This window comes from Schistocerca piceifrons, unplaced genomic scaffold (assembly GCF_021461385.2).
Source record: "Schistocerca piceifrons isolate TAMUIC-IGC-003096 unplaced genomic scaffold, iqSchPice1.1 HiC_scaffold_835, whole genome shotgun sequence".
NCBI lineage: Eukaryota > Metazoa > Arthropoda > Insecta > Orthoptera > Acrididae > Schistocerca > Schistocerca piceifrons.
The window spans coordinates 731,301-875,479 of NW_025729097.1; the positions used below are offsets into that span (position 1 = coordinate 731,301).

Genomic DNA, 144,179 nt, shown 5'->3' on the forward strand with positions numbered 1-144,179 from the left:
AAATTAGAATAGTCTGATGCAGCACCTTGCTGACTGGTATGAAATACTTTTCAGCGATCAGATATTATAGAGCAGTTGTGATTGTTCACAATGAACTGTTGACTTTTGCCAAGTTTAGTCTGGAAGTTTTACTCGGGACATTTTTCTTGAGAGAAGGATTGTCCGTTGTTACCTGAATTATTTTGCTGTTATCTGGCGTTGTCTCAGTTTTGCTACAGCATTGCTTAGAGTATTTGTGTGCTGTATGCTACTCGAGGAGGGCTGAAATTAGTGAGTCACAATAGGATTGACTTTTTTGGATCTTTATTTAAAAAATTATGAATATTGCTCTGGTACAAACTCTTTCAGTTCCTGTTTTTTTTGCACAGAGTTCGCTGGACTGCCTGCCTCATGACAGCATCTCCACCAGCCGCCTGTGGTTGCGCAGCCTGGCGAGGTCCAGCGCTGTCTCCCCATCACCAGTTGTGGCCCCCCTGTCGGCCCCCGCGACGAGCAGCGCAGCCGCCACTTCTGCGCGGCCATTGAGTGCCGCAACATGCAGCGGCGTCCACCCACCGTCACTCCTGGCGTCCACCGCCGCACCCGCCCCCACCAGCAGCCTCGCCGCCTCGACGTCTCCCCTCCGCGCTGCCCAGTGCAGGGCGGTCCGCTCCCACCAGCCCCTCGCCCCCACGTCGGCCCCTGCGGCGATCAGCGCCCTCAGCTCCCCCACTGCCCCCTCCTCAGCCGCCTGGACCAGCCTCCTGTCCCTCTCCTCTGCAGAGAGGCTCCTGCACAAAACACACAAACTGCCACTCTCTGCTACAAACACACAACACACAGAATGGGGAAAACAGCCACACGAGGAAACAACTGTTGCGAATACAAATCTGTCCTGAAACAAACCTACCGTATTCCCCCTCCCACAGTACAAAACAGTGCGCAGTTGTGTGTATGTATTAAATTACAGCAAATCTGTTCCATCTCCCGCATTAGAAAATCTTCATTCATCGTCCATTACAAATAGCATTATACAACCTCTGAAAGAATTTCATTACCACATTTTGTCACACTCATTCCTGCAAGTTGAAAGGTGGCTACACTGAGCCACAGCGCCAGAGATTGCGCCAAAGAGTTTTATTCCGCCGCCTCCACTGGCAGTTCTTGTCGAGATGTGGCAGTTGTCAGTGCTTGCTGAGATGTCGTAGTAAAGAGTTCTGGTCGAGATGTCGTGCTGGAGTGTGCTTGTTGAGATGTGGTAGTAGCGAGTCGGTGTTGAGATGTTTTAGTAGGGAGTGCTTGTTCCATGTTTTATGCAGTTGTTTGATGGGCTAGACAGCAGATGTTGTTCTAATGGAGATATTGTAATGATTAGAGTGCTTTTCATCAATATATATGAAGGTAACAAAACTCGCTTTTTTTCTCATTATTTCAATGTCTTGAATAATGCGTCATTACAGGTTCAGTCAACAAAGCATCTGGCTTGTCTTCTTGTATTAGAGTGTAATTCTGGTTTTCTTGCGTAATTATAGTATTTCTATTTTCTTTAATTACTTCAGTATAAATGACATTTAAAATTTCTTGTCTTATTGAAGAAGAACTGTGCCAGATGTGTACGTTGAATCACACTTCCACACACAGAACAGCTACACTTGTGCTTTGTTGGCTTCGTAAGTTTTATAGTTGCTGGGGACTTAATTAATTGTGTTAACGGAAATTTTCTTTCATTCTTTGTTGTTGTTCTATGCAGTCTTTGCCTGTACAAAATGTTCACTACATGAGCCCACAAGAGAAAACTGCTCTGTTTGATTATCGGTTTACATGCAAACTGACACTTCGATAATGCAAATACCAGGAATCGTGTTATTGTACAATACACAGCCATTACGCTTGCATATTCAAATTTATTGTAATAAATGAAACCTCAGAAAGCAGCATCCTCCTTTAAATGACACGACGAAAGTTTTCTTACTGCGCTATCATCGGGGAATGCAATCTAACAAGTAAAGAAGAAATATCTCAAGTACGGTTTCAGTCACAAGTAACAAAGAGTCTGCAGGTTTTTTTTTATTTTTAGCACTTCATCTGAAAGACCATGTTTGCACACAAACTAACTCAGCTGAGAGCGACGCCTTCCAAGCTGTGTTCACGATGGTCTGCTTTCCGATTTATTTCTCAACATCTTTTAACTCACCCAATGCCTCTGTTCCCGAGGCTCGTTTGGAAAGCTGGTCTTCTGCCATCGCTGAGTACTGCACGCGCTGGAAGCTCCGTGCTGAGATTCCTGATATAGCGGGTGACGATGAATGTAACGCAGAACAGCAGAAATCAGCGCAGTCCCTTATGGTTAAAAGGAGTTTTAACATACAGAATGAAGTGAAATAAAGTGTACTAAAAAGTACCACGTGTTCTGTCGTGAGGACCAGCTTTTCCTCCGAGATTCCTTCAACACAAAATATAGTGCTTCTGACCTATGTATTTCAAATTAGATTTCTGTTTCCTTAAAAATAAATAAGGCAGTAAGAAACACCGTTTAACACAAAAGAGCTTAAGGACGATACATTATGATGTTCACGCCTTTTTCTATTCACTTTGCACACTGTACCACGTAACTGTATGTACTGAAACATGTTGCGAAGTTCCTCTCGCAGTTTCCCGCCTCAGCGACGCACGCGCCGCCCCGTGGCCCGCTTGTGCCCGGCGTGCGTGCGGCGACCCACCCAGCGCCCGCCCGTCTCGCTTCCCTCTGCTGGCAGGTGGTGCGTTGTCTGTCCTCTTAGCCAGTTTACAGCATTCCTTTATTCACGCGGCACGTCGCTACGATTCAAAAAAATTGGAAGGGAAGGTACTGGGAGTAGAGTTCGTGTTATTGTGGCCAACAATTGTCCGATAACTCACCAGATGTCCTTCACTTGAGCGAGTACCAACCTCGCCTGCTGTCAGGTAGTAATTCTCACGTGCTGCCGACCACCCAGGTGGACTGCCTCAAGTTTCGCTTTGGTTGCTACTTTCCTGTTTACTGCCCTCTACCGAGTAGTTTTCACACTTGCTGGTAGGTGAGGGGTGCCGATGTTTGTCCAGATGGCCCTCCAGCCGTAGTGCGGCTACTTTTGTACAGTCACGTTTCCGCTTTTGCTTCTCATTAATTCCAAGTACATGTCCTTGACTTTTACCATATTCGACGGCCAACTCTGGTTTGAGTATAACTGAGTTGGAATCAAAATTGTTCAAAATGATAAAAGCCATTGGCGACGTGCCGTACATCTGTGGGTGGATTCGAAGCAGTGGGAGTAATTTCGTCTGGTAAGTGCGGCGTGAGGGCCGTCTGTGTGTCTTCTTCCGCATGTCGTGTCTCGAACACACGAATATAGTTTCTCACTTTCTCCCAAAGTCGGCGATATTTAATCTCCCCCTCCCCCCTCCCCGTTGCCGCCTGAGATGGTCAACGTGTCAAACTTTATCTTAAAAATATTACCACGAGTTACAAAATGGCGCAAAGCTGACAGAAATCTTGCTGCTGTTTCACCTGTTATGGGTAAAACTTGTGCCACACAGTTGACTTTACAGACCATCTACATATGTGCAAAGTGTGCCCTTTGGATGTCGTCAAGCCTTCTCTATGTTCTTTGACTCCAACTGGCACGCTGGCAAGCACTTTCTTAGAGTTTGCAGCTGCAGTACGATTTACGTTAGACCTGTAGTCCAGAGCCAGAACTTGGACTGAGGTATCGTATGTTTCGCAAAGATATTCCGCACCCCACATTCATGATGTGTGCTTTAGTGTTGCTTAGCTTTGAACCTGACGCAAGTTGGTATTTGTTGGTGACCTGCAATGCCTTCTGCGACTCGCTCTCGCCGGAGATCACGACACCCCGTCACCTGTGTACGCCCTACACACGATACTCTGGCGACATGTGTGTGTGTGTGTGTGTGTGTGTGTGTGTGTGTGTCTGTGCATGCATGCAGCCCTCGCAGCTGTTTCTGCAGAGTGGCTAGCAGGGCCTCAGCGGCAGTGGCGAACGAGGCCCTCCACACAGCACCACCTCGGCGCACACAACTCTTTGAGTGCGAGCTGCCTGGTTAGCTGACCACTCACTGATCATGACTTGCAAACTGCTGTTCTTCAACATTATACCAATTACCTTGACAAAATATTGCAGAAAATCCAGTACGGTCATTGTTTCACGAAGGCACTGGTGACTCTCCCTATCGAAAGCATTCCCGAAATCGAGCGACATTACGGCGCACTCGAGCGTGACAACATGTGCCGCAGCTACCATGTCGCTATATTCACGGACAGTTTGAATACTTTATCTGCCTCTACCCACCGTAGTTCGATACGGGCCAGTCACCTCATGCATTATCTGTAACCACCATTCAGGGAAGTAACTGATCTCAAGAGTCCCTTTAGTGAGCCATAGTGTCAGTGTCGTCGTAACTGCAGTCTGCGTCACGTCTGCTGTGCAGCGAGCTACCTTAATTTAAGTATTAACTGTATTTTTTTTACTTGTCAATGCTTCTTTCGTGTGTTTTTGCATTTAGGAAGCTTTAACTGTCGAGTGTTCCATAGATTTCGTGTTTGTTTTGAATACAGTCAGAGAGAGTCCCTTTAGTCAGCCATAGTGCCAGCAGTGCTAGTGTTTTGAATACAGTCCTTAGACAGGTAGTGCTTTTTTCATTGTTTTCTACAAAAACCGTCTAGTAACCACAGTTCAGTCAACTATCAGCCGCCTTTAGTGAATTAGCAGTCTAGTTAAAGTTGATTAACTCTCTACAGTAAGTTGATTCCTTAGGACGGATAGGATGTGTGACTGTGTACGGACGCAGGGGGAGCTGGCCACTGTCCGCGAACAGCTGAGCGTGTTGATGGCCGCGGTCAGCCGTCTTCAGGCTGCTGCCTCGGAGTGTAGCGGCAGTGGGGAGTCTGGTGCGTCGCAAGGTACACCCCAGGTGTTACACATGCGTCACCCACTGTCCCTGCTGTCGAGACATCTTCGCGGGTACCGGGCGCGGTTGGGCCACCCTCTCCCCGAGGGGAGTCGCGGGTTCAGCGGCGTTCGCGGCGCACGAGGCGGAGGGTCAATGTGGAGGCTGGCCGTGTGGCATCGCCCGCTCTGCCTGTGAGTGGACATGTGGCCGCTCCTTCAGCAAGGTCCGAGCACGCACACGGGGGGAGGGGTTTATTAGTTGTTGGGAGCTCCAACGTTAGGCTTCGGGAAAAAGCGGAAAGGTCGGGGAAGAAGGCCAGTGTTCACTCTGTCTGCTTGCCGGGGGTCTCACCCGAGATGTGGAGGAGGCCCTACCGGCGGCCATAGAGAGCGCTGGGTGCACCCGACTGCAAACTGTTGCTCATGTCGGCACCAATGACTCCTGCCGTCTGGGTTCAGAGGTCATCCTCAGTTCGTACAGGCGGTTGGCAGAGTTGGTGAAGGCGGAAAGCCTCGCTCGCAGGGTGGAATCAGAGCTAACTATTTGTAGTATCGTTCCCAGAACCGATCGCTGTCCTCTGGTTTGGAGCCGAGTGGAAGGCTTAAACCAGAGGCTCAGACGATTCTGCGGAGATCTGGGGTGCAAATTTCTCGACCTCCGCTATCGGGTGGAGAAATTTAGGGTCCCCCTGAATAGGTCAGGCGTCAGGAAGCGGCTACAAGGGTAGCGGAGTATGTGTGGAGTGCACATGTGGGTTTTTTAGGTTAGAGAATTCCCTCCCTAGGCCCGACAAGACGCCTCCTGAGACGCGACAAGGTAGTAGTAGCCAAAACGCAATGGGCAATAACAAGGTCCCAGAAATGCTCTCATTAATAAACGGTCACAATGCCCACATAGTACTAGGGACAGAAAGTTGGCTGAAACCAGATGTAAACAGTAATGAAATTCTAAACTCAGATTGGAATGTATACCGCAGAGACAGGCTGGACAGTGAAGGGGGAGGCGTGTTTATAGCGGTAAGAAGTGCAATAGTATCGAAGGAAATTGACGGAGATCCGAAATGCGAAATAATTTGGGTGAAGGTCACGGTTAAAGCAGGCTGAGACATGGTAATTGGATGTCTCTGTAGGCCCCCTGGCTCAGCAGCTGTTGTGGCTGAGCACCTGAAGGATAATTTGGAAAATGTTTAGATTTCCCCACCATGTTATAGTTCTGGGTGGAGATTTTAATTTGCCACATATAGACTGGGAGACTCAAACGTTCATAACGGGTGGCAGGGACAAAGAATCCAGTGAAAATTTTTAAGTGCTTTATCTGAAAAGTACCTTGAGCAGTTAAACAGAGAACCGACTCGTGGCGATAACATATTGGACCTTCTGGTGACAAACAGACCCGAACTATTTGAAACAGTTAACGCAGAACAGGGAATCAACTACCATAAACTGGTTACTGCATCGATGATTTCAGCCGTAAATAGAAATATTAAAAAAGGTAGAAAGATTTCTCTGTTTAGCAAAAGTGACAAAAAGTAGATTTCAGAGTACCTAATAGCTCAAAACAAAAGTTTTGATTTAAGTACAGACAGTGCTGAGGATCAGTGGACAAAGTTCAAAACCATCGTACAATATGCGTTAGATGAGTATGTGCCAAGCAAGATCGTAAGAGATGGGAAAGAGCCACCGCGGTACAACAACCGAGTTAGAAAACTGCTGCGGAAACAAAGGGAACTTCACAGCAAACACAAACATAGCCAACGCCTTGCAGACAAACAAAAATTACGCGAAGCGAAATGTAATGTGAGGAGGGCCATGCGAGAGGCGTTCAATGAATTCGAAAGTAAAGTTCTATATACTGACTTGGCAGAAAATCCTAAGAAATTTTGGTCTTGTGTCAAAGCGGTAGGTGGATCAAAACAAAATGTCCAGACACTCTGCGACCAAAATGGTTCTGAAACAGAGGATGACAGACTAAAGGCCGAAATACTAAATTTCTTTTTCCAAACCTGTTTCACAAAGGAAGAATGCACTGTAGTTCCTTCTCTAGATTGTCGCACAGATGACAAAATGGTAGATATCGAAATAGACGACAGAGGGATAGAGAAACAATTGAAATCGCTCAAAAGAGGAAAGGCCGCTGGACCTGATGGGATACCAGTTCGATTTTACACAGAGTACGCGAAGGAACTTCCCCCCTTCTTGCAGCGTGGTACTGTAGGTCTCTAGAAGAGCGTAGCGTTCCAAAGGATTGGGAAAGGGCACAGGTCATCCCCGTCTTCAAGAAGGGACGTCGAACAGATGTGCAGAACATAAACGTCGATCAGTTGTAGAATTTTTGGATCACGTATATTGTTCGAGTATAATGACTTTTCTGGAGACTAGAAATCTACTCTGTAGGAATCAGCATGGGTTTCGAAAAAGACGATCGTGTGAAACCCAGCTCGCGCCATTAGTCCACGAGAGTCAGAGGGCCATAGACACGGGTTCCCAGGTAGATGCCGTGTTTCTTGACTTCCGCAAGGCGTTCGACACAGTTCCCCACAGTCGTTTAATGAACAAAGTAAGAGCATATGGACTATCAGACCAATTGTGTGACTGGATTGAAGAGTTCCTAGGTAACAGAACGCAGCATGTCGTTCTCAATGGAGAGAAGTCTTCCGAAGTAAGAGTGATTTCAGGTGTGCCGCAGGGGAGTGTCGTAGGAACGTTGCTGTTCACAGTATACTTAAATGGCCTTGTGGATGACATCCGAAGTTCACTGAGGCTTTTTGAGGATGATGCTGTGGTATATCGAGAGGCTGGAAAGACGGAAAATTGTACTGAAATGCAGGAGGATCTGCAGCGAATTGATGCATGGTGTAGGGAATGGCAATCGAATCTCAGTGTAGACAAGTGTAATGTGCTGCTAATACACAGAAAGAAAGATCCCATATTATTTAGCTACAATATAGCAACTCAGGAACTGGAAGCAGTTAATTCCGTAAATTATCTGGGAGTACGCATTAGGAGTGATTTAAAATAGAATAATCATATAAAGTTGATCGTCGATAAAGCAGATGCCAGACAGATTCATTGGAAGAATCCTAAGGAAACGCAATCCGAAAACAAAGGAAGTAGGTTACAGTACGCTTGTTTGCCCACTGCTCGAATACTGGTCAGCAGTGTGGGATCCGTACCAGATAGGGTTGATAGAAGAGATAGAGAAGATCCAAAGGAGAGCAGTGCGCTTCGTTACAGGATCACTTAGTAATCGCGAAAGCGTTACGGAGATGATAGATAAACTCCAGTGGAAGACTCTGCAGGAGAGACGCTCAGTAGCTCGGTACGGGCTTTTGTTGAAGTTTCGAGAACATACCTTCACCGTGAAGAGACGGTGAGGATAAAATCAGAGAGATTAGAGCCCACACAGAGGCATACCGACAATCCTCCTTTCCACGAACAATACGAGACTGGAATAGAAGGGAGAACCGATAGAGGTACTCACGGTACCCTCCGCCACATCATCTAACTTAAAACTAACTTACGCTAAGGACGACACACACGCCCATACCACAGGGAGGACTCTGACGGGGGCAGCCGCGCAGACCGCGCGGCGAACGGTGGGAAGTATCAACACCAAGGCATCAGACGTGACGAAAAGGGAGATCCGAGTTCGAATCTCAGTCCAGCACCGATATTTTGCACATCTCATGCCGAAATAAAATAAGATTCAGCCGCCCAGTGATCTTGCACGATGAGTGGCACATTCATCAAAAAACACTCTCGCGTAAGAAAGCTTACTGGTGACTGGCTTTCAACCTGGCATGATTAGGCCTCCGCATGGCCCAACCTATAAGGACTCTCGCGCATGTTACCATACTTCTTATTGTGATTCTGATATTTAAGTATTTTCTCGAATTCATTTTCCATATTTTCATGTTTCCGTCTTTCAGCTAAAATCGCCTTTGCTGTAACGTTTTTGGAGTTTAAAAGCTTTTTGCTGGGATAACTTAGTTCAATATTATACTCCCGAATGTGTTTTAGCTTAAAACTTATTTTTTGTATATTTATCGGCGGCTCTACACTTTCTGGCCTGACAATGTCTTATAGTTTCGCTGTAGTGCACCCTGGATCATTACACATTATGCCCCATGTTCGTTTAACATACAATGCCATCGCTTTAAACTTTATGTCAGACCCATTACTCCATTGCTTGGATCCAAAACTGCTGTCTTCACCGGCACTCGAAACAATTCCCCTATCCACAAGAACTTTGCTAAAGTGGACATGATCGCCTTCTCCACCATTGATGGAATGGGGAGAACCTGTGCTACGTAGTAGGCCTTGGATAAAATATACGTGTTGATAAACAGTATTCTCTGGAACTGGTCTATACTACGTTGACAGTTTTCAATCAAAGCTCCCTTGATTTTTCTTGCCAGCTCCCGTCAAATTATTGCTATCATTTTTAGAAGGGGAGTTGTCAATGCTATTCCAAGAGCTTTGCATTCATTAACATGGTTCACCCACTCAATGCGCAAGTTAGCAAGCCGCTTTATATCTAGAAATTTACTTTTGTTTTCATTTACCCTCGGCACCTGATGCGGAACAGTGTTTTGCAAGTACCATCTCTAGTTGCGTCACATCTGTTTGGTCTCTGATGATTACGCCTGCATCGTCAGCGTAAGCGCCTACCACGGTCTTTGTTCCTTCAATGGTAATGCCTGTCAGCCTGTGCTGTGGCTGTCTCAGGGGAGGTTCCAGCGATATAACGAACAGGAGCATGGATAAGGGGCTTCCTTGGGTAACACCCCTTTTTATTTCAATTTTTTTTGTCAGTCGACAGCTAACGGAGATTTGTGCAGTAACGCCCATAGCCACGTTCTCGGGGATGTCGATGGTTTTTGGCAGGAAGTCCATTCGACGCATTGTCTCTATCAGGTATTTGTGATTAATTTGATCAAACGCGTTATGGAAGTCTATGAAAAGCGCGTTATGGAAGTCTATGAAAAGCAGTCCACATTTTATGTTACTTGCCTGCGCTAGCGCAATGACATCGCGATACAAAGCCGCAGTTTGTAAAATCGTCCTTCTGAAAGCACAAATCCGCTGTTGGTCTATGACGTCAGCGGTGCATGGTGTAAAGTGCTTGTTAATTTCTCGAGCTATAATTTTATAATCCGAATTTAAAAGCGAAATCGGCCGTAGGTTGTTTATTTTTTTCAACAACGAGACGTCTCAAGTCTCTTGAGTAAGTGAAGTTGTGGATTTGATCCTTTCGACTAAATACACAATTAAAATTTCCTCCTATTAAGTTGGAGGCGGTTTTTCCTCAGTAAAGAAGTTACGCTTTGATTAAAGAATGTGGCTCTCGCAGCTTTATTACTGCTGCCAGAAGAAGCATATAAACTGACTATAGTGACTCCTGCTGCGTTTATTCGAATACCTCACCCCGATTCTAATTTATCAACGTTATGTACGGGGACAGGGACATGTCCCTCGACATGATGTCGAGGGACATGAAAGGGAAGCAGTGGTTGGGAAGGGAGTAAGACAGGGTTGTAGCCTCTCCCCGATGTTGTTCAATCTGTATATTGAGCAAGCAGTAAAGGAAACAAAAGAAAAATTCGGAGTAGGTATTAAAATTCATGGAGAAGAAGTAAAAACTTTGAGGTTCGCCGATGACATTGTAATTCTGTCAGAGACAGCAAAGGACTTGGAAGAGCAGTTGAATGGAATGGACAGTGTCTTGAAAGGAGGATATAAGATGCACATCAACAGAAGCAAAACAAGGATAATGGAATGTAGTCTAATTAAGTCGGGTGATGCTGAGGGAATTAGATTAGGAAATGAGGCACTTAAAGTAGTAAAGGAGTTTTGCTATTTGGGGAGCAAAATAACTGATGATGGTCGAAGTAGAGAGGATATAAAATGTAGGCTGGCAATGGCAAGGAAAGCGTTTCTGAAGAAGAGAAATTTGTTAACATCGAGTATTGATATAAGTGTCGGGAAGTCATTTCTGAAAGTATTCGTATGGAGTGTAGCCATGTATGGAAGTGAAACATGGACGATAAATAGTTTGAACAAGAAGAGAATAGAAGCTTTCGAAATGTGGTGCTACAGAAGAATGCTGAAGATTAGATGGGTAGATCACATAACTAATGAGGAAGTATTGAATAGGATTGGGGAGAAGAGGAGTTTGTGGCACAACTTGACTAGAAGAAGGGATCGGTTGGTAGGACATGTTCTGAGTCATCAAGGGATCACCAATTTAGCATTGGAGGGCAGCGTGGAGGGTAAAAATCGTAGAGGGAGACCAAGAGATGAATACACTAAGCAGATTCAGAAGGATGTAGGTTGCAGTAGGTACTGGGAGATGAAAAAGCTTGCACAGGATAGGGTAGCATGGAGAGCTGCATCAAACCAGTCTCAGGACTGAAGACCACAACAACAGCATGTACGGGGATGCCTTCTCTAACTAAAATGGCCGTGCAACACTCGTTTCAGTGGAAATATTGTAAAAATCGACGTAACTGGACAAATTTAATTGTGGGAATACCACTTCCTGTAGGAAAGCAATATCCGTCGCTGACTCATACAGAAACTGTTTCAGAGCAGCTATTTTAACATCCGACTGTATCCTATTAATGTTTAGCGTGGTAATCATATATGACAAACTTAGGGGAGTGACCTCTTTTCCCGCTAGTCTATCATTTGATGCCACTCCATGCCGGATACTTCCTGAGAATCTGACTGGAGACCACCGTCCCGGTTTGCATTAGAACCTTTCTTTATACTTTTCTTGCGATTTGCATTGACTCTGGCCTTCACCGAATGTCTGCTCCGCCCACCCCCTGAGCAGTTTTCCACTGAGGGCGGTGTCGGTGGATCTGAGGGGCAGTCGTGTGCCACCATCTCGTCTCGTCTGCCAAAGGCGGCGCACACGCAGTTTGCGAACGTTCTTCCAACGCCCCGTCACTTCTATGATCACTTTCGTCTGCTGTTTGTGTGTTATTGCTGTAAAACTCCGCTTCTTCGTCTTGGGATTTGGGCTGTGACGTCGCCTGTTGTTGACAATCACTCGCTACCTCGTCACGTTTGGTTTCAGTTGCATCTGCGAGTGAATCTGTCTGCGCTGGTTGACGTACGGCTACTGCAGCGCGGGGCTGTGGCGTCACCGAGACGAGCGCATTGCCATCTACCGGCGCGCCCAGCGCTACAGAATGGGACTGTAGTGTCACTTTGACCTGTTCCGGTGATGGTGGCGGATACGATTTGTCTACTGATGCACTTGACTCTAGAGTTTGAATCTATGCTGACAATATTGTCTGAAACAGTAGTTCGCAGTACTGTTTTCTGAACGTCACCTACAGCTTTCAGCGACAGGCTGGTATCTTCTTCATCTGTGCTACTGCCGTTACAAGTTCGACGTCTCTTGTTAGTGGCTATACTACTTTTTCCAGCCGGATTGTCTGCAGTGTCTTTCCTGAGTAAAGGTGGAAATGCTTCAAGAGTATTTTGTGGCCTTTCGTCCACATTTCCCGTAATGCTGGAAAGGTGACCGCCCGTCATTCATTTTCGGTCACAAGATCAGCCAGTGATAACCTTTTACGCTGTAGTAAATTATTCTGCAATACAAACACTTTTTTTGGACAGTTTTGCCGGAGATGCCCACTTTCATATGTGACAAATCAAAGTCTGTCCATTGTATATAACGTGCGCTTTGTAGCCACAAACCAAAATGTGAGATGGAATGTTCTGTTTGACATGCATATCGACAGAACAAATCTATGCTGGCTTGACCATCGTTCATTACAAATTTGCCTGATGTCACCTTATTTAGATAATACGTCTTTTAAGTAGCAGTTTTCTACCTCAGGGGGCAAATTAAATTCTCTGACTTGTTTATAATCAACATCAGCATTTGAAATGGTAACTCTACTCACCGAATTATCGCGATGGCGGAATTCGGCTTTTACTTCAAATTTCTGCAAAATCCGTTCCAGCACCAACGAGGAAAGCAGCTTCACAAAAAAGCAGTATTGCTCCAAGTTATAATAAGCAGTGTGCGTCTGGTCCGAAGTAACGCCAATAAAGTCAACGATCCAGTCACGAGTTTCCAGTTAACTTGGCTGAACATTACGGCCTGCTTTGTCAAATCCAAATCTTGGGGTAAGCTTTGTGGGAAACGTGGTTGCCATGTCAGCAGTTAACAGCTCGGGAAAACAAGGAAACTAAAATGCTGCATCACCAGAATCAGTTTTACACAACACTAACGCAGAGACTGAACGTAAAGTCTTAAAACCCAAACAGAAGCGCCACAGCGCGCCCGTTCAGGACGGCCGGAAAAGCCGCTATTCTGGTCCCAGACAAACGAAACTTTTGTGTAATTGCTTGTCGAAAGGCTATGAACGATAATGGACACCGCCCAAAGCACAACTGTCCGTATCCAAATATATTTTTAAATTATTTAGCAGTGCGAACCAAACTGCGATCTCTGTTTACGTTGCTAAGCAGAGATACGATCTACGATACAGGAGTTCACTTATGTCGCTTTGAGTACTAAAAGCTTAACGGAATTGCCCATTGCTCTGCTTCTTTCGATGCGTTGTATTTACATTTGACTTTTTTTCCTGGAAGGGTAATCGGAACTTTGCGTCAATGACAGAGTTACCGCCACAATCTTATCTTTACAGATACGCACTAACATTGAATTTACTTGCGTTATTACAGTGCCTGTGGTATTCAGAATTACGATGCAAAGTTCCTGTGCACCTCCGAAGGAACGGGCAAAGCGGTGACTGCAGGTGCTATGAAATACGAGAAACGCTTCCGCAGTCGCGAATACGGACAACCATCAGATGTACAGTGGAATGACGACAGTGAAAGTTTGTGTCGGACCGGGACTCGAAGCCGTGTTTCCCGCTTATCGCGACCGGTCGCAATATCGTATTTACTCGCCGACATCAGGCAAACGACTTGCAGGTAAAATAAAATGCCTCACCTGTACAGATGTACGAGCACAGGCTGTAGCCGCCGTAGTGCCTGTTCCATTGGAGACGCAAGCTTAAGCAGCGGAACTTCGCACTGTGATTCGGAATAACACGGGCTCTGCAGTGTCGTATTCAGTATATTGTACAACAAGTACGTTTAGATGAAACTTACACCAGTTGTCTTAGTAACGTTACTGGAACCTGAATAAGCGTTACTAATCCGTACAAATATAAAAATACCAGTTATTGCTATTATATACGCGTGCCCTAATTGCTTTATACATTAGCATTTGCAACGACAGAGTCCAATGTTATTTACACTAATGGGAAACATCTAATATTTTCTGGAATGAAACATTTTGTGAAGATCACATCAACAGCTATAAATTGTTTGCAGGCACGTGTTTGAGATGGACAATGTTATGTAGAAATTGCCCCCACAAATCAAAATCTTTGAGTGCAACTGTGTCAAACAGAAGAAAAAATTGTATTTGGTAATGCAAGCTGCCAGTCCTACCTCGTACATTATGTTCGAACTTTGCCCAACGCAGTACTGTGAGTATGTGCTAACTTTAGAGTTTTTTAGGTCCTTGCGGGAGAGTTTAAAATTTCAACTTTCCTCGGCGCTAGCGGCAACAATCATTCGCTGAGGTAGCGACAAAGGTCTGTGGGCTGCATTACACGGGGAATTAACGGAAAAGTCAACTCGGCTTCTGCATTACTACCACGTGAATTTGTGATTAATCTCTGAATGTGCTCACAATCAGTAATGTGTCACTATTCAAGTATGGTGCTGGTTTCGTGATTTTGTAGATAGTGTGCTGGCTTTCTAGTGACATGGCGGAATGAAATGATACGATCATCTGGCATTGTTGGGCGGGAGGCCCCCCGCGTGGGAGTTGGGCCGCCGTACTGCAAATCCTTTTCAGTTGACGCCAATGATGATGACATGATGATGGACACACAACATCGTCTCGAAGCAGAGAAAATCCCTGGCCTCGCCGAAAACCAAACCCGGGACTCCGAGCGCGGGAACCGAGAACACTACGGCAAGACCACAAGCTGCTGACGCTTGGCGGAATACAGGCTGACGCCCGGGTTGGCGGTCATTCAGTGATAATGCATAACGCACCTAAGAAATGAATAATTTAAGCAGTGCTGGTTGAGCGAGGTTTGCCATCCAACAACATTATAAAGGGCGCGGAAAAAGAGTTTGACGAAAAGTGTAGGGTGGATGGACAGCATGAAACATAGGAATTTTGAGTATAGCAACTGCGGGATCGCAACAGCTTATTTTCGGCGCTACCGGAGCATAATCTAAAACTGTCCCGTGGACCTCTTTACTCAAAATAAAAGGTAATTCCCAGAAAATGTATGCATAAACACAGTCTTTGGACTAACCAGCTGTCACGATGAGAACAAGATAAACTGAAAGCATCACATTCACATGTATCGTACTTTGGACTTCTTCAGAAATGAAAACAGTCACACGACCATGTGTCATGTATTAAAAAGGTCAAAGTGGAAATGAGTGTGCAGACATGCGGATGTGCTGATCATGTGCGCACATGTGCGGCAGCAAACGACAGTCACATCTGTTATTAGACGTGTGTCCTAAATGAACGGCGGCGGCTCCACTTCCCTGTTTATGTGGTACAAGCAACACGGCAACACACCCAGTCCCGTTTAGCCCTGGTGTCCAAAACCTTGACAGAAGTACTGAGAAATGGCAGGTACTGCGAAAAAGCAAAGGACTCACCTCAGGGCGAGTGGCGGACTGCAACGCATTCGCGTCTCTCTAGGCGGAGGGCTAATGTGGAGGCTGGCCGGCTGGCCTCGCCCGTTCGTCCAGTCAGTGGGCAGGTGACCGCTCCTTCAGCAGGGCCCGAGCAGATACACGGGGGCAAAGGCTTGCTGGTTATTGGGAGCTCCAACGTTAGGCGGGTAATGGAGCCCCTTACGGAAGCAGCGTACAGGGCTGCAAAGAATTCCAACGTGCACTCTGTTTGTCTGCCGGCGGGCCTCATCCGAGATGTGGAGGCGGCCTTGCCTGCGGCTATCGAGCGTACGGGGCGCAGTTGCCTGCAAGTAGTTGCTCACGTTGGCACCAATGATGCCTGTCGCTAGGGTTCTGAGGCGATCCTCAGTTCGTACGGGCGGCTGGCGGATTTGGTGAAGACCGCTGGCCTCGCACGCGGGGTGCAAGCAGAGCTCTCTATTTGCAGCATCGTTCCCAGAGTAGATTGGGGTCCATTTGTTTGCAGCCGAGTGGAGGGTCTCAACCAGAGGCTTCGTCGACTGTGACGGTCTTGGCTGCAGATTTCTAGACTTCCACTTTTGGGTGGGGAATTTTAGGACGCCCCTAGATAGGTCAGGGGTGCACTACACAAAGGAAGCGGCTACTCGGGTAGCAGAGTACTTGTGGCATGCACATGGGTTTTGTTTAGGCTAGGCAGTAGTGCGAGGTGTCCTGATGAACGCTCACCAGTCGACGTGCAGGCAGAGAAATCAGGACGCGCTCTGTGTAAAGACACTTCAGCTATCAAGATATCAGCAGTAAGTTTTCAGAGTGTTCAGAATAAAGTTCCTGAATTTACTGCCCTCCAGGAAGTGTGTGGCGCGCAAATTATTCTCGGGGTTGAGACCTGGCTGAACCCCAAGACAGAAAGTTCTGAAATATTTAGTGAGGGTTGGAACGTGTATCGGAAAGACAGATTAGACACCATACTAGGTGGTGTCTTCAATGCAGTTGACAAAAATATTGTGTCTACCGAGGTCGAAGTAGAGTGTGATAGTGAAGTTACTGGACACGTTTAACAGGGCTAGGGGAAATAAAGGTAATTGTGGGGTGTTATTACCGGCCACCAGGTCCCACCGTAACAGTTCTAGAATCATTCAAAGGGAGTCTACATTCTGTATCGCAGAAGTACCCGGATCATGCAATATTAGTTGGAGGCGACTTCAACCTACGTAGTAGACTGGGATCTCTATGGATTCATTACAGGTGGTACAGACAAGCCGTCGCGTGAATTACTTTTCAACACATTATCCAAAAACTGTCTTGAGCAGCTGAATCGACAGCCAACGCGTAATGGAAATATTTTAGATCTGGTAGCCACAAACAGACCAGACCTTATTTATGGTGTCAGTGTTGAGACAGGGATTAGTGATCATGATGTTGTCATTACGACTATGGTTACGAAAGTTAAAAAGTCCGTCAAGAAGGCTAGCAGAGTATTCTTACTAGAAAGAGCAGATAAGCAGTTGTTAGCATCCCACTTAGTAAATGAATCGACTTCATTGACTTCCGGTACGATGGACGTGGAAGTATTACGGGCAAATTTTAAACACATTATAAATCACGCATTGGACAAGTGTGTGCCGAAAATGTGGGTTACGGACGGGAAAGACCCACCGTGGTTTAACAGCGCAATTCGGAGAATGCTCAGGAAGCAAAGGCAGTTGCACTCACGGTGCAAGAAAGATCGGGAGAATGAGGACAGGCAAAAGTTATTAGAGATTCGCGCTGCTGTAAAAAGAGCGGTGCGCAAAGCATTCAACCACTACCACCGTCATACCTTAGCAAAAGATCTTGCTGAAAACCCAAGGAAATTCTGGTCTTACGTAAAATCGGTAAGCGTGTCGTAGGCTTCCATCCAGTTACTCACTGATCAGTCTGGCCTGACAACCGAAGACACCAAAACGAAAGCTGAAATTCTAAATTTAGCATTTGAGAAATCTTTCACGCAGGAGGATCGTACAAACATACCACCGTTTGAGTCTCGTACAGATTCCCATATGGAGGACATAGTGATAGACATCCCTGGGGTTGTGAAGCAGCTGAATGGGTTGAAAATAAATAAATCGCCAGGTCCTGATGGGATTCCGGTTCTACAGAGAGTACTCTACTGCATTGGCTCCTTACTTAGCTTGCTTTTATCGCAAATCTCTTGCCCAACGTAAAGTCCCGGGCGACTGGAAAAAAGAGTAGGTGTCGCCTGTATGTAAGAAGGGTAGAAGGGCAGATCCTCAAAATTGCAGACCAATATCCGTAACGTCGGTTTATTGCAGGATTCTTGAACATATTCTCCGTTCGAATATAATGAATTTCCTTGAGACAGAGAAGTTGCTCTCCATGAATCAGCACGGCTTTAGAAAGCACCGCTCCTGCAAAACGCAACTTGCGCTTTTTTCACATGATATCATGCGAACCATAGATGAAGGGTATCAGACGGATGCCATATTCCTTGACTTTGGGAAAGCGTTTGTCTCGGTGCCCCACTGCAGACTCCTAACTAACGTATGAGGATATGGGATTGGTTCCCAAGTATGTAAGTACCTCGAAGACTTCTTAAATAATAGAACCCAGTACATTGCCCTCGATGGTGAGTTCATTGGAGGTGGGGGTATCATCTGGAGTGCCCCAGTGAAATGTGGTAGGTCCGCTGTTGTTTTTTGTCTACATAAATGATCTTTTGGATAGGGTGGATAGCAATGTGTGTGTTTGCTGATGATGCTGTGGTGTACGGGGAGGTGTCGTCGTTGATTGACTGTAGGAGGATACAAGAGGACTTGGACAGGATTTGTGACTGGTGTAAAGAATGGCAGCTAACTCGAAATATAGATAAATGTAAATTAATGCAGATGAATAGGAAAAAGAATCCTGTAATGTTTGAATACTCCATTAGTAGTGTAGCGCTTGACACAGTCACGTCGATTAAATATTTGGGCGTAACATTGCAGAGCGATATGAAGTGGGACAAGCATGTAATGGCAGTTGTGCGGATGGTCATCTTTGGTTGATTGGTAGAAATTTGGGAAGATGTGGTTCGTCTGTAAAGGAGACCACTTATAGAACGCTGGTGCGACCTATTCTTGAGTACTGCTTGAGCGTTTAGGATCCCTAACAGGTCGGATTGAGGGAGGACATAGAAGCAATTCAGAAGCAGGCTGCTAGATTTGTTACTGATAGGTTTGATCATCATGCGAGTGTTACGGAAATACTTCAGGAACTCTGGTGGGAGTCTCTAGAGGAAAGGGGGCGTTCTTTTCGTGAATCGCTACTGAGGAAATTTAGAGAACCAGCATTTGAGGCTGACTACAGTACAATTTTACTGACGCCAACTTGTATTTCGCGGAAAGACCACAAAGATAAGAGAAATTAGGGCTCGTACAGAGGCATATAGGCAGTCATTTTTCCCTCGTTCTGTTTGAGAGTGGAACAGGGAGAGAAGATGCTAGTTGTGGTACGAGGTACCCTCCGCCACGCACCGTATGGTGGATTGCGGAGTATGTATGTAGATGTAGATCTATGTTCTCAGTTGTTTAAAAATGACTGGGTACTGCAATTCTTTTTTGTAGCCATTGGTGAAAACTCAGTGTGTGCTGTGCCACCGAATAATAGGCAGCCAACGTAAGTTTTCAATTGAAAGACACTACAATACGTATCACAAAGACGAGTATAGTGTACTCAACAGTGAAGAACGGCAAGCAAAATTAAATGTCCTTAAGAAAATGGACGAGACACCAACTCGATTTTACAGTACGTCAGAGTAGCTGATACTTCTTAGTTTCTTGTGTTACATTTATGTCTATTTTACTGTATGCTGTACAATGTACTGTTTTCAATTTTCCAGAATGACAACCACACTATATCTTCACTGCAAGCAAGTTTTAAAATCGCATTAAGAATTGCGCAATCTGGGAAACCCTTTTAGGAAGGGGAGTGTTTGAAAGGGTGTCTCACTGATGCTGCAGAACTTGAGTGTCCCACGAACGTTAGCAGGTTTCAAGAAATCAGTCTATCCAAACAAACAGTGACAAAGACGTATCAGTGCAATGGCCGGCGATGTGCACAGGCAGCTAATAAATAAGGCAAAAGACTTTGTTGCTTTCTCTGTTATGCTCGATGAAGCAACAGATGTTACAGATACAGCCCAAGTTGTGATATACATACGAGGTGTCGATAACGCACTTTGTGTAACAGAGGACGTTTTGGACTTAGTACCTTTGAAAGGGACTACTACAGGTGCGGACTTACTCCAAGCGATTGATGGTGTCTGTATGGATTGAAATCTGTGAGTCTCAGTGACCACAGATGGAGCACCATCAATGCAAGGCCATCGGAGAGGACTCATAGCACGGATGCGCCAAAAGCTACGGCGCACAAATGGGACGTATGAAATTCACTGCATTCTGCATCGAGAGGCACTTTGTGCAAAATCAGTAACGTTAGCAAACGTCATGCAAATTATTGTGCATACTATAAACTACCTGAAGACACATGGGCATAAGCATCACCAGTTTCGGCGGTTCTTGGAGGAATTAGGAGCGGAGTACGGCGACATAGCTTACTATACTGAAGTAGGCTGGATCAGTTGAGGTAAAATGCTGAAAATATTTTTTGATTTACGTTTGGTCATAGTAACATTCTTACATGAGAAGGGAAAAAGTAAACCTATGTTGGAAGACCCTTGTTGGATATCAGACCTTGCATTTCTTGTGGACATTACGTCTCACATGAACAGCCTGAACATCAGTTTGCAAGGTGAAAATAATTTCTGACATGTTGGAAAAAGTAAATGCCTTTGAAAGGAAGCTTGCGCTTTGGGAGCGCCAGCTAATGACAGAAAACACTGCACATTTCCCGACTCTTGGACTGGTCCATGAAAGTGCTAGATTTCAAGAATACATATCAATAATTGTAAAAATTAAGGAACAATTTCGAGCACAATTTGCAGATGATACGAGTTTGTCTCCTGCCATTGGCCTCTTTGCTCAACCGTTCTCGTCGTCAGTTGAAGATGCTCCGAATGTTCTACAGAGGGAACTGATCGACCTACAGTGCAATACAAGACTGAAGGACAAGTTCTTTGAAGTGGGAAGTTCAAAAGAATTCTACGAAAATTTTTCACAACAAGAATTTCCACACCTGCACAAAGATGCCGCGAGACTTATGTCCATGTTTGGGTCGACATATGTTTGTGAAAGGTTTTTCTGGGTGATGAAAATGAATAAATCAAGGTTTCTGTCAAGCATAAGTTATGAAAATCTACACAACTGCTTGCGTTTGTCAATGAGCTAATCTTTTACGCCCGATATTAACTATATCATTCCTCATGACCAGTGATAAACGTGTTTGGATTTATTCCTTTCATAATTAAAAATTATTGTTTACTAACTGTGCATTATTGCATCATTCTGCTCCATGGTACATTATTATCAGGAAAATTGCTCATTAAACCGATTGTTCCAATGTATACTTACATTTAGTGTTTTTTTAATGTGTGAAGGGCTATGCTCAGCTAAAGTCGATAAACAATAACCTTCATCTAATTGTCTGTTATTATGCAGATTTTAGACGGAACTGATAATAGTATTGAAATAGCAGGTGATCGAGAGGTCTGCGGTTATCATTCTGTTCAGAGGTCAGTGAGACAGAAATTATGTGGGTGTAACTGAGGACACCGAGAATTAGTTATAGGAAACCTTGCATTAGTTTAATGTTATTTGAAATCATGAATAAGGTTCGCTGGAAGTCACTGAATGCTCTCTTTCTTAAATACTAGATCAAAAACATTACACGTATTTGCGTACCGTCAGTCAAGCTGCCTTAATAAAAACCCACGGTTGTTAACTGTATTACTTGTCTTACTGGGTTAAACTGGTAACGTAAAAGTAGACGTCTCAATGAGTAGACTGTGACGGTATTTTAAATGTTTTAATACGCAAAATACCTCCCCATGGTTGGCTTGCATGCTGTGGAAAGAGCACTAGAATGCACTGGTACAGAGTACCCCAGCAAGTGGATAAAGCGACATCTGTGCATAGAAACGTGCACTATATGAACGCTGGCGGCTGCGGCATGCACGCTGTGACCCAGAAGTTGCACATGTGCAGGAGCACCGCACGCGTGCAGAATTTCTGGCCGGCTCTGAGAAAGCGGAATTTATTACTATCTTAGAAAGCAACAGTAGATCATTTTCGGCTAACCCGGACTGGCTCAAAATTTTGGATACTGTATTGCAACTCTGGATCCATTCTTTGTGGAACCGTGTTCGGTACCTTTTTCTAAAAAACAGGCCGTACAGAATGAAACAGATAAGATTATGGAATGAGGAGTGATATAACACAGTAACAGCGAATATATCAGTCCACTTATCATTGTAAACAAGGATGGAGGAGTACATGTGGCCATTGATGCACAAACTCTAAACAAAGTAAAAAGAGAGGTGCACAGGCCTGAAAATCTGGACAAAATGTTGCAAAAATTTCATAATGAGGTATTTAACCAGTTTCCACATGACTGATGGCTATTGGCAAATCCCATTAAGTCTAGAATTGCATGAATATAAAGCAATCCTGTTTACTGGGAAATGTTATCGATACAAAGTAGTTCCATTTGGGCTGAATACCTCTCTGGCAGTGTTTATTAGAGCTCTGGACTTTGTGTTAGGAGAGGAGTTGAGTTCCAGGTTAACTATCTATGTAGATGATTTATTTATCTACAATGAAAACTGGCAAAAAAAGCTCCAAATTGTTGCTCTTCAAGCAGGAGGCATCACTTTAAAATTATAGAAATGTGAACTTCTAAAATTAGAAATTAAATTCTTGAGCCATATAATTACTACTACCAGCATTAATAAGGACCTGGAGAAAGCTACGTGCCTTAGAAAAATTTCCCCCACCAAAAAATAGGAAACAGGTGTAAGCCTTTTTAGGTTGGTGTGGATTTTACAGAAAATTTGTTAAGGGGAAACCCTTCAACAATCCACACTTGAACAATCTATAAAAAGATTTAGTGCTTTTGTTTGGACAGATCAGAGTCGGCAGGATTGTGAATCTTTAAAGATTAAACTTTGACATGATAATGTTTTACATCACCCAGTACTGTCAGAGACTTTCAATATGAATACTAACAGTAGCACCTATGGGATTGGTATTGAAATTTTCCAGGAGATAAATGGTACAGGAAATTTAGCACATAGAACTATAGCTTTTGCCAGCAGGGCATTGACAGGAAACAAAAGGAACCATACCATATCAGAGGAGATAGCCTTGGCCATATTATGGGACCTAAAGAAATTTATAGGTTGGTGGGGTTTTACGATCTTCACACATTGACCACAAAGCTCAAACATTCCTTAAAGGTTGTTGCCTTCTAAATGGCAGGCTCACCCAATGGGCTTAATACCTGGAACAATTTCATTATGAAATCTGCTATGTAAAGGGTACAAAAAATTATGTGGCAATGAATTGTCCCAATGGTACTGATGTACCCAAGGAATGCAATGGAGATGGAACTTTCCAAATTAATTACATGAAGAAGATCAGGCAAAAATGAATCTGAACAGATTTGCAAAACCATGCGATATCATCAAAATGAGCAACCAAATTGGAAATCTGTATAAGTAAATTTTGATTTTTAAAAGTATCTTGTATAAGAGGAAAGGCTTCATTACTGAAGAATGGATGGTGTGTTGGCCTACCCAATTTGATACAGATGTCAGATTATTTTCACTAGCATTGGGCCAAAGGAGTGTCTAGATAAATTGGCTAGTGTTATAGTGATTGCCAATAGTACGAGTCGAAAGGTAACTGAACGTATTAGGTCTTGTGACATCTGCCAGATAGCTAAGGTAACCAATAGAACTAATCAAGGCCCAATGCAGAACACGTTACCTAAAGATACCATGGATTTACTGTCTGTGGACCTGTATGGACCCCTCCCCACAACTTCTGGTAATTGTAAATGTATTTTAGTGATTTCGGAAGTATTTTCTACATTTATAAAATTGTATCTCCTGAAAAAGGTGACAGCAATGTCAGTATTCGATAGGATGATTCAGTATTTGAGAACCATTGGAAAACCCAGTGCAGTACTGCCCAATAATGGCCCCAATTTAATTTCAAAACCTGGAAAGATGGAATGGAGCAGAATGGTGTAGAAACTAAATATATTAATGAAGACGTTGCCTCATGGGTTTACTGAGTTCACACCTGGGGAAATTCTGCTCAGTACTAAGAGCAAATGTTTAAATGAGGAAAAACTAGAGTTCCCAACGTTTACAGATTTGGGATTAGCCCAGAAGAAAGAATTGGTAAAAGAAAAAACAAAGCCGAAACGAGATCTAAAACGAGCAACCTGAAGTTTTCCATGTTCAAAATTGGAGACTATGTTCTTCTGAAGACCCATGAATAATCAGGTGAACTTAACCACGAAATTTCTAAATTTATGTATATATAATGGGCCATTCACAGTACAAGACACACCTCACAACAATGCCTACTATTTAATCTACCCAGAGTCAAAGAAGCTCCTTGATGTCCATAATGTAGTGGATCTCAAACTGTATGTACCTAGGAATGAATAAATGAAGAAATCATACCAGACTAAAAATGTGTATTATGCTGTAGATGAAATGTATCTATCTTATGAAGCTACCATACTGTATTTAACTGTAATTTATGTTCCTATAAAAATGTTGTTACCTATGTAAAATTGCTGTTACTATCTTAGAAGTTTCAGATTCTAAAACCTGTTGTAAAATATGTGAAACCCTGTACTGAAAGTGCTACAAGCAAATGTTGCCAAATTGAAAAGAAATGTGGAATGCCTTAAATACAGAATGGGCAGCATAGAAGACTTGCCAAAGTGGGGAAAAAAAACTGTTTATAATAGACTGCCAAAACCCAAAATGGGCAGCCAATTGATTAATGTGATATGTAATTTGTTAATGTTGTCAAATGCAGTGCAAGATGCTATTGCAGGTAGCAAAATCATTTTATTTTCATATCTGTTAGTGTTGTATGTGTTTCGCTACAGTTTTCAAAGAGGGACTGTGTTTCAAATAAAGGCAGTAAGAAAAGAATAGTAGGTTCAGTTTAAATATGTTTGTTTATGTAAATATCAAAGAATGGACTACTATTATTAGAATCAGCATTGATAGTTTCCTCCTTCGTAAATTCAAAATCATGCTATAGGATGTGTTGCATGTACAATGTCAAATTGCTTGTGATATTTGTAGGGGGTATACTTTTATGTGTATACCTACATTTCTTAATGCTTACAAAATGCTACTCAATATTCTTGGCAATACAGATAAATTTTGGTTACTACTCAACTTACTGTTTCACAAAATGAGAGTCAGATGTGACAGGTGTAAATAATTGAATAATGTTGCTTATGTCTTGTTTTGGTAATTACGTGTATAGAGTGTATAGTGTTTTAATGTGTTTTGCAATGTATTCTTTTCATGCTCAACTCTGGATGAAGTGATTATTATTTTCGACTGCTTGGCACCATTAAGGTGTTATTGATGTTTGCGTAGCAGGAATCTTCAGTGAACCATGGGGCATATGTAACATCCATTTTTGACCTACTTTGTATTGATATTTCTATTTGTAGAGTTGCTTATGTAGAGTGCTGTATCTGTCATATGCAGAGTGTTTTACCTGTCACGGAAATTCTTAGACAATGTATACATATTTCAGTTATGTGAACTTTTTGAACAATGTTCAATTTATGCTTATGAATGAAAATAACTCCCGGAATGATTATTATATAATGTACTGTAAATGACTTGGTCCATAGTTAGGGAATGCAGGGTTGAATGTAAAATATGTGGGGAATCCCTGCAGCTACAGAAGTAGCCTGGCAGAATGGAAAAGGTGTCGTTCACGCAAGCGGCAACTCGTCCCTTGCGACGGCTAAGGAGTCTGGCTTGAGCAGTGCTGTGGTTAATATCTCGCTAGCAGTAGCAGAACATTGTAGTTCATATTTTTGGAGTATTGAGGCAGAGGAACTTAAGAGTGTTACATATGGACCTCAGATGCTGCATTTGGTGATACCATGTATAAAGACATTGTTTTTGGCCCTGCAAAAATATAATTCAGAAGGTCTATAACAGGGCGGGGCCAACAGTACTGCGATGACTACATCGCTGCCATGTTAACAGCCACTGCAAATCATGCCACCAGTGGCAGTGCCACCAGCCTTCCAGCAAAATGTTTATATTTGGCACTCTGTAAATGGACCAGGTATTTGTGAAATTTGGTTGATTTTAATAATAATCACGGTATTGCTAAAAGCTCTATCTTGCACCTGTGATTATCCCAAATCACAAACCTCACCAGGAATCCTATCCTAGTGAATTTAATTCCGAGTGAGCTAATTTATTATGAAAAGACTATTCAGCAGCCGTAAAAATAGTTGTGATTGCTTTCTAATGTGTGGAGTTATTGTGTTTCAAGTTCAGTTTAATAATTTGAGAAATACACCACTTCCAGTGCATTTTTAAATCGATCTGCATTACTTTTCTTAAATACTTTGGCTTACTTAAAAACTGTCCAAAAATAGTAAAGTTGTTAGTTAAAAGAATAATAATAATAATAATAATAATAATAATAATAATTAGAAGTGAAAAAGATTATTAATTGTTGCATTTATGCACTTTGATCAGAATTACAAAGTTTTATTACTGTTCATTCCATGAGAAGGTGTTTGAACTTGAATTTAATGGTGTTGGCATTTGCCCACCCAACTATATTTTGAGAAGGTTAAAAGACTACTTTTCAAAGCACATTTGTTATTTGAAGAGTTATAGTTTGTTGTGCTTCACTTAATGAATAATTATTGATGAGAATACTCACCATTTTCCATACACACTTGTGAAGATTTGTTAATGAGCGTGGCTCTTCCAACCATGAAACTTTGAGGCCCTCGTGTACTGAACTAGTTAGTTAATGAAGCAAAGCAAAGGTACCTCCACAGCCAGTGTAGTTAGATTTGCATTCTGTTTAATTGCTTCAAACTGTGTCCAATAAAGAAATATTTACTGCATTAGCTACTTAAATGTAAGCTGGGTAACGTAAAGGTATAGAGACCGTGTACTAGCAACGATGTTATATGGTAGGATCATAATAGACCTCCTGATTTAAATCAATCATTTCATGCTTTGCCCTGTTTAGTATTGCTATTAGTATCATGTGTGTTGGTGACTGGTTCTATTAACTGCTGCATCTAGTTCATTCAAGGCAGGGCTTAACTTTTAAACTTTTAGGTGCCGTAAGGCGCCCCCTTCTATCACTCCCCCCACTGACCACAGAGAGAGACTTGTGATAAGACTTACAATGAGAAATTCTTTCTTAAATACAGTTCTGAAATTCAGGTTTTTTAAACCATAATATCTTATAATCAAAAACATAACACCACAAGGTTCCACCACCTGCCGTACCAGTGTCACTTTGCTCCATAGTTCTGCTTCACACGTATTGGCACCAAGTCATACTCACGACATCACGTTTTCAAATGCTGCCAGCCACAACGTTCAAACAGTTTCTTTGTAGCTGCTCTATGAACGTGTGTTCAGTATTCATCAACAAGGCATTTAGCAGTTAATGACTAAGATATTCCTGCTCCATCTGGGTCTAGTACAATTTCGATTTCCCACGTCTTCACGCAATGTTAATTCTGTGAGCATTTTGTACCATAGCAGCTGATCGTTGCGTCGCGCCTGCATTGATAACAATGCAAGATAAAGTTAAAACATTCTCCCCTCCCACTTCCTCACCCTGAGGCTGCCGTAATCTTTCTCCTCTCCTCTCGTCTCCTCTCCTCCCCACATGTTACACTGCCATGGGAAAAGACTATATGTAATGTTCTTCAGTCAGATTTTGTCATTTGAAACTTTCATGATACTGAGTGAAAATGAAATCACAAGTTTTATTTATACAGGTAATAAATAAATTCCCTTCTGAATGTAAAATGTAACTAATAGACTAAAAATATCTATGATTTAACTTTTACACTCGTAAAAAATTTAGTTGTTCCTATGTTACTAGCCAAAGAGAAAGGTCTTTACCATTTAATTAACATGAGACCCTACGTGTAAAAATTGAACTGAAAAAACACTATTGTTCCCAGAATGAGATTCCCACTCTGCGGCGGAGTGTGCGCTGATATGAAACTTCCTGGCAGATTAAAACTGTGTGCCGGACCGAGACTCGAACTCGGGACCTTTGCTTTTTGTGGGCAAGTGTTCTTTATGTTATAATAATCAGGAAATGATAAACTCGTCATAGAGATGGCAGATTTGTTCTTTTCCATAAGCCCATAGTGTCTTAACTGAGAAAAACATACTTCATGGGTAGCCACTGCAAACTGAATATTTATTTATTAAACCACAAAAAATCAAAAGGGACCTGTTATTATAAATGTTAACACATTTGCTGCAATCTGACCGAAAAATGTTTTACATGTAGAATACATCTTGTAGGAAAAGCAATCAATGCATTTGGCATTGGGAGAGAATTATTACAAAAATAAACATGCACTTATATTAAAATCAGCTTCACAGTGAAGTCGACCATTTCAGTCAAAGTCGCACTTATAACAATCATCCATCTTTGGCGAATATTTTACAAAAATGTCAAAGCTTCTTGAGTTCCATTATAGCTCTGTTAAAATTACTTTTTCATTTCCAATAACATACTGTGTATATAAAAAAATTAGTTTGTACGTTAAACCATTATTTAAACAATTTTACTTCAGCGGGCTGCACGAAGATGTTATACTGTTTCAAACAGCAGTTGAAAACTTCAAGAATCCCACATCACAGTAGATTTTTAGCTCGATTTGCCGTTCAACAATTAAACCGCTAATGACCAATAAACTGAATCGGTGGGATTGAGTATCGATCTGTTAACTCATATATGATAAAATTACAAATGATTCCAAATCAAGAATATCACATTAATAATAAATTGTACCGAGCGTTAATTTTGAGATTACAGTTTTGTAGTTTGAAATATGAATTTCATTTCCCTTCACTCATAAAATAACGAGTCCTGTCAACATGCAGTATATATCTTTGACCTAAGGGTATACAACTTTGTTTAAATATTTCCCTTTAAATTTTATTACACTTTCAACACAGTGTATTAACTTTAAATGACAAACATCTGTTATCCTGACAAAAGTCAGTGGCATATGAGGAGTCAGTTTATACAGAATATACATTGTGTATTTATTGTTAAAAAGTACCTTTTTAGGATGTATTATTAACTGAACTCATAGTTTTAACTAAGTTCATACTCAGTGGCTCAAATAAAGGAAGAAAAAGTAAGCATTGTGAAATTATTTTAAACACAATCAATGGAGATGGATTACGAAAAACATTTCCATAATACAGAATTATCCTCATTATACACTTTATCACTTCATGCTTTTGACTGTGTAGCAAGTGCAGAATGATATCCCTTCACCATCCAAGACGCCCATTTTCATATCTAGCTACAGGAGGTCCCAGAAGTCTGATGCGTAATGAACTACAAACAGTGCAGATGTAGAGTGACGATCTCAGTGGTGTCATAATTAAGTTCATTGCAGAAATGCCACGTTCACACTCTGCAATCGACACTGCAATGCTGTTTATTATTGATACAAAATTTTTGAACATTGGTGGCTGTACAAGAACAGTTGGCACTTCTCCACTTAGTAGTGGTTTCAGACCCTGTTTGTACTCCCTGAAGTCCTTCATTACTTCAGAGGGCTATTAATCTTAAATCTTTCACACATTCGAAAAATCTCATTTTCTCCATAAGTGATTGATATGTTTTTAGGCCACAATTTCAGGTGAATGGCCTTCATGTAGTTCATATCATCATCGTAGCTTTCAGATGCATTCACTGTTGATAGCAACCTGGATCACAAATTATTTGCCAAGCTGCGATTAAACTGTTCATCAGGAATCTTAGAAATAATTGTTCTTTGAGAAAGTTTAACACATTGAAAGTTCATATTTTCCAGTGCAATGTTAGCTACATTTGCATGTTGTCCCATTGCATCAAACAGACTTTCAAACACTTTTAATAAAAGTGTAATGTCGTCGTGAGCTTGAGCAAGGTTAACACTTGATCTTTGAAGCTGTAGGGATAGATCGGCCAACTCTTCTAAGGCATCAGAGATTACAGCTAGGTTGGAGACGAAAGTTGTAGATGACAATGTATTACAAAGCCCTTTGTAAGAAGACCGTTGTTTTGAGTCTCGTTTCGTGTCCTCTGATACTTCTAAAAAATGACTGTACAGAGCCCTGCAATCTTTCCACACAGCTTTTACTGCCAATAAACTGGAGGCCACCCAACGAGTGTCAAAACACATGACCAATTTTTAAATTTCTAGCTCCAAACCTTTAGCAGCAACTGCCAACTCACTGCTGTTTTTCGGGGAGCAGCTGAAGATGTTTCTAACTTTATCCATGAATATTTTAAAGTGATTAATTCCCACCACTTCTTCTATCGTGTCATGCATGGTGAGTTCTGAACGATGATTCAAACAATGCCAGATGAATAAGTTTGGAAAACATCAGCTTTGCAAGGTCAGACTTTTTTCCTAACACGACAGAAGCTCCATCGCAAGTCAAAGCGATTAAATGGTCTTTCAAAAACTCACAGCCTAGTCCTAGTGATTCTAACTGCTTTAAAAGTTCTTTCAAGATATCAGATGCTGTTGTGTCATTTAGCCCAAAAAGTCGCAAAGAAATTGTCATGGCGTTTTCCCTTTTAACAATGTTCTGAACTAGACAATCAAAGCTTTTTTGTGTGAAAGTGAAGTGGCTTTATCCAAAAGAAGTGAAAATTTGGAGTCACTTTTTATTAAATTATTTATTAGATCTGATGTCATCTGGTCAGAAATATGAATCACTATATTAGATCAAGCAACATTTGAACATAGTATTCGGCCCATATCCAAACCAATTTTAATTTGGAGATCAATTTCTGTCTGAAACTCATTAAACAGTCTATTTAACTTTGCTTGCTTATAAGCTGTCCAAAAATACGCTCAGTAACAACTTTTTGTTCCTTTACTGTGGAAGCGACGGAGTTCTGAATGTGATATTTTTCTGCGTAGTCTGGATTTTGTTTGCTAAACCGTGAGCTTCAAATGTGCAGTGATCAAACAGTTTTTTCCTAAGAGACGTTATTTGATCATGTCCCACATGAGCTTACAGTTCCTAAAAGCCATTGCTCACTCAGTTTTAACCGTTTTGTTTTTTCAGCACCTAGTGTATATCTACAAACTTGGCCTTTTTTTAATAATCAACCACGGGTTTTTAGCTTTATAATCTGTACATTGTTCGACAGACCGACAATCTGGCTTTCCATCATCATTACAATTATCAATACTGTCTATAGATGTTTTGTCTGTATCCATATCCACCAACTTATAGAAATTTTCATTTTGCAACAATGACATAGGAGAAGGATTGTCTCCTTTTTTGTTTGCATCTTCTTCTCCAGCCACAGCTGACGTCATGGATTCTACATCTAAACTGTGGTTTTCATTGCCCTCACTAACGTTTTGTCTTTTAGGTTTAAAGAAGTCACTAATTTTTGTAGAGATATACATTACTATTAAACTCTCCTGTCCACTGAGTTACAATGTGTAAATAAACACTACGAACAAACCAAAACAATGCTGTCGGTTCTGAGCAGAACAACTGCACTGCAAGCGATTGACGTACAGAGAGTGATTGAGTAATATTGTTGAACGTGAATTCCTGAAGTGCCTGTTGGATTGTTTGTTGGCTTCTCTGTGAGGCAGCGATGGCTAACAAGGTAAACTGATTCAAATTGAAAAAGCCATAGACACGACCTGTCTGAATCGTGGACTAAAAAGACTGAATTCACATAGAGACATACAGACAGGCAACTGTAATGCGAGAACTACTTATGGGATTTACTTGTTTCTTTCTTTAACTCACAGATATATTCATTTACTATCTATTATTATATATTTAGCTACTTTAGGTAGCACAAGAAATAAGCCGTGGCTATAATTGTAAGTCAAGTCGCAAGAAACTGGGCTGCCGTCGTGCTCCTTACACTATTAGAGCAAAATCATTTGATTTTTTAATGAATTGTAGACCTCAAAAAGAACCACAAAAAGTCAGCAAGAGCATGTGTTTGTCTTTCACAGTTGAGTCACACTCAATTTTTCTGCTTTGTGGGTGTTTAAACAGCTGACTTCAGAAGACAAAAATCATCATTATTCTTCAACCTTAATCTTTTATTTAGGTACATCTTTTTGAGCTCTACAGTTTGGTACTACATAACGTGATATAGTTCTTATGGATTATGTAATGTATTTCAAGAGAGCATGCTGGCAGAAAACATTTTTACTTCATATAGCTGATGACATTTAAACGGCTGAACAGACTTTCAGAAATATAGCTAAGAACCGTCCCCATTAAACCAGCTTTCAAATAAAAAAACGGCTTTAAAATTGGAACTTTCGTTTGAGAACTATGTTGGGGCAGACAGACAGACTTAAGGGTCAAACATATACATGTCTGTTCTGCATTGGGAGTTCAAATTTGCCCCCTGTGGGAGCTCCCCTCTACTGTATAGCTTCAACCATGTTCTAACGAGGGTGCGGGCAGATAAAGACAAAGGTCAAGAGTGCCGTGGGCAAAGGGACATATCGGGTCGCAAGGCTGCCAACTTTTAGTCATGTTTGCTCCATTCGCACATATGATTTTTAGCTGTGACGTAAATTACAACATGGAATAAAATGATTTCGTGAAAGCACATTATAAAGACGTTCAAATTCAAACATGGCTTACATTATTTATTTCTCATTAACACACATAACATGAGATGTTGCCTTGCTACTACATTGCTGAGGTTGTTGGCAGTCGTATACAAAAGGCAATATGCACCAATCACAACTTTAGAATGATACTCCAATTATCTTGGGTATACTGTACGTGCGTACACACACACACACACACACACACACACACACACACACACACACACACACACACACACACACACACACACACACACACTCTCTCTCTCTCTACCTCCTGCCCGTCACATCATGTTGGCGAGCCATTGTCATGTTCACTTGTGCTGGTGCAGCGGAAAATTACGGTTACGGTTTGATTTAATACACATGTACTACTTCAAATCTCCGGTATTGTACTGTTAAAAAAAAAGGGGGGGGGGGGGAGAAAAGAGAGAATTAGAAGAAAGGGAGTTTCTGGGAGGTGCCAGAATGCATTGTGGCCAAAATTAAGCCCTGATTCAAGGTACATGTTGTTGTTAGGCATATGCTACAGTTTGCAATCTTATTGGCCATTTGTTTGACCTCCAAATTAGTATTACATTTATCTGCAAGGTTACGTTGCTCTGGTGTAATGTGAACAGATATAAAGAAACAGGTGTGTGTGTGTGTGTGTGTGTGTGTGTGTGTGTGTGTGTGTGTGTGTGTGTGTGTGTCAAGGAAGGTTAGGTTAGCCTTAGCACTGCCTTCTGCTTTATTACATTGTTTGACAAGAATTCCTAATTAGGCTGGCGACTGACATTAATACATAACTAATATGTAATTAATAAGACTTGCTTTTGTGCTGGAGAACATCTGTTCCTCACACAAATGTTAAGTGTTGGTTATACTCTGCTGGAGTGTTTTGGAAACGAATCCCAGTCTGTTTGTCCTGTTCCCATTAGGTTATATTGTGGTCACAACTTTCTCAAAAATTCCTCACAGCGGTTTAAGGTTAGCACTGATTGCCTTTTATGGTTGGCCACATTACCGCTAAAAGCAGTCCCTTTGGAGGGGCCCTCCTGCACAATTCCACCACATGTGGGTGGCTGACTTTCTGCAAGGCTGTGCCCTGTATTCTGTGACATTTGTATGGCTGCTTCGGTATCTTGGCATTTTCAGCTCTTCAGGAGGAAGGCAGAGCTTTAGTTGGTAAAGACATTTCCAGCTGGAGTACATCACAACCAGACACACACACTGGAATCAGGTATTGAATTGTAAGGTGTATCCAGCAACAGATGTGCACTCGGAGCACAATTCAGGTATGATAATGAGTGAACTAAATTTTAAGAGAACTGTTATGAGAATTCAGTGTGTAAATAAATAGGATAGCGAAGTACCCAGGAATGGAATGGGAATTTTAACTTCTACGAGGCTCTAGACAACGTGATAATGAACGGCAATCAAGCGAGTATCCACATTTGTCTGCATAATCCGTGAGACAGGAGTCATAGCAACAGAATGCCAGAGAAACACCATCCAGATACTACAGAAGCAACCAAGCACTTGTAAGTGCAATAGCTAAACAGCTCATGAATAGAGCTTTTTGAAAAAATAACAACAACATGAAGAAGAATGGAAGACAAAGGTGATTATCTGTTTGAGGAAGATAAATTTGGAGTAAAGGATCCAGGGATAGTGGAAGGAATGTGTAAGAAAAATCAAGGTATCTTTATTGGATTTGAAGATCTTTACTTGACATTTGACAGCATGAAATAATGAAAGTGTGTGAAATTTTTTTAAAAGGTACATATAAGATATATTGAACAGCAGGTAACATAGAATATGTACAATAATCAACAAGAATTGGTATTCTGAATTAAAGATTGTTAAAGATAAGGATGCAGGTAATCTTCACACACGTTCAGATGAACACTGAAGAATCATTGGTGGAACTGAAGAAACTTATAGCAATTTAATTAAAACTGAAGTTGAAAAGGATATCACTGATAAAATTCACTGGTGATATTTCTGTGTTCACCGAAAGTCAGACTGAATCACCAGAATTGGTGAATGTAATAAACAGTTGAATGAGTGCCAAATCAGGATTAATGAATGGAAGAAAGAGGAAAGTATTGGGGTGTGGCAGAAGTAACATTGGTGGCAAAGTTTACAGAATTAAGGACCACACAGTAGACCACTTGTACGGACTCTGGTACATGTGATGCTAATTTACACTGAGGGTCAAAGCACGGTTGTTATAAGGAATAATGTAGCATGGAAAAACAGGAGATTCCCCGCAAAACAAAGTTACTAATATCAAAGATATGCCTTAATTTGTGTTAGACATACCTGAATGTATGCTTGGAGCAGAGTACTGCATAAAAATTAATCATGGATTATGGAAAAAACAAGAGGGGAATCGGAGCATTGTAAATGTGGTGCTATTGACGGATGTTTAAACTAGGTGAACTCGTAACAGAAGAACTATCGAACATCTCTGCAGAATAGGTGAAGATAGTGTGATATGTGAAAAACTGTGACAAGTACAAGGGTCAGCAGAGTAAGTTATATTTGAAGGCATCAGGGAATAACCGCTGTGGAACTAGAGGTGGTTGCTGAGGTTAAAAACTGTAGGGAAAGACAGAGATAGGAAGACGTGTAATTGTGGACTCTGGGAGCTCATGGCACTGCAATTCTGCTGCTCAGACAGACAGACACATTGTCAACAGAAGGCAGAGTTTCCCCTTTGCATGTCTGTGGTTACCGAGACTGGCTGTTACAGCAGACTACAGTGGGGCAACCAAGGTGGTGCACACCCTGGCAAGCTGAGGCTCTGCTGGCGTTTGCTTCTGTTTGGTGATTGCCGAGTATATTTCTTGTTACTAACAGAAACTATAGCAAATTATTGGGTTCTTTCTCCTCTCTCATTCCTGACAAACACCAAAAATGGTCTCATAAATGTGTGTGTGTGTGACCTCTGCTAGACCATTCCAATGCATCTAAAGTAATAGACATTTATCTCATCTGACAGTGTTACACATTCAGTGCACTCATACTCTCCCCATCACTAAATTTTCTGGGCATGACATTGTCTGAATTATTGAAACTTCCTGGCAGATTAAAACTGTGTGCCGGACCGAGACTCGAACTCGGGACCTTTGCCTTTCGCGGGCAAGTGCTCTACCAATTGAGCTACCCAAGCACGACTCTCATTCTGGAAACATCCCCCAGGCTGTGGCTAAGCCGTGTCTCCGCAATATCCTTTCTTTCAGGAGTGCTAGTTCTGCAAGGTTCGCAGGAGAGCTTCTGTAATGTTTGGAGGGTACGAGCCGGGGTACTGGCAAAAGTAAAGCTGTGAGGACTGGGCTTGATTCGTGCTTGGGTAGCTCAGTTGGTAGAGCACTTGCCCACGAAAGGAAAAGGTCCCGAGTTCGAATCTCGGTCCAGCAGACAGTTTTAATGTGCCAGGAAGTTTCATATCAGCGCACACTCCGCTGCAGATTGAAAATCTCAGTCTGAATTATTGTTGGCATTGGTTTGCTGGTCTTGATGAATAAGACACTGAACTGTTGACAATAACTATTTTTCCTACCAACCTATTCTGAACTAACCTCTCTTCCATGGTACTATGATCTAGTCGTGGGGATACCACCTCTGATTGTATGTTTTGATTTTATTCCCAGTTCACTTTGCTGACCCTCATTAAATCTAGACTGAGCATTTACACTTTGCTTTTCAGTATTTATATCTTATCTACCATATAATGTTGTGTGCACGCGCGTGTGCGTGTGTGTTTTGAGGGAACTCACCGCATTTGAGAGACTGTGGCCTGATCAGGTGGAGGAGTCGTGGGCCGCGCAGCAGCAGGTGTCTGGCGAGGTGCGCTGGCAGAGGTGGCGGTGGCAGCGGTGGTGGTTCTGGTTGTGGTTGTGGTGGTTCTCGTTGTGGTTGTGGTGCTGGTGGTGGTGGTTCTCGGCTCTGTAACGACTGGTGCACTGCACATACAGAGAGGCAGGGTGTGAGCTGGCTGGGCGTGTCCTCGTGGGGATGTGGAGGTGGCTCACTATGGCCAGCACTGCTGAGGGACCATCCACACAGGGGATAGGGCTCCAGTTAATACAAATGAATTACCAGTAAGCTAATAACAATCAGTTGTACCATCCGAGCTTTCCACGGCAGTCGCTCAACCCCGTACAACAGGTAGTTCAAATCTAAGTGCAGCCAGAAGGTACATACAACGCCCAATACTTGCACAAAACATAATTACAGAATTACTGGACAGGTTAGCTCAGGTGCTGTCGCCATCAAAACTATCCAAACGGCCTGAATTCCACTCCACCTAAATTGTATGATGATGATGAAGTCCCATATTCCTTGACAGAGTGTAGGGGAACGACGAATGCACCCACATAATGTTACTGTCTTGCAGTTCCTCTGATCTCTTTTCGATATGGGCATTTCACTCTACAAAATGATTACTAAAAGACCCCACTTGAAGCAACTGATTTGTAACACTGAGTCCACAATCAGACTAATATCACGATAATGTGAATATCGAAACCTGTTATAATTAGATGGCAGCTTGTAAACTCAAGTTTATTGCAATAAATGACTTTTTGGAAACTAAGTTTCAACTTGAAATTAAGTGACGAAAACATTTGTATTAAGACTACCATCCAGGATTCCAACTGAGCACCTATTGTCTCTGTTAACTAAGTACGAAAGATCTTAAATATCATTTCAGCCACAGGTAAGCATGTGTGTATGTGTGCATGTTGGAATGTTGAAATGGCTTCGCATTGTGTTTGATGATTCAAACCTAGCAACTAATAGGATTGTTAACTAAGTGCAGTAATACATTACATATCCAAATATAGCAATATGAGAATCTGAACTGTCGAGAAAAAGTATTTTGTTCCTTTACTGGGATCTGAATCCACCACTTCTCATTGTTTTCTAACCACAAATACATGTTAAACATCTGCTTAGTTTAGCTGTAGCAGGATGTGCCCATATATATACTGGAAATAACCTAACAGAACATTCTGTGTAGGGTGGGAATCTATCCCCGCGTGCTGCATGCACCATCGTTGTTGACTGCACACAAGATGATGATGATTATCGAATTCTTTTTCGCCACTTGCTACGAGGTACGCGTTTTAACTTTTCAAGCAATCATTTAAAGTTTTGTGTGACAGACTTGAAATCGACACCAGCTGTCATAGTTGACAAGACATGCAGAGGCGATAAAAATCAAAATTGCTTTTCTCCTCTGGTTTTATGTGCACGACACAATGAAAATCATTGCAGACAACCATGAATACAATGGATGCTAATAACTATGGACATATCCGTGGGAAGAACTTCGTAACACAAAAGAGCTTCATTACACCAGATGTGTACTGTTACATTCTGAGGACTCACATTAGCCTCTGATTTTACGTTTTTTTGTCAGGACCAAACATTTTTGTTTTATGAAGGTAAAGCCAAATAGTTCAAATGCCCATCCAACCATCCTGTTTTAAGTTTTCCTTTATTTTCTTAAACTAAGCAATGCAAATACTGTGACCTTTCCTTTGAAATGGCACTATCTATTTCCTTTCTAACATTTGAGAGCTGTAGATTCTACTTTGTCTCTAATGGTCTTGCAGTCGATGGGATGTTTGACACTTAATTACTTCTTTCTTTCTTCCTCAACATTTCCTATTGAATTAAAGTGCCGCATGATGGCTAATTGGTCACATTTCAAAACATTTGGCAGTAATTGATTGAGCCATACTGGTAAAACCAACCAACTGAAAATGAGAACATTATTTCCTGACGTAATTTCTTTGACACACTTACCACATACGTGCACAAAATAATACAACAAAACAAAACAAACATTTCCAGAATACAAAAGGACTCACAAGCTGAAAACTTACAAACACACTCAACAAACACACACTGAGAACACCACACAGAAAAGAACCAGATGGTACACCATGACCTACACACATTAACACACATAAGCAGAGCCAAAATAAAAAAAATACCACACACACACACACACACACACACACACACACACACACACACACACACGTACACAAACAGATGACATACTTCAATAATTACACTCGAAAGTTTGGCAATAACATTCGATCTTTGGTAAAAACATTTGACAGTCGGCAACAGAAACCAAAACATTGCATTGAAACAATCTTTCAGTTCATAGTGCTGTGGAGTGTGGGAAAAAAGTGCAAATTGGCATTCATAAGAAGAACAACACCAAAAATGCAATGGAAGTGTAATATGTAAGAAATTGTCCACACAACCTGTAAGTACAGTTCAAAACATTACTACTTAATAGGAAATACCAACCACCAGACCTGTTTATAACCTATAGGCACAGTGACAAAAATGTAAATTAAATAGCTAACATATGTACATATTCCAGGCCACTGATAACGCCTTGCACAAAATAAACTCAAAACGCGTATGGCACTAAAATTGTGTTTTATTCAGTTGCTGTCAGATGGTCCATAAGTAAAAATTATCAATATACTGTGACGCACAAAATACTTCATGCACCATTTTCGAAGGTTTAAACAACAATCCTCATGACCTTCAAGAGTACAATATTCAATAAGTCACTCCATGAATACTTTATAGCTACAAATAAAAAATTATGATTGATAAATATACTTATTCCAACCTGCATGACAACATGTCAGACAAAAGTCTATGATATTATGCATGAATCTACCTGTTTCAGTTAAATTATGGGTGGTCCTTTTAGGCTACATGCATCAATGTAGTATGCTACATGAGGAAAATTTATGGACTTTCTTACGCACTTGCACGGTACATTTTTAGGCCTCCTTTTTCCACATGGAATTTATATGGAGGGATTATCTGTGCTACATGAGCTACATTTACTAAAGACAAGCCTCGTCTTTGCCAAGATTGATGGTGTTAATAATAACAGAAGAAATTATAATAATGCATCTCTTCTTTTAGTAAAATTATAAGCCTCTATCACAATAATAAAGAACTAGAAAATAATTAACGTTCCTTGACACAATGGCACACTACTGCAGTTATAAATGTGACAATGGAGAACATTCTGGAAGTTTGATTGATACTTGTTGCTGAGTTTGTTTTGTACGATCTAGTGTTGGTGTAACTTAAACTCTTACAAGATCACAGCAGCTCAAGTGGGAAAAAACACTTCCTGCAGAAATTTCTGTAGCCTACAATAATGCCAGTAGTGCAGCTGACAATTATGTGATTTTATTTCAGTGATTACAAAAACAACTCTAAAGTACATATTAGGTAGCTGAGGCAACTAGTGGCCATTGATATGGATTAACAAGGAAAAGAATGTTTTGTAAAGGCTGTAATGAACCTCCAGGGAAACGGAACGCTCATCCAGTGACGAGGAAACCAGTGGCACTGCATTGAAAGTAGTTTGGTGGTCTGTTAAAATTTCTCTACCTTCATTTGCTTAAGCTCTGTGTTCGAGTCACTGATCAGCCAAACACTTAACAAGTATTAACAGACCCTCTTTGCCTCTGTTGAACAACATAAGGTTCCACTTTCCTTCCTAATCTACAATAAAGCCGACACTCCTTCACTACCTGCTGGAGGAGAGTCGGTGTATGTTGGGCCATGACAGAGGCAGACGTCCGGCTAGTGGAAGCTCATCATTAACCTTTCTTGCACCAGAAATTTTACTTCATCCCTGAAACAATTGTCATGTAAAGTCACAGCACACTTATTTGGACTTGCAATGTTGAAAATGTTGGTGCTGAACTGGGAATCTAACTTGGATATCTCTTTCTGCCATTTTGAACATTTTTCGGACAATACAGTTCCATCGTTTTGTTGGGTCCCCAACATTCCATAGTTATCCAGGTTTCAATGAAAGGGGAAGGTCTGGTTTTAAACACTGGTTGGGTACAAAAATTTTCGCTGTGTGATTTCAAGTTGTAGCATTCGCACTGCAAGTAATATGTGGAAAGCAATTATGATTTTTAGCATTTGTGCATGCAATGTCAACAATAACAATTCGTGCCAATTTTGACCCTGAAACAGGCAGAGAACTTTTTATCCTATCATTTCAGATTTATAAATTCCAGTCCTAGTGGCTGGTGGAAAAGTATTTGACAGGTGTGTAGCCAGTGGTGATAGCATATACAGGGTTAAGAGTCCCAGTCAGCACAGAACTTTTCCTCGCATAATTTCTAGTTCAGACATGAGCATATCTCACTGGTGGTGAAATAAACCGACATTGTGTATCTATATGTGGCTAGAAAACAACATGATATATGCTGGGTTCGAAACGCAGCAGGGGAATACTTTGGTGTATAATCATTTCAGTTTCATCATCCCTCTAGCGGTGAAAAATTTCGATACATAAAATTATAACAGTTTATTGTGCTTCATTCACAATCCCTGCCCAAAACAAAACTTTATGCCCCATCATATCAAGTTTGAAAAAGTGCATATGATGTCACATGCAGTTACAATGATAGTTAAGATCTGTAGTGACCAGATTGGAGTCCTGGATCGCAGTCCAATACAAAAGCATGTAGTTTGAAGCTGAATCTTGCTTTTTGAAATCTCATTTATTGTAATTCACTTCAGTTTACAAGCACTGAGGACCGTCATCTCTGGTAAAGGGCTTTCTGATATTTACATTACTGTGGTATTGGTTTTCATATGGACGATAATAGACAAAGTGCAAGAAAGTTATGTGGCTGCATACAAACCAGGTGGAACGCAGTTCAGGAAATTTGGCTGCTTCTGAGCATGTTAACACATGCATATAAATTTGACAGGCACGACATTCGTCTGATTGTCAAACATTTCGTATTGTAATTAATGTGATACTTTGATCATCAGACATCGTTCAAAGCCTGTCTTAAAACTGGTCTTTGAAAGGTACAGCTACAAAATGGTTGACAGCGTGTTTCAAATTGAGCTGGAGAAGGAATTCAGTACAGCGGGCAGTAAGGCAGGGTGAACCTCGTGATTTGACAACAGAAAGAGGCTGTGGTTGTGCAACAGTTACGTGTCATAACAGTATTACCACATTCGTCTAAATTTCATTCATTAAATATGGTTGACAGGAATTTAAGTATTTTTCAAGTGAGCATCCTCACTTTGTAAGCACACATGAAACCATGGGGTAGTTGAAGTAAGCTGTGTCATTCCCCAGTGATGGAAAAACACACACTAATGTGTGTGTGTGTGGGGGGGGGGGGGGGGGGGGGTGATGAGCAATGTTTGTGATTGATGATGTAAGTTGTGCTGTGAACTTGCTACTGAAATAAAATTATGTTTTGTCCTCCACATACAGTAGGTGTGAATGGTAAATTCCGTAAGAATTTGATGTCTATCTAGAAGGGCTGGCATGGATACAAGGGGGAGTAGGATGAACATGGGATAGTGAGACATCCTCCCCAAAAAATGGGAAAACACTGTATCACTTCACTGTGTGAAGTGGACACTGTATGAAGTAAAAAATAATTCTGCTTACACGTGGTTTTATACATCTTATTTTAATTATTGTTAAAATCATAGGCACCTGTCGTGTATAAAATTTGAGTGTGACACTTTGTATAATTTTGAGAGGTTGGGGGGGGGGGGGGGGGGGTGGTTGAGTGGAATCATTGAAAGACAGAGGCAGTTCCAGAACCAAACATTGTGTATCTGTCTGTAAGTGACACCCAATAGTGTGGGGAAGTATGAGGCAGTGAACTAGGTGAAGATCACGACAAGAATTTATTATACATCATGAAGAGAATTTTTAAAATGTACACAAAGATTACTGCTAGTAAAAAGATTCCCGTTAACAAAAATTTTTTCAAACATAAGAGCTTGAGTAATTTCCCACAGCGTGCATAACGAGTTTGGAATAATATAATGTTTTAAATTTTTTTCAAGAATGTAAACAATTGTAATATGTTTGTTGTTTAAACAAGGAATTTTGATGTTAATCTTTATTGAATAAAAGAGAAAGACACTGAATGATTTACAACACTGGCTCTATGTTCATTACAATTGGTTCAGGGAATGCACAGTGTCATCTCGAACACAAGACTTCTGATATGTCAAATAGCACATAAAATACTACATCATCAATCATCAATCATCATCTAAGACTGATTATGCCTTTCAGTGTTCAGTCTGGAGCATAGCCCCCCTTATACAGTTCCTCCATGATCCCCTATTCAGTGCTAACATTGGTGCCTCTTCTGATGTTAAACCTATTACTTCAAAATCATTCTTAACTGAATCCAGGTACCTTCTCCTCGGTCTGCCCCGACTCCTCCTACCCTCTACTGCTGAATCCATGAGTCTCTTGGGTAACCTTGCTTCCCCCATGCGTGTAACATGACCACCATCTAAGCCGGTTCGCCCTGACTGCTATATCTATAGAGTTCATTCCCAGTTTTTCTTTGATTTCCTCATTGTGGACACCCTCCTGCCCTTGTTCCCATCTACTAGTACCTGCAATCATCCTAGCTACTTTCACATCCGTAACCTCAACCTTGTTGATAAGGTAACCTGAATCCACCCAGCTTTCACTCCCATACAACAAAGTTGGTCGAAAGATTGAACGGTGCACAGATAACATAGTCTTGGTACTGACTTCCTTCTTGCAGAAGAGAGTAGATCATAGCTGAGCACTCACTGCATTAGCTTTGCTACATCTCGCTTCCAGTTCTTTCACTATGCTGCCATCCTGTGAGAATATGCATCCTAAGTACTTGAAACCGTCCACCTGTTCTAACTTTGTTCCTCCTATTTGGCACTCAATCCGTTTATATTTCTTTCCCACTGACATTACTTTCGTTTTGGAGATGCTAATCTTCATACCATAGTCCTTACATTTCTGATCTAGCTCTGAAATATTACTTTGCAAACTTTCAATCGAATCTGCCATCACAACTAAGTCATCCGCATATGCAAGACTGCTTATTTTGTGTTCACATATCTTAATCTCACCCAGCCAGTCTATTGTTTTCAACATATGATCCATAAATAATAAGAACAACAGTGGAGACAGGTTGCAGCCTTGTCCTACCCCTGAAACTACTCTGAACCATGAACCCAACGCCTCCTATTCCATAATCATGTAGAACAGACAATAACTTCCTCCTAGGAACCCGGTCATATGCCTTTTCTAGATCTTAAAGCATAGATACAATTCCCTGTTCCACTCATAACACTTCTCCATTATTTGCCGTAAGCTAAACATATATGGTCCTGACAACCTCTAAGAGGCCTAAACCCACACTGATTTTCATCCAATTGCTCCTCAACTAATACTCGCACTTTTCTTTCAACAATACCTGAGAAGATTTTACCCACAACGCTGATTAAAGAGATACCTCTGTAGTTGTTACAATCTTTTCTGTTTCCATGTTTAAAGATTGGTGTGATTACTACTTTTGTCCAGTCTGATGGAACCTGTCCCGACTCCCAGGCCATTTCAATTATCCTGTGTAGCCATTTAAGACCTGACATTCCACTGTATTTGATGAGATCCGACTTAATTTCATCCACCCCAGCTGCTTTATTGCACTGCAATCTATTGACCATTTTCTCCACTTCCTCAAACGTGATCCTATTTCCATCATCATTCCTATCCCATTCTACCTCGAAATCTGAAACATTACTGATCGTATTTTCACCTACATTGAGCAACTCTTCAAAATATTCCCTCCATCTGCCCAAGGCATCCACAGGATTCACCAGCAGTTTTCCTGACCTGTCCAAAATACTTGTCATTTCCTTCTTAGCTTCCTTTCAAAGACTGCTAATTACACTCCAGAATGGTTTTCCAGCAGCTTGACCCAATGTCTCCAACCTGTTTCCAAAGTCTTCCCAAGATTTCTTCTTGGATGCTGCAATTATCTGTTTGGCTTTGTTTCTTTCTTCAACATAACTTTCTCTGTCTACCTGGGTTCTGGTATGTAGCCATTTTTGATACGCCTTCTTTTTCCTTTTACAGGCTGCCTTGACTGTGTCATTCCACCAAGCTGTTTGCTTCCTCCTACTTTTACACACTACTGTTCCAAGACATTCTTTAGCCACTTCTAGTACTGCGTCCCTGTACCTTGTCCATTCCTTTTCCAATGACTGTAATTGACTACATTCAACTAACTGGTACCTTTCTGAGATCGCTGTTATGTACTCTTGCTTGATTTCCTTACCGTGAAGTTTCTCCACTCTTATCCTCCTACATATGGACCTGACCTCCTGCACTTTCGGCCTCACAATCGCAATTTCACTGCAGATTAAATAATGATCAGTGTCATCAAAGAATCCCCTGAATACACGTGTGTCCCTCACAGCCTTCCTGAATTCCTGATCTGTTATTATATAGTCAATGACAGATCTGGTTCCCCTGCCTTCCCAAGTATACCGGTGAATGTTCTTATGTTTAAAAACGGAGTTTGTGATTACTAAGCCCATACTGGCACAGAAATCCAAGAGTTGTTTCCCGTTCCTGTTGGCCTCCATATCCTCTCCAAATTTACCCATAACCTTTTCATACCCTTCTGTTCGATTTCCAATCCTAGCGTTAGAATCACCCATGAGCAGAACACTGAAATACTGCATAAGTATTAAAATCTAAATGAAAAATAAATGATCATTTATTAGTGTTAGTGGCTATTAGACTTGTATGAACATATGTAACTGTAAGATGGTGCAGAAAAATGGTAACTCTGGTCGCACAGCCACTTTAAGCATCACAGACTATCAGAGGTGGAACAGCAACAACAATGGATGGGATAGATAATGTCATAAGGTGTGCCACAGGAGAATGGAAGCCTGTAGTGTTCACTGGGTGGCTATAGTAAAGCCATAGATCCACTGAAACACACACACACACACACACAGGGGTGGACACCTGTTCGTCGAATACACAGTAAGGCACGGTATTCTGTGTGTCACAGAAGGGAACGTATCCAAGCACTGCGTGAGCTTTATGTAATGCTGAGTACAGAGGCGAACAAAATGAGGTGGGAAGATTTAATTTTATGGGACCAGCTGGAACTGCTGGTAGGTCTGGCCTGTGATGCTGCGAGGTGGTCTCAGTGTGCAAGAGGTGTGAGCAGCCAGACACTGCGGCACCGATGCTTACTTCACCTGGTTTTCTGAACATCTTCCATACAAGCCCTCCCAGCAGAGCATTCTTTTATATTATGTGCCTTTAGAGCAATTAACATCTTCCGTGTACTGTCTGGATTTGGAGAGAACTAAGAATTATCTTGGAATAGTTACTGGCATATGGCTTGCACGTGGAAAGAAAGTGACAGACAACTATGTAACAGCCAAAGCTGTAATACTAAGGTGTGAATAACGATTACTCGGATAGTCTCCTTTACTACACAAAGAAAATTCCACAGGTCAACATCAGCAATATAAAATTGTAGATAAGTTGCCGCCCTCCTCTAATCATTCTGCAGTACACTACCTTGCTCGAGGTGTCGGCTGTAAGTGACTTACTCGGTCATCATCTTCATGCAGTGTGGCACTATTCAAAGGTGTCTCATTGTCATCAGCCACAGAACCAATGGACAACTTTAGAGACCACTTCATGGGAACAGGGCTACAGCAACCCGTACAGGCTGCCGGTTGCAAACTACACCCGTCACTGTGTCTGAGCCTATGCTGGGCAATACAGCTTTGTGTCCACAGCAGTCTGCCTCATGCTCTATTCACACAGTGAGTGTACCCTCTGTCATGACAGTTGATGCTAAAACCTAAACAACCACTTTCTGTATACATGTAGTTTAATATAATGCCCACAAACTGGCTCTTTGATGGCTTTTGTTAGCTAACATACCTGGTAATGAACACTGTTCAGTTTAGGGGTTCGCTGAAACTGCTACACGAGGGTAATGATAGCATTGTGAGCTATCGTGAAATGACTGTCTATGATGGTGTATTTTACAGCAGACACACATCTACGAAAATTCAGTGGGAAAAATTACACAGTTGGAAATACACACACCTAGAACCGAGAGACACGAATCAGTGGGTTGTCTCACACTTACCTGGTTTGTGGTGGTGGATCGTACAGCAACCGGCTCACTTCGATCAAGTCTTCCGGCTGCTTCCGCATGGCATCTGCCCAACCCTGAGTGGCCATCACCTCGTGGGTACGTGCCTTAATAAATTCGATGGCGGCTCGCCTGAGGTCACTGCAGGAGTGGCGGACTGCGAGTACGGCTGCGGCCGCCGCGGTCTCGACGGTCAGCTGAGCGGCCACCTGCCGCTCGCACTCCGCCTTCAGCCGCGACGCCCCGTACTTATCTGCTGCAGCCAGCAGCTGGGGGGCCGTGCCGGGCAGCTGGGGGGCCCGCTGGGTGTACAGGTAGGAGACCAGCTGCCTCAGCACCGGGCCCCCGATGTCGGCAATCCTCACCACGCCAGTGCTCGCCTCGAGGGTGTCGTGGGCGAACATGGCCGCGAACACAGGGCTCCTGTCCGCCAGGACGGCCCTGTGCACCACCAGCCGAGTCTCACCTGCCTCGAGTATCACCACGGCGTCGTCCCCGGCGTCCAGCAGGTCCCCCAGGTCCACAGCCACCGTCTCTGTGATGTCCTTAACTGCTTCCATTGCGGACGATTCTGAAACACGGCAACACGGAGCAGCCCTTTCAGCATACAGGTGACTGACAATACTTCTACGAGTGACAGCCACATCTGTTTCCAGCGACAGTTGATAAATACAGGGTGAGTCACCTAACGTTACCGCTGGATATATTTCGTAAACCACATCAAGTACTGACGAATCAATTCCACAGACCGAACGTGAGGAGAGGGGCTAGTGTAATTGATTACTACAAACCATACAAAAACGCACGGAAGTATGCTTTTTAACACAAACCTACGTTTTTTTTAAAATGGAACCCCGTTAGTTTTGTTAGCACATTTGAACATACAAACAAATATGTAATCAGTGCCGTTTGTTGCATTCTAAAATGTTAATTACATCCGGAGATATTGTAACCTAAACTTGACGCTTGAATACCACTCCTCTGTTGTTCAATCGTCTGTATCGGAGAGCACCGAATTACGTAGGGATCCAAAGGGAACAGTGATGGACCTTAGGTACAGAAGAGACTGGAACAGCACATTACGTCCACACGCTGGCACCTTTTTATTGGTCTTTTTCACTGACACACATGTACATTACCATGAGGGGTGAGGTACACGTACACACGTGGTTTCCGTTTTCAATTGCGGAGTGGAATAGTGTGTCCCGACATGTCAGGCCAATAGATGTTCAATGTGGTGGCCATCATTTGCTGCACACAATTGCAATCTCTGGCGTAATGAATGTCGTACACGCCGCATTACACCTGGTGTAATGTCGCCGCAGGCTGCCACAATACGTTGTTTCATATCCTCTGGGTTGTAGGCACATCACGGTACACATTCTCCTTTAACGTATCCTACAGAAAGAAGTCCAGAAATGTAAGATCAGGAGAACGGGCTGGCCAATTTATGCGTCCTCCACGTCCTATGAAACGCCCGTCGAACATCCTGTCAAGGGCCAGCCTAGTGTTAATTGCAGAATGTGCAGGTGCACCATCATGCTGATACCACATACGTCGACGCGTTTCCAGTGGGGACATTTTCGAGGAACGTTGGCAGATCATTCTGTAGAAACGCGATGTATGTTGCAGCTGTTTGGGCCCCTGCAATGAAGTGGGGACAATGTTTCAAGCGTCAACTTTAGGTTACAATATCTCCGTGTGTAATTAACATTTTACAATGCAACAAACGGCACTGATTACGTATTTGTTTATATGTTCAGATGTGCTAACAAAACTAACGGGGTTCCATTAAAAAAACAACGTAGGATTGTGTTAAAAAACATACTTCCGTGCATTTTTGTATGGTTTGTATTAAACAATTACACTAGCCCCTCTCCTCACGTTCGGTGTGTGGAATCGGTTCGTCAGTATTTGATGTGGTTTACGAAATATATCCAGCGGTAACGTTAGGTGACTCACCGTGTACAGTCCATCCTTAGTCGGTTCCAGCAGTACCACACCCTTTCTGTCCGACTGATGCCATTGGTGAATAACAGCAGATCTTTAATAATACCATTTTCAAGCTTTACCTTTTCTTTCAGCATATTTCATTTGGAGAACAAGCTCCAGAAGCGGCAAGGACATTATTTCCATCTTTTTTTCTACAGTGCAATGTTATTTGGTATGGAAATGGTTTGAAATAGACGTCTACCAAAATACTAAATAGGCTGTACAGAACTATAGTATTACTCTATTCAACGAGATGTTCTCTTTACTTCTCCTGTTATTCAAGAAAGCAACACTGTTTTATGACCTGAATCTGTATTATTCGTCATTTAACAAGCAGTCATGCGTGTACCCTTGCAGGAGTTGCTTCACACAGGGGATGAAGCCCGTGCGTCGGGAGACTGACGTGCGTTCACAGTGAAAGGTCGTGAAGTGGGTTCAGCCGAGTACGTAGTTCAAATTGTCATCCACCAGGGTACAGTAGCGGACAGACACATTCAACAAACAGTGAATTGTACTGTTTATTTCTTGAAGGATTTTTCTTTTATGGTTGTACAGTTTTGTGTATGTTTTTAGTAGTGTGGATGATGTGTGAATGTGGTCTAAAGTAAATATGTAGATCACTGTTATAGTGACAAACGCCGTACGAAGTAACGTGAGAAATTTTTAATACACTGTGAATTAAGACGACGGGGAATTTTGTATTATAGTGTGTCAAGTATGTTTATGGTAAAGGGAAGCTAATTTCAGTGTAAATGTAAACAGTTAATAATGTAAAGTATAAATAAAGTATCAGAATGTCAAATATTTTGGAAAAAAGTACAGTTCGAGTGTGTTGTTTATTGATTTGTTAGTCATGAAAAAAGCGCGCTAACACAGGAGAATAATATTTTTGTATTGGCCTTAATGCAGACTGCGCAATCACAACAGAGTATTCTTCACGCATCTCTTCTCTTGCAAATGGAGAATGCTTACACCAATCCAAGAAGTCAGATCCCAGCCTTTCAATGGTACGGTCGTGTGTAGTATGAGCTCCGAAGGAAGTAGTTGTTTGCCAGTTTCATGTCTGCATGTGCTACATGTCTCAAAAGTGCTTTACAGTGAAGGTAAATAAATTCATTCATAGCGGCATCAACGAGCAGCAATACGGCAGGGCAGCGCTACCAACTTACACGACAAGCGGGGACCCTGAAACTGGGACGGCGGCAGACGGAGGAGGTCTGACACTCAGTTTCTGCACGCCGAGGCTGCAGCATTCGACGAAAGATGAGTTTGTTAGAACTGTTTTGTGTGTGTGTGTGTGTGTGTGTGTGTGTGTGTGTGTGTGTGTGCGCGCGAGCGAGCTGCAGACTGAGTAACATGGTAAGTGATAAAGATTTTGTAAATACGAAAAAAGAAGGATTCTCATTCAGTGGAAGTGCTTCACAAACTAGCACGCTTGAACAGAGAGGAGTAGATGTTAAAGTAAAAGAGGAGGTTTTTGAGGATGTTTCTTTGTTATTTACGGACGGTGAAGTAGACTTTGCTTCAAGTACGTCAGTTGATGTAACTAGTGGAGACAATGAAGATCCTGAAAGTCACATTAAGCCGGCCAGAGTGGCCGAGCGGTTCTAGACCCTACAGTCTGGATCCGCGCGACCGCTACGGTCGCAGGTTCGAATCCTGCCTCGGGCATCTATGTGTGTGATTTCCTTAGGTTAGTTAGGTTTAAGTAGTTCTAAGTTCTAGGGGACTGATGACCACAGCAGTTAAGTCCCATAGTGCTCAGAGCAATTTGAAAAAAAGTCACATTACGCATGAAATACGTAAAAATCAATTGCATGATGACAATATTGGTAGTGTTACTGAATCAAATGTGGATACCAAATTCGGAATTGTACCGAAGGAAAAAGATAAACAGGGAACAGTAAAGCAGAAAATAGAACAAAGAGGATATGTTTGCAGCATTAATGGATTCTATGAAAGATGGACATACTAATTTGGCTGAAACAACTGATCAGAACATCAATGGAAAACTTGAAAAGCAGACTGCGGTTTTAAAATATATGTGGGAAAATTATCTGAAGTCGTTTGAAAGTAAAGTGGATGGCAAAATTTCTGAAGTTGAGAATAACTGCCAACAATCCACTAGAACTGTAGAAAAAGAATTAACAGATGCCTTGAAAAAAGTTGCTATTGGAAACAAACAAAGGGCAGATGTGATAAAAGATAGAGTGCAGAAACTAGGTCAAAATAACGGCGGTAGTGTGTGTGTGTGTGTGTGTGTGTGTGTGTGTTTTAAGATCACAAACTGTTAGGCAGTAAAATCAGTTCTGAATATGCCAAATGTATGACTGAAGTAAGAAGTGTGTCCGACTGAATGGGCGAGACAGAAGAAAATGTTCTTCAGCTAAATAACCAGGTAGAAGAGGTTGAAAATAAGTCTGGTGAGCACAGCAGTAGATTATGCCAAGTTGAAACTAACCTCAGATATGGAACAAAGAGTAGTGGGTGTAGTTTTGTAGCAGCATTATCTGAAATATCATATGTCGCTAACAGGCAGTTTTGATTCAACAGAAAATGTACATCCAAAAGAATTTTGGAATGACTTCGAAGGAGTTCTACCTAGTTTGTGGCCAGACAGACAAAAAATAGGGTTCATTACCTCTCAATTCTAGGAAGAGGCTAGAATTTGGGGGGTTATTGCTACTAAACAGTACGATATTCTATATATATTTAAAGAGGCGTTTTTTAAAGAATTTTGGGGCAAGCAAAAACAAATGAAGTTGCTAAATAGCTTCTGGGCTAGGGAAACGTTTAATCCTAGGAAGGAAAGCTTAAGAAAGTTTGCGTTAAAATGGACGACAAACTTTTCATTTTTAAACGACAAAGCCGAGACAGAAGAAATTGTTATGGGCCTGGAAGGTAAATTGCCCATGAACTGGCGAAACAAAATTATTGCAGCGCCTAGGGATGACGTTTATAAATTCATTGCTGTTTGGAGAGAGTTGACAAGTTGTTCCATGAGGAGGAGCATGCAAATCGTAACATCAGACCACCAAATAATGCAGAACCGCGGCAGAATGCAAACGTTAACAGAATTGGTGTGAGCCCCGGAAACAGCAGGAGGTGGCGCTACCCAACAAATGATAGGCGAAATAATGGGGAGCAGGTGCTCAATTATCGGCCGTATTCTCCGGTGCGAGAGGATGATGATGCGCCAAGGTGACAGCAAATGGTGGTAAACTTAAGAAATGGTACAGAATCCGTTAAACTAAATGCCGTCTGTGAAAGGGCTAGCGTTTACAAGATGGGAAGTAGTAATTTGAACCCGCTAGCAAAACCCTTTGTACGTGTTAGAACTAAACAGGCTGGGACTGTGAGTGAGGAGCAGAAGAAGGTAGTAACAACAGACGAAACGAGCTATATACACACATCTGTACATTTAACGGAGGTCTAGGAGATTTTTTGGACAGACACAAAATAAGCACTGTATTGCAGACGAAACGGGTGATGAATTAGCGGAGAACGTCCTTAGCAACCAAGTTGAAGTCTAGTCATGTTCTGGGGAAGGAATAAGTACAGAAGCTGCAGAATTACAAGAGATTGGTGATGTCAGTATAGAAGAAATACTATTGTCTATAAATGACATTTGTGAGGCTATAAGGGAGAGGCAGGAAAATTGTGACCAAAATGGCGGTCAGCCAACTAATCATGAAAGAAAGAGAGAGAGAGAGAGAGAGAGAGAGAGAGAGAGAGAGAGAGAGAGAGAGAGATTGGGGCGGTGGGGAAGGAGAACACGGAGAATGGCGAAACGCCGGAAATTTTTTTTGAGCTGTCATTAGTGAACAGAATAAATAGTATGGGGGAGAAAAGTGATGTGGGTAATTCTGCAAAAATCTGTGTAATTTCTGGAAACAGGGAAGATTTCGATAGAAGAGAGGTTGTGAACGATTTTTGGAGCAGGGTTCTGACACCAGCAATGAAGGGAAGGTGTTGAGTCAGCCAGTAATCAGTCTGCAAGTGTGGAACGAAGAAGTGCAGTGCTTGGCAGATAGTGGCAGTGGTTTACGTGCTGTGGGTAAAAGTTTGTTAGGATCGTTGCCAAATAGAAATGAAGTTGTAATAATGCCAGTAACGGGGCTGCAGATAATTGTAGCTACAGGAAAAGTTGAAAACCTGTTAAACAGGAAGTTCTGTTGCGATTGAAAATAAATGGTGTACTCCATGACTTCCTTATAATCGCTGATCTATGTATAAAAATGCCAATTGGCGTAGATTTCTTTAACCAGTACAAAGGGAGATTAAGTTTTAATGAAAATGTATTTTTTGAAAGTAATAGAAAATGACTTAACATTTAAACTAGTTGCCCATCCAGCGGAAATAGTAATTTTATTTCCTCAAAAATGTGAAGGCACGTTTTCACAAACTCACTTTGGACTAAAAAAAGGAAAAAAAACCAAATGTGCAGGACTACGCTGACCCCCCCCCCCCCCCCCCCACACACACACACACACACACACACACACACACACACACACACACTTAGCGTTAAATGAATGTTGCTTTCGTTCTGTAGAATTTTACTCCTTGTTTTCCACATGGCTAATTTGCGTAACAGAAAAAAATGTTACGCGTAGAAAATTCTTTCTACATCTACATCCATACTCCGCAAGCCACCTGACGGTGTGTGGCGGAGGGTACCCTGAGTACCTCTATCGGTTCTCCCTTCTATTCCAGTCTCGTATTGTTCGTGGAAAGAAGGATTGTCGGTATGCTTCTGTGTGGGCTCTAATCTATCTGATTTTATCCTCACGGTCTCTTCACGAGACGTACGAGGGAGCAATATACTGCTGGACTCTTCGGTGAAGGTATGTTCTCGAAACTTCAACAAAAGCCCGTACCGAGCTACTGACCGTCTCTCCTGCAGAGTCTTCCACTGGAGTTTATCTATCATCTCCGTAACGCGCTAACAGTTTCGCAAACCGTCGACTTTTACACGCATGTTCGGCACAAACTGTTCTCCTGGTTCACCGATGACATTGCAATTCTGTCAGAGACAGCAAAGGACTTGGAAGAGCAGTTGAACGGAATGGACAGTGTCTTGAAAGGAGGGTATAAGATGAACATCAACAAAAGCAAAACGAGGATAATGGAGTGTAGTCGAATCAAGTCAGGTGATGCTGAGGGAATTAGATTAGGAAATGAGACAAAGTAGTAAAGGAGTTTTGCTATTTGGGGAGCAAAATAACTGATGATGGTCGAAGTAGAGAGAATATAAAATGTAGACTGGCAATGGCAAGGAAAGCGTTTCTGAAGAATAGAAATTTGTTGACATCGAGTATAGATTTAAGTGTCAGGAAGTCGTTTCTCAAAGTATTTGTGTGGAGTGTAGCCATGTATGGGAGTGAAACACGGACGATAAATAGTTTAGACAAGAAGAGAAAAGAAGCTTTCGAAATGTGGTGCTACAGAAGAATGCTGAAGATTAGATGGGTAGATCACATGACTAATGAGGAGGTGCTGAATAGGATTGGGGAGAAGAGGAGTTTGCGGTACAACTTGATTAAAAGAAGGGACCGGTTGGTAGGGCATGTTCTGAGACATCGAGGGATCACCAATTAAGTATTGGAGGGCAGCGTGGAGGGTAAAAATCGTAGAGGGAGACCAAGAGATGAATACACTAAGCAGATTCAGAAGGATGTAGGCTGCAGTACGTAGTGGGAGATGAAGAAACTTGCACAGGATAGAGTAGCATGGAGAGCTGCATCAAACCAGTCTCAGGACTGAAGACCACAACAACAACAACAACAACAAGGAAAATCTTGTTTCGCTAGCTGTCGATAACTCAAGAAATTAGTACCAATGGAGTCAAAAAAATAAGAAGGGAAGTATAAGTACTGATATATCGCCAAATATAAAGTTCCCTGTGTTTACGAATTAGCAAAATATTCTCCTTGTGTGCTATCATTCGCCGACTTTTCGTTTCGATGTCTCGAGCGGTTTAGGAGATACGAGAGATGTTGCGCGTATTTCATTCTCGCGGGCGTGAGACGAAGTGAGCGCGCTACATAGGATCCGTTTTCTCGAGATCGGAGGCAGATAGAGACCTCCTCCCAAGTCTAAACAAAAATTCAGCATGTTGGCTAAATTTCAAACGCAACAACATATGGTTTAACCAAACGCAAAATCATAGCGACCCTTATTTTTCATTGCAGGCTTTTCGAAGTTTGCGTAGCGTCTTACTATAATGTGTATATCGGAATAAGTATGACAATTAGCGAGATGACGGGCACTTGGCCACGAAGCTGCCATATAACGCTACAAGCAAGTAAAAAATGAAATATTTTTACTGAGTAGTTTCTGTAAAATCGTTTGAGAAAGATTACAGTGTGCGCGGGCTTCGTTTCTGTCAGCGTGGAGCGCCGTCAGCCGGCGCGTGCAAAACACGTGCACGCGTCTCGACCTGCGCGCCACCCGTGATTCGTGCGCGTCGCGCTGTAGCGTCGTGTCGCGCCCAGGCCTAAAGACGGCCCTTCCTCAGCAACGGGCGGGCTGGCACCAGCGGGGCTCTGGTGGGAGTGTCGCGGACTCGGTGGCGGCAGGAACGCACTGCGGAAGCGTGGAGCAGGAAGGAGGACGCTGACCGCCAATCGACGAACCACATTCACCACAAAACCGTACAATTTGTGTTGTCAAAGTACGCCTGCATGTGAACAATTACATTATTTATACAACCTGAAGGAAACTGTTGTTCCACCCGTAAACCGTAAATTTTAAGTGGTTCCAGTGTTTCCTGTTACGAATGTACCGGTATACTCTCGTCTGCATAATTGTTAATTCGTTACATCGCCCCTTACGCGTAGCAATCAAATCTAAACATGAAGTACTAAAAACTAATATTGCGATGCATAATGTAGCAGGAATGAGCTACCACCTGCATCTTCAAACCTAAGGCCACTTTACGGTGTGTGGTGGAGGGTATTTCGTACACCGAGGCCATTCTACTCTGCGCCTCGCTGGCTTCCCGCCCACCCCCGCCGACTATCACCAGCGTGGCCGCGTGACGTCACCTCCCGCCGCTGCCGACCCTGGACTGGCGACACGCACTTATCTGCACCCACCGCGCGGACGCCCGCTTCCTGCCGACAAACCGCAGTGCCGCAGTGCAAGCGTGTCTCCTCGACGCTTTCAGGCCTGCGGCGAAATGAGCGCGACGAGAAAATTCGAGAAACTGCAGCCTACACACGGGCTTAGCGCCGATGACGCCAGCCACGTACCACTCGCGAGCGGCACAGCCAAGGCGGATGGGAGCAGTGAGTGGTACCCTCTGCCACGCACTGCCACGCGGCTTGCCGGCACGTACATACAGACTTAGGTGTTAGACTTGCAAGTTTGCTGAAAGTCCTACAGCGGCATGAGGTACAGCGCAGAGTCTCACAAGTCACATCCAGTATAAACCCCACGCCACGGCCGATTCTGTCAAGACTACAACTCGCACTTATACTACACGTGTAATCTATTACTTTACAAATGCGCCACTGTCTCGAATATTTGACGTTATGCATGGAAGCGAGAGAAACTTTTGAGAAGGTTTGAGATAATGTTCAAACTGTTGCAAGTTGCCATGTGCTGTCATTCCCAGACAATCGATGAACGTATCGTGGGTTATTTGGGCTCCACGAGATGCGATGGCAATCTCCGTATCTGTCTCGTTGAGCGTAATACTTGTCTCGCTGTAAGAGGGCTTTAAACACAAGTTTGGACCTCTTAGCGAGCAGTTTACGACATAACTTTTAAATTCGCCGGATAACAGAGTGAAATACTGAGAATAAAATTTTTTTGCCTCCAGAAGTCGTTTGAGGCGCCTTATTTAACGAAATGGGTTCATCTACGTAACTATTTGTAAGAGGCTTGTACAGACGACGTGGGGCATTTGTAGTTTGATGTAGGCTTGTCGATATAAACGAATTTTATTTAGCCAATACGGAGTATCCTACTTACTTCACCAGAGTACTTTCAGTCACAGTTTCACTTCTAAACATGGAATAAAATTTCCAGAGTGAAATTCCAGAGTGTGCACTGATATTGAACTTCTTGGAAGATTAAAACTGGGTGCCCGACCGAGGCTCGAACTCCCGACCTTTCCCTCTCGCGAGCAAGTGCTCTACCACTTTTTTTTGCGTTTTGTTCGTTGTTGATCGTTGTGTTTGGTCGTTGCGGACGTCACATGACATCCGGTATGGTTCGTTTCTTGATCCTTGGACTCAGTTTTTTTTATTACAGAGGCCAAACACCTCTCTGACCGAACACGCTGAGCTACCGTGCCGGCTTACCTGAGCTACCGAAGCACAACTCAAAACATCTGCTCTACTTCCGCAGCAGAGCACTTGCCCGCGAAAGGCAAATGACCCGAGTTCTCGACTCTCGGTCCGGCACACAGTTTTAATCTGCCAGGAAGTTGCGTGCAATAAAATTTGTTTCGCGAGAGGCCGTGTCTGAGGGAACAAGTAATTTTCCTTCATTTCTATTCTATCACTTAGTAGCAAGCTGAGTTTATTGTACCTAAATGAGTTGTGAAATGCATGTTGCTGCCTTTTCAGATCACTACAACGAAAAAATTTGTTTGTTTTGAGATTAAACTGAGTACATACTGTCAATTGTAACAGCTGTCTGTACTTTGCGGCTCTTTATACTGAATTGAACTATCAGTACCGGCAATAGTTGCAACATTTTTTGCAAACAAATCTCGCACCCTTCAGACAGCACGGGGCGACTGCGCGTCGTCCCCACCTGCTGCTGCGCCCACACGCACACTCGCCCGCCCTCCCGTAGGAAAGCGACTGAGCGCCGCCTCGCTGTCCCACAAGCGGCGGGCCGGGCCGGCCCGGGGCAGCGGCTCTCAGGTCACGTGACCCCCTCCGCCGCCAGCAACGCCACGACCTTGGCGCTTCGTGGCAGCGTTTCATTCCCTTCTCCGAGAAGCGAGCACACGCAACGCTCACTGCGACAGAACGCTGCCTAACGAATGAACATCTCCGTCGCTCGCTTCTCCCTACGTTCAAAATTGGCTCCGAGCACTATGCGACTTAACTTCTAACGTCATCAGTCGCTTAGAACTAGTTAAACCTAACTAACCTAAGGACATCACACACATCCATGCCCGAGGCAGGATTCGAACCTGCGACCGTAGCGGTTGCTCGGTTCCAGACTGCAGCGCCTAGAACCGCACGGCCACTCCGGCCGGCTTCTCCCTACGTCATCGCCTGTATTTTCCGTAGTTATTTTGATTTCAGTCTTAACCGAGAAGCTCATAGGTCACAAGTACATAACGTAATTAATTCGCATGATCTGGCCATTCATCTTATAGCGTTTCAGTTGACTGCCTGCTGCCCTGGTGTCCATGCAAGAGCTTAAAATTTCCTGTCTGCTCCTATGTACTGCGCAAAGTACGACGGTCGAAATGTTTATTTTGCAGCAGCAGTTTTTGCAGTAAGCGGTAGTAATATTTAACAGTTCGTAATAAGAGGGTGTCATCTGTGCTGTGATTGGCTGAGGCAGAACACACTGAGCAGTCGTCGTATCCGGTTTCATACTATCGGCGCTTTGGTGCCACATTTGCTCACTTTGTATTCAAACTTACGTCCAAAGCAGAAAAGGCCACCGAACACTCGATATACCGGCGCAATTTCTTACAATACAACGGCGCAAAATAACCGAATATCAAAACGTCATCCCCGTAAGCTGCAGTTACTTTAGGGTCAAATACCAAGTTTAATTTCCGCCGCTTCAGTGTAAGGCCAACACTGTGGATCACCGCACAAAACTGTTGACGTCATAGTAGTTTTGTATAGTCCTGCCTGAAAAATTTCGTTCCAGAAAAGCCACGTTCATAAACTTTGGCATCAGCTGGAAACACTGTACTATTCGTCATGTAAAGAGTGGGTATTGCATCTCATAATGCGAGAAAAGACCCTACCACACCAATTACTACACTTTTTTCAAGACCTTCCCAGTGACCTCTGCTCGTGTCGAGACAGTATTTGACTGCCGTGTCCTCTACAGAGTCCTGACTACTGGACCGGCGTAAGGGGTCGTGGGTTCTCTCCCAGCAGTTGCTTTCCTGCTCAGAAATCCGCGCCCCGCCGCGGTGTGTAAGAACGTGGCGGTATCTGCTGGACCGCGGCCACACAGGACGGGTCTGAGAATTATTTTTGCATTTTTCATTATTATTCACTATCGTTGTTGGTTCGATTGTTTAGCTTTGCTACCACTCGTTCTCACCCGACGGTAAACTGCTATAAAGATAATAAACATCAAATAAAAATTTGATTAATAAAAAGATAAAAAATCAGCTCCTTATTCTCATATCAAGTAGACAGACTTTCACCCCAATTAATTCTGAGCCGACAGGTAAGACTGCGTACTTCCGCAGGTGATGTACATCGAAGATACCCCTAAAATATAGATACGCTTCTCGTCCAATTTCGCATCAAGAACTTACTTACATTGTACCATGCAATATGCAACAAAGTTTTCCAGATGAATCATTCATATAATTTATGCCACACAACATTTTCACCGTGTACATGATTACGGCGCGATTCACTCTTAAGAGCCTGGCAGAAGGTTCATCGAATTACCCTGCGACTAATTCTTTCCCGTTATACTTTCCCAAGAGCGCGCGAGAAAAATGCACACTTCAAGACGTTCCACGACAACTTTAATTCTCTAGCGACGGTCATTTCACTATGCAGCAAAGTATTCTTGTATTGGCAGGACAAAACTGGTGACTAAATTTCATGAAAAGATCTCGCCCCGACGAAATGGCCTTTCACTTATTGTCATCGCAACTCGCGTGTCATATCCGTGACACTTTCTCCCTTACTTAGTAATAAAACAAAACAAACTGTCCTCCTTTGGACTTTTTCGATGTTCTCAGTCAATCGCATCTGGTAAGCATCCCTTCACCACAGCAAACATTCCGAACGAGGAGACGTCAAGGGATCACCAATTTAGTAATTTGGTACAAGCGTGGTGTCGGCCGTCTCTCCAGTAGCTCTATTGTATCTACTAAGTGTTCTGCCAATAAAATGCGCTCTTTGGTTCGCCTTCACAACAACATTTTCTATGTGTTCTTTCCAATTTAAGTTGTCCGTAATGGTAATTTCAGTCGGCTTTGCATAAAGCTTAACACGTCATTATGTAGCATCAGTTGCTAGTATCCGTACAAACAAGTTACCGTCTCCAAATCATTTTGCATTTGGTTTCCATGTTCTGCTGACCTTACCAGACGGTAAATGTCATAATTTTATACAGTCTAAAATGGCTGCTCAGATTATCTAGTAAAGCAATTACGTACGTCAGGAACGGCAGAGGACCCTCAACACTTTCTCGGAGCACCATAGATGTACCTTCTGTTTTACTCGATGACTTTCCTCGAATGACTACGAACTGCGACCTTTCTGCGAGGAAATGACGAATCCAGTCGCACAACTGGGAAGGCACTCCCTGGACACGCCGTGTCAAATGGTTCAAATGCCTCTAAGCACTATGGGACTTAACATCGGAGGTCATCAGTGCCCTAGACTTAGAACTACTTAAACCTAACCAACCTAAGGCCATCCCACACATCCGTGCCCGATGCAGGATTCGAACCTGCGACCGTAGCAGCAACGCGGTTCCAAACTGAAGTGCCTAGAACCGATCGGCCACAGCGGCCGGCGACACGCAGTTCGATTACAAGTTGCATGTGAGGCCCGCTGTCATGAGCCTTCTCGAAATTCATAAATATGGAATAGATTTGAGATCCTCTGTCGACAACGCTCGTTATTTGGTGTGAAAAAAAGAGCTAGTTGTGCTTTACAAGAAATTTATTCTGAACAAATCGCTTTCTTCGAGGTAACTCATTTTCGAAATTATTCTGCAGATTGATTCCAGTGATGTGAGGCTGTCTTTCATCGCATTACTCCCATTTCCTTTCTTGAGTATTGGTGTGACCCGTGCGGCTTTCCCGTCTTTAGCTACGTATGTTTCTTCGTGTGAGTGGTTGTACGGGATCCATCGGACGTGGCTTGATGCCGACTAATTACTTTACCAAAGTAGAATATTCAACAAGTAGAAGATTAATCACCTCTAACGTATCACTGCACTGTAGAACAACGTCTGAAGCAAGAGATCAAACTGGTAACTGTATCTTTCAGCATCACTCAGTACGGCTGTAAATACGCATACAGAGGCCGGCAGGTTATGTGGGGGTCAGCATGACAATATGACCAGCGGCTGTCTTGAGCACCAGTGGGCAGAGATCGGCAGCACTGTGCGACACGCTTCCGGCACGGGTGCGCCGGCCAGAGTGGTGACGGAGGGCCGACACCCGCCGTGGTTCCACACCAGCGTTAGGAGGCAAACACAGCTCCACTGCAAAACTACGCGCGGCCAAAACCCCACAGCAGAACTAAATTAGAGTAAGGAGAGCCTTATGTGCAGCATTCAACGAATTTAGAACTCAAATCCTGTCTACCAACTTGACAGGATGTACTGGTACCAGGAAGTTTTAGTCCCACTTTAAGTGAATAAATAGGTCGAAACCATCTGTCCACCCCAACCCCCCTGTTTTACACTTCCCTCCACTACTAAATTGGGGATCCCTTGCTGTCTGAGAATGTGTCCTGTCAACTGATGCCTTCTTCTAGTCAGGTTGTGTCACAAATTTCTTTGCGCGGCAATTCTATTCAGTATCTCATTACTTACGTGATCTACACATCAATTCTTGTGCATTCTTCTGTAGCACTGCAATCTAAAACCTTTGTTCCTTTCCTGTCTGAACTTTTTATCGTCCACATTTCACTTCCAGAAAAGGCTACCACTAATACTGCCAGGAAAGACTTCTTAATATTTAAATTTATATTCGAATTTTAAACATTTCTCTTCTTCGGAAACGCTTTTCTCGCCCTTACCAGTGTGCATTTTATATCTTCTCTACTATGTCTACCATCAGTTAAGCATAACTAGGAAAGGTCACCTACTTCTTTTAGCGTCTCTTTTCCTAATCTAATTTCGTCAGAATCGCCTAATATAATCTGGCTACATTGTATCGCTTTTGTTGATGATCTTGTATCTTCCTTCCACGACACTGTCCATTACGTTTAACTTCTCTTCCAATTCCTCAGAAAACCTCAAAAACTTGGATTACAGAGAAAAGCCTTAAATACTAAACGTCCTTTTCCAAAACTGTTTCACTGACGAATATTAGTCCGTAGTTCCGCCTTTAATAATCGCACAAACGTCAAAATAGCAGATATCGAAAGATGCGACCATGTGATAGAAAACCAAGTGGAATCGCAAGAGAAAGTGCTACTGCGCTTTTTCTGAGAACTGTCTTGAGCCGCTATTTCGGGAACCCACACACATTGGGAATGTTTAGACGATTAAACTACAAAGTGACCTGACTTTATAGATATTGCAACTATATGGACAGGAATTGATGATCTCTATTTCAACGTAGGGACGATGCTTACTGAAGCTAATACATACTTCACGAAGCCTAGGAGAATATCTATGATGGATATAGTAGATAAGCAGGTATTAGTATCTTAAGACAATGAATAGGCATCATTTAATTTCGATGTGATGGACGTGAAGGAATTATGGACAAGGTGTAAAATAATTGGAAATTGCTCTCTGAAGCAGTACGAGCCGAGTGAGTGGATTAAGGGCAGTTTAATCACAAAATTGCGGAAAATCCAAAGCATACAACTTCCATGTCATAACTCACTTTGCCAAGTACCTGAGAAAATTCTGATCCCACGGCACAGCTGGGGTGTGATCCAAAAGGAGAAAGTAACCTACTTCCAGCCGCTTTACGGTGTGTGGTGGAGGGTACTTTCAGCACCAGGGCCTTCTCTGCCGCACATTCCCCTTCCCCCCCTCCCCCTTTCACCCACTACTGCCAGTAGTTTTCCGCGGGTGTGGCCGCATTGCGTCAGCTGCTCGGGGAAGTCCCGGCCTCTGTGCAGCCCGGGCTGGCCGCAGCGGACGCAGATGTCTCCACCGGCGGACGGCCGCTCCCTGGCGGCAGACCGCTCTCTCCCGGCGGCTGTGTTGTGTGTCTCCCCAGTGTCCAGGCTTGCGGACACAGTGTTTACTTCCGCGCCTGTCTGTCAACAGGACGCCAGCCGCACCCGAGTATTCTGGCTGTTGTGTCGTTTGTGCCCCGAAAGAGGCTTCCAGCGCGGAAGCTTCACTCTTGCCAGCTGAGCTAGCCGCCCACGCCTTACGACACAACTTTAAACATGTCCAGATACGGAAGCTTCATCTGTCGTGCGTCACAAAATTAAAATGTCAGCAAGTTTTACAACAGTATACGCAACCCCGCAGCGTTCACGGTTCATTCTGTTACCTCCTTTATACGGAAGATATGCAAGCGTCACATCTGACACACTAAAAAACTTACAAAATTGCAATTTGTGATGTTTTTCCGATAGACAATCTGTCTGCGTGTGAGAAACATAACCTCAGTAGAAACGTTACCACCGATCTGTGGTTCATCTAGCTTGGAAAGAGTTTTACATTTATTGTGAAATTTATTCCCATTTCGCGAATCCGAATTGACGTCCGCTATTTGCGAAACATGAAACTTTTTGCCGGAGCGGGACTCGAACCCAAATCCCGCCCAAACTTCCATGTGCCACAAACGGCTCACGTAAATCCAGATTCGTGAAATGCGAATCCATTTCGCTTTATTTACGCAGCTGTAATCGTGAGACGAGAGTGTATGCATCTCCCAAGGGCAGTGTAATGTGATACAGAGATGGTATTGACACAGCCATTGTAACCATCGAGTTATATTTGTTTCAGAGTATCTAGGCGTTACTTTAGCTCGATTACGGACCTAGTTGAATACACTGGAATATGCAGTTGGAACTATCGTGCACTGACGGAGACGGAGACTATTGGGTTAAGATTTCCCACAGCAGTCTTGTCAGGGCGCGAACAAGCGCATACGTCTGTGACGTGGGCCACTTGTACTTTGATAGCGATTTGTCTCTACTTCGAAATTACGCTGTCTGCTTCGCGAGCGGTAGTTTCAGCTGTCATTCCTTGCACAGAAGGAAGGACGTTTCTAAGGCAACCTGTAATTTTCTTTCATTTCCATTCCGAGCTCAGTAGCAAACTGCACTCGTAAATGACGCTAGCAGGGTGGTGTCGTACACATTGATGTCTTCTGATGTCACTTAAACGATGTGAAAACGGCGTCTTCCTTATAGGTAAAACACAGCACATGTCGATAATTTTGAAATTCGTCTCTGCTTGTACGTATTTAAACTGATGTCTGCATGTAACTACCGAAAACAGGAATCACGTTTTTGTGAATAAAGTTAACACACTAGAGAGAACAAGACGGGCTGCATGTCGTACAGAGAAGTGTGCCCGCCGATATGCAGCATCTAACACCACAGCTCTAATGCTCTACTGATTCATTTTGCCTTTTCTTTTATTTAATGTCAGATCGTTGAGTTTCTGTAAATGATGTTTGATTGAATCGATGACAAAATTGTATAGTCCTTTCTTTGTAAAAACTCTGATGTCATGGTTTGATTCTATGCAGTGTAGTGTATCTACCATTTAAATTATTTGTCTCATTCGGAGGGAGACGAAACTTAATGTATATAATTGTAATTTTGTTTAAATAATTTTTTGTAGAAATGTCAATATATGCTAATGTTCTGTTTTTTTAAACGTTTGTTTGCTGTTATGTAAACTACTGACCTTCATTTAGGGTTCTTAAGTTATTTCATATGTAAAAGGTGTTGTGGTTCCCCTCGGGAACGGAACTCCGTAGCACGCGCTAAACGTGGTGGGCATGGACAGAAAGGTGGAACCAAGAGTCAGTCGGGACCGAGCTACCAAACTGTCAACTGCTCATGTAAAAGTTGTGTATTGTGCTGGTACCGAGAGAGGCTTTCCGTGGCGCTTTCCAATGCCTCGGATGGATGGATGGATGGATAAAGAGCTGGAGCTATTCTTGAATTGGTATCTATCATCGCCACCAAGAAATGACAGGGCCCAGCAGTTCTACCTGCAAATCCACCTACCTACATGCAATCGCCACCACATTGCGCAGCCACTGAAAAGGAACCAAGCAATAGTAGAAGTGTATGGTGAAGGATCAGCTCATTGGATGTTTTAGTGTCGGCAAATACAAGGTAACTTATACTCTAACTCTTATACCTACCTTGATTTTTTTATCCTTAGTCACACAACCTCTTAGGGTCCTTCCCATTCTAAAGTGATTACCGAGTGTCTTTATTGAAAGAACATTTAAAGCTCAGTGTTTGAGCAGAACTGAGTAATACAGTAAATAATGCTTGCTGAAAATAATTTCTCTATTAAAACTGCTTATTAAAATTTTATTGCCAACTTCTAAAGTGAAAGTCCTCAAAACTGAGGCTTATGAAGTTTGCTTAGTAAATGATGACAGTGCAGTCTGTTGAAAATCAACCAAAGGCGAGCTATTGTCTTATAACCACATCGAGTTGTGTTCTACTGCAGTAAGAGTTGAGAACTAATACTATTGAAGGTTACATGTTCATACTTGTTAAGGCCTTGTTTCTTTAGTATATTGAAATTGTGTTTAGTATGCTCTGCTACAGTGGTCATGATTAAGGGCCCCTCTCCAATCAAAGTAGTTTCTACTATTCTTGCTATTCAAGTGAAATTCTGTACAATACTGGGTTCCTCTTGTGTATTGAAAGTGACCGTTAATGGTGTAACAGGAGCAACAGTTTGTCTATTGTGCTCATGCTAGATAACGATACATAGAAAGTCCACTTAAAACAATTTCTTTGTTCAAAAGACAGTGAGGAGTAATCTGTTGGTTAATTCCATTTAATTTTCATTTTAAGTAGAAAGGTGCTTAGTAGCGAAAGACTTAATCTACGCAGAGTAACTAAATTTGCTGTGGACCATATCCATATTTCATGTCAGATAGGAATTTGTTTGACGAGTAATATTAAATCTGTGTCCAATTTACGATTCTACAGTCTTCAAGGTAATAGTGTGTTTTGTTATCTGTTATATTTATGCAAATGGTTTGTTCTGATTTGGTAGCTCCAGCCTTAACGTGAACGTGCTGTATTCAGGTGCCAGAGTTCATTGCACTCGCGTGTGGCGAAGTATAGGTTGTGTTTGTCCCGTGAAGTTACTCACACCTATTTTGTTGAACAAGAATGTCAATCGTTCTCTTGCCTAATTAGGCTGGCGACCGTTTTCTTTATTCTTTGAACAGTGTAGATCGGTAAGATATTGTTTGTTACTGTTTAAATATTTACGTAATTTTGTGTTTCACTTCCGATAAACCACCTCCGTTAGGTACAACACGGTCAACATATCAAAATTCCTGTCAGAGGGTAACACTGCTCTGCTTCTTATTACTATAATTGCTTGAATAAAAATAATTTCATTATACGAACTGCGTCCAGTTTTGAGGTTATGGTATAACAGTAGGTGTATTTGACAGAAGTGTTATACGTGGCTTTTCCGGGACAGGACTGTTTGCTCTTCTGGGGCATAGCACGTAATATACCAAATTTGGTATGATTGCACACGCTACGTACAACCGGTTGCAGTGTTACAAGCAGCCTGTGTCGGCAGCTTCGGCAGCATTTGGTCTGGACTGGGGACACGCCACGACGCTGCAGGAACAGTCTGTGTGCGCCTCGCGCCGCCCTGTACCACGTGTGGGGCAGTCGCCAACGGCACTCTTAAACCTGAACTCCAGAAAGTAAGTTGCTTATACACGAACGCTACTGAAGAAGACATGAGATAATGTTTTCCTAGCAGAATATATGAATCAAAATCAACTGACAAAGTATTGGCGCATTTGTGGACGTCACGGACACACGCACTCTGAGAATAGAGATTGGCCAATGGCGAGTGTCTCAGAAACAGCCACTCAGCAGCGATCCGGTAACATTCTCGCTCGCCACCCTGTCGTGACACGGGAATATTACTATCCGTGAGTTCAGCAGCGCAATTCGCCTGGAAGAGCTGAACAAACTGGCACTCGCGACCCCACTGCGTGGTTCGGCCTCTGCCAGCCCGACTGCCGTCCCTCCACTCCTGAGGGCGTGGAGCGGCTCCCACTCCCTCCCTCCCTCCCGCAGCACGTCTCTGCGCTCGGCGTCCCGGGCAGTTTCCCCGTCGGCGCTATGCGACGCGGCGTTTTACCGCGGGGGAAAATGCGCGGTTTGCCGGCAGGGGAAGCTGTCAGGGCGTAGGCGGGAGCGCGCGCATTTCCCGCCGCGGGCAAATTGTTGGTACGAAGCGCTGTCCCACAGGACACTTTCTCCCGGCAGAAAACGCGCGGATTTTCGGTGGCAGAACCGACTGTCAGTCTGCTGTGTGGGGCGGGACAGGGTGGACGACGACGTCGTTTGGCTGTCGCTGTGCGCACTTCCGGCTCTGAAACTATACGGCTGCTTGAGCAAGAAGAGGAGGAGGACACCAACATTTTCGACGAAGAAATGGCTGCAAAGAAGAGAGGAGAGTCTCTCACCTAGAAATGTTGCCAGTTTTAGAGTGTGGTGATTTCGACAATTACCTAAGAATGGATGGAGAAACTTACCAGCACTTGCTCCCCCTTCGTGAGCCCTTTACTACAAAGACGGGAGACACAGATGGGGAGAGCTGCGGCACCGCATGAGAAATCAGCACCAACATTAAGGTACTTAGCTACTGGCCCTACATACCGTCATCTGCACCACTGTGTTGCTATTTCACAACTGGGTCTCTCGAAAATTATGCCACATACTTGTGCCGCAATTTTCTATGCTTTCATAAATGAACACATGGAGGTAGGTTGTAAATTAAAAAAAAAGGTTGACGTTATATGTAGCTGTGTTTTTCCTTCCTATGTTACAGGTCCCAAGGTCTCAAGAGGGATGGATTTACAATGCAAAAGAGTTCCGAAATGTCTTGATCATATCGACGGCGCGAACACGTGCGCATTAATCGTCCCTCCTCCTGGAGAGTGGTAACTACAATGGCTACTGCAACATGGTGCTGCTTGCAACAGTAAACGCAAATTACGAGTTCACTATGGAGGCTTTGGAACCAATGACGGGATACCTGATGGTGGCGTTGTGCGAAACACAGTATTTTGCAACAAACCGAAGAAAAGTAAGTTAAGAATACCGTGTGAATCTTGTGTCATAGGTCACAAACTGCCGTATGTTTTTGCAGGAGAGATGCCTTCTGCGTAAGGCACGATTTTATTGATCCCTATAGTCTCAAGGTACTAAATTCTGAGAAGGTGGTTAGCTATTATCCCCAATCCCGTTGTCGAAGAACTGTGGAGAACGTGTTTCCGACTCTCTCTTCCACATTCCAGTCCTTTAAAAATTGATAAGAAAATATGCAGAATGCGGTGCCTGCCTGCTGTGTACTCTGTAACTACTTACGACGAAGATGCGGCCAGCTCTACGCACCACCAAGCACGTTTTACGCACAAAACCCGGAGGAAGGTGCTTCTGCTGAAGTAGAGGTACCAAGTTCTGAATATTGCCACGATTGGATGTGGGGAGCAGTCCCTTCAGGAAAACTAATAACAGAGTAGTCTACGCCTAATCTTGCCGTTATTGCACTGGAAATGACAAAATTCTACCGTCGTTGTAGACTGGACGTGAAAATTTACACTACTCTTTAATCGTGTCATTTGAACCTCAAGTAAAGAAGTTTGTAAGTGACAGCGTCAGTCGTCCATTCTTTCGTAACAAAGGATGCTATTAACGCCCAAGCACGACTGCGGCAAATTTTTTGCACAAAAAGCCACACAGAACTCGAGGCGTTTCGGAGAGATCCCTTGTGCTTTGCTTTGTCAGCACGCCATGGACTTCTCACGCAAATTTTAACACAAGAACAGCCAAACAAAGCACTGCAGCGTTGCATAGTACAAAAAAAGTGTTGTGTCTGATAGCTCCACTTTCATCAGCTAATCTCGAAGCAGGAGACGTGACGTCACAGATGAAAAGAGAAATATGCAATATTTGATTTCACGAAGCAAAACATCACCACAAAACTTCGAGAATCCGCCTGCTGCTAATCCAGCCTTCGCCTCAGTCTAACCGAGGTGCAGGGGAGCGCACCAGGTCTCTCGCTCACCACAGCGTTAGTTCCATAAAATTGTGAAAATACCGAAATGAAGAAGGTTGTATACATAGAAGAATCCTGGAGAGACTAGAACGTATCAGATAGATTATATAATGGTAAGACAGAGATTTAGGAACCATGTTTTATATTGTAAGACATTTCCAGGAGCAGATATGGACTCTGACCGCAAGCTATTGGTTATGAACTGTAGATTAAAAACTGAAGAAACCGCAAAAAGGTGGGAATTTAAGGAGATGCGACCTGGATAAACTGACTAAACCAGACGTTGTACAGAGTTTCAGGGAGAGCGTAAGGGAACAATTGACAGGAATAGGGCAAAGATATACAGTAGAAGAAGAATGGGTAGCTCTCAGGGATGAAGTAGTGAAGGCATCAGAGAACCAAGCAGGTAAAAAGACTAGGGTTAGTGGAAATCCTTGGGTAACAGAAGAAATATTGAATTTAATTGATGAAAGGAGAAAATATAAAATGCAGTAAATGAAGCAGGCAAAAAGGAATACAAATGTCTCAAAAATGAGATCGACAGGAAGTGCAAAATGGCTAAGCAGGGATGGCTAGAGGACAAATGTAAGGATGTAGAGGCCTGTCTCACTAGGGGTAAGATAGATACTGCCTACAGGACAGTTAAAGAGACCTTTGGAGAGAAGAAAACCACTTGTATGAACATCAAGAGCTCAGATGAAAACCCAGTTCTAAGCAAAGAGGTGAAAGCAGGAAGGTGGAAGGAGTATATAGAGGGTCTATACGTACTTAAGGACAATATTCTGGAAATAGAAGAGAATGTAGATGAAGACGAAATGGGAGATACAATACTGCGTGAAGAGTTTGACAGAGCACTGAAAGACCTAAGTTGAAACAAGGCCCCGGGAGTAGACAACATTCCATTTGAACTATTGACAGCCTTGGGAGAGCCAGTCTTGACAAAACTCTACCATCTGGTGAGCAAGATGTATGAGACAGGCGAAATACCGTCAGACTTCAAGAAGAATATAATAATTCCAATTCCAAAGAAAGCAGGTGTTAACAGATGTGAAAATTACCGAACTATCAGGTTTAAGTCACAGCTGCAAAATACTAACGCGAATTCTTTACAGACGAATGGAAAAACTGGTAGAGGCCGACCTCGGGGAAGATCAGTTTGGATTCCGTAGAAATGTTGCAACACGTGAGGCAATACTGACCTTATGACTTATTTTAGAAGCTAGATTAAGAAAAGGCAAACCTACGTTTCTAGCATTTGTAGACTTAGAGAAAGTCTTTGACAATGTTGGCTGGTATACACTCTCTCAAATTCTAAATGTGGCAGGGGTAAAATACAGGGAGCGAAAGGCTATTTACAATTTATACAGAAATCAGATGGCTCTTATAGTCGAGGGGCATGAAAGGGAATCAGTGGTTGGGAAAGGAGTGAGACAGGGTTGTAGCCTCTCCTCGATGTTATTCAGTCTGTATATTGAGCAAGCAGTAAAGGAAACAAACGGAAAATTCGGAGTAGGTATTAGAATCCATGGAGAATAAACAAAATCTTTGAGGTTCGCCGATGACATAGTAAATCTGTCAGAGACAGCAATGGCTTTGGAAGAGCAGTTGAATGGAATGGACAGTGTCTTGAAAGGAGGATATAAGATGAACATCAACAAAAGCAAAATGAGGATAATGGAATGTAGTCGAATAAGTTGGGTGATGCTGAGGGAATTAGATTAGGAAATGAGACAAAGTAGTAAAGGAGTTTTGCGATTTGGGGAGAAAAATAACTGATGAATGTCGAAGTAGAGAGGAAAGCGTTTCTGAAGAAAAGAGATTTGTTAATATCGAGTATAGATTTAAATGCCAGGAAGTCGTTTCTCAAAGTATTTGTATGGAGTGTAGCCATGTATGGAAGTGAAACGTGGACGATACATAGTTTAGTCAAGAATAGAAGCTTTCGAAGTGTGGTGCTACAGAAGAATGCTGAAGATTAGATGGGTAGATCACATAACTAATGAGGAGGTATTGAATAGATTTGGGGAGAAGAGGAGTTTGTGGTACAACTTGACCAGAAGAAGGGATCGGTTGGTAGGACATGTTCTGAGGCATCGAGGTATCACAAATTTAGTATTGGTGGGCAGCGTGGAGAGTAAAAATCGTAGAGGGACACCAAGAGATGAATACACTAAGCAGATTCAGAAGGATGTAGGGTGCAGTAGGTACTGGCAGATGAAGAAGCTTGCACAGGATAGGGTAGCATGGAGAGCTCCATCAAACCAGTCGCAGGACTGAAGACCACAACAACAACAAACTGAAATGAACGCAAGTGCTGCGTTTCATCGCCACAACCATGTCGGGATGACGTCACGGGTTCTGATTCGCAAGTCGATTACAGGACACGCAATGCCGACACACGAAATAGCGCCCGACGACTGGTTGCTTTATAAATGAGTTAACGCGTGTGATATCCTACGTTACGCATGTATGAGAGGAGTTTGGGAACGGTTTGAAATTATTCTTAACATGTGTTCGATGTGGACAAGTGCTCTCATTCTGAAACACAGTTGGATTACAGTGTGGCTAGTTGACACAAAAGGAAGTTTCTCGCGCGACTAAATGTTCGACAAGCCAATCTCCCAGTGCGCGCGCATGTTTATGTGCGTGTGTGTATGTGTATGTGTATGTGTGTGGGTGTGGGGCGGGGTGACATTAGGGGAAATTATCTCAAGTGTTTGAAATGTTGTCTGAAGTTGGTTCCGGGTCGCTAACTGCCATCATTCTGAACTACTGGGTGAATGACGACCATGTATTTCAGAACTGTGAGTTACGTCACCGAGACACGCCAAGTTCCCAGCTGTGATACATCCCATTCTCTTAGCAATCACGGAGACCACAAGAAGAACTGCACCACAAGATGATTATTTCTACACCAAGCCAGGTATTTCCATCGCAGCTCTTCAACATATATCAGAACAACCACCAGATTTCATAAAACCATACTCAACATTAAGTTCAATAAACTATGTTTGGCTTCTAAAATTGTACCTAACTATATAACAATAACTGTAAACAACATGTCACCAGCAGCACAGCAGACAAAACGTAAAGCAGAAATCATGTGAATAAAGCAAGAAATCCGGTCTCTGTATTCCAAAAAACTGACTCTGAATATTGAATTATACAGATTGCATATAGAACTAGCTAATCACATAACACACCCACCATTTTTTGATGAACTAATGTACAGGGTTAGAGCATACACAGATACCATAATAGGCAGGAAACAGACAATCCAACAAAAGAAACACACAAAAATGTTAAATCACACAAACACCCACCATTCCCACCACCGATACAACAAACACACCTTTCACAAAGGAGTGATTAATCTAACAGACATAAAATTATCTGAACAAGAAAGCAGCCTACTTCAAAAGGGTCCCAAACATAACATTAACACAGTGGTGTCACACAGGACAGTAGAAAATATAACAGAAGCTGAAAACATCATAAAGCAACAAGAAAGACTAAACACACCTGTATTCAATGCAAACCTAACAAGAGAACTAATTGCTGAGGAAATAAACATAATCAAAGAGAACAAAACCACCATAAAAGAAAACACTAGGACTCCTGAAGAAAAAGTCTACAGAAAACTACAGAATAAATTAACACAAGAAAATGCCATCATCACAAAATCTGACAAAGGTAATTCAATAGTAGTCATAAACAAACAGGAATACATTCACAACATATTAGAACTCATCCAAAGCAACAACATCACAGAATTAACCAGTGACCCAACAAACCGATACCAAAGTGAGTTACAGAAAACCATGAGAAACATAGAAACAATTTTCACAGAAACACAGATTAAAAAAATGATACAGTAAAATCCCAAGGCCCCCACCCTAAAATCATTGCCTTAAGTTCACAAACCCAGAATACCCATATGTCTTAATAAACTTCAATAAAGCCACAAAATACCACTTCACCAAACACACTCTGCTACAGACAATATACAAATACACTGACAAAAGAAGTCTTAGACAAAGTAAGAAATGAAAACATACCAAACACAGCAACATTGGTTTCATTTGATATAATTTCAATGTACACACACACCCCAACAGAAGAAACCATCAACATAATAGAAAGAAACCTCCAACTGCAAGGAAACATACCCACAACAAACATACAAGAAATATTAGCCATACTCCAGCTCATCACAGAACAAAACTACTTCACATTCAAAGACAGATTTTACTCTCAACAAGATGGACTACCCATGGGATCCCCAATCAGTGGCCTCCTACCTGACATTTTCCTCAGTCAGATGGAAAAACTAATCTTTGACAAAATAGTAATACCAAAACAGTACAAAATAATATATTGGTACAGATACATAGATGACATAATTTGCTTAATAGATGAACCACTGTCTCGCATAAAAGAACTTCATGATAAACTCCATCCACCCACAAATACAATTCACCATAGAAACACAAACAGATGAAAAACTTCATTTCTTAGATCTCACTATACACAAGAGAAACAACAAACATGAATTCACAATCTACAGAAAACCCACACCCACCAGCACCGTTATTCATAACCAATCCAATCACCCCATACCTCACAAACAAGCCAGCTTCAGATATTTACTTCACAGGCTGAACAAAATACCCACAAACAAGCATGACTACACACAAGAACTGAACACGATAAAGCAAATTGCAAAGGAGAATGGATATGACGCAAAGAGAGTAGACAAAATAAACCAGAAAATACAGAAACAAACAGCACATAACCATCAAACACACACATCACCCAACAAATCAGCAGGCAGTAAGCAACAAATGGCACCTAATGACTTGCAACAACAAGGTCACACACAGGGTGGGTAATATACTAAAGAAACAATGACTCAACATAGCATACAGAACCAAAAACACAATACAGAGCAGACTCTGAAGAAATATCACCAACACTGACAAATACAGCCAGTCCGGCATCTACCAACTTACTTGAAACTGCTGTCAATATGTATATGTGGGCCAAACATGCAGGACCTTCAGAACCAGATATAATGAACACCTCAGAGCACTGAAAAGCAATAGCACACACTCAACATTTGCAGACCACCTGGTAGCACACAACCACCACCCAACAACTGACCTTCACATCCTAAAAACTAGCAGCAGCCTACACCAAAAATGAGCTACAGAAGAAAACTACCACATCCAAAAATCAACAGCCCAAGGAAGCAAAGTACTCAATGAATACACATCACTGTGCAACAAAACCCTCTTCGCTACAATAGAAGAACTATACAAGTAACACACACACACACACACACACACACACACACACACACACACACACACACCACTAACGCCAAATGTAATTGAAGCTCGCGCGCCTCACCCAGCAGAACACGCTACGAAACAAATGAACGCCACACAGCCACAACAACACGTAATGGCAGCGAAAACTCCGCCCATGTTTTGACAAACTGCATTGCCACGCGAACAAAGGCACAGAAGTAAGCCTATTTACTTCTCCAACAATACAGGGAAACGTACCACAACTTCGAAACTGTAAGTTACGGAAAGAAAACGCGATACAGTCTTATTTCCGTTCGTAAATGCATAACAAACAAAAAATCGTAACACAACACACAAATGTAATACTTACTAATGTAAATCCACCCGATGATGGAGGTTTAAACCTTCGAAACGCGTCGTGGAAAAAATAAAACGGTGACTGGTAACAGTGAACTTGTTGTTTCATTTAATGTCAGCAACAGTCACGGTAAAGCCTAACCTAAAAATGTTCGCATTTAAAATAAATTACGTTTTGCTGTTTGCAGATGACAAGTTGTATATTATGTAGCAGAACAGCTGCCAAAATAAGTGGACAATAATATCATGTAACGCATGTTACTCATGATTACACCCACTTTTCGCCAATTAAGTTATAAATGCAACTTTTACATAATGTTGTAAACGACACAAATGTTAATATGTCAAGAACAAATTTACAGTTAAAAAGAGACATAGAACCCACTGACGATAGCACAAAAGTGCTGAAACATGCATGTGTGAAACAAAGAAGAAAGGTGTCTTGCATAAGGCGGAATTTCTCATCCCATTTTCTTAGCAAGCACGGAGACGACAAGAAGAGCTGCACCACAAGATGATTATGTGATACTTTCCTTACTGCGTGTCAGGTTATACCTCTTAATCAGTACATTACAACATTTTAGATGTTTAAAGCCGGCCGAAGTAACCGAAATACGGAAGCTATAATTAACGAGTTCCCGTTATCAGCTTTCGTAACTAGGGCGCCATTATTCTCCAGTTTACAATTAAAACTTTTCACGGTTCTATAACGTAATGCTTTGATTGAGCGACAGACAATTCATTTCCTAAGATTTCACAGAATTCTTAGCCTAACCGCGTTTGAACATTCTTTGGCGTTTTGGTACACTCCAAACCTAATTTAAGGCCTGCTATGAAATTGTCTACCACGTGTGGTTCTTTAATCGCAGGTGCGATATTGAATTTCAGCCCTTTGGACAGTAACTGGGTCTTAGCTGTTGGAAATATAAGTTTTACTAATAACACGTTCACAGAACGTGGGTTTAAAACTTTATTGTTCGAACATCCTTGTTGGTTACCTCTGATAACACCCTTACACAAATTTGACGCTTTTTCGCATGACTTGCAGCGTGTTTCTTCTTTCTGTTTACCAATGAAATCATTGGCCAGCGCCCAAAAATCATCTATTCGATAATTTTAAGACTTCGAATAGTGCATCAATATTTCAAGATACAACAAGTAAGCTTTCTCGTTTAACCCATCTTTCTTTGTATACAATTCCGCAATTCTGTTATTGAGGATCTGAGCTATGAATTTCTTTTTGAAAGTAGGCGATTTGTAATATAATTTTCCTACATAATTGCGAGTACTAGCATGGCCATTTAATTTATTAATAAGTGTAAACAGAATAACGTGACCCCGAAGCTTGTCAGCGGATATTCGATGCCGCAAAACACAATCTTTCTTTCCGTTGAACGGACAGCACGGCTCTTATCAGAGACCCACCTGAGAAGAAATTCGCATGTTCTAGGTCAAAATGCGAGTAGATTTTTGTTTTGTAGAACATCTTCACATCCCCCCCCCCCCCCTCCCCTGGGCGCCCCCCCCCCCCCCACAGAGACAAAACGCGACGTTGTTAAGGCGGTAATGAACGGAAGAATTTCGGAACACTGACTGCTTCTAGCAGGAAAGAGAGGCGGTGAGCCCCACACAGCGTATCCCAGACCGACTCGTGTTCACGGTCGGTGCAGCAGTGTCCGCAGTCCGTGGTTAGCGTCCCAGGTTCGATTCCCGACAGAGCCGCCAATTTCCTTCTCTCGGGGTCTGGGTGTTTGCGCCGCCCCCGTAACTTCGGGTCATCTCACCGCCGAGCAGATGGGCCAAGTCGAGTGAAACGGGACGGCTTTCTCCTACCGGCCGAGCAACCCCGGGAGCAAATCTCCCGGCCAACACCGCCACCTCATTCTGTGTCCATGGCTCCGCAGCTCAGTCGGTAGAAACTAAACTCTTGTAGGACCACTCGTGTGTGTGTGAGTGTGTGTGTGTCCGCGCCAGTCCACAGACAACTTTTACTATATATCTAAACAGGAACGAAAAATTTATACAATTACTGTTGTCAAATTATGCCAACATGTACACTTCTGTATGATTTATACAAGCTGAAGGAAACGTTCTTCTGCCTGAAAACTTCCTGTGGCGTACACATTTTACGCCCCAGTGTTTTCCGTATCAGCGTGAAACATCTTTCAAACGATATGAACCACACAAAATGTACCGCCATGAATGTACCTGTATACCCTCATGTGCATAACCGTAATACGTTATAGTGCTCTTTTCCAACACACTTCTCAACTATGAATCAAATCTAAACATAAGCACCACAAAATTAATGTCTTGATGGGGCATGCAGTAAAACTAAGTAACCACCTACAGATTCAAACCTCACACGACTTTGCGGAATATGGAGGGAGGTACTTTTTGTTCACCGAAGCCGTTCTTCGCTGCGCCGTGACGTCAGTCTCGCTGCTGCCCCCCCCCCCCCCTTCCTGCCACTGTGTTTCTCACTGCAGCCGGTTTCCACCAGCCTCGCCGCGTGACGTCACCCGCTGACCCTGGACTGGCGACCCGCAGTTGTCTGCACTGCGCGGACGCCCGCTTCCTGCCCACAAGCCGCTGTTCCGCAGCGCCAGCGCGTCTCCTCGAAGCTTCCAGGCTTGCAGCGAAATGACGACGACGAGAAAAATCGAGAAACTGCGGCCAATAAAGACGCCTTACCGAGGATCACCCTACCCACGCGCCATTCGTGGGCGGAAGAGGAACCTAAATTTTCCCTGTCTGTTCCCTTGTGCTGCGCCGAGTACGCTGGCCGGAACTTATTTTATGGCGGCTGTTTTTTGCAGTAACCCTTATATATTTGCGCTGCTCACTTTCAGCGGTTCCCAGTAAGTGGCTGTTGTCTGCGCTCTGATTCGCTGATGCAGAGGAGACTGACCGGTCGCCGTATTCGGTTTTACACTGGTGCCACATTTAGTGGCTTTGTACTGAAGAAAGAGCAAGGAAAAAAAATCCCTCGAAATCCCTTAGTTAAATATACGAATTCTTACAATCTAACCGCGCAAAATATCGCTATATGACGTCATCCCCGCACTCTGCAATTACTTTAGGTTCAAATACCAAGTTTAATTTCTGACGCTTCAAACTAAGCACAGTAAGAAACTAACTACAGTAAGGTCCGCACTGTGGATCACCACACAAAAACTGCCAAGAGTGGACGCCATCGTTTTCTTTAGTCCTGTCTGAAATATATCGGTCGAGAAAAGTCACGTTAATAAATCTTTGCGTGAGCTTATAAAAAACTGCACCGTTCATCATGTAATGAATATATTTTTAAAGCACCTACATGAAAGAGGCTACAAAGATGGTAGTAATTCCTCTTTTAGCCAATTTAGAGACTAACCGTCCATAGATATATTTTTCATGTTCTACGTCCATCTAGGTGGTAACTATTATTTGCATATTTTTATGTAAAGAAGTAAAAAAGAGGAAATAATTTGTACACGCGGTAAGTATAAAGAAATACGCAATACTAATTTCTGTAGGAGAAAAAGAAAGAGAAACAGGTGTTTGAAACTCATAGATAAGGAGACAAAAATCCCTGACTTGCCGGTCATCTTGTTTCCTTGGAGTTGGCAAAATTTACACGACAGAAGAAAGAAGGCATGAAGGTCGGGGACATATTTTGATAAAATGTAAGCAGAACGACATTTGCTATCAGCAGATTTGCCCAAGTATTACGCATTTTAATCGTCAATAAAAGAGACGAAAATTCATTGTATCTGGTGTGCAACTCAGAGACAAGCAAAGGTCCTGCAGTGCTTTAGAGAACGTTACTTCACCTACTGTGGCATTTCGTAACTTGTACTACGAATTTTACGTACGGAAAGGAATGACGCTTCAGTGATACTGTAAGTGAACTAAGGGTAGGTAGGGCGTGAATTACAAGTTAATGAACAGCAACACTGACAGCTCACCATACACTAGGTATTTACGCGTTAAAACGCACTTGTGTATAAGTTTCTCAGCATTATTTTGAAAGAAGAATAAAGCCACTGATGCAGTGGTTTCCGTACTTGGCTCTCCACATAACGAACTTCAACATCCAATTTTAGAATTCAAACACACTCGACGTATTAACGATACCTGCGTCTTTGTATACGTCAGTTACACGCGGAACTGCATCGTTTACATGTACGTACATAATTAACTTGTGTACCACAGAGGAGTAATATGGGTTCAGTAGAAGTAGGCATATACTCATCATTTACGTACATTATCTTTCATTGCTTACGGAAAGATTCGCGACTAAGGTACACAGTGTATGTACTGGGATTAAAGTCGGCACGTGAAGTGTAAGCAAGCGTGTTCAGAAAGTACCAGATTCTGTGAATTAAATATTAGGCGCTGCAGTGATTCATTGTTAGGGCACAGAAGTACTTTGATGGTTAACATTTCGCGGGTGTTCCTGGAGGCACATTACGTGTACAGATATTACGTACGTTATTGAAATAATTCGTAAATGCAATGTTGTCAACCAGACTAAGAATTTAAAGACTTCTTGGCCTTGTGTAAAATGAGCAAGGGGATCGAGATCATGAGTTGGACTGCTCAGCACCGTACTGGTGCAGAAACTAAAGACGACGGGTAAAAGGCGAGACAGAGGGCTACCATGAACGATTCACTCGTTTCCAGAATTCGAATTTTTCCGCAATATTAGATGTACGAATATGATTGCATGCCATTACGAATTCAGCGCCTTGCCAAAATGCCGACAAGGCAAGGGAAGACTTTTCGTGTGTTGTAACATGCGAGGTATTTGACCAAATGTGGCAGGTGCAAAAAACCGTGTAAGGCGTGGGTGGGGGGGGGGGGGGGGGGGGGGGGGCTGAACGAGATTTATGTACGCAGTCCACACAAGTCAACAGCACGCAAAAGCCACGAACTCTGAACACCGCAGCAAAGTATGTGGAAGACAGTGCGTCGGCGGTTACACTCCAAACCGTACCGTCTGGATCCCTTACAACAATTAAAAGCGGACTGTTACGGCCGGCGCCTCCACATTTGCGCCACATTGCAGGGATCAATTGAGGATGGACATTTCGCCCCCACGCTGATATTCAGCGACAAAGCAACTAACACTTTACTGAAAAAGTTTATCTCCGCAATGTGAGAGTGTGCCGTACTGAAAAACCTCAGGTAATTTCGGCGCATGAAGGAGATTCGCCGAGGGTTAATGTATCCTGTGCTGTGTGACAGGCGAAGCTGAATGGGCCGTTTTAATACTGAGAGACAACTGTGCCGGATACATCTTACCTCGATATGTTACAGTTGTGGTTGTTTGGACTACTCATTCCTTCAGGGAGCATCGATGTTTGTTGCTACCTAAACGACGAAATTTCGCATCGCTGGATTGGCCGTAGGCGGTTAACGCAAGTACTGATCAGCTTGTAAAAGCAGTTAACAAGGGATGTTTGAAAATCTGAAGCTGGTCACGGGTTTGTGTAATTAAACTGTGTGTGTGTATCGTAATTGCGGTTGTCTCCTATATTTAAGTCATAATGTTTATAATTGTACTACAGCCCTGTTTCTCTTAATGTTTATTTTCGAAAATCTAGCGATTAAAATAGGGTTTCATTGCACTGTGGCTGACTCAAATGAACTTGAAATATTAGCAGAAGACCACTCGATCACTGATTACACAAAATAGAGGCCATACTGGATGTTACCGAGAACTCGCGCCACAGGTATGTATGCACGATGATCTTCAGAGCCATTTTGTATCTTTTTAGACCACTCGGCCAATGGGCTTGCGAAAATTTGAAAGGGCGCGAAACACAGCAACGTAACCGTGAGACGCAGTACAAAAAACAGACAGAAAAACACCGCGGGCGGGAGAGCGCGGTCTGTACTCGTCCGGAGAGTGCGGGCTGCCGCGGGGCGCCGTGCTGGCCGGCCGGCTGCACAGGTGTGGACCTGCCTCCACACTAGGGACAAGCGGGCCCAGCACTGAACCTGCCGATTCCAACTGTGCGTCACCAAAACGGACATACAACACTCTTCGAAAGCTAACATGCGTGAAATACGTGCCACACAAAAATTGTTACTGTAGCATTCCGTTTCTTTGGCTCCGCTGAGTGACAACCATACTGTAACCTGACAACCTGTACCAGAACTCTGGCCAAGCAACGGATCACTTTTCCACCACAACACTCTTTACAGAAAATAATATAGCAGCCACGCGTTCTGTTGTATCCGTGAGTGTGTGTGTGACGTCACGCAGCAAACCATTACGCCACGGGTCAATGTCGACGGCCGCTATCAGCAGCTGCGAGCTGCTCCAGTTTAGGCAGCCGCCTGTACTAAAAATACGGGTACTGGCAGAGCCTTGATGCTTTGAGAAAAGTGAAACACACGACGGAAGTCTGAGAAAACTGCAGATTTCTTCACTGATTAACTACTAAATGGTTTATGACCACATGGGCCACCAAGGTGACAGCGAAATTTTCACGAACTTTTTTTTTTCTCCGTCTGAGACATTCAAGTAGCGGGTGCTTGTAAGTAAAATGAAGCTACTGACCCAAGTCGACTGTGGTCTGTGAGTATGGTAAGGCAGCGAAACACTGTAGACATGCTAATGCGTTAACGCGAAACCAGTTGGCGCCGGAGGAAATCAATTCCAATACCAGGTGCGAATCTGTCACTGTGCAACACCTCGCGGAAGTCTCCGGTGCTCATACTGAACAAGTTCAGCAAGTGGCGGTTAATAATATCGACATTCTGCCTTTCTCACTTGTTTGTCCCTTCCTGTGCACGTTCCGTTCCCAATCCATTACATATGGGAACATTCCTTCCAGTGTAAATAGGTTCCGCAAGGGCGCATTAGCACACCAAGTTTCGCCGCCATACAGCAGTCACAGCCCACGATGGACCTCAGAGTGGCTCAACTTGGAGACTACAAGCAGCCAGTGGTAGGGCACGGCTACCCTCAGCCACGTGTCAGGGCGACACCTCGCCGCCGTCTCCACGCTGAGTCACGTTTACTGCCGGCCCAAGTATCCTGTGAGACACCACAATGTGAAATTTTATGCGGCTATCACATTTTACTGGTGGACAGAACACCTAATGAATTGAAAGCACCCGGAAACACTGCGCACATTCCCAAGTCACGAGTGACCTTACTCCCTTATTATTGGATATCTATGTGTGACCTAAAGAGCTGATTCCACACAATCGCGACCTTTTTAGGAAACACTTTTGGCTGCCGCTGCTGTTCATCCGTGAACGCCACAGTTTTCTACAATTCAGCAAATCTTATCTCGCTACACACGATACGCTTTGAACAGGTCTTTAATACGGCGTGCATCAATTGCGTTGTATATTTTGTGATAGGCGAGTATAAATACGAAAACCACCACACACAGTTCCATGTCACGAAAGTGAAGGGCATTTAGAGCACCGATTCCGGGTTGCTTTTTATACATAAAATTCGCGCAACTTTTATCAAATCATCGTGTCCCTCACGTGTGACGACAGTCACTTTTCCGTGACGTCACGCGTTCTTTGCTTGCAGTGGATGAGGGGGAGCACACTGAACAGTCGTGTTGATCTACCTGTTTCCGGAGATAAAATTGTCAATTTTATGGTTTTGGTATTCAAATTTGCGTTTTACGACGATGTGCAGTCTAACTGACACATGGCATTTCTGAACTCTTCAAGACGGGTCGTCTTCAGTACTTTGTCACGCCGAAGTGTCTGCAAATGCGACGTCAGTGGCCACCAACGATTACGAAACTGACTTACCATGAATAACGGGTAAGGCTTCTGTAACAGTATCTGGCTAAACGAAATAATGTTTACTGTTGGTTACTGTCAAACATAATTAGAAAATGCCCCCACAAATGTTATAATTTTGACGTGATTCAACCCTCTGACGGAAACTAACAACAAATCTACCTTGACTCTCGCAACTGTTGCACTGGAAATGGCACAAATTAAATCTAGATTCTGCCGCCGTTAGTGCCTGCACATAGAAATCTACACTGCACTTTAATGGTGTAATTTGAACGTGAAATGAAGAAGCTGGTAAGTGACGGCGTCAGAATCACCGACCTTCATCCTTCCCTCACATAATACACGACTGAAGCGCAGGCCGCACACAACACGGCGCGCCTCACAGATCGCTGACGCGTTCCTTTGTCGACACACCGGGCTCTCTCATCATAATCAGACAAATAGTAACACGAGAACAGCCCAACAAAACGATGCAGCGTTGTAGAGTGCTAAAAAAAATTTCATGAGCACATCACAAACGAGGAGACGTGACAGAGCGATAAAAAATACGAAATGTTTATTTCGTGAAGCACAAACATTACGATAAATTCTCAAGAATTCGCCAACTACTACGCAGATGGTCGCCTGTTTGTAATGAGGGTGTTGGGGAAAGCTACAGATTGCTCGTTGACCATAACCTTAATTCCAGAAAATTGTGAAGATACTGAAATGAACGCGAGTGCTGCGTCTCATCGCCACAAGCGTGTCGGCGTCACGCCACGAGTTGTGATTCGCGAATGGACTTCAGGATCCGCAACGCCCACGCACGAAACAGCTTCCGACGTCTGATTACTTTGCGGACGAGTTTACGTGTGTAACATCTGACGTTAAGCATGTAAGCGAGATAAAAGTTTACAAACGGTTTGAAATTGTTCTTAATGTGTGTTCGAAAGCAAGTGCTCATTCTGAAATACTGAGTAAGCACAGTCTGCTTAATTTGCGCTGCTTTTTAAATAAAAGCCCGTTTATCGCGCGTCTAAATTTTTGACACGTCATGTCTACTGATCTGTGGGCCGTACGACGATGTAATTTTTGCAGATACGCTACGGGGTGTGGGGATACTGTCTGTAAACTGCGTCGCGAATCGCTAGGTACCGATAAACTACAACGATACGTCTGATGCCTAAGTTGACTCCATGAACAGCGGCAACGTGGCCGGAGTAGGGCGGTAGCGGAAAAATCTCTCCAGTTCTCGTAGTCTTGCGTGCAGTTTCTTGGAAGTCGGTAACTGCCCTCATTCTGAAATACTGTCTGACTAACGTCCGCGTATTTCAGCGCCCTTAGTCACGTTACCTCGCGACGAGCAATGTTTCCAACTGCGGTACTTCTCTTACTGCGTGACTGAATGAGTACATCATGACAACATTTTACATGTCTGAATTCGACCACATTACGCGAAACATTAAAAAATAAATTTCTGCCGCGCCTGCAAGCCGCTACACGCCTTGTCGCACTAAAACTCGCTTACTACAAAGTTCTGCATTTCATGGTTTTCGTAAACTTGCGTCCTACGAACATAATCAAGAACGCGAGGTTTTCATTTCAAATGCCTGTTGTACGTGAATTCCGTGAAAATCTGCACTGGCACATCGAAACACTAGCCGACTGAATGTGACGTTATTTTCCATTCGTTCCACGTTATTCTCGCTCAGGTTTTCATGGACTGGAGCAAGGCCATAAGTAACGACCAATAAATCACTGAACACTCAAGACGGTAATTTAACACACTGTTAGCCACCCCCTTTGTTCGTAGCGGTCGTAATTTTTCAAAGTAAGACAAAGTATTAGACAAGAGCAGTGAGTTACGCGACAAAAACCACACAAAAGCGTGCAGAACATCCGCCGCTCCCATAAATTCCTGCCTTACCTTTCTGAGGTATTCCCGTGGAGACACAAGATACACGAGCTCTGTCTGGGCAGGCAGGACAACGTGGCACGCTGCTTCCCTCCAGGCTGCTGCGTCACAACTGGACCGCACAGACAGCCGGCTGCCCCCCCCCCCCCCCTCAGCGCTGACGTCACGGGGCGGCGTTGCCAGCTCGCGCGGCAGGCGAGGAACGGCTGCAGCAGGGCGTCTACGTCCGTGTCGGCATTGCCGGACCGCCTGCGTCCCATCCACGCCACAGTCAGTTATCTCGAACCACGCTATACAGCTATACAGCTGGCAACAGACACACCCTTCGCCTAGCGCCCCAAAAAACCGGATTTCGTCAACCGATTTCCCAGTACCGCTTTTGGTCAACGCAAAGATGGAACAAAGACGCTGCATTTTGGTCACGGGATGAGGAGAGGTGTGAACACAACATCTTCCGTCATCGTGCTGAGTGCCAGTGACTTACGCGCGAGCTTCGCGATTTGTGTCGATCATTTGCTACTCCAGAAACGACGGACGAGTGTGACAAGTTTTCGTTAAAGAACGTTACAGGGATATCAATGCTGAGATCATCGGTGCCTGGGCTCACGTACTACTGTAACTTAAAATAAGTTACACTGAGCACGACACACATTTACCCTCCACGTGTGGACCAACTGAAATCGTTCTGTGATTTCGTTGATACTGGGTACGGCAAAGTTCTAGGTAGTATTAAAACTAGATGGTTGTCATTGTTGCCAGGAGTTACGAAAGTTCTTGATACGTATGAACCTTTGAAATCTTGTTTTCTATCTCAGAATAGATGTCCCACGTTGCTGAAACAAATTTTCGAGAACCCACAGTCACTTCTTTGGCTTCATTTCACACAATGCCCATTGAAAATGTTTTTAAATTCAATCCAAAAGTTGGAAATAACCACGGTTTCCGCTTGCTTCAAGAAATAATCAATACCATTTCAAGTAACTTGGGAAAGGAAGGTACTTAGTCAAAATACGAGCCTTTTACGAATTCTAAGACACTTTTCTGACTTGTTTGGAAAAGTAGAGTTCTCCACTTCAACCTCTGAAATAATTTCATTGGATAACACAAAAAAAATACTGTTTCTTGGGCTTAACTTTTAAATTTTCTGATCATTCTTAAGACAGTAGACTGATGTGCAACATTTCAGACGAGATAGGATGCGTGAACAACATTGTATCCCAGAAACTTGAGGAATTGGAAAAAGCTAATTTGGAAACATAAGAAACTGTGTGATATATTCCATACACTTAAAAGTACATGTACTTCATGTAAAAATATAGACTCACTTGTGAGTTTTGCTCCTGCTGTACCAGACATAAATAATGTTGTGGAAAGAGTATTTTCAACTGTGAGTTCCCTTTGGAGTGGGGAATGTGTGGTGCTAGATCCACTTCCTTCCCCACAGGTGTTAGTGTGTCTCATATTAGAGGCCAAAACCGAACATAAAATTCTTTGTCAAGTACAGAGTAGAGGTGCTCTTATTCGGTAATTGTACTGTCAAATTATTGGGTTTATAGTGAATTCTTGCAACGGGCCTTTGTCTTCAGAAGTTGACTGTCGAAGGTAGTTGCTCTCTGTCCCAGTGTACTTAAAAACAGAATAAGCAAGCATTCTTCAAAACTATACAATCTATGGATATGGTCAGTGTCTGTATCAAGTAAATCCTACCCCATATTTGGCAGATTGGGTTCCGCATTTGGGGGCTGCATTCAGTTCTTATCCTCCCTTAATAGCGATCAATAAAATTGTAATATGTTGTCTTGTGTATCCAGTACGAGGATATTTCATTCCTTAGCTCATACAACAGCCTGACAGGTGGTGGTTTTCTCGGCTATTTTTCCAGTACCTGAACGAATTTCAGCCACAATCTAAGTTTGTGTGTCTGGTGCGTGCTCAATGAAACGAAAATAACCTCTGTTTGCCTGGTGGCTGTTGGTATTTGAAGTCAGGAACACGTTTCATTCGGAACACCGACTTTGCCATTAAATCTGAATTTTGCGGAGAACAGGTAGCCTTCATAATGGCGAGACCCTTTTGCACAGGATTTCGGTCACCCCAGGGATCTTATGTTGATGCTGTGACATTGTTAGGGTGTACTAACATGTAAATTTTATTTTCTACAGATCTCTCACAATTTCTTCATTGTAGTTGATCAGCGTTGTTGCTTGCTTTATGAAACAGTGTCGTCTTTGATGTCTGTTTTGAATTTTGTGTGAAGTGTGTTTATGGTACTTTGGGAGCTTTTCGTCGTAATCCTTTTCATTGGGGAGTTTTTTAAATGTAATTAATGCTCGTGTGATGATTTTGAGCTGGGAATTGCGTGTGAAGCTCATTTTCATTCTATTAGGTTTCTTGTGATGAATCTCTTGTTTAGCCACTGTGATGAACTTAGTAAAAATTTAGCATGTTATTTAAGTGAATGTTTCAGATAGTGTTTTTTCTGTATAAGATTTTCATTTGCGTTATTCGAAAGTAATTACGTGTAGTCGCTCCAAAAGCAGTACGAGGAGAAAAGAAAAAAGGTGGTGAGTAGACGAAATGCCTAGAAAAGAGACTTCGAAGGTACAGAGAAGTGTAGGGACATATTCTCCCCACTTTTAGCGACGAAAATGTGCAAAATGAAACAGTAGGTTCCTCCGATGCGAGGCAAATGAGTGAGCCAGACTTCAGTGGTGCAGCGGAGATGTTTAGATTTAGGACGTGCACAGCCTGTTCCACTCACAGCTAGCAGTGTTTGGGGTCGAGTGCACAACTTACTAAGCGTGAGTGCGGGCGAGGCTGAAGCAACGATAAGTGAACAGAGGGCAGCAGTGCATGTAGCTCTGAGCAGAACATGATTGGACAATTTGGCCACGCTGATAAAAAGAATGAGCACATAGCGAAGAGTTAAAGGCAGACTACAGACTTGCTGGCGTCAAAGGAGGACCTAAACTGAGATTTAGTTGCCGAATATGGCACCTCAATGACTACAGTAGAATCACTGAGCTCAGAAATTGATGATGATACGGAAGAAACGTTCAGAACTTAGCAATCAAAATGAAGGACGACACAGCGCAATTTGAAGAAGCTAAGGTCATCGGTCTCTAGACTTACACACTACTTAAACTAATGTAAACTAACTTATGCAAAGAACAACACACACACGCCCAAGCCCGTGGGGGGACTCGAACCTCCGGCGGGAGGGGCCGCGCAATCCGTGACACGGCGCCTCAAACCTCGCGGCACTTGGAGAGGTAGGAAACCGGTTGAGTGGGATAGAAGGCGAACAGAAAAGAGTGAGCGGGAAAGGCTGGTTGGCAGGTGGCTAGAACAGGAGCATGGGGGATGTGACTGATGGCGATCATAGGGAATTCTTTAATCTACTAAAACAAATGCCGATGTTCACTGGCAACATACAGCGTGGCGCACGAAATGTGTTACCATTTTGTTTTTGAATATGAACTTTACTGTCAATACGATCTGAAAGGAACATATACTATAATCAAGAGTCGTCCATGGAGATTTGTTCTAACTCGGCGCATACTCAATATGCCCACCATTTCGTTTCCGACCTTCCTTCAAACGAATACTGAAGTTAGTGATTACCCTACGGCACATGTCTTCCGTAATTTCACTGCAAGCTTGTTGAATAAGTCTTCTGAGCTCCATTAAATCAAGTGGACGTTTCGGGGAAATTTTTTCCTTTAGGAACCCCCAAAGAAAAGAGTCACATGGATTGAGGTCTGCACTATTGGAGTTTTTACACGAGCATTTCGACGTGCGGATCATTTCACTCAGGTCTCCAGCTCGCTTCAATCACGGACAAAATTGCCCCCCCCCCCCCCCCAATGGCAGACATATTGAGCATGTGCTCATTTAGAACAAACCTCCATGGACGGCTCCTCATTGTAGTATATGTTCCTTTCCGATTGTATTGACAATAAAGTTTATATTCAAAAACAAAATGGTAACACATTTCGTGCGCCATCCCGTATGTAAGCCAAGTACGGACATTATCGAGACACTTGGGAGCGAATAAACAGCAGGAGTTTTGGAACTGGAAAGTACAGGTAAGGGAACGCTCGATGTTGCAAATACAGTACATGCACAGAAGCCTTAGGCAAATCATAACAAATACCTACAGGCAGTCCACTTAAACTGGAATCTTTAACATTTTACAGGAATCCACAGTACTTGCGAGCTGAAATGAGAAACAACATTAGGTAATTTTGAAAGAGAAAATGGGAGCTCAACTTGGAATCGACCGAAGTACACGTAGGAACAACTGTGGATGAATAGGCCAGGTCGAGAAAGTGCAGAAGAAATCTACAGCAGAATTCCTGTGCCTGTGATGAAACGAAAATTAAGATACACTGCGATGAAAAAAGAAAATGACAACGAGAATTGCCCGAAACTACGGAAGACGCTGTGATAATTCGATGCTAAACAGCATCTTCTACATTTGCATCTACATCTACATGCTCTCCAAACGACCGTGGCAGAGAGTGCGTCCCACAGTACCAGTTGTCAGGGTTTCTTCCTGTTCCATTCACGTATGGAGCGCGGGAAGAATGACTGAATGCCTCTGTACGCTTAGTACTTATTGTAATCTTATCCTCACGATCCCTATGTGAGCGGTACGTAGAGGGTTGTAAGTATATTCCTAGCATCACCACCATCTAAAGCCGGTTCTTGAAACTTTGTTAATAGACTTCCTCGGGATAGTCTGGGTGTGTCTTTAAAGAGTCTGGAAGTTCAGTTCCTTGCGTACTTCCGTTACACTCCTACGCGTCAAACAAATCCATGACAATTCGTGCTGCCCTTCTCTGTATATGTTCAGTATCCCTTGTTAGTCGTATTTGGTACTGGTCCCACACACTTGAGCAATACTCTAGAACCGATGGTACGAGTGATTTGTAAGCAAAGTCCTTTGTAGGCTGACTGCTCTCCACCAGTATTCTACCAGTAAACTGAAGTCTGTCACCTGCTTTACCTATAAATTCCATTTCACACCAGGTACTTTTTATGTGTCGGCCGATTCCAACAGTGACTCCATGATATAGTCTTGGCATACTATTTTTAATTTTCTGGAGGCACAGTTTTACATTTATGAACATTTAAATCAAGTTGCCGTCTTTCAACCGCTTTGAAATCTTATCAAGATCTGAGTGAATATGCTGCTTCTTTCAGACAATACATCATAGATAACAGGATCATCTGAAAAAACTATGAGGTTAGTATTAATATTTCGTCTTCCGCAGACATAGCGATGTGGTGTGATCTTGCAGCTGTGTTAAGGGCAACCTACAGTTCTCAGGAGTTTCTGAAAACGTGACGTCATTCTGACGCCAGAAGTTTTGCATTCATGTGGACCAGGCTGTGCATAAGTGAGGGATTAAAACGTTGGCAAGAATTAGCTCTGAAACATACTGAAAAAGTTGTGCCAACTGCTTTTGCTAATACGCCTTCGTTAACATCAAAAGTGAGACCACTTACTGACTTACAAGCAAAAAGAATCTTAAGCCAGCCAGCACAGAATCCAATAACCCGCTCATTAACGTTTCTCAAGAAAAGTTACTTTTTTTAAAAAATCTGAAAACTGACGTGTAGAGTTGGAGTCAGAAAAAAAAAAGGGGGGGGGGGGGGCAGCCATTCTAACAAGTGAGGTAAACCATCAGCTCACTCACCTTGCGTCCAGTAAGTAAAGCCGTTTCGAAACAACACAGCTAGCATCTCTCGAAAACACGTCACTATCTGTAGCATTTGGTATAATAAAATGAAGAAAAGCGTAATGTAAGTGGTTCAAGAGGTACTTTAATGGGAGATTTTTGTCTGGGAAAGAAGTGGCCTAGAAAAACTAGCCCGTAAATTGTCTTTTGTACACTTCACATATGGCTACATTTTATGTATAGCTGAGACTACGCCACCTTTTTATTCTGTTGCAAATGTGTCAGTCAGTTCTATGCTTTTTATTTTGAATGGCAATTTGCTTTGCCAGATGATAAACGTGTGAATATTTATTAGCATTTGCGAGTTTCACACTTAATACGTAGATTTGTAAATTGACAATGACAACCCAGAACTGATACGCACACCTCCAGAGAAAGGGAACTACTATATGTACACAATATCGAATATTTAAGAACTAACTGCAATTAACGTAATAAAGAAGTCCCAGAACCTTTACAAACGTGAAGGTGAGATGGTAGGACGCGAAGTCACCTCCATAGCTACCCTCTGCTCTGTAACTCAACGCTTACAACCGCTGCCTCACAATCAACCGCTGGAAGATCAGCCCCCGCGCCGTAAACTGAATGTAATGAAGGATTTAGCAGCCGATACTTCCTTACATGACGTCTGGTTATAAAACATCCGAAAGAAAGTGACGTGTTTTTACAAAGCTTCCATGTACCGTTGCCTTGAAACTGTGCTGTTTCATAATACGGAATTTAGGGCCTCATATCCAGTAGCAGCAATGACAAATGATTACTTTTTTTGATGCATAAACAATTATAACGGTCACGTGCAAATGTCGTCAACTCACGGGGTAACAGTGTGATAAGTTTCTTTTTTTTTTAACCAGTCTTGACGGCCCACATGAAGTCTGGTCTTCCGCCATTTCCTTTTTTTGTCTTCACAGGAACACAGCCGACCAAGCGAGCAGAACCGTTGTTCCAGCTCCAAGTACTGGAGACACTGTCCAATGCTCTTACTGCATGCCTGGACTGCACAGTTGCGAAGGACGTCTCCGTTTCGCAATACCTATGTACCCTAAAATGTATCACAGAGTTTCGTGGTGTGCAAATGTCCACATTTCCTCCTCCTCCTCCTCCTCTTTCGTGACGTGCTGTTCTGCAGTTCGCCATCGTTAGGCAGTGGCGCGTCACAAAGCTTCGCGCATTAGTTGCAGTACGTTTGACAGCGTAGTGTCTTGTTATTCCTCGCGACAAATCCCTTAACTCTGCTCCATATCAATTCTGTCGGGTTCAGACTGCAGTGTTACGACCACAACTCTAAAAATAATCCATTTGTACAGCGTGCTCGACGCCATCAAAATTTTCTTCCATCTTTCTGCGACATTTATCACTCTGGCTCATGTGATACCACATCTGTCCTACAAAACAATGGGCATATTCAAACAGTACTTTTTAATTTTTCTCCAAAAAATTTAATCACGTAATGTTTTATCTTCAACCATCTTTTGCAATCTTTTATAATATATCTGTAATTAAGAATGTATACTTGCAATGATCACCAGAAATTTTCGCTTGATACGTAATTGTAAACTACGGGATGTGCATTTTTCTTAAAATTGGTGATGCACAAGTTAATTGCCATATAAGGCTCAAAACCATATCAACCAAAACCACTAAAAATAAACGCAAAATATATCTATTTAAAACAGCAGATAAAAATTCGCTTGATGCCTTCCTAAGAGAGAGTCTCCATTCCTCCCAAGCTAATTATGTAAGTGTAGACCAGATATGGCTCAAATTCAAAGATACAGTATCGACAGCAATAGATTCATACCATCTAAGTTAATAAGAGACGGGACTGATCCATCACGGTACGCAAAACACATCAGAACACTGTTGCAGAAACAACGAAAAAAGCATGCCAAATTCAGAAGAACGCAAAATCCCCAAAACTGGCCAAGTTTCACGGAAGCTCGAAATTTAGTGCGGACGTCTATGCGAGATGCTTTTAATAGTTTGCACAATGAAATATTGTCTCAAAGTATGGTAGAAAACCCAAAGAGATTCTGGTCGTATGTAAAGTACAGCAGTGGCAAAAAACAGTGAACACCGTCACTGCGCGATAGCGATGGAGAAGTTACCGACGACGGTGCCACTGAAAAACCACAGCAGCTGTTAGCATGAGTGGCATAGAAGTAGGTATCTTAGGTGTTGCGACACAACTCGAATCTCTTAAGAAAGGCAATTCTTCCGGTCCAGATGGTATACCAATCAGGTTCCTTTCAGAGTATGCAGATACAATACCGCCTTCTTGGCAATCACATACAACCGCTCACTTGACGAAAGGTCTGTTCCTAAAGACTGGAAAGTAGCACAGGTCACACCAATACTCAATAAAGGAAATAGGAGTAATCCATTTAATTACAGACCCATATCACTGACCTCAATCTGCAGGAGGATTCTGGAGCACATACTGTACTTAAACATTATAAATCACCTTGAAGAAAATGACTTATTGATACATAACCAACACGGCTTCAGAAAATATCGTTCTTGTGCAACACAGCTAGCTCTTTATTCCGATGAAGTAATGAGTGCTGTCGACAAGGGATCTCAGATCGATTCCGTGTTCCTGGATTTCCAGAAGGCTTTTGATACCGTTCCTCACAAGCGACTATTAATCAGATTGCGTGCATATGGAGTATCGTCTCAGTTGTGTGATTGGATTCGTGATTTCCTCTCCGAGAGAGGTCACAGTACGTGGCGATAGACGGTAAATCGTCGACTAGAACAGAAGTGATATCAGGCGTTCCGCAAGGTAGTGTCATAGGCCCTCTGCTGTTCCTGATTTACATAAATGATCTAGGTGATAATCTGAGCAGCCCCCTTAGATTGTTTACAGATGACGCTGTAATTTAGAGTCTAGTAAAATCATCAGACGATCAATTCCAGTTACAAAATGATCTAGAGAGAATTTCTGTATGGTGCGAAAAGTGGCAATGGGCACTAAGCAAAAGAAAAGTGCGAGGTCATCCACATGGGTACTAAAAGAAATCCGAGTAATTTTGGGTATACGATAAATCGCACAAATCTTAGGGCTGTTAATTCGACTAAATACCTAGGAATTACAATTACGAGCAACTTAAATTGGAAAGATCACATAGATAATATTGTGGGGAAGGCGAAACAAAAGACTGCGCTTTGTTGGCAGATCACTAAAGAGACAGCCTACATCACACTTGTCCATCCTCTGCTGGAATATTGCTGCGCGGTAGGGGATCCTTACCAGGTAAGATTGACGGAGGACATCGAAGAAGTTCAAGGAAGGGCAGCTCATTTCGTGTTATCGCGAAATAGGGGTGAGAGTGTAACTGATATGATACGCGAGTTGGGCTGAGAGTCACTCAATCAAAGGCAGTCTTGATTGAGGAGAGATCTGTTTACGAAATTTCAATCTCCAACTTTCTCTCCCGAATGTGTAAATATCTTGTCGACACCCAACTACGTAGGAAGAAATGATCATGATAGTAAAATAAGAGAAATCAGAGCTCGAACGGAAAGATATAGGTGTTCCTTTCTTCTTTTGCTTTCTCTCATTCGAGAGTGGAATGGTAGAGAAGTAGTATGAAAATGGTTCGATGAACCCTCTGCCAGGCACTTGAGTGTGAATTGCAGAGTAACCATATAGATGTATATGTAGATGCTTTAGGTATTCAAACCAAACAAAGAAAATTACGCACCACGTGGAGCGCAGAACCGCCGCCCGCCGGCACACACGATGGTCAGTCTACGACCGTGTCTATCACGCCACGCATGTAGTTAACACCTCCCTTATTTCTGATACATAGTCCTACTCTAAAAATTCAAAAGCTGATTTTTGTCTGTAACCTTGTGAAGAACATTAACTACTTGTTTCTCGCCATTAACTGTGTTCCACGCGCCTCTTTCACTACGAAGCAGGAAGCAGTGTCGTCCATTTTCGCGGTACGTATGAACAGCGAGACAATCAGAGCACAAGTAGTGGTTACAGAGACACTGTGACTGTACACAATTTTTAAGATAAAAGTTACGTAGGTAAAGTACGATTATGATAGACGTTGATGGCTGTTAATACGTCAGAATCTCTGAAAGGTTCTTCCACACTGACATAGTAATAAGCTATCGAACACTTAAGTTGGACCTACTTCCATGGGCGGAGCACCACCAGTGGTAAGAGAGCTACGGCTGCTGACCAGTCACCGCGCTTGCGTTTGTTTACATCTGGTTTGCTCTTATGATGAAGTACACTCTTTGACATAAAACTTGACCGGCGGCCGGCCGCTTCAGAGGCTAAGTCCGCGCCGATCGCGACATGGGACAAAAAAACTGGCCAACTCGCTAATTCTCTTAAGTCCGGTTATCTGCACAATCTGGCAACACTGTAGACTGCGGCACTTCCTGGAGGAAAACTTGTCCCATGATAGAGAAACTCTAGTCTGATTACGCCTGTGGTCTAGCGGTAGCGTGCGTTGTTTCTGTTCATAATGTCAGTGGAACGAGAGCAGCTGGCATAAAACATTTTTATAGCCTCTTCTGTCTGAATGCTGAAGACGTGAATGTAATGGTAGCGCAGATTCAATCTATTTCGCTTTGTGACACACCGATATCAAAATTTTATCCAGTAACGATTTTGCGGCAGATTTCCTGCAGACTGTCCTCTGGACGCCGTATGCGGCAAAGCTCCGGGATCCATTTGCTGGCTACTGGCAGCGGCCGTGGCGACAGCAGCGGCGCTGCACTCCCCCGTTCTTTATCGAAAGCGCCTGCTACCGCTCATCGCTTTTGATGATTTAAAACGCTTTATTATTAAATGTTGCTCCACAGAAAATTTCTACAATTTCCATTCACGCACAAAAGCAACGGAGACAGACGCCCTGATTAGTAGGCGGGTATTATATTACATTAATCGGCAAGAGCCGAGTATGGCCCGAAATTAATTTTATAGACTGGGACGAAATTAAACCACCTCACTACATTCGATGAATTTATAAATGCTTCATACCTCGTTTCTTTTCCTTTCAAACTCAATTATTTGTGCAACTTTTGGTCAACGTTTAGATGTTTTCGTCAAGCCAGAGTGAGCGTCTGTGGTGTAAAGTGTATTACAGTTCTTGTTTCATTCCTTATGGTAAGTCTATGCGATAAACTGTGTGAATACCTTGCAATGCATGCTCTGTAGCAGTGCAGGAACACTGCACATTTGGAGTTCCATGTATGGGTTCATGAAGTATTTATTGTTGATCGGAAGTGATAGTTAAGGTCATCAGATTTAAACCAGAAAAATTTGTCGTTTTGAAGGTTTCAGAGAACGGAAAGAAATTGCTAACGCCGGTGTTAGAAAACGTCTACAGTTAAATGCTATTGCAAAAATTTAGAAGAAGGGAACTACATTAATGAACATGTGCACTTCATAAACAACCTTCTGAAATGTAGACCTATATGACGAACAAAGCTCAAATTTATATCGTTGACAGTCGGTTTGAATCTTTTCAGGGTCTATTTTACAGTGAAGCACCTTGGAATTCGCAAAGCAGAAATCCATGATATTAACTTAATTTACTAAGTCGAAATCGGACGAAGATTGATGTTTAAAGGCATTCTTCAGATTTCGCATAAGAAATTTTTACTAGCAGTTTGCAACTCCATTAATTAAAATGGAAAATAAAAGGTTGTACTCAGCGGCTTCTACCGTGATTCGAACTGCTATGTCTTATAGTACAAGCACTGCAACGCACAAGGGAATCTCTGAGCTAACGACACACTGGCGGCCAGAGGCGGAATATAGTCACTGCGATGTTGCCTGAGCCTCAAAACGCAACCTTAAACACACGAACACAGGAGGTGGAGATTACTGTTTTAACGTCCCGTCGACAACGATGTCATTAGAGACGGAGCACAAGCTCGGATTAGAGAAGGATGGGGAAGGAAATCGGCCGTGCCCTTCCTAAGGAACCATCCCGGCATTTGCCTGAAGCGATTTAGGGAAATCATTGAAAACCTAAATCAGGATGGCCGGGCGCGGGATTGCACCGTCGTCCTCCCGAAAGCACACACAAACAGGTGTTACTTATGTGAAGAACGCCATTCTTGGAGTCCAGAAATTAAATATACTTTCTAATTGTCATCTTGCAGTGGATTATATCGTACGAGTCTTCGATGTGGAAAACGAATGTCAAGTGAATTTAGCGAGGTAACGCCGACCTACACCCGGGAGTAAATGCACTATCAGAGTGTTGACAAATACTTGCTACGACGCTGTCATTTCTAGGCTCTCTGACGAGGCAGCTCTTCAGCGAAATGCTTGCCGTGATTCTCCGATACGGTTCTTCAGAGTGGAGACGCGCGCGCACGTTTGGTTTTTATGCGGCGTTCTCCCCTGATGGTTTCTGACGTCGCCTTCTGGGCTATGTATACATATGAGACATTCAATTATCATTAATCCAGAATGATACAAGTTTCAGCTTCCGGTGTGGAAGAAGGCTGTTGACGCCGACATTATATCATTTCAACGTAGGGAAAGCAAAACGGATCATTCAATGTTTCTCATTCAACATAAAGCATGTGAGATAATTTTCCGTAACGTTCATAATCATCTAAAAATACAAACGAAGTAAAAATACACCGGAAGCTTATTCGAATTGAATATAACGCTTTGCACCTCGATGTCGAATTTGTCCACTTGCAATCTTTTGCAGCATACACATAGAATGTCATGATTACCACGAGAATGAAGATGTATGTTGGTAAGGATGGAAGCAAGAAGAGACGCAGTCAACAAATATTCTATTCCTCATGGCATTCATTTCATTTGACACGTAAGAAGAGGTAAAGCGGGAATTTACTTTCGTTAACACGAAAGATATGCCGCACATATTGATAACGAGGAAGTCTGCGTCTTCATACGTTTCCTCCTTGAAATCTGTATGCTCTATTATATACTAAGTAGCCCGATCATTGTTTCAGTAATGTTACCCTCTTGTTTGACCCCGTAACGATGAACAGATTCCAAATGCATGTCTCCCTTCCTGGGTTTTTTTGTGTTTTATTGCTTGGAATTCCTGAAGCAGACCACTGTGCCTTCCCCCCTCGTGGGTTAGGTCTCAAAACTAAACCGCTTTGTATCCAATGGCATAATTTATTCAGACAGCATCAGCATAAGACCATCAAACAAAGCCTTCCATTTACAGTTGCAGCACTCTAACCAGCACTGACCAAAGTGTAATCCACGGTCATGGTCCTAAATTACCAGCTGTCTGCTACTGTGGCAAAGTCCGTACTACACTGTCGATTCCGCAGCACCATTTTATCTGGTAACACTGTGTAGTTGCACAGTTGTGCTACCAGGTCTGTCCTCACACTGTCAACTTTATGTATCTCACTTCTCCTGTAGCGTAGATCACGAGGAGCCGAAGTAAATGAGTGTATTCTGCATGACGTAACATTCAGTATTCCCTTCTTTCATAGCCACTCTTCATGTGCATCGATACCAAATAGGAATGCGAAAACTCTTGCGAGTGAGAGAATGGCAATAACAATCGTAACAAGAACAAGCAAATAATGAATGATGTTTATTCCAACGCAGAACGAGAATGGCTTTAAATATAAAAATCTGTATCTATATCTATATCCATATCTATTGATCTTTGAGTTGGCACAATGCAAATATATTCTTAGCATTTAGTTACTGAATTTAGTTCTGGATGTTTGCAGAGAAAAGGAAAAGTCGGTACTTCTCGCTAGTGTAATATAATATGAACCAGCAACTACCCTTTCCTTAGAACACGACTCAAGCAGGTCCTCAAGTAGGTAGCAAGGCACTGCTGCATTCTGTTCCCTGACATTGCTCTGATGACGGTTAATGCAGATAGTTCCGATTATGAAATACAAAACGTATTGCAGGTTAGTTCCTAGGATAGTAACATTAAATTTGCGTTGTAGACGGCACATGAACGTGACGACTATCCACATTACTCATCAATATAAAAAGACAATATTTAGGGAATTTAGCAGGATTACTCAAAATGAATTCTGAAATTGGGTGACTGACTGCACAGGTGCTAAACGTCGTCAAGAGTATACGATGTCCTAATCGCATTAGGAATATGAAGATCGTCTTCGACAGCTCGCAACTTTCACATTGCTATCTCCACCCTACTCCAGACAGCCCTCGGTGGAGTTGCACGACGTTGCCGATGTTATGGAAGGCCTTCAAACCGACAACAGACCACACATTGAAAAATACAAGCGAACTCTCTTGCAGCGTAAGCTTATTGTAACTAATCTAAAAATTATTGGAGAGGAACATTGTCCTATTCAAAAAAAGTAAAATGTTACACACTGTTGACGTCAAACGGACATTATCTATGTCCTGTCTTGTGTCCTACTCATCTATAATATCAAGTGTACTATGAAAATGATTATATATAATGGATGATAGGGTAATGCATTGATACCAGATGGTGGGGGCCGGCCGGTGTGGCCGTGCGGTTCTAGGCGCTTCAGTCTGGAACCGCGTGACCGCTATGGTCGCAGGTTCGAATCCTGCCTCGGGCATGGATGTGAGTGATGTCCTTAGGTTAGTTAGGTTTAAGTAGTTCTAAGTTCTAGGGGACTGATGACCTTATAAGTTAAGTCCCATAGTGCTCAGAGCCTTTTGAACCATTTGAACTATTTAACACAAAATGACATTAAAAATTAAAGTTATTCACGAGCAGCTAGTTGAGAATATGTATGAACATTAAATGACACGACGAACTGAAATATGACGAAGAGTTCAGCGCTCACTGGGAATAGAGCCCCACACATATCGTTGTTGACTACACACAAAGAGACGTCAGCTACCGAATTTTTCTTCACCAGCTGCTCAGAATAGCATCTTGAACTTACAGTCATCTCGCAAATAGTTCTGTGTCTCACTGGGAGTTAAAAACGTCAGATATCGTTAGTGTTGACAACGAATGAAAATACATTAAAAATCAAAATTATTATCCACCAGCAGATAGGTGTTCTCATGATAGAGCTTGATAATACATAATTAAATCTTTAGTGCCGGGCCAGGATTCGATCCCATTCACGCGTAATATGTGAAGGTATTGAGGAATCTGCAGTTTTGGACAAACAACAAATTGTAGCCGAGCTGTATTGCCACGAAGGGATCAAATTCCGCGTTAAGGGCGGTCTGAGTTGCATTCCCAGTTTAGAACCAATTTTATCGACATACAGAAGCTCAAATAAAAGATGGAATAAGTGTCCTGTGACCATACATAGCGTTTGTGTCGTCACTTGAAATAAATAACTAGTATAAGAAAGGTTACTGGTGATAGAGTTTCTACATGTCGCCACTCCAGACTTTATTGTGGTTCAAGCTACCGCCTACTTGGTAAAGAAGGAATATCATCTTTAATGTGAATTTTCAGACCACGCAGCCATTATATCTCCTCACTTGGTGTAGCCAGGAGAGAATGGAATCTGTTTCTCCCTATCTAAAATCATTGACGGAAGTGGGAATCGAACCCAGACCATAGGTATAACAACCTACCATCCGTCCAACAGACCACGAAATCCTCTTCTCTGCGAGTCATTTTCCTATCTTAACGCAGTTGCGCCACACTGGATGAGAATTCTGACACACAGGCTCCCTGTAGTAATTTGCAGCATGTTCAGTAAATTCATTTACTTGGTTGACCGAATCACTATGAACTAGCTGCCTCGGCTACCCAGTGCATACATTCGACTATTTTGTAATCACAGAAATAAAATCACGTAACTGCCACCTACACACAACTGCCAACAGTGTAGGATGCAGAAGTTTAAATAGGAAGTGTTCCTTTCCACTTGAGCTATTCTATTGCGCTATCTGTTACTAGAAAACGTCGTTCAGTCCAAAAGAAAAGCTGTAACTGTTTGTCTCTCAGAAGTCAAGACCTGGCCATATGCATAATCTCACAGTGCTGTGGAATCCAAAAGTTCTGGAGGAATAGTTACCGAGCTCTGGAGCTGCTGTAGCTACGTGTCAGCTTGTAGCATAGATAAGATGTCGCGAGTTCGAATACATTCAGTGCTACATTTTTTAAAACGCAATTCTGCTCTCTGCTGAAGGTATCAATCTAATGGAACTTTGAACATAATTCCCTTCACTTCTCAACCCAAAGTAGTCGCATGTGGAAAAAGGGCTAACTACTGTGACATTTTGTTCTATTCAGGTTTAATAGACAGCAGGCAGCAGATGCATCTCGAAGATGTGCAGGGAGAGCGCATCGTGCCATAATATGTCAGAAAAGTATTTTCTATATTAGCCGTCGTGTGGTAGTGATATTTTATTCTTCTTCAAACTTTGTTTGACAGCTTTAACTCAGAACAAGTTTTCTACATGCATGTAATCAATAAACTGCATGTGCATTGTCAGACTGTCATAGGTAACATCTGAGAATTCGCATATATCGTTGATGATTAATTTCTCTCTCATGTTTACTATTGTTTTAACAACACTAAAGGAAACCTTACGAAAATTGTGCACTGTATTATAAGAAATGAAATAAAACTAACCATGGTAACCTTACGACGAAAGTATCTGTAAACAAGCATGCCTCTATCGACACGAATTAGTAAAATACTACTCACTTAGATTTTGATTGGGTCTGTGCTTAATTGGTATGCTGTGTCATACTCAAGAGGTATGCAGATGTGGCATTTCATAAATATAGTTACGTATTCCTAGAAACCCAAAATTCGCTTGTCAGCAGCGGAAAGAGGCCTTACCTGTTGTGCAGCATTGTAAGTTTTTCAACATTGCACTATGAGCTGAAAGCATTTTCTTGCGATTTCCTTATTGATGTTTGATCTGACTGCTTGTAGCTCTTTCACAGAAGGGATAAAAACGTTACAGTCAGTGAGACTGGAACTGCGAACCGTATCAGACGCTTTTTCACAGCTCAGCACGTTACCACAGAGCTGGCGAGGAGGTATGGGTCTTAGCTTCCTATTAGGAGGGCAATAGTAACTAGAACTCGTAAACCGCTATTTGAATGTCGAGATTAGTTGCGGTTTCCACCTGCAACGACTTTCCTGGGCTGGAAACCGTAAATTTTCAATCTTTTGTTACCCTGCAAGCGATAATAACTCGGATTATTCAATGGAAATGACAGGTAAAATCAAGTGAACTTTGAGGCTTAATTCCGTGCACACCAGGAAGTAACTCGTCGATCAGAGTTGCCAAACATACGTTGCCTTGTTGCCAAATCTCAGTTACAGTACTAGCAGGAAGAAGACGAACCCATGTGATCCTACAGCGGTCTGGGAAGTGACCATAGCTAGTGTCTCCAAGTCACGGCTGCTACGGCCTGGAATACGTAATGCGTCTGATTCGCTTTCTGTAACTAGGTTTAGGGACTGGAGCGTAGTTACTAATAATACTCAGAACTGACTGCAAACTGAGCATCATAAATCAGTAACTCTCATTGTTGTTTTTATATTTCCTTCGTAAGTGTACTCAAAACTAAGAAAGTCATTCACAGGCGTTTTCGTGCCTCGCCGATAGTCGAGCACAACATACAAATAAAAATAAAAAAGAATGTGTGTGTGTGTGTGTGTGTGTGTGTGTGTGTTTGTGTGTGTGAGAGAGAGAGAGAGAGAGAGAGAAATAAAAAGCAATGAGAGAGAGTGTAAAAAATTGTTTTAAAGAAATTGAATCAAGGTATTTAAAGAAATCTTTCATTAAAATGACACGTTCCATATCATTACGAAATGTCGTATTCATGATCTATGGAACAAGAGTTAATCTAATGTAATCTAATCTAATCTAATCACATCATATTGATGATTAGCCATGAAGAGTCATGAATTACCGAAATTTTGGCCAATACCAGTAACCAAATCTAAACTTGAAAATAAAAGACGACAATTTTTGTAATAAACCATGACTCCTATCAAGACCCTTTCGTCCCTGTTATCGAACCACGAAAGATGTCTGATATACCTCCATTCTGAAGTAACAAAGTGTGCATGCATTTAAAGATGAAGTGCATGATGTGAAGTTCTGTGACGGAGATACGAACCCAACACGTAAGCCGATTGTTAACTAAGAAAAATCAAATGTTACGTATCGGTTTTTCTTACGAGCCGCTAGGTGTCTGAATCTAATATAAGGATACAAACTTTGGTGCCTAAGCGACAATCGAACTGCACACCTACCGTGCATCCACGAATATACACTCCTGGAAATGGAAAAAAGAACACATTGACACCGGTGTGTCAGACCCACCATACTTGCTCCGGACACTGCGAGAGGGCTGTACAAGCAATGATCACACGCACGGCACAGCGGACACACCAGGAACCGCGGTGTTGGCCGTCGAATGGCGCTAGCTGCGCAGCATTTGTGCACCGCCGCCGTCAGTGTCAGCCAGTTTGCCGTGGCGTACGGAGCTCCATCGCAGTCTTTAACACTGGTAGCATGCCGCGACAGCGTGGACGTGAACCGTATGTGCAGTTGACGGACTTTGAGCGAGGGCGTATAGTGGGCATGCGGGAGGCCGGGTGGACGTACCGCCGAATTGCTCAACACGTGGGGCGTGAGGTCTCCACAGTACATCGATGTTGTCGCCAGTGGTCGGCGGAAGGTCCACGTGCCCGTCGACCTGGGACCGGACCGCAGCGACGCACGGATGCACGCCAAGACCGTAGGATCCTACGCAGTGCCGTAGGGGACCGCACCGCCACTTCCCAGCAAATTAGGGACACTGTTACTCCTGGGGTATCGGCGAGGACCATTCGCAACCGTCTCCATGAAGCTGGGCTACGGTCCCGCACACCGTTAGGCCGTCTTCCGCTCACGCCTCAACATCGTGCAGCCCGCCTCCAGTGGTGTCGCGACAGGCGTGAATGGAGGGACGAATGGAGACGTGTCGTCTTCAGCGATGAGAGTCGCTTCTGCCTTGGTGCCAATGATGGTCGTATGCGTGTTTGGCGCCGTGCAGGTGAGCGCCACAATCAGGACTGCATACGACCGAGGCACACAGGGCCAACACCCGGCATCATGGTGTGGGGAGCGATCTCCTACACTGGCCGTACACCACTGGTGATCGTCGAGGGGACACTGAATAGTGCACGGTACATCCAAACCGTCATCGAACCCATCGTTCTACCATTCCTAGACCGGCAAGCGAACCTGCTGTTCCAACAGGACAATGCACGTCCGCATGTATCCCGTGCCACCCAACGTGCTCTAGAAGGTGTAAGTCAACTACCCTGGCCAGCAAGATCTCCGGATCTGTCCCCCATTGAGCATGTTTGGGACTGGATGAAGCGTCGTCTCACGCGGTCTGCACGTCTAGCACAAACGCTGGTCCAACTGAGGCGCCAGGTGGAAATGGCATGGCAAGCCGTTCCACAGGACTACATCCAGCATCTCTACGATCGTCTCCATGGGAGAATAGCAGCCTGCATTGCTGCGAAAGGTGGATATACACTGTACTAGTGCCGACATTGTGCATGCTCTGTTGCCTGTGTCTATGTGCCTGTGGTTCTGTCAGTGTGATCATGTGATGTATCTGACCCCAGGAATGTGTCAATAAAGTTTCCCCTTCCTGGGACAATGAATTCACGGTGTTCTTATTTCAATTTCCAGGAGTGTAGCTTAAGTTTCAGTTGCTTACTCATGAACAGTTAGATGTGTGCGTGTTTGACCAGAAATAACGACACCTGTTGCCATTGTTGGAAACACATGAACAGACATTGAAATTGCGCGTTAATTTTCACTAGCAGGTGGGTGTGCACTTGATAAAGCTAGAAATGAAATTATGAATATTTTTGTACTGGATCAGGTTTCAGACCCACATACTTACCTTTGGAGGAGACCTAGAGAAGATTGCAGTCTTGGGAAAAGGAACGAAATGACTGAACTATACTGTTCCGAGAGATTCAGATCCTCGAAAGAGGAGATACGAATTCGAATCACAGTCCAGCACCAAATTTTTAAACGTCTCTAGTTCAATCAAGTACAAGTAAAATAAGAGCCCTGTCCCTTTAAATGGCTATAGGTTCATCAAATAAAATAAAATTTTCTAATGTAAGTAAGCTTACTGGCGACTGTATTTCTGTTTTCCATGACTTCCGCTGTGTCATTTCCCAACGTAAACCGGCTCTGCCCAGTTGGTAATGAAGGAACGTGATGTTTAATGCGGATTCTGGATTATAACGTCTTTCTCTTGAGGTTACCAGAGGTAAAATAAATCTGTTTGTGCCTCTTAAAAGTAAATGCCTGAACCCACGCATTGCACCTGTGATAGCTCGTTCCACCATACCATTGTGGCCACATTACCCAGCCCCAAGAGTGTGCTGTAACGGATGATGTGCTTAGCTTACAAAATTAGTCACGGTGGAAAAAATGCGAGTCTATTAAATGGTCGAGTAGAAGAAAGCTTCTGACGCAGAGATTATGCTATTCTCATGTCATCAGGATGTAAAGACTCTTCTAGGCATCATAGGCTGGATGTGAAGCCATTTTGATTTTTCACAAATTCAGCAAATTTCTTAGTTCGAGAAAATTCACTGTGAAGTGTGAAGTTGCCGGATAATTCGATTATTACTGTTATTATTACTATCATTTTATTCATACCGCTGCTGTAACACAAGTGCTTGAACATCATTTAATGCCTTTTGGTCACTATAGATGTAGTTTCCCATGAACAGGTTCTTTCCCTGTCTACGGAATCCTTTCATGTTAATATCAAACACCAGCAATTACTCGTAGATTACTTTAAAACTAAAGTAATTGACGAAGACGTTACTTGGTAACTTGACGACGTTTAGCACCTGTGCAGTCAGTCACCCAATTTCAGAATTCATTTTGAGTAATCCTGCTAAATTCCCTAAATATTGTCTTTTTATATTGATGAGTAATGTGGATAGTCGTCACGTTCATGTGCCGTCTACAACGCAAATTTAATGTTACTATCCTAGGAACTAACCTGCAATACGTTTTGTATTTCATAATCGGAACTATCTGCATTAACCGTCATCAGAGCAATGTCAGGGAACAGAATGCAGCAGTGCCTTGCTACCTACTTGAGGACCTGCTTGAGTCGTGTTCTAAGGAAAGGGTAGTTGCTGGTTCATATTATATTACACTAGCGAGAAGTACCGACTTTTCCTTTTCTCTGCAAACATCCAGAACTAAATTCAGTAACTAAATGCTAAGAATATATTTGCATTGTGCCAACTCAAAGATCAATAGATATGGATATAGATATAGATACAGATTTTTATATTTAAAGCCATTCTCGTTCTGCGTTGGAATAAACATCATTCATTATTTGCTTGTTCTTGTTACGATTGTTATTGCCATTCTCTCACTCGCAAGAGTTTTCGCATTCCTATTTGGTATCGATGCACATGAAGAGTGGCTATGAAAGAAGGGAATACTGAATGTTACGTCATGCAGAATACACTCATTTACTTCGGCTCCTCGTGATCTACGCTACAGGAGAAGTGAGATACATAAAGTTGACAGTGTGAGGACAGACCTGGTAGCACAACTGTGCAACTACACAGTGTTACCAGATAAAATGGTGCTGCGGAATCGACAGTGTAGTACGGACTTTGCCACAGTAGCAGACAGCTGGTAATTTAGGACCATGACCGTGGATTACACTTTGGTCAGTGCTGGTTAGAGTGCTGCAACTGTAAATGGAAGGCTTTGTTTGATGGTCTTATGCTGATGCTGTCTGAATAAATTATGCCATTGGATACAAAGCGGTTTAGTTTTGAGACCTAACCCACGAGGGGGGAAGGCACAGTGGTCTGCTTCAGGAATTCCAAGCAATAAAACACAAAAAAACCCAGGAAGGGAGACATGCATTTGGAATCTGTTCATCGTTACGGGGTCAAACAAGAGGGTAACATTACTGAAACAATGATCGGGCTACTTAGTATATAATAGAGCATACAGATTTCAAGGAGGAAACGTATGAAGACGCAGACTTCCTCGTTATCAATATGTGCGGCATATCTTTCGTGTTAACGAAAGTAAATTCCCGCTTTACCTCTTCTTACGTGTCAAATGAAATGAATGCCATGAGGAATAGAATATTTGTTGACTGCGTCTCTTCTTGCTTCCATCCTTACCAACATACATCTTCATTCTCGTGGTAATCATGACATTCTATGTGTATGCTGCAAAAGATTGCAAGTGGACAAATTCGACATCGAGGTGCAAAGCGTTATATTCAATTCGAATAAGCTTCCGGTGTATTTTTACTTCGTTTGTATTTTTAGATGATTATGAACGTTACGGAAAATTATCTCACATGCTTTATGTTGAATGAGAAACATTGAATGATCCGTTTTGCTTTCCCTACGTTGAAATGATATAATGTCGGCGTCAACAGCCTTCTTCCACACCGGAAGCTGAAACTTGTATCATTCTGGATTAATGATAATTGAATGTCTCATATGTATACATAGCCCAGAAGGCGACGTCAGAAACCATCAGGGGAGAACGCCGCATAAAAACCAAACGTGCGCGCGCGTCTCCACTCTGAAGAACCGTATCGGAGAATCACGGCAAGCATTTCGCTGAAGAGCTGCCTCGTCAGAGAGCCTAGAAATGGCAGCGTCGTAGCAAGTATTTGTCAACACTCTGATAGTGCATTTACTCCCGGGTGTAGGTCGGCGTTACCTCGCTAAATTCACTTGACATTCGTTTTCCACATCGAAGACTCGTACGATATAATCCACTGCAAGATGACAATTAGAAAGTATATTTAATTTCTGGACTCCAAGAATGGCGTTCTTCACATAAGTAACACCTGTTTGTGTGTGCTTTCGGGAGGACGACGGTGCAATCCCGCGCCCGGCCATCCTGATTTAGGTTTTCAATGATTTCCCTAAATCGCTTCAGGCAAATGCCGGGATGGTTCCTTAGGAAGGGCACGGCCGATTTCCTTCCCCATCCTTCTCTAATCCGAGCTTGTGCTCCGTCTCTAATGACATCGTTGTCGACGGGACGTTAAAACAGTAATCTCCACCTCCTGTGTTCGTGTGTTTAAGGTTGCGTTTTGAGGCTCAGGCAACATCGCAGTGACTATATTCCGCCTCTGGCCGCCAGTGTGTCGTTAGCTCAGAGATTCCCTTGTGCGTTGCAGTGCTTGTACTATAAGACATAGCAGTTCGAATCACGGTAGAAGCCGCTGAGTACAACCTTTTATTTTCCATTTTAATTAATGGAGTTGCAAACTGCTAGTAAAAATTTCTTATGCGAAATCTGAAGAATGCCTTTAAACATCAATCTTCGTCCGATTTCGACTTAGTAAATTAAGTTAATATCATGGATTTCTGCTTTGCGAATTCCAAGGTGCTTCACTGTAAAATAGACCCTGAAAAGATTCAAACCGACTGTCAACGATATAAATTTGAGCTTTGTTCGTCATATAGGTCTACATTTCAGAAGGTTGTTTATGAAGTGCACATGTTCATTAATGTAGTTCCCTTCTTCTAAATTTTTGCAATAGCATTTAACTGTAGACGTTTTCTAACACCGGCGTTAGCAATTTCTTTCCGTTCTCTGAAACCTTCAAAACGACAAATTTTTCTGGTTTAAATCTGATGACCTTAACTATCACTTCCGATCAACAATAAATACTTCATGAACCCATACATGGAACTCCAAATGTGCAGTGTTCCTGCACTGCTACAGAGCATGCATTGCAAGGTATTCACACAGTTTATCGCATAGACTTACCATAAGGAATGAAACAAGAACTGTAATACACTTTACACCACAGACGCTCACTCTGGCTTGACGAAAACATCTAAACGTTGACCAAAAGTTGCACAAATAATTGAGTTTGAAAGGAAAAGAAACGAGGTATGAAGCATTTATAAATTCATCGAATGTAGTGAGGTGGTTTAATTTCGTCCCAGTCTATAAAATTAATTTCGGGCCATACTCGGCTCTTGCCGATTAATGTAATATAATACCCGCCTACTAATCAGGGCGTCTGTCTCCGTTGCTTTTGTGCGTGAATGGAAATTGTAGAAATTTTCTGTGGAGCAGCATTTAATAATAAAGCGTTTTAAATCATCAAAAGCGATGAGCGGTAGCAGGCGCTTTCGATAAAGAACGGGGGAGTGCAGCGCCGCTGCTGTCGCCACGGCCGCTGCCAGTAGCCAGCAAATGGATCCCGGAGCTTTGCCGCATACGGCGTCCAGAGGACAGTCTGCAGGAAATCTGCCGCAAAATCGTTACTGGATAAAATTTTGATATCGGTGTGTCACAAAGCGAAATAGATTGAATCTGCGCTACCATTACATTCACGTCTTCAGCATTCAGACAGAAGAGGCTATAAAAATGTTTTATGCCAGCTGCTCTCGTTCCACTGACATTATGAACAGAAACAACGCACGCTACCGCTAGACCACAGGCGTAATCAGACTAGAGTTTCTCTATCATGGGACAAGTTTTCCTCCAGGAAGTGCCGCAGTCTACAGTGTTGCCAGATTGTGCAGATAACCGGACTTAGAGAATTAGCGAGTTGGCCAGTTTTTTTGTCCCATGTCGCGATCGGCGCGGACTTAGCCTCTGAAGCGGCCGGCCGCCGGTCAAGTTTTATGTCAAAGAGTGTACATGCTACATACGAACCCCGTAGCCCCACCCTTTATTTCGCATTCATGTTCATTGTCTTACCCGTCTCACAACCATACCACCTTATTCCATACCAACCTACAGCTCTTGCTGTGCTACAGAGTACTGAAAGCTTGTTCACAACAAATAAGTAGGATTCTCAGCCACACATGTATTTTTCCAGATAGACTGAAACACGCTGTTGTTCAGCAACTGCACAAAAAAGGGGATAGGTCTGATGCTAGCAACTACCACCCAACCCCACCTCTCATAGCTTTATCCAAAATTCTTGAAAAAGTAATGTATTCAGGAGTAGCATCACGTATCTGTAAAAATGAAGTACTAATCAAATGTCAATTTGGTTTTCAGAAAGACTTTTCAACAGAAAATGCTATATATGTGCTTTCACTGATCAAATATTAAATGCACTGAATAACCGAACTTCATCCATTGGAATATTTTGTGACCTCTCAAAGGCTTTTGATGGTCTGAATCGTGAATTTCTTCTAGACAAGCTTAAGGATTGTGGCATGAGTGGGACAGTGCACAAATGGTTTAATTCATATTTAACTTAAAGAAAGCAGAAGGCTGAAATTAACAGTACAAATGGTCTGCGAAAACCAGGAGAGTCCTTTAACTGGGGAGTTATCAAGAACGGTGTCCCACAGAGTTCACTCTGTTTCCTTATTGGTCTTAATATACATTAATGACTCGCCACTCTATATTCATGAAGATGCAAAGCTAGTTCTTTTTGCTAATGATACAAATACAGTAACACACCCAAGGAAATCGTAAATAATGTCTTTCACAAAATTACTAAGTGGTTCTCTGCAAGTGGACACTTATTAAATTTTGAGAAGAAACAGTGAATATAATTCTGTGCAGTAAATGGCATATCAACCCTCATAAATATAGGCTATGAACGCAAGTCTGTTGCTAGGGCAGGGTATTCAAAATTTCTGGATGTGTACATTGATGAGAAATTGAATTTGAAGAAACATCAATTATCTGCTGAAATGATTAGGTTGAGCTACTTACGCTACTGGGATTATTGCAAAATATTGGTGATGAACATCATTAAATTAGCCTACTATGCCTATTTTCATTCACTGCTTAGACATGGTATCGTATTTGGGGGCAATTCGTCACTAAGAGGAAAAGTATTCATAGCACAGAAAGGTGTGATCAGGCTAACAGCTGGAGCCCACCGAAGATCACCTTGTGGACGTTTATTTGATGAACTTGAGATATTCACAGTACCTTCGATGTACATATATTCATTTATGAAATTTGTCATTAATGACCCACCCCAATTCAAAAGTAACAGCGAAGTGCATAGCTACAACACTAGAAGAAACGATGATCTTCACTACTCTGGATTAAATCTCACTTTGTCACAAAAAGGTGTGAATTATGTTGCCACAAAAATATTTGGTCATTTGCCAAATAGCATTAAAAATCCGGCAGATATCTAACCAACATTTAAAAGAAAAGAAAATTATGGAAATACGGAAGCGTCCGATCCCGCCCGTCTGCTTTGACCCATGACGTCACAAATATGGCGGAAACGACCATAAAACACGATTCCAATATGGCGCATATAAAGTCGCTATGTACACATTGTGAGGACGAAAATACAGCGAAAAACTAACACGCACACTTTCCACAAGAAGCGTAATGACACTAACGGGACAAGTGCGGGAAATGGGGTGTTTTGGGTGGGGGGGTGGAAACAATATAAACTAATTTAGACACCCACCCCCATACAAAACAACACAAAAAGACGAAAAAACAGACATCACAAAACTCCCCAAATACCACTAAACAGTATCATCTGGAATCGGACACTTCCCTTGACCTGTATAGCTCAACAGCAGCTCCCGATCCCATAAATTAGGAGCAAACACTTCCTTTGGCCTATATAGCTCAAAAACATCTCCTGATACCAACGTACACAGCCACACATCGGGATCGAACACTTCCCTTGACCTGCGCACTTAATTTTATCCGTCATATCTACTCCTGAACAAAAACAACCGATTAATTTTACTAAAATTACCACACGACGTACAGCGAACACTAAATTAACCTTCACACAAAATCGTTAACTCACTGAAACGAATTCCACTACAAAAACAGCTGACACACTAACAATTCTGGATAATGAGTAAAAGCAAACTGAGCCCATTACACCACACGAACGAAAACCCTGATCATACCATCAGAGAGCACAACAAACCACAACACGACGACATCTACAAACACGCCACACACAAACCAAACTCCGCGCCGTCATGACGTCACACACAACACCCTTACGTCACGGCTCAAAGCCGACGCGTGGGATCGGACGCTTCTGTCGACCCTCCTGAATGACAGCTCCAACTGAATAGATGAATCTTTAGACATGAAGTATTAACTATAAAAATATTTACTATTTTGTGTAAAGAAAACTTAGCCCTTCTTTGTGAAAGTTTGTCTACAAACACCTGCATTGCCAGTTTTCATTTACTTACGCAAAAGACGATGAAATTACTCTTCACGTATTAATGTCAAGAGATCCGCTTGCCGTGATATAAACTGTGTATTCCTTCCTCTACGCAACAGCAACACACTTTATACTGTAGGCAACTACAGATTTAACAATGCGTTCTTCTTAAAGCCGCAACAGTTGAATAATTCTTTATTTGTCCTAATAAAGTATTACTCAGCAGCATCCGTTTGTTTTGACAGGAACATGTATGTGAATCTTCAGTTTCTCCCAGCTTATTTTTTGATGGGACAGTCCACAGGTGAACTGCCTGTTCGTAGTGTCCTGCGTGCACGCTATGAACCGAAAGTACAGCTATGGACTGTTCCATCAAGAATATATATAATAGTTGAGTTCTGCAGCGAGATTTGTAGCTGATACTCTGTATTTTGATATCGTTCTGAGCAATGACAAACACGTATCAGAAAAGATTCTGAGGATGGCTGGTTTTACTGCCAAAGTGTTTCAGTACTGGTCCTTTAGGTGGGGCACTGCTTCACACATCCAGATACCCCCTTAGCAGAAAACCGACTACTTTTTTGGTAAGTGTACGGCACAGTCACTGCCTGGAGATGCACGATTATTAGCAGAAGTGAAGACGAAGCCCGTGACGCCGGGAATTTTGACAACTTTTCTAGCAAGAGGATCAATTTTAGGTCAACGTAATAATTCATTAATTTCTGCACTTACACGTATAGAACAAAGACGAAATGGAGGGTAACATTATCTGTCTTACTGACTACCCAACAGACTACCTTGTCACCAAAAACATTTCTCTAGAAAAGTGAAAATACAGAAATTAAATGGAACAGCGTTCTGTACTAAAACACATTTGCGTGACTTAACGTGCTGACGATTGCTAATGCAGGACTGGGAGAAAGAAGCTAACAGATTAGTTGTACTAAATTCGGCAGTTTTCGTGGAGCTGACTGCTTCGGGAAATACCGGATTCAATGCTCCACTATGGAACTGTCAAAATGCGTCTAGCTTGGTTTGATTGCAAACCATTAGGAATAGGATCAGGCTGTACCACGGTCTACGCACTATCCTGACGTAAAGTAATTGTTTGATTCGTCAATAGTCGAAGTTGCCATAGCATCTTATCTACTTGCAGAAGCAGTGTTCCGTCATTCTGTTCTGTTATTCCTAACACGCAGAATAATTCTTTTATGGATCACATGTGTACAAATACGAACCTGTATTTCGGAGAAAAAAATTCAACAAAATGGCGCGAATACGAGTAGAAATCTCGTCCGAGCCTACGCTTTTCTCTCAAGCCTAAAGTCCGTAGAACAGCAGAATTAATAGGAATGTCGGTAGGACTTTAAAATAACAAGGTTTGTAATACGAAATTCGTTAGTATTTTGAGAGCGTAATAACCGAACGCGGTTTGCTTTATACGCGATAGTCTCCATAGTGAACCTAAATGAAACCTTGCAGCTACCATAACTTTGCAAAAACAAACCAAAAGAAAACAAAGAAAATACTTCAACACTACGGGAACGCATGAAAACAGTCGTCCTTACCTTATTAAGGGTGTGGGTGTAGCAGAAGAAATTCTCGGCGCAAAAACAGCAGCTCGAAATCCCAACGCAGAACGTCACACTGGACACGACTCGCTACAAATGCGACAGACTCCTGAAGCGGCAGGGCTGTGGCACGCAGTCAGTGCTGCCAACGGCTGCGAGGCCGCCAGGTACCAACTGCAGCCTGCTACGGGGGCCTCACACAGCGGGCAGCGCTTCCAGGGACCCCGCGCAGAACATGCGAATGTAATACGAAGACGGTCGTCCTAATTTTGTTATTGCGGACAAGCTGAAAAAAAATAAAGTAACATGTTTGTGAAAGTACTTTTAACGTAATGTAATCCAATTCTACGCTCATTGTGACACTGCTGTGGCCACTTGAGTACCTCTCACAAGGGAACCTCCCCATCGCACCCCCCTCAGACTTAGTTATAAGTTGGCACAGTGGATAGCCCTTGAAAAACTGAACACAAATCAGTCGAGAAAACAGGCAGAAGTTGTATGGAACTATGAAAAAAATAAGCAAAATATACAAACTGTGTAGTCCATGCGCAAGATGGGCAACATCAAGGAGAGTGGGAGCTCAGGAGCGCTGTGGTCCCGTGGTTAGCGTGAGCAGCTGCGGACTGAGAGGTCCTTGGTTCAAGTCTTCCCTCGAGTGAAAAGTTTAGTTTTTTATTTTCAGGCAATTATTATCTGTCCGTCCGATGCGAGGTAACTGCGCCGTGGTATGGGGACGCCACACCTAAACAAACATCGAAACACACGACGTCAGTCGACTACAGCGCACGGAGGAGAGAGTATTCCTGCTAACGAGGCTCCCTGGCTGGCAGTTGACTGTTCGCTACTTTGGACGAGAGTGCATTAAATACGTGAGATGTATTCCGTGGGCAATATGAATTGAGCAAATATAGCTGGCGACTTCAATAACAATCGCACGGTTTTGCGGTGCGGTCGCAAAACACAGACACTAAACTTATTACAGTGAACAGAGACTTCAATGAACGAACGGACAGGTCATAACTTTGCGAAAATAAAAAAGTAAACATTTCACTCGAGGGAAGACTTGAACCAAGGACCTCTCGACCCGCAGCTGCTCACGCTAACCACAGGACCACGGCGCTCCTGAGCTCAGATGCTCCTTGTTGTTGCCTATCTTACACATGGACTACTCAGTTTGTATATTTTGTTTATTTTTTTCATAGTTCCACACAACTTCTTCCTGTTTCCTCGATTGATCTGTGTTCAGTTTTTCAAGGCCTATCCACTGTGCCAACTTATAACTAAATCTGAGGGGACTGCGATGGGGAGATTCCCTTGTCAGAAAATTATGCCCGCACCGGAGTCGAGGGAACCAGGGTTTTTAAGATACCGACGCGCTACAGTACCGTTTATTGTCAACACATGGCTGTTACCCATGAATATATTCGGTTCATTGCTTCTCAGCCCCTGTCCGCGCCATTCCTACTCATTGCTGTGGATAACAATGAAGCATTACATCCCACTCGTCAGCAGGTTGTTTCCCACAGAATGATTGTTTTATTGCTGTCAGTTGAAACATATGCCTGCCGTACTTTCCCACTTCACGTGTTGTGTGTGCAGTGTGTGTGAAGATACAGTATTTTTCCCCGCCCCGTGGAGTTCAAAGTGCCAACAGGGAAACCTTTCCTGAAAGGAACAGATTTAAAAAATACGATTCACGTGCTCAAAAGATCAAGAAAAAGCTACAACTGAACAGTTTTTGAACTCACAAAAAGGCGCTCCCGGAAAATTTCTCCGACCAACAACGTCAGACAGTGAGACTTAAGCGTGCTTAAAAGGCCATGTCGTTAACAGCAGCCTCTCATCGTGTGGTGCTTCAGATGCAAATGAACACAAGCACTGGAATATGGACCTCCCGCTGTCCCACATTCGGGTAGGCCTACTGCTAGCAGCTGTGAAGCAATCAGGAGTTTGGACCCAGGCACTTGGCCTAATAGGTTAACATCCACAATGACAAATGAAATTTTACATAAAGGCCCTAATAACATTGTAAGTTTTGAGTATCCTTTAAACGAGAATGGAAGAAAATTTTCAACTCATTATTAACATAAGAAGTTTACCAAATTGAGAAAAACAATGATCGTAAATGGCTTAAGTATTCGAAACCTACCGACAACGTTCTTTGTTTTTATTGTAAACATATTCGATCTCCTTCAAACAAGATATCAGGCGATGGACTCTGTGGCTGGGTTCATTTAGGAAATCGGCTTCAAGAGCATGAACAATAATTTAACAGCATAAACAGTACAAGAAAGTGGGTAGAATGCGAGGTAATTTGAAACAACAAAGTGGTATTGATCATACTGACCTTGAACTACTGGAAAAAGAGAAAGAACATTAGCGTCAGGTTCTAATATGAATTATACTCACCATCAGGTACCTACTTCAAAGCAATATTGCCTTAAAGGGAGGCAGCGACAAGCTCTATCAAGGAAATAACGGTAGTTTTCTTGGTTTGATCGAAAGACAGCAGAATTTGACCCCGTTTTGCAGGAACATTAGAGGTGGGAAAAGGCTCAAGTAAGTCATGACCATTTTCTTGGAAAAAAACATTCAGAATGAACTCATAAATTTGCTTGCCAACAAAGTAAAAAACAGCATTGTTAATTCTGCAATCGAAAGTAAATATTTTTCTGACGTGCTTGATTGTACTCCTGATACATGCCACAAGGAACAAATGACATTGATTGTTAGGTCTGTAAATTTATCAGAAGACGCAGCGACTATAGAAGAACACTTCCTCGACTTCCTGAGCGTCACTTCAACAACAGGAGAAAGTTTGACCGAAACCGTTTTTTCGAAATTAGATGAACTAGGGCTCGATATTCATGATTGCAGAAGCCAACGTTATCGAATATGAAAGGTTATCGAACTGGTGTTCAAGCCAGAATATTAAGGTGCAAACCAAGAGCATTTTATATGCCATGTGACAGCCACAGTCTTGTGTTATCAGATGCGGCGAAATCTACTGCAAAAGCAGTCACATTTTCTGGTGTAATTTAAAGAATATGCATTATTTTCAGTGCATCCACTCAGAGATGGGAAATCTTATTGCGCAGGGCGCCAACTTTAACAGTGAAGAATCTTTCAGATAGTTGATGTCAAAGTAGGGTGTAGAGTGTCAAAGCTGTTAAGGTGCCAGACGAGAGACGTCAGGGGCGCCCTTCCTGAGGTGAGCGACGGCGCTGTTGAATCGAAAACAAAGAGCGGAGCTCACTCGCTTGCTGTGGACGATTTGAAAAGCTTCGAGTTTATTGTAGGCGTTGTCGTATTGTACGGTCTTCTCTTTGCCATTAGCGCAACAATTAAGGCAGTTAAAGCAGCAAACGTTGACGTGAAAGTAGCAACTAAATCTCTCGAAAGTCTAATTACGTTTATTGGGAATTTCCGCGAAGGAGTTTTCGTTAATGTGCAGTTAACAGCGAAAGAGATAACTGAAACTTCGCAGACTTGACCAAAATTTGGAGAAAGGAGAACTGGCAAGAAAGGCGAAGCAATTTGATTATGAAGGTGACGATTTGGTTTGCATAGCTCAACCGTCAGAGGAGACATATAGGATCGATTTTTTCTACCCTGTCGTTGAGACAGTGTTAAAAAGTTTGAAAGAGAGGTTTCGGTAAATGGCTAAGTATTACGGAGTACTCGACTTTTTGTTTTCTCTAGACAGTTTAAAATACATACAGGATGAAGAATTGAAAATGCTGTCTACAAACCTTGAGAAAGAGCTAAGTGTAAACATAAACTGTGAATGTTCGAAAGACATTGTTGCTTCAGCTCTTTTGTCAGAAATTAATGTGCTCAGAGAAATGGCGCCCAATGACGTGAAAACTCCTACGTTAATACTGAAATAGTCGAATGATTCTGCAAACCCGTTTCACGGGATTTACATCGCCCACAGTATTTTGCCAGCCGTGCCAGGAACTGTCGCCTCCACTGAAACAAGCTTTCCACGTTCAGAGCTCGTCAAGAATTATTTCCGAAGCGGTATGTCGGCCATGTTGTCAATAGAACACGGCGTGGTTCCAGAATTGAGTTCTGAAGATACTATTCATGAATTTGCTCTTCAAATAGCGAGGAAAAGATGTTTTGTGTATACCCTTTGTGTTTATAACCTACAACTCAGTTAATTTCTTGTGAACACAGAGCACAGTCGAGTGATGAAAACATTGAAGCATATATCCTGAACAAAATTTGTGAACCTTACCTGATTTTGAATTTCATTGAACTGGAATGATTCCTGTAGCAGTCTTATTATTAACATTTTTGTAATAACCATAACTATTAAGATTTCTTCACCAACTAACTATTTTCCTACAACGACAGTAGGTCCCCTGCGGTAACAGTCTGCTGATGCACTGGTACTGCGTTAATGACGGAAGTTAGAATTCTTTTGAACGTCACGGAGGTATGTGAGCTGTGTTGGAGGAGGGACTGGGAGTTTTGGGGGGGAGGGTGTGGGAGAGCCCCTCGCAGAACTTGGGCACACGTCCCCACGCCGGCTGAGCCCTGCTCACCCACTGCTGGCTCTGGAATTTCCTGTAAGTAGGCTTTCACGCCAACACTACTTTGTCTATTCGCACTACCCTTCTCTGTACGCGTTCAATATTCCCTGTTAGTTCTCTTTGTAATGGGTCCCACACACCCGAGCGGTAGCCTAGGATGGACCACACGGGTGTTCCGTAAGCTGTCTCCCTTGTAGACTCACCGCATTCATCCAGTGATCTCGTCCACTCTGCCATCTAGTTTACCTACAACTCAGACTATGTGATACTTCCATTTTATATCACCTCAGTGTACCACACCCGTGTCTTTGTATGAGTTGACTGATTCCAGAAGTGAGTGATTAATATTACAACAACCTTAGAATACGACGTTTCTGTGTGTTTTTAAGAGCACAATTTTGTACGTAACTTCTCTGCAAAACAGACTGAAGTGGATGGCAAATTAGATTTTGTATGATACTGTTCAAAGCATTGTGTTCCACAAACCCCAACTTCGCACTCTACACAAAACACACGTGCTTTTCTTCTCGCTTTTTTCCAATTGGCAACACACACGGCATTTTCGCGTCGGTGCCTGCTTTTACGCGAAAGACTGTGTGTGTCATCCTGGAAAATGTCGTCCCACCAGACGTGTCGGCACCGACACATGTCAAGGTTCCATGCTGAGAGGATCAACTGACATCCATACTGCCTCTTTCTGTGAGCTTCATTTGAAACTCAAGTCTTCGGAATTTTACCACCAAGCTGGTTGTACTACAGGTACGGATTCAGAGCTGCTAAGTCCATGAAATGTCGAAATCACTGCATATATATTTTCTAAGACGTTTGCTCGTGGCCCAATAAGTGGTCCTGTATTGGTCAGCTGAATCAACGCCAGCCGTTCACTCGCTGCACTCCAGTATCTCTTCTGTGGCCCAAGGATTTCTACTAGCCCTCGTCTTTTTACCTACTTGATCCTCTGCTGCCTTCACTATTTCATTCCTCAAAGCTACCCATTCTTCTTGTACTGTATTTCTCTCCCCCATTCCTGTCAATTGTTCTCTTATGCTGTTCCCGAAACTCTGTACAACCTCTGGTTTTTTCAGTTTATCCAGGTCCCATCTCCTTAAATTCCCACCTTTTTGCAGTTTCTTCAGTTTTAATTTACAGTTCATAACCAATAGATTGTGGTCAGAGTCCACATCTGGCTATATCTCGCGAAAAGTCCACGGGGATAAGATTGTAGAGGCCTACCGGTAATCTCTCTTCCCGCGAACCATACATGACTGGAACTGGAAAAGGGGGAAGCGACACCGGTTCACAAACTACCCTCCGCCACACACCGTCAGGTGCCTTGCCGTATACACTTTAAATGCAGACGTAGAGCCGCAGACCTGCGGTTTTCCTCAGAGAGCAACTCTCCTCACTTGTTTTTAGCAGTTTTCTTTAACAAACCGAATCAAAATTAGATGAATATGATGCAGGTTTAATTTCAAACGAGTACGCTGTGCAGTTCTCATTAGCAACTGCTGTGGAAAATGAAAGCGTCTCAGCAGTTAGTATTCTCTCTATCCTAGGTCATCAGTCAGAAATTTTCTCTCGTTTCCAATTCCCGAGAGGTTGACTTGGCTATTATTTTTTACAAAGCCATGTGATGTATGAATAACATTGAGAACGTTTTAGATGGCGAGTCGCCATGCGAACGTTTCACGGCGAAGTGTCAGACATGGTGGGGCGGGTATGCACAGCTGAACACAGCTAATGTGTTCCATTAGGAGGAAGCAGCCTGTGCTATTCTGTCATCAGCAGTAAAGACAAGTGCTGTCCATAGATGTCTCGCATATGGGGGCTGCACCTTGGAGTTCTGTTAGGTCGGTATAACAGTGACTGTATACTCGGAAATAGAGGCAGCTTTCACCTGTGTCCGGAACTGGATTGCGGCTGCACTCTCACCCAGTCATGTCAGCCCCTGTGTCTAGGTGAACACGTACTTGGATAGGAATTTATCTGGTGTCAAGTATGAAAGGGATGCCGCGACCTCTTGCCTGAGGGCACCTGTGTGCAGTGTGACAGCTGACGGCCGCATCACTTGGCGGGGATTGCCGCTAACCTCCTGTGCATTCTACTGGGCAGTGTCTGCCCGTTGATTGTGTGTCTGTTGCATTATTTTGCGAGCCAGTCTGTGAGCTGCCCTGTTCATTATTTGGACAGTTTACGAGTACTGAGCATGTCTACACATCACTGTGCTGCATTACTTAGGAGGAGTCTGCATGTCTGTACTGAAATTATTTTGGTAAATTAGGAGTTGTTTGTGTGTCTGGAGAGCGTTGTTTAGGAGTAGTTTACAGATCTGTGGGCTGTGTGGCGTGACCCCAGGCATGTCAGAGCGTGTGTTTTGTGTCAGTGTGATAAATATACTCCATCCCTAAATAAAATATTCCAAAATAAATAGAGTGCACTCCTTCCCTACTCTCCCCAGCGCAAGCTGAGTCAATTTCGCGCCATTTTCCCCCTATAGACCACCATCTCGGATTACGTCACAGGAGCGATGACAGCACCCTCTCGTGACACAAATGTGTACAGTTCACTTGGAGTCTAGATCTCATAGCGGAGACACTGCTTGCAAAATAAAAACTCATGTCCCGCACAGGCAGTGTCATTTTCCCCCATTTTACACCCACCGTCTTGGGTTATGTCATGAAAAGGATGACAGCGCTCTCTGGTGGTGGTACTGAGTACTAGGTCCTGACCTAGTGGTGAACACACTGTTTGAAGCCATATTGGATAACTGTACTTGCATCATCAGCTGATGTAATGGCTGTCATCTTGGACAGCACCCTCCGGTGGTGGTAGTGTGTACTAGGTCAGCTGGAGTGCGGACCTCCTGGCGAACACACTGGATGGTGGTGCTGTCTGTGATTGTTTAAATAAAGACTGGTGCATGATTTCCATACTTGACGATTAGCAAGCATGTTTGCAGAGTATTTTAGATGAATTATTATTTTGACAATTTACGAGTTGTTTGGCTCTCAGGACGTAAATGTACTGCATTATTTACGAGTGGTTTGCATGTCTGTGGGCTGTGCAATGCGTTATTTTGACAGTTTGCAATTAGCAAGTGCAAGTGTAGATCATCATACATGAGTTATTTAGGAGTAGTTTGCAAGTATGTATGCTGTGTGGCATGTCAGAGCATGTGTTCTGTATAGCTTTGACAAATATACTCCATCCCTAAATAAATTGTTCGAAAATAAATAAAGTACACTCCTTCATCTCTCCAGCATCCCAGTGCAGGCATAGTCCATTTCCCACCAATCCCAAGGAAGAGGTGGCGGTCAGGTGACTTAGGTTAGTGGAGGTGAGCTTTGTTTTCTGCAATTTTGTTAGGTTGGTAGAGAAACCCCAAGTGACCTTTCTTTACAGCCAAAATTCAAACTTGGCGCCAGTTCATAGGAAGAAGTGGCGGTCGGATGACTTTGGTTAGTGGAGGTAGCACAAGTTAGCTGTCTTCCCGCGATTTTCTTAGCTTAGTGGAGATAACCGCCGTGTGATGCATTATCCTGCTGGAATTTGAACTTCCTGACAGTTTTCTCGGGGAGGGGGGCGTTTCACTTTCCCGCCAAAATTCCAACTTCCCACCAAAATCCGTCATTTTGGATAACGTCATTGCCGACATCTTGGATGACTTCATGCGCTGTTGCCAAGTCTATACGCTGCTATCTTGGATGACATCATCGCCACCATCTTGCATATATATGGCAACAGTGCAGAGTGGCGCTGTATTCCCTTTGTCCCAATACTGGTCTTCTTTGGTGCAAATAGAAAGGGAGCAGCCATGATTAACAGCGCAGCAGCGTTAACGAAACTAACCTAGCAGGTTGATAATTGTAAAGATATAACTATAAATAAACAACTCATGCTTCATAAATGTAAAACGACAGTAGTACCAAAATAAACAAAACTATGACTAAATTGTGGATAATAATTGACTTACCCTTGTGCACAGTTGTGTATAATCCTCTGAGAGATCGTAGTCGCCAGCCGTAGTGGCCGAGCGGATCTAGGCGCTTAGTCCAGATCGGCGCGACTGCTATGGTCGCAGGTTCGAATCCTGCCTCAGGCATGGATGTGTGTGATGTCCTTAGGTTAGTTAGGTTTAAGTAGATCTAAGTTCTAGGGGACTGATGACCACAGATGTTAAGTCCCATAGTGCTCAGCGCCATTTAAAAAATTTTGATGGTAGCTTGTTTTGTACGACTAGCATGGCAGGTTTGCGGGAAAGGAAGCGTATTAGGTTTTTCTTCAATTCCCTTTATTTAAACAAACTAGTAAGATGACTGCAGATGATGTTAGCATGATGTGATGTAAGTACTGCTACCAATGTGATGTTCTAATTGAACACAAAAAGTGTATGTGTGCTAGAGACACAGAAGTAAATTCAGTCTGAGATCGCAACTGAAAATACATTCTAGCTGCACAGCTTATATGTCAGTAAATTGAGTATGGTGCAGTTTACGCCAATCTAAGATAGGACCATACATGCTGCCAGCAAATAGTTTCCAGTAAGCTGATAATGTAGGGGACTGGTTCAAACAACAAATGGTAATAGAGTTGGGTGATGTACTAGACAGCCACCAATATTCCGGCATTTGTACCTTCAAAGAGATTGGGAGTTTATGTTTGGAAATAGACGAGATTGTGAAAGATGTCAGCAGCATTATTGTAAGTTGTATGGATACATTATATTCCACGAGAAACACAAGGTCGAGAGAGAGACGTTGTGTTTCTTAGCAGAAGACTATTTCTCAATAGTTGCAGTGCTATTGCAAAGATTTCTGTCACAGTGTTCACAGTTCATACTAATTAATGGAAAGTTATTGAGTGAAACAGCAGTCATTTCCAGTGTTTCCTAGGTTTATGCTGTTCCTTATCTATATAAACGAGTTAGTAGACAATCTGAGCAGCCCTCTTAGGATGGTTGCAGATGATGCTGTCATTTACCATCTAGTAAAGTCATCAGAAGATCAAAAAAATTGCACAACGATTTAGAAAAGATATCTATATGGTGCGAAAGTTGGTAGTTGACCCTAAATGATGAAAAATGTGAGTTCATCCACATGAGTGCGAAAAGGACTCTGTCAAACTTTATTTAGACGATAAATCATTCAAATCTAAAGTTCATAAATTGAACTAAATACCTAGGTATTTGAAAATAAGTTAGAGAACCATATAGACAGTGTGAATATAGTGATGGGAGATTTTAATGCACAGGTAGGCAAAGACAGAAAGAGATTTGAGCAAGTGTTGGGATGTTTTGGATATGGGGGCAGAAATGAAGAAGGGGAAAGACTCCTGGATTTGTACCAGAGGAATGGAATGAAACTAGCAAACAGCTGGTTTATGAAGAGAGAAAGTCATGTTATCACCAGATATAGTTCAGATAGAAGAACCAAGAGTGTAATTTATTATATCCTAGCAGACAGGGAATTGGGAGAGAGAGTAACAAATGTGAAGATAATTTCTAGTGTGAGTGCAGATGGAGACCATAGATTACTGGTGGGACAATGGAAAATGGATCAATGTGTGAAAAATAGAAAACAGTAGAAAGTGATGAGGATATGGAATTAGAAACTGAAGGAGAGTAAACGTGCTGACAATTATAGAGAATTAATCACACAAAAATTTCCAAAAGAAGTTTTCTGCAATGTAGAAAAAGAATGGAGTTTATTCAAAGACACTTTAGTCGAAGCAGCACAAAAAGTATGTGGTAGAACATTTGGAAAAGAAAAAGCAGGACAGATAAGTTGGTGGGATGATACCACAATCCAAGCAATTAGAAGAAAAAATGGAGCATGGAGAAAGTGGTGGAAAACTAAAAATGACGAGGGCCATATGAGATATGAAGAGGAAAAGAAGAAGTGCAAAGAAATAGTGGAAACAGCAAAGAAAAAGGCATGGGAAGAGTTGACAAAAGTTTTTGAAGAAGATGTGAAGAGCAATAAGAAAATGTTCTATAAAATGATGAAAAATAAAGGAAGGCTTATGAAGTACCAGTAAAGATGGAAACAGAGGAAGTTACTGTGGTTGAAGATCCAGGGAATATAAAAGACCTCTGGAAAGAACATTTTAAGAAACTGTTAAACGCTGAGGAGCAGGTACACGAGGTAACAGCAAATAATGGAGAAATTGAGAGAAGTTGGGAAGCAGAAATAGGACAAATTATATAGGAAGAAACGGAAATAGCTGTGAAGAAGATGAATGGGGGGAAAGCCGCAGAACCTGACGACATGATAAGAGCAGCAGGTCTGTAGGGAATGCAGTGGCTGTGTAGAGTACTATCAAGTGTATGGAGAAATAGTACAGTACCTGACGATTTGAGAAGAGGAGACATTGTTCCCATCTTCAAAAATGGCAATAAAGGCTTTCTAAAAACTACAGAGGAGTAACCCCTATGAATCATACAGCCAAATTTTTGACAGAATTTTACTAAATCGAATATGTGAAAAGATAGAAAAGGAGCTGAGTGAAGAATAGCATGAGTTTAGGAAAGGAAGAAGCACAACTGACCTCATGTTTTCTATCTGTCAACTGATGGAAAAAAGTTGGGAATATAACAAAAGGGTGATAATGCTTTTTATCGACATAGAAAAGGCATATGACTCACTTACCAGGGAAAGACTCTGGGAAGAAATGAAGAAAATAGATATAGAAGATAGATAAATTAATGTAATGAACTGTCTACCATTTTGAGGGGTTCTCCATTCAAAGTAATACATCAGTTGATCCCTTGGTCTCTTCCAAATACCATTACTTCACTCTGATCTTTATTTATTTTTAATCAATACCTTTTCATTATTTCCTTCCACACATCGAGTTGTAACTGTACATGTACCTCTTTATCACCCCATATTACCATATCATCTGCAAAAATAATCTTTTTGTCTTTTTCTTTTACTATATCTTTAAATGCCCTATTCATTTCCTCCATCACAACATTAAAAAGTGCAGGAGATAGAACACTTCCTTGCTTGAGTCCTTGTCTTATTTCGAAGTATTCAGAGTTCCCCAATGATGTTCTAATTCTACAATAGTGTCCTTTGTACATTATTTAGGGAGTGAAATATCTAGTGATGGAAGAATAACCAACGAAATTAATAGGAGGTTACAGAAGGGAGGCAATTTCTACCAAACAATAAAACACCTGATTTGGAATAAGGAAGTTTCAGAAAAAGCAAAACTCCTTATGTATAAGGGTTATTACTTCTCTATTGTTACTTATGGAGGAGTAACATGGACAATGACAGGAAGGGTCTGGAGCAGACTGCAACCAGGGGAAATGAAATTTCTCAGAGCAGTTATGGGAAAAACAAGAATGGGCAGAGTAAGGAACGTAGATATCAGAAAGGACCTTCAACAAGAATGTATGAGAGAAGAATCTGAAAAAAAGAGATTAAGATGGTACGAGCATGTTAAGAGGATGTGTGGGCAGAGACTCCCCAAAATTATGGAAGAACTAAAGATGGATGGAAAAAAACCTAGAGGGCGCCCAAGAACACGGTGGAAAACGGTAGTGAAAATATCTGTGGAAAGGAGAGGTGTGACCTGGCAGCATGTGGAGGAAGAAAAGTGGTGGGAGGACTGAGCCAAATGGAGAGGACTCGTCAGCACCCAGAACTGGCAGTAGCTGGAGCGGGATCCAGATATAGATAACAACATAAAATGGAGAGAACACACAGGAAATGTTGTGGGGGAGAGCGAACCAAAGATTGCGTTTTACTGGCTGAAGATACAACAGATCGGCTACAGAGACTGCCTACACTACGCTTGTCTGTCCGCTTTTGGAGCGCTGCTGTGCGGGGTGGGACCCTACCAGATAGAATTAACGGACTACATCGAGAATGTTCAAAGAAGAGCAGCACATTTTGTACTATCAAGAAATAGGGGAGCGAGTGACACAGACGTGATGCAGAATTTCGGGCGGACCTAATTAAAAATAAGGTGTTTTTCGTTGTTCTAGAAACTTCTCACGAAATTTCGATCACCAAGTTTTTCCTCCAAATGCGAAAATATTTTTTTGACACCGACCTCCATAGGGAGAAACGATCATCATCATAAAATAAGGAAATCAGAACTCGCTCGGAAAAATATAGGCGTTTTTTCGCGCCCTGTTCGTGATTGTAATAATCGAGGATTATTGTGAAGGTGGGTAGATGAACCCTTCGCCAAGCACGTAAGTGTGATTTGTAAGTGTCCGTGTAGATGTAGAGGGCTCCAAGAACTATGGGACTTGACATCTGAGGTCATCAGTCCCCTAGACTTAGAACTATTTAAACCTAACTAACCTAAGGACATCACACACATGCACGCCCGAGGCAGGATTCAAACCTGCGACTGTAGAAGCAACGCGGCTCTGGACTGAAGCGCCTAGAACTACTCGGCCACAGCGGCCGGCATGTAGATGTAGATTACGAGTTTACTACGAGTGATATTGTAGTGGACTTTGAAGGCCAGCTATGGTTCTTTCACTTGCTCGTGTAAACTGTGATAATAATTTATTTAATGCGTGTATGTTTTTTATGTTGTTACTTTCTTTTTTGTTACCCCAATTTCTTTCCGATGTAACTTGTGACAATGTAATTAATCGCGTGAGCTGCAATGGGATGTTATTGTATGTATGTGTATTATCTTTCTTTTCTGAAATACATTTTTTGATTTAGGAATAAATCTCATTGCCTTCATATGTCGCCTCTAAGTAGCGTCTGTGACTCAGATATGAAGTCGGTGAAAGCCACAGAGTAGAAAAATCTCTGGAGTGTGCATTTCGTGCTGCGCATGTTGTCAACATTAAGCCGAAATTGTCACATGATCTCAGGATGACTCTTTTTAAGACCAGTTCACCTTGGCCGTGATGTTCTGTAATGTCAAGTCATAACATTCCGCAATCCATTTGAAATGGCGGCATTCAGACAAGTCATCAACAGACCGTCACGTCACGTCACGGCAGGCCAAGGTTTCCCGGCAAGGAATTGTCGACGGTATCATCGTCTGCTATCATCGTAAGTTAACCTATTTTGCGGCGCTCGCTCGTGTTATAGTAGTTGATGTTGTGCTTTTGTATCTTCTTAATCTTTATTGTATTATTGTATGTTGTTATATGGCAAATTGTAAAGGTTTAGAATTATTTCCACTGGATGTTTTAACACAAGGAATGTGAGATATCAGGAAGCGAAAAATTATTCAGGTATGACAATAACAGAACAGACGCCCTCTTTTCCATAGCACAGAAATGTCGATGTTTTGAAATATTGTTTCACGTCTCAGTATTTCAACAAACAAAACTGATCAAGAACATACGTTATGAGGTTTGGTTTGGCCATTAATAACCGTAGTTCCTCAGTTGCAATACTACACTCTGACACGGACTAAGTGAACTGACGTTACATGACGTGAGAGACAGTGTGAATACACGCTGATGTGACGCTTCTGTGACGTGATGCCCGCTCATTTTGCGCATCAAAGCTGTGAGAATAGTTTATTCTAGGTATCAAATTCAAATTGGTAAGGTGTTTACAAAATACCTGTCCCAAATACACAACACATACGAAGGGAACCTATCTGTACTAACGATATGGCGGCATTCAACATTTATAGAACGTTTTATAGAGAAACCTACGCCACCCCGAGATCACATGTCCGCGGTGGCAATGTATGTCCACAATAGAAAATAAATTCTGTGCATCTGAATCCTCACTCTGTGGTCAAAGCCGAGGGTGAAATCAGACACTAGAATTTATTCATTTTTTTTCTGTTAATGTATCATTAAATGGGGTGTCTTTATCGTCCTTGTGCCAATGTAATTCGCATCCTTAACACCAGTGCAGTACTGTCCCATAATCGTGGGTTCTCGTCTCCCTAGAACTGTATTAGTAGAGACTGCGCGAATTTGAGCTACTAATATGTTGATTCATTTCGCTATCAACTTTGGCATTCAGGCCATAGGCCTGACACTCTAGTGGTCTGCAACATATTGGTTACAACGCAAAATATTTTAATAGCAAACTTTCGCAGTTCTCTGTAGCATGGTATGTATGACATATGGACGTGTTCCTCATTAAAACCTGTATACAACGTGAGTATTCTTTTCCGGATGATACCATATTCTTGTTCTGCAAACATACTGTTTACACCTTGCGGTCGCAGATAACACTGTTCTTCCAGAGATGTATTTATTTATAAATCTATTCACAGATAACATAGTTCTTCCAAAGATGTTTGATTTTATGTATCTATGATCTTCCTGTGAACATGGATTGTCCAACATAGACATGTTATTCATCGTTGGCCATGTCAACCAGTTTCTTCCATAGTATATCTTCAGATCAAATTCATTATACATGTAACTACTGTACTGATGTTCATTGTGTGCTTCGATTGTTTAATGACTGGAAAACATAATTGCTACCTGTCTGTCGTAGACTTGGACAATTCTGCACTTTCTTGATGCTGGAACATCCATTTTAGATCTTGACGATGCCTTCACATACACTATGTGATGAAAAGTATCGCGATACCTGGCTGAAGATGACTTACAAGTTCGTGGCGCCCCCCATCTGCAGTGCTCGAATGCAATGTGGTGTTGGACTTGTTATTATTCACAACTCCAAATGAATTACAAGCTTTCTCTTTAAAGTACTTTAATCACGATATGGGATCGTAGTAACTTTGAAAATTAATTGTAAATGCTCTTGGGAAATCGTAAATTAAAAAACGGGAGAAAAGTTGTGCATAATTCGGGCAGAACTTGCTCAGTCGTATTCCTCGCTAAACTCCAGTCGTGGCAGAGATCTCGCTCAGACGCCGACTTCAATTCTCCAGTCGCGAGACTGGAGTGAGAGTGGCACTGTTGCAGGGACGCCGATGATGGGGGAAATGGAAGAGAAGTTGATCTCGACAACCCAAAGTGAAAGGATTGAAGGTTAAAGAGAAAAGGAACAGAAATAAACACGGAAGCACTATGTAACACAACGTTTTTGCTGATTGACAATCCAGTGTTGGGCACCTTTAATTGAAAAGACCCTAAGTAAGTCTTGGTGCCAAGTCTTGGTCACAAGTAGTGTTGCTGTATTTGGGATAGAATTATACATTTCGATTTCCAGCTTCAGAGTGAATAACGTAACAATTTCTGAAACAGACTGTTGCAAGTCCAGTATTGGCTGCCAACCAGTGGGAAAACTTTCTGAGCCGAATTACCTCAATGAGTGTGCGTCATCATGGTTTGGTGCAACTTACAAAATCGCGATCTTCCGTCGTATGAATACGACGGAGAGTCTACTTTATATTCTAAACTTTGGAGAACATTCCCAGGTTCGTACAAATAAAGCGAGTCGGAGGATACACACCGTCCGAGAACGTCCTCAGCTTGAGTAAAGGTGTGGGGGAGGTCCCTCAAAACAAAGAACATTTCGTATCAGTAAAACTAGAGGAGCCTATCACAAGTCGAGAACATTCTCTGTTTTTTGAAGTGATCTCTGTATCATACATCGAACTGAGTAACTTCTGTAGAGGTTAATTTTTACCGACATTTTGGCGGTAAAGGCAGAGTTTATATTGCCTGGAAGGTAAGAAGGTATACGTAACCTGAAGAAATAGAGAAGAGAAAAACTATTGAAGCTTATACGGGTTTCCCAATAAAAAACATCACTTGCCTGGCGCATTTCCTTCGAGAAAACCATGATAAAAGAGAGGGATGACCTTCCAAACGAAGTGAAAATTAAAGCATTTTATCAAAGTGATGTACGAGAAGACTTTGGTATACACAGAACAACTGTGCCGCTGACATTTCTGGATATTCATAATCATGTCTTCTCACAGCATAAGTCTAATATCTTGTTACGTTAGAAATGTAGGCGAATCAGAAAAAGTATCAGCTGGTTGATTACAGACCTAGCGATCTGTTTCTCGTAACGAACCCCACAGGCGATCGCTTGCCTCCTTGACACGCGAGCAGATCGTTCCGCGTCGTATTCAATCAAAATTATCTCGTGTTAGAAAGCTCTGCCACAGTTCCGGTTTGGAGTAGATGAAAAATCGTGTAATGTGTTCACCTAACTTCAGTAACAGAAGAGGTTCCCCCATATCGTTAATTCGATAAGATCGCAGAAAACGCATTTTTCTAAATTGTCATTAATCGTCTTAATAGTTCGTTGCCCCACGTAAAAGTGAAATCGATCGTAGTGCAACTCTTCCAGAACACACTGATCCCAGTTCCATCTTTGTACACTAAATGATTAGCCTGTTTGAGCGAGCTGAATGAAGTCTGACGTTACGCGTGCGTTCTGTGCGTCACATGGCGGACGACACACACAGAGAACCTTCTCAGGGAGGTGGGGTGGCAGAGGGGAGGAAACTCTCTCGTCGGAGAATACGCTTCCAATTTTTCATTCATATGAAACTGCAAACTTTCTCAGTGAATACTCTTTTGCTCTGAGAATCTGCTCTGGAGAATAACCTCACGGTTTGTCCCTATGAATGTGAAATCGAAGGGCGTAACCACGATATAAACTAGTGGAATTGGGTGGGAGAGGGGGGCAAGTCACGGTATTATCGAAGGATAGGGAGTAGGCAAACCAGGCATCATTTCTTGATAGATAAAACGGAAAACTGGTGACAAAAGGCTTTCAATAAACATTTTAAACACAAGAATACACTCGCATAACAAAATAATTTAAATTCTTGGATAGGACTCAGATTTTTCTGATACTTCCTTTTCTAACATCCCGCCAGTAGGGTGACAAGGGGGCATCACCCGAAGGGGGACATCACCCCAAGGCCGGTGTCGCCCCAAAGTAGGTCGCCCCAGACCAGGACGTCGCCCCAAAGTAGGTAGACTCCAGATGACGCAAGTGCCACACCCCTTGCCACACACCCCTGGCGGGAGGTTTGAAATTTGGCGGGAAAGTGCCACACTCCCCCCCCCCCCCCCCCTCACCAAAATGGCGGGAAGTTCAAATTAAAACAGGATAATTCATCACACCACGTTTATATCCACTAAGCTAAGAAAATCACTGGAAGATAGATCACTCTGGTTACCTCCACTAACCTGTTACCTCATCCTAGGAGCTGGTGGGAAGTTTGGATTTTGGCGGGAAAATAGGTCAATTGGTCTACTTCTGCTACCCTACGAAAATTGCGCGAAAGAAAGGACACTTGGATTAACATAAGTCATCCGACTGCCACCTTCTCCTAGGGATTCGTGGAAGAAGGCCTCAGCTTGCACTGGGCTGGTGGAGAGAGGAAGGAGTGTACTTTATTTATTTTGGAACAATTTATTTAGGGATGGAGTATATCTATAACACAGATACAAAACACACGCTCTGACATGCTTGGGGTCATGTTACACAGCCTACAGACACGTGAATCACTAAAAGACTCTGCAAACGTGATTGCTAATCACCAACTGTCGAAATCATGCACCAGTCTGTATCTCAACAATTTGAGGCACTACAGCCGTCCAGTGTGTTCACCACGAGGTCCAGAGCCCAACTGAGCTATTACACAGTACTGGCACCAGAGGGCGCTACCATCCTTCTTATCTTTTCGACCACTTTCTTAGATTAGATTAGATTAGGTTGGTACTTGTTCCATAGATCATCAACACAACACTTCATAATGATGTGGAATGTGTCAGGTTAATAAAAGGTGTCTATACAAGATATTACATTACACAAAATATTACATGACACTCAATATTTTTAATTTCTTTTTTTTTGTGGGGGTTGGGAAAATTATCCACTTAGTATATCCAAAAATTCGTCTAATGAGTAGAAGGAGTTGCCATTAAGAAATTCTTTTAATTTCCTTTTAAACGCGATATGGCTATCTGTCAGACTTTTGATGCTGTTTGGTAAGCGACCAAAGACTTTGTGGCACCATAATTTACTCCCTTCTGAGCCAAAGTTAGATTTCACTTTGAGTAGTGAAGATCATGCTTTCTCCTAGTGTTGTAGCCATCTACACTGCTATTACTTTTGAATTCGTTTGGATTGTTAATAACAAATTTCATAAGTGAATATATATATTGTGGGGCTACAGTGAAGATCTCTAGCTCTTTGAATAAGTGTCTGCAGGATGATCTTGGATGAGCTCCAGCAATTATACTGATTACACGCTTTTGTGCAATGAACACACTTTTACTCAATGATGAGTTACCCCAGAATATGATGCCATACGAAAGCAGAAAATGAAAATAGGCGTGGTGAGCTAATTTACTCATATGTGTATCACCAAAATTTGCAATGACCCTAATACCATAAATAGGTGAACTCAAACGTTTTAGCAGATCCTCCGTTTGTTTTTTTCAGTTCAACACCTCATAAATGCGTACACCTAGAAATTTTGAATATTCTACCTTAGCTACCAATTTCTGATCAAAGTCTATATTTATCAATGGTGTCATTCCATTTACTGTGTGGAACTGTATATACTGTGTTTTGTCAAAGTTTAATGAGAGCCCATTTGCAGAGAAACACTTAATGATCTTTTGAAAAACATTGTTTACAATTTCACCAGTTAATTCTTGTCTGTTGGGTGTGATAGCTATAATTGTATCATCAGCAAAAAGTACCACCTTTGCATCTTCGTGAATATAGAACGGCAAGTCATTAATATATATTAAGAACAGCAGAGGACGCAAGACCGAACCTTGCAGCACCCCATTCTTGATTGTTCTCCAGTTTGAGAAATCATCAGTTTTTTGCATATTGTGTGAACTGCTTATTTCAACTTTCTGCGCTCTTCCATTTAGGTATGATTTAAACCATTTGAGCACTGTCCCATTCATACCACAGTACATAAACTTAACTAGAAATATTCCACGATTTACACAACCAAAAGCCTTTGATAGATCACAAAAAATTCCAACAGCTGACTTCTGGTTACACAGAGCATTTAATATTTCATTAGTGAAAGTATATATAGCATTTTCCGTTGAAAAACCCTCCTGGAAACTAAACTGACATTTTTTTTTAAACTTTATTTTTACAAAGGAGTGAAGCTACTCGACAATACATTACTTTTTCAAGAATTTTGGATAAGGCAGTCAGAAGAGAGATTGGCCAGTAGTTGTTGACATCACACGTATCCCCTTTTTTATGCAGTGGTTTAACAATGGCATACTTCAGTCTATCTGGGAAAATACCCTGTTCAGAGAGTTATTACATATGTGGCTAAGAATCTCACTTATTTCTTGGGGACAAGCTTTTATTATCCCATTGGAAATGCCATAAATTCCATGTGAGCTTTTATTCTTGAGAGAGTTTATTATCTTCCAAATTTCAGAAGGAGAGGTGGGTGGAATTTCAATTGTATCAAATGGTGTGGGTAAGGCCTTTTCCATTAACTAACCTGTAGCATAGCTAAGGATCTGAGACAGGCTGGAGTGTTGTATGTTTTAACATAAGTGATGTTTAATTGACAGAGTAGGAATTACTGGTCTTCCAGTTACATATTGTTGTTTTGTGAATTTAAAAGGGATGCTAAGGAAATGTGAAATACACTGTGAGTGAATAATGAAAACTCTGTTGCCTTCTTGAGTTAGCTGCATTATACACCGTTCATTTTTTGTTATGTAGTTCCTGATAAAATGTTGCCAGAGTGTTTTTTTGGTCTGTCTGCCAGAGCTCCCCCGAAGTTTAGGGTGTGATGATAGACTAACCTGTAGCATAGTTAAAGGTCTATGTCAGGTTGGAATGTTTTGTGTTAAATATTAGTGGTGTTCAATTGCCAGAATAAGAATTACTGGTCTTCCACTTAAATATTGTTGTTTTGTGAGTATAAAAGGGATGCTAAGGAAATGTGAAATACACTGTGAGTGAATAATGAGAATTATGTTGTCTTCTTGTTTTAGCAGCGGCATACACTAATATTTTTATTATGTAGTTACTGATTAAATGTTACCAGATCGTTTTATTTGTCTGTTGTCCATGCTGCCCTGAAGTTTTGATTGTGATGGCAGACTAAACTGAAGCATATCTAAGGATCTAGGTCAGACTGGAGTGTTGTATGTTTTAACATAAGTGATGTTCAATTGCCAGATTAGAAATTACTGGTCTTCCAGTTAAATATTGTTGTTTTGTGAAATTAAAATGGATGCTAAAGAAATCTGAAATACACTGTGAGTGAATAATGTGAACTCTGTTGTCTTCTTGTGTTAGCTGCAATACACACCGATTTTTTTTATTATGTGGTTCCTGATAAAAAGTTGCCAGGGTGTTTTATTGGTCTGTCTGCCAGAGCTCCCCTGAAATTTTGGGTTTGATGAGAGACTAACAAATAGCATTGTTAAAGGTCTGTGTCTGGTTGGAAAGTTTTGTATTTAATATAAGTGATGTTCAATTGCTAGATTATGAATACCTGTTCCTAAAGTGAAATAACGTTGTTTTGTGAAATTAAAAGTGATGCCAAGGAAATGTGAAATACACTGTGAGTGAATAATGAGAACTCAGTAGTCTTCTTGTTTTAGCAGCGGCATACACTTATTTGTTTTTATGTAGTTACTGACGAAATGTTACCAGAGTGATTTATTGGTCTGTTGTCCATGCTGCCCTGAAGTTTTGATTGTGATGACAGACTAACCTGTAGCATAGCTAAGGATCTAGGTCAGGCTGCAGACTTGTATGTTTTAACATAAGTGATGTTCAATTGACAGAAAAGGAATTACTGGTCTTCCAGTTAAATATTGTTGTTTTGCGAATTTAAAAGGGATGCTAGGGAAATGTGAAATAAACTGTGAGAGAATAATTAGAAATCTGTTGTCTTCTTGTGTTAGCTGATTTACACACCGATTTTTTTACTACGTAGTTCCTGATAAAATGTTGCCATAGTGTTTTCTTGGTCTGTCAGCCAGAGCTCCCCTGAAGTTTAGGGTGTGATGATAGATTAGCCTGTAGCATAGTTAAAGGTCTATGTCAGGGTGGAATATTTTGAGTTTGATATCAGTGATTTTCAATTGCCAGAATAGAAATTACTGGCTTCCAGTTAAATATTGTTGTCTTGTGAATTTAAAAGGGATGCTAAGGAAACGTGAAATACACTGTGAGTGAATAAAGAGATCTCTGTTGTCTTCTTGTGTTAGCTGCATTATACACAGATTTTTTTATTATGTAGTTTCTGATAAAATGTTGCCAGTGTGTTTTATTGATCTGTCTGCCAGGGCCCCCCGGAAGTTTAGGGTGTGATGTTAGACTTACCTGTAGCATAGTTAAAGGTGTATGTCAGGTTGGATATTTTGTGTTTAATATTAGTGAAGTTCAATTAAATAAATAGAAATTACTGGTCTTCAAGTTTAAAATTGTTGTTTTGTGAATTTAAAAGGGATTCTAAGGAAATGTGAAATACACTGTGAGTGAATAATGTGAACTCTGTTGTCTTCTAGTGTTAGCTGCATTATACACCGATTTTTTTAGTATGTAGTTCCTGATAAAATGTTGCCAGAGTGTTTTATTTGTCTGTCTCCTAGATCTATCCTGAAGTTTAGGGTGTGATGATAGTATAACCTGCAGCATAGTTAAATACCTATGTCGTGTTGGAAAGTTTTGTATTTATTATTAGTGATGTTCAATTGCCAGAGTAGAAATTACAGGTCTTCCAGTTAAATATTGTTGTTTTGTGAGTTTAAAAGAGATGCTAAGGAAATGTGAAATACACTGTGAGTGAATAATGAGAACTCTGTTGCCTTCTTGTTTTTGCAGTGGTATATACTTATTTTTTAGTAATGTAATTCCTGATGAAATGTTACTAGAGTGTTTTACTGGTCTGATGTCCATGCTGCCTGAAGTTTTGATTGTGATGACGGACTAACCTGTAGCATAGCTATGGACCTAGGTCAGGCTTTAATGATGTATGTTTTACCGCAAGTGATGTTCAATTGCCAGAATAGAAATTGCTGGTCTTCCAGTTAAATATTGTTGTTTTGTGAATTTAAGAGGGATGCTAAGGAAATATGAAATATACTGTGAGTGAATAATGTGAACTCTGTAGCCTTCTTGTTTTAGTAGGGGCATATACTTATTTGTTTATTATGTAGTTACTGATGAAATGTTACCACAGTGTTTTATTGGTCTGTTGTCCGTGCTGCCCTGAAGTTTTCATTGTAATGACAGACTACAATGAAGCATAGCTAAGGATTTAGGTTAGGCATTAATGTTGTTTTAACATAAGTGATTTTCAATTGCCAGAATAGTAATTACTTATCTTATAAGTAAATATTGATGTTTCGTAAATTTAGAATGGATGCTACGAGAATGTGAAATACACTGCGAGTGAATAATGAGAACTCGGTTGTCTTCTTATTTTAGCAGCGGCGTACACTTTTTTTTTTTAATTATGTAGTTACTGATGATGTGTTACCAGAGTGTTTTATTGGTCTGATGTACATGCTGCCCTGAAGTTTTCATTGTGGCGACAGACTAACCTGTAGCATAGCTAAGGATCTAGGTCAGGCTTTAATGATGTATGTTTTACTGTAAGTGATGTTCAATAGCCAGAATAGAAATTTGGTCTTCCAGTTAAATATTGTTGTTTTGTGAACTTAAAAGGGATGCTAAGGAAATGTGAAATACACTGTGAGTGAATAATGAGAACTATGTTGCCTTCTTGCTTTAGCATTGGCATATACTTATTTTTTTAATATGTAGTTCCTGATGAAATGTTACCAGAGTATTTTATTGGTCTGTTGTCCATGCTGCCCTGAAGTTTTGATTGTGATGACAGACTAACCTGTAGCATAGCTAAGGATGTAGGTCAGACTGGAGTGTTGTATGTTTGAACATAAGTGATGCTTAATTGCCAGAATAGAAATTAGTGGTCTTCAGTTAAATATTGTTGTTTTGTGATATTAAAAGGGATGCTAAGGAAATGTGAGATACACCGTGAGTGAATAATGAGAGATCTGTTGTCATCTTGTTTTAGCAGTGGCATACGTTTATATTTTTACTATGTAGTTACTGATGAAATGTTAAATGAGTGTTTTATTGATCTGTTATCCATGATGCCCTGAACTTTTGATTGTGATGTGAGACTAACCTGTAGTATAGCTAACGACCTAGGTCAGGCTGGAGTGTTATACGTTTTAACATAAGTTATGTTCAATTGCAAGAATAGAAATTACTGGTCTTCCAGTTAAATATTGATGTATTGTGAATTTAAAAGAGATGCTAAGAAAATGTGAAATACGCTGTGAGTGAATAATGAGAACTCTGTTGTCTTCTTGTGTTAGCTGCAATACACACCGATTTTTTTTATTATGTGGTTCCTGATAAAATGTTGCCAGGGTGTTTTATTGGTCTGTCTGTCAGAGCTCCCCTGAAATTTTGGGGTTTGATGATAGACTAACAAATAGCATAGTTAAAGGTCTGTGTCTGGTTGGAAAGTTTTGTATTTAATATAAGTGATGTTCAATTGCTAGATTATGAATACCTGTTCCTAAAGTGAAATAACGTTGTTTTGTGAAATTAAAAGTGATGCCAAGGAAATGTGAAATACACTGTGAGTGAATAATGAGAACTCAGTAGTCTTCTTGTTTTAGCAGCGGCATACACTCATTTGTTTTTATGTAGTTACTGACGAAATGTTACCAGAGTGTTTTATTGGTCTGTTGTCCATGCTGCCCTGAAGTTTTGATTGTGATGACAGACTAACCTGTAGCATAGCTAAGGATCTAGGTCAGGCTGCAGACTTGTATGTTTTAACATAAGTGATGTTCAATTGACAGAAAAGGAATTACTGGTCTTCCAGTTAAATATTGTTGTTATGCGAATTTAAAAGGGATGCTAGGGAAATGTGAAATAAAGTGTGAGTGAATAATTAGAAATCTGTTGTCTTCTAGTGTTAGCTGCATTATACACCGATTTTTTTAGTATGTAGTTCCTGATAAAATGTTGCCAGAGTGTTTTATTGGTCTGTCTCCTAGATCTATCCTGAAGTTTAGGGTGTGATGATAGTATAACCTGCAGCATAGTTAAATACCTATGTCGTGTTGGAAAGTTTTGTATTTATTATTAGTGATGTTCAATTGGCAGAGTAGAAATCACTGGTCTTCCAGTTAAATACTGTTGTTTTGTGAATTTAAAAGGCATGCTAAGGAAATGTGAAATACACTGTGAGTGAATAATGAGAACTCTGTTGCCTTCTTGTTTTTGCAGTGGTATATACTTATTTTTTAGTAATGTAATTCCTGATGAAATGTTACTAGAGTGTTTTACTGGTCTGATGTCCATGCTGCCTGAAGTTTTGATTGTGATGACAGACTACAATGAAGCATAGCTAAGGATCTAGGTTAGGCATTAATGTTGTTTTAACATAAGTGATTTTCAATTGCCAGAATAGTAATTACTTATCTTATAAGTAAATATTGATGTTTTGTAAATTTAGAATGGATGCTACGAGAATGTGAAATACACTGTGAGTGAATAATGAGAACTTGGTTGTCTTCTTATTTTAGCAGCGGCGTACACTTTTTTTTTTAATTATGTAGTTACTGATGATATGTTACCAGGGTGTTTTATTGGTCTGATGTACATGCTGCCCTGAAGTTTTCATTGTGGCGACAGACTAACCTGTAGCATAGCTAAGGATCTAGGTCAGGCTTTAATGATGTATGTTTTACTGTAAGTGATGTTCAATAGCGAGAATAGAAATGTGGTCTTCCAGTTAAATATTGTTGTTTTGTGAACTTAAAAGGGATGCTAAGGAAATGTGAAATACACTGTGAGTGAATAATGAGAACTATGTTGCCTTCTTGCTTTAGCATTGGCATATACTTATTTTTTTAATATGTAGTTCCTGATGAAATGTTACCAGAGTATTTTATTGGTCTGTTGTCCATGCTGCCCTGAAGTTTTGATTGTGATGACAGACTACCCTGTAGCATAGCTTAGGAACTAGGTCAGGCTGGAGTGTTATGCGTTTTAACATAAGTGATGTTCAATTGCCAGAATAGAAATTACTGGTCTTCCAGTTCAATATTGTTGTATTGTGAATTTATAAGGGTTGCTAAGGAAATGTGAAATACACTGTGAGTGAATAATGAGAACTCTGTTGACTTCCTGTGTTAGCTGCATTATACACCGATTTTTTTTTAATGTAGTTCCTGATAAAATGTTGACAGAGTGTTTTATTAGTCTGTCTGCCAGGGCTACCCTGAAGTTTAGGTTGTGATGATAGTCTAACCTGTAGCACAGTCAAAGGTCTATGTCAGGTTGGAAAATTTTGTGTTTAATATTAGTGATGTTCATTTGCCAGAATAGATATTACTGGTCTTCCAGTTCAATATTGTTGTTTTGTGAATTTGAAAGGGATGCTAAGGAAATGTGAAATACACTGTCAGTAAACAATGAGAACTCTGTTGTCTTCCTCTTTTAGCAGCGGCATAAACTTATTTTTTTATTATGTAGTTACTGATGAAATGCTACCCGAGTGTTTTATTGGTCTGTTGTCCATGCAGCCCTGAAGTTTTGATTGTGATGGGAGATGAACCTGTAGCATAGCTTAGGAACTAGGTGAGGCTGGAGCGTAGCATCTTTTAACATAAGTGATGTTCAATTGTGAGAATAGAAAAAACTGGTCTTCCAATTAAAAATTGTTGTTTTGTGAATTTAAAAGGGATGCTAAGGAAATGTGAAATACACTGTGAGTGTATAATGAGAACTCTGTTGTCTTCTTGTGTTAGATGCATTATACACCTATTCTTCTATTATGTATTTCCTGATAAAATGTTGCCCGAGTGTTTTATTGGTCTGTCTGCCAGAGCTCCCCTGAAGTTTAGGGTGTGATGATAGACTAACCTGTAGCATAGATAAAGGTCTATGTCAGGTTGGAATTTTTGTATTTAGTGTAAGTGGTGTTCAATTGCCAGAATAGATTTTACTGGTCTTCCAGTTCGATATTGTTGTTATGTGAATTTAAAAGGGAAGCTCAGGGAATGTGAAATACACTGTGAGTGAATAATGAGGACTCTGTTGTCTTCTTGTTTTAGCAGGGGCATACACTTATTTGTTTATTATGTAGTTCCTGATGAAATGTTACCAGAGTGTTTCATTGGTATGTTGTCCATGCTGTCCTGAAGTTTTGATTGTGATGACAGACTAACCTGTAGCATAGCTAAGGATCTAGGTCAGGCTGTAATGTTGGATGTTTTAACATAAGTAATGTTCAATTGCCACATAGAAATTACTGGTCTTCCAGTTAAATATTGTTGTTTTTTGTATTTAAAAGGGATGCTAAGGAAATGTGAAATACACTTTGAGTGAATAATAAGAACTCTGTTGTCTTCTTGTTTTAGCAGTGGCATACACTTATTTTTTTATTATGTAGTTACTGATGAATTGTTACCAGAGTGTTTTATTGGTCTGTAGTCCATGCTGCCCTGAAGTTTTGATTGTGATGACAGACTAACCTGTAGTATAGCTAAGGATCCATGTCAGGCTGGAGTGTTGTATGTTTTAACATAAGTAATGTTCGATTGCCAGAATAGAAATTACTGTTCATCCAGTTAAAAATTGTTGTTTTGTGAATTTAAAAGGGATGCTAAGGAAATGTGAAATACACTGTTAGTGAATAATGAGAACTCTGTTGTCGTCTTGTTTTAGTGGCGGCATACACTTATTTTTTTTCTATGTAGTTACTGATGAAATGTTGCCCGCGTGTTTTATGGGTCTGTTGTTCATGCTGCCCTGAAGTTTTGATTGTGATCACAGACTAACCTGTAGCATAGCTAAGGAACTAGTTCAGGCTGGAGTGTTTTATGTTTCAACATAAGTGATGTTCAATTGCCAGAATAGAAATTACTGGTCTTACAATTAAATATTGTTGTGTTGTGAATTTACAAGGGATGCTAAGGAAATTGAAATACACTGTGAGTGAATAATGGGAACTCCGTTGTCTTCTTGTGTTAGCTGCATTATACACAGATTTTTTTATTATGTAGTTCGTAAAAAAATGTTGACAGTGTGTTTTATTGGTCTGTCTGCCAGAACTCCCCTGAAGTTTAACGTGTGATGACGGACTCACCTGTAGCGTAGTTAAAGGTCTGTGTCAGGTTGGAATGTTTTGTGTTTAATATTAGTGATGTTCAATTGCCAGGATAGAAATTACTGGTCTTCCAGTTAAATATTGTTGATTTGTGAATTTAAAAGGGATGCTAAGGAAATGTGAAATTCACTGTGAGTGAATAGTGAGAACTTTGTTGTCTTCTTGTGTTAGATGCATTACACACTGATTTTTTGATTATGTAGTTCCTGATAAAATGTTGCGAGAGTGTTTTATTGGTCTGTCTGCCAGAGCTGCCCTAAAGTTTAGTGTGTGATGATAGACTAACCTGCAGCATAGTTAACCCTTTCAGACCTGGTGGTCACAATTGTGTACATAAAGTTTGTTCATTAATATTTCGCTGACAAGATATGTCAGGTGCATCCAAACCCACTTTTCACATTTGTGTATGTTTCTTTTAGCGATGCTCCAGCAGCTGCGGCTCTCTTGTGAGCCACATAGCGAAATATACTATCTGGTGTTGTCTCTCTGTGGGAAGCCATTACTCATTGACTTTATTTCTATAATAGTCCTGTTGTGGATTTTGTTTATGAATGTTTTGTGTGATTTCCTTCTTTTGGAAACATTAGACATTCTTTCAGTGGAATTTTCAGCATTTTAATTCACTTCATATTTGTGCTATGTATCAGGTAAGACTAATGCACACATTTGTGTACAACAGGTTCTTAATGGTGAATAATAGGAAATTAACCTAAAATATGTGTCAGCTATATTTGCATGGCTATGGTAGTTATGTATGGAAATATTTCAATTAACTTCAGTATCAACAGCAAGAAAGGAGAATAATTGACCTGGTCATACGATTTTATTTTATATTGCTGCCTTTTGTCTTACAAATATGGATAATGAATATCTTTCTGTGGAGAAAGATTGGGACTTGATTATGGACATAATTGAAAATGGTCTAATTTCTGACATTAGTTTGAGAGGAGTGTACCACTTATTGAAAGGCAGGCTCCACAAATAGTAAGACGTGTTGGAGCAAATAAAGTGGGCGTGAATGATGTGTGTAGAGACACCATATCTGAAGATGAAGATGATGGTGAGGTGGTGGATGATGAAATGAACTTCTTATGCAATGAAAACAACCCAGACTTGAATAACCTGTGTGACAACATGATGGTGACACCTAAAGAATCCATAAAATGGAAACGCAAGGCTCTAAGTACCATTGCAGAGACATACAAAGCTCCAAATTTCGAAGAGTCTCTCTTGTGTTCTCCAATGCAATACTTCAAAAGATATATACCAGATGATTTGTTCACTAGCATGGCAGCACATACTCATATTTATGCATTACAATAAGGCAAAACCTCATTCAAGCAGACAACTCCTCAAGCATAAGAGATGCTATTTGGTTAGCATATATTGACTGGCACATTGAAATTTCCAGATTATAAGTGTATTTGGATACAAGCATGAAGGTAGGTGTATTTTGGGAAAACACGTCACGAGACAGATTTTTAGAATTACGAACAAATTTACACTTGGTGAACAATCTGGAAAAGCCACCTGAAAATAAGTAGAAGAGAATGTTGTTGTCAGTGAAGGAAATATTCCTTTCACTGGGAAGTTTTCTGCAAAGCAGTATGTCAAAGGGAAACCAAGTCCATGGGGAATCAAAGTCTTCATGTGAAAAGAGTGGAATAGTGCAAGATTTCCTTTTGTATCAGGATATCAATGCATCAGGTACTGTCCATTTAGATTCAGATTCTTTATTAGTCATTCAGCATTATTACATGCAATAGACTTCGGCAGTTCACTTAACCTATTAATTTTATAAAATAAATTTTTACATATTTAAGTTGATATTGGGCATTTCTAAAAATTCTTCTAATGAATAGAATGGATTAGTTAACAAGAAGTTATGAACATTGTCTTTAAATAATTTGTCAGGCTTGATTGACCCATTTTTAGACAATTTGTTAAATATTTCAATTGCCATATACTTATGACTATTGTTAGTTTTAGCTAATCTATTTTGTGGCAACAACAGAGAAGTACACATTCTTGTATAGTAGCCATGCCTTTCATTTGTTACACTTAAATTACGTAGTTCAGCAAGTATGTAATTAACACTGTCAAGAATATATAAATTAATTACTGTTAAAATACTATATTTAATGAACAATGGTTTACAATGTGTTCTATTATCTACACTAGCCATTACTCTGATTGCTTTCTTTTGGATCACCATAATTTCATTTATTTTTCTGCTGTTTCCCCAGAGTATTAACCCATACCTTAAAACAGATTGAAAAAAGGCAAAGTACGCTGTCCTTACATACTCAAATGTCACACAACACATCAGTCTCTTCAACAAATGTATAACTCTTGACAACCTAACCACTATGTGATCAACATGAGAGTTCCATGTTAGACTGTTGTCAAGTACGATACCTAAAAACTTTGCCTTTTGTTTTTCTATTTTTGTAGTCTTTGATAGACTGAACCACACATTCTGGGTCTTTTCCTCATTTAATAGCAGACCATTGGCATTAAACCATGATGTTGCATTTTATTTGACAATTTCATATCACTTACAAGGTTATCAAGTACATCGTTTACAGATAGAAAAGTTGTGTCATCTGCATACATATATGTCTTTACATCTATATTTCCTGGTAAGTCATTTATGTGTACAAGGAAAAGAAGTGGTCCCAATTTAGATCCCTGTGGCACACCGTGATGAACCTCGAGTATGTTTGACAGATGACTTCCTGAACTCACCACCTGCTTCCTTTTACTGAGGTATGATTTGATGAGTTTTAAACTTTTATCGCATATTCCATAGTCCTCAAGTTTAGAGAGCAGAAGTGAGTGGTCAACACAGTCAAAAGCTTTGCTCAGATCACATAAGGTTACATGTGCATGCGCGTGGTCCTCAAATGCTGCTAGAATGTCTCTGACTAAGAGCTCTATGGCATGTATAGCTGACCTTCCTTTTCTGTATCCAAACTGTGATGCACTTAATATACCATTTAGTTCTAGGTACTCATACGTCTGCTTATATATTATGCCTTCAAAGACTTTTCCTAGTACTGGAATTAGTGAAATTGGTCTGTAGTTTGCAGGATCTGATTTGACACAATTCTTAAAGACTGGAGTTACCTTGGATAGTTTGAGATGATCAGGAAAAAACCCTTCTATGAGACACAGGTTTATGGAATATGTTAATGGTGCTGCAATGTAATGTATGATTTCTTTCAATAGATTGTTTGACATATTAAAAATATCTGTACTGTATGAATTTTTCATTTCTTGGACTATTTTAAGAACTTCATGTTGGCATACCTCTTTGAAGTGTTTCAATGATGATCTGGCCCTATTATGATTTAGGTTTGCTCTCTTCAGATAATCTATACATGTTACATTGGGTTTACTGATCAGCTTTTTGAATTCATCAGCACAGCTTACAAAATATTTATTGAATGTATCTGCTGGTATTGGGACTGTCTTGTCAAAGTTTCTGACTTCACCTTTAACAGTATTAATTACTGACCAGGCTGTTTTGCATTGGTTTCTACTATTTTTTATGAAATTTGTGTTGTATCTTAGTTTCGCCAATTGCAACTCTTTCTTATACAGTTTCTTAGTGATTTTTTCGAGATCCTTAATTTCATTAGAATTGTTTACTTTGGCAAGGCACTTCAACAGCAGTAGCTTATTTTTTAGATTCTCCAGTTCTTTGGTGTACCAAAATTTTACCCTTTCTTGTTTTATGGTATTTCTTTTGAACAAGATGGGCTTTTAAAATACCTGTTAAGTAATTGTGGAATGTTTCATAAACTGTTTGGGCACTGGAATCACAGTTTTGAAATAATTTGTCCCAGTTTGCTATGCTCAGCTGGTGTGTTAGTTTTATGAGATTGTGTTTTGTTAATATTAAGGTATTAGATTTTGTTAACTTTTGTGCAGCCTTGCTCTCATCCCCTTTTATAAAAATGTCTTAACTCTACTGTTAACATGGAGTGGTCTGAGAAAACAAATTCCTTTACCTTGGTGGAGTACATATCACATGCACAGTTGACAAAAGCATTATCCAAGCACGCTTGTAGTCTTGTTGGTTCTGAATTTACATGATGGAAGTTGTGCTGCCTTAGCATATTCAGTAACTTATTTACACTGGGTTTGTTACATGTTACATCAAAGCTTGAATTAAAGTCTCCCCCAATTACAGT

General features: G+C 41.9%; 1 protein-coding gene across 1 annotated transcript; it reads right to left on the reverse strand.

Annotated features, from left to right (window-relative positions):
- Positions 1–388: 388 nt before the first annotated feature.
- Positions 389–84,080, reverse strand: LOC124770903 (BTB/POZ and MATH domain-containing protein 3-like). Its single transcript, XM_047249220.1, has 4 exons — positions 83,957–84,080; positions 46,487–47,063; positions 36,236–36,421; positions 389–770 (listed from the first exon to the last, which is right to left on the reverse strand). The coding sequence occupies exons 2-4, from the start codon at positions 47,050–47,052 to the stop codon at positions 389–391; spliced, it is 1,134 nt and encodes a 377-aa protein (XP_047105176.1). The 5' UTR covers positions 47,053–47,063; positions 83,957–84,080.
- Positions 84,081–144,179: the final 60,099 nt, after the last annotated feature.

What these genes read in the sequence shown, in the direction of transcription:
- LOC124770903 (XM_047249220.1), bottom strand. Translation starts at nt 47,052, where the DNA reads ATGGAAGCAGTTAAGGACATCACAGAGACGGTGGCTGTGGACCTGGGG. An exon ending in GATCCACCACCACAAACCAG is followed by an intron (nt 36,422 to 46,486) that starts GTAAGTGTGAGA and finishes CTGTATGTGCAG; the next exon opens with TGCACCAGTCGTTACAGAGC. An exon ending in GCCACAGTCTCTCAAATGCG is followed by an intron (nt 771 to 36,235) that starts GTGAGTTCCCTC and finishes TGTTTTGTGCAG; the next exon opens with GAGCCTCTCTGCAGAGGAGA.